At 46.2% G+C, this 121,896-nt stretch overlaps 4 protein-coding genes across 9 annotated transcripts in view; 3 read left to right on the top strand and 1 right to left on the bottom strand.

Moving 5' to 3' along the window:
* Positions 1-218: 218 nt before the first annotated feature.
* RIN3 (Ras and Rab interactor 3) lies at positions 219-45,814 on the top strand. 2 transcript variants are annotated; one of them, XM_040410962.1, is made up of 10 exons: positions 219-383; positions 23,652-23,829; positions 26,233-26,347; positions 27,757-27,829; positions 36,937-37,028; positions 37,810-39,705; positions 40,080-40,388; positions 41,596-41,727; positions 41,981-42,144; positions 44,824-45,123. In XM_040410962.1, exons 1-10 carry the CDS (start codon positions 349-351, stop codon positions 45,121-45,123), a joined length of 3,294 nt encoding a protein of 1,097 aa, XP_040266896.1. In that variant the 5' UTR covers positions 219-348. The 2 variants fall into 2 exon arrangements, with proteins under 2 accessions (XP_040266896.1, XP_040266895.1); XM_040410961.1 differs by lacking the exon at positions 219-383 and adding an exon at positions 13,521-14,067 and having other exon boundaries at positions 44,824-45,814.
* A 2,332-nt stretch (positions 45,815-48,146) lies between these two features.
* Positions 48,147-74,262, bottom strand: LGMN (legumain). 3 transcript variants are annotated; one of them, XM_040410866.1, is made up of 14 exons: positions 74,192-74,262; positions 66,720-66,861; positions 65,778-65,875; positions 64,699-64,780; positions 64,497-64,582; positions 62,908-62,983; positions 61,555-61,617; positions 61,326-61,392; positions 60,121-60,239; positions 58,721-58,810; positions 56,902-57,102; positions 51,827-51,997; positions 51,433-51,500; positions 48,147-49,638 (listed from the first exon to the last, which is right to left on the bottom strand). In XM_040410866.1, exons 2-14 carry the CDS (start codon positions 66,852-66,854, stop codon positions 49,596-49,598), a joined length of 1,299 nt encoding a protein of 432 aa, XP_040266800.1. In that variant the 5' UTR covers positions 66,855-66,861; positions 74,192-74,262; the 3' UTR covers positions 48,147-49,595. The 3 variants fall into 3 exon arrangements, with proteins under 3 accessions (XP_040266800.1, XP_040266799.1, XP_040266801.1); XM_040410865.1 differs by having other exon boundaries at positions 74,115-74,203; XM_040410867.1 differs by lacking the exon at positions 74,192-74,262 and adding an exon at positions 71,604-71,618.
* Positions 74,263-92,157: 17,895 nt separating this feature from the next.
* GOLGA5 (golgin A5) lies at positions 92,158-112,740 on the top strand. 3 transcript variants are annotated; one of them, XR_005774811.1, is made up of 15 exons: positions 92,158-92,325; positions 92,765-92,829; positions 95,079-95,635; positions 96,821-97,054; positions 102,848-103,067; positions 103,711-103,834; positions 103,942-104,145; positions 104,335-104,505; positions 105,283-105,411; positions 105,590-105,688; positions 106,042-106,267; positions 106,353-106,458; positions 109,523-109,586; positions 112,102-112,327; positions 112,413-112,740. XR_005774811.1 is itself a non-coding variant. In XM_040411691.1 (14 exons), exons 3-14 carry the CDS (start codon positions 95,125-95,127, stop codon positions 112,180-112,182), a joined length of 2,169 nt encoding a protein of 722 aa, XP_040267625.1. In that variant the 5' UTR covers positions 92,158-92,323; positions 92,762-92,829; positions 95,079-95,124; the 3' UTR covers positions 112,183-112,740. The 3 variants fall into 3 exon arrangements, 2 of the variants coding, with proteins under 2 accessions (XP_040267625.1, XP_040267624.1); XM_040411691.1 differs by having other exon boundaries at positions 92,158-92,323; positions 92,762-92,829; positions 112,102-112,740; XM_040411690.1 differs by having other exon boundaries at positions 112,102-112,740.
* A 1,060-nt stretch (positions 112,741-113,800) lies between these two features.
* The window catches only part of CHGA (chromogranin A), a 77,937-nt gene continuing 69,841 nt past the window's right edge, over positions 113,801-121,896 (top strand). The window contains exon 1 of the mRNA XM_040412393.1: positions 113,801-113,860. The gene's annotated coding sequence lies outside the window, so the exon portion shown is untranslated. The remainder of the gene's footprint in view (positions 113,861-121,896) is intronic.

Genomic DNA, 121,896 nt, shown 5'->3' with positions numbered 1-121,896 from the left:
CAATTGACTTCTTGGGTTTTACTTTTAATCCATTTCTGCTTTTTTTTTCTTTTCTTTTTTAGCTACAAAATGAACAAGCGGCGCCCCCTGTGATACGCTCTGCAGGACCCGGGCATTGATGTGGCCCCTGCCATCCTCTGAAAGGGTTAAAGGGCTTCCCCTGCCTCCTCCAGCTGCAGCTTCATATAACCTGACCACTAGTCCTGCCCCTTCCTGAATCCCCCCAACACAACACTGCACAGGAAGCCCAGCTCTGCTGAGTGTGCGACTGTGTGCCAGAGCCTCCAGGCACAGCTAGCATGGCCAGGGGCCCCTGTGGGAGGCAGATCAGGAGCCCCTGGTGACAGGATGTCAGAGGCGGAGGGGACGCCCCAGGACCCAGGGTAAGAGCGGTGATACAAACCTATAGATTGTGAGCTTATATGGTCGCCCTGCTCCTGCTGAGATGAGTGAGCGGTGGGGGCCCCCAAAAAGGGCAATAACCAACTTAACTGCCCTCGGTTGGGGTATAGGACCCCAGCTTTAGGATTAAACCTCAATAACCCAACAGCTCGTGGGTGTATCTGGAAGGGGAGGGGAACTTTTTTAGATTGTAAGCTCTTTGTACAAGTTCTATTTGGTTACTTTGACCTTCGGTTTTGTTTAGCGCTGAGCCGTAGGACTACAAGTGCCAGCTCACCCACCACAAAAAGTCTGACCCCCCCCCCCCCCCCCTCAGTGATGGTCCATGATGGATTCATGTAGGTGGTTGTGGTAGGACTACAACTCCCATCTGCTCAGACTGGACAGTTGTATGTATTACCCTGGTAGCGAGCTGTGGATGGTTGTATGCGGACAGTCCAGTAAGGATGGGACTACAAGTCCCAGCTGTCCAATCCCATAGCCTGTTATTGCACCAGGTCCGTATTGCTGGCAGTGCCCCCACAAGTTGTATTCTTCTGCTGGAGAAGCCCCAATCTATAGGGGTGCCCCTGGGCGCAGGGCGTCAGTCCTTCTGCTTTGTATTACGCTCTAGGCTTGTCCCTCTCGCTGTGCAGCTCGTTATTACAGAGCGGCTGGGAAATGGCTCCAAAGCAGCAGCACGGATTTGGGGCCATGTTTACTAAGTGGCGCTAAGGTGTCCTTTTGTACTTTTTGCATTTTATCTTGGTCATAATGTATCACTCACTTTTGCCTGGGTATCATCATCATAATAAGTATTTGACATAAACTGCTGAAATGCTCTGTGCTGCTGGAGGATATGGCTCCTTCCGATAAGGCCTCTTTCACACGGGCGAGTGTGCCCCCGTTGCCGTATTGCGGATCCGCAATACACGGGTGCCGTTCCGTGGTCATTCCGCATCACGGATGCAGACCCATTCACTTCAGTGGGTCAGCAAATCCGGAGATGCGGAACGGAAGCACGGAACGGGGCCCTACGGAAGCACTACGGAGTGCTTCCGTGGGGTTTCGTCCCGTACTTCCGTTCCGCAAAAAGATAGAACATGTCCTTTTGCGGAAAGGCCGGATTGCGGACCCATGGTCCGTGATCTGCTGCGGCTGCCCCACGAACTGTGCTTGTGCATTTTGCGGGCCGCAGCACGACCACGGGGCGCACACGCCCGTGTGAAAGAGGCCTAACTCTTTGGCAGTCTATGGGTGTATTCGCACAACCGATTTTTTTTTTCATTTTTTTTGTTTATTTTATTTTTTTAACTGAATGTAGATACTGGCCGTCAAAAAATAGGACATGTGCTATTTTGTCCGCTTTCACGGCCCGGCAGCCTCCATGCAAATAAAGGGGGGTTTATAACGGTCATGTTTCAGAAAGCACCCGTTAAAAAAAAAAATATATGTAAAAAATTGGCGTTTTTGGTGCCATGCGCATGAATGTATTTTTTTGTCTGTTTCGGACAAAAAAGCGGAAATGACTCTGTGTGCATTCCGTTATCCGCAGGGATGTTCTATTTTTTTTTCAGAACAGCCCTGCTGTTGGATGCAACACGGACGTCACGCGGATGTCATAGTTTTTCTTTTTTGGCGATCCGTGTTTTGCTGTCATGTGCATGAGCCCTAATAGTGTACTTTTCTGGTGCGAGACTTAGGGCTTTGGTCTCGTTCACATTTCCGTGTCCGTTTAACGTCTGTGAAAAAATCAGTACGTGTTTCATCATTTAAGATGGCCGTGTGTCTGTTTTTTGCCCTCCGCGTGTCATCCGCATTCCAAAGACGCTGCTCAGCTGAAGGTTAATTTCCAGAGCATTTCCTATTGGTGGTCAGTGAAAAACGGAACGGACGCAACACGGATGCCATCTGTGTTTTCTCACGTACCCATAGACCTCACCGGGTGTGGTCATGGACCAAAACAGTGCATGACCCACGGTCAGTAAAACAACATGGATGTTTGAATGAACACATTAAAATCAATGGCTGTGTGCGCTGTCCGTGAAAAATGCGGACAGAACACGTGAGTAAAAAACAGATGTGATCGAGACCTTATAAGACGGTCAGTGATTCATCTGTGAAGAATCCATGTTTGGTCCATCTGTCCGTTTTTTTGCGCTAAGTATGTCATCCGTGTTCCACTGACACCGCTAGGCTGAACTGCTAGCTCCTCCTATAAATGGTCCATGAAACACGGATGGCGTCCGTGTTTTTCTTAGATCCATAGACTATGATGGATCTGTTGTCACGTACAAAATAGAGCGTGCTTGCGTGCTAAAACCGCCGACCCAGATTAAAATAAATCGGTATGTGTGCTGTCCACGAAGAACACGGACAGCACACATCTGTAAATCGCTGACATGTGCTATCCATGTTCTAGCACACGGACCCGTATTTTCATGTGTGTTCAGGCATCTTACCGTCTGCTGCGCCACTTTGGCCTGTTTTGCGGATCAGAAGCCCATTCAAGTCAATGGGTTCATGAAGACCGCGCACAGAACATGGGGGCCCATGGCGGCGTAAAAACACGGAAACGCTTCCTGAACTTTGACCTATGCACATGGATGTGTGAATAAAGCCTTACATGGTGGATGTTGCAGGATATTCATTGATGGGAAGGAGCAGGATCCCTCAGCAGTGCAGAGTGTTTCAGCAGCTATTGGGGGCGGATATAGTCAAATAGTGGAAGGAGCAGGGTCCTCCAGGAGCACAGAGTATTTCAGCAGAGAAGTGCACTGGTATAAGGGGAGCACAAAGACTGTGATCTACATAGTGGACGGAGCAGGATCCCCCAGCAGTACAGAGTATTTCAGCAGCTATTAGGGGAGGATACAGTCACCTAGTGGAAGGAGAAGGATCCTCCGTCCGCACAGAGTATTTCAGCAGAGTAGTAGGACAAAGGCTGTAATCTGCATACCGGAAGGAGCAGGATCCCCCAGCAGTGCAGAGTATTTAAGCAGATATTAGGGGAGGATACACCAACCTGGTGGAAGGAGCAAGAGCCTCCAGCAGCACCGAGTATTTCAGCAGAGGAGTGCACTGTCATTAGAGGACGACATATGCTGTGATCTGCAAACCAGAAAGGGCAGGATCGCCCAGCAGTGCAGAGTATTTCAGCAGATATTAGGGGAAGATACAGTCACCTAGGCGGATGGAGCACAGAGTATTCCAGCAAAGTACGCTGATATTGGGGGAAGTCATAGACTGGTAATCTACCTAGTGGAAGACGCCATTTCCCTGTAGCACAGAGTATTTAAGGAGAGGAATATGCTAGGCTTGTCCCCTATGGAGTGGCTGGATGATGCCGGCCTCTGCGCCCACGTTCCTCCGTCATCTCTTCTGCTCCTTTCATCTCTGTGTGACTTGGCTGAAGTTCTTTTATCTTTTCACAGAATGTGTCTATAAAATACCAGGCGGACAAGGGCGCAGTATATGCCGCGGTTAACTCCTTGTGTGCCGGAGCCAACGCACAACGTTCTATACTAGCTGCCAAAGTGACACATGTGTGCAACCTCTGACTACTCCTCCAGGATTTTGGTGGTTTCCTTGTTCTCCCTGCTATGTAGTCTCTAGTTAAATGTCATTATTAAAGGGCCGGTGACCCCGTTATAATAGTACTGGAGCGTTATACGAGGAGCGGCTGATACCAGTCACATTGAATGCAAATGTTGGAGATATGTGACCTATAGTAGTGATCATGGGGGGCCGGGAGGTGTCTGCACTTCCTGTCACTCAATCCCCTTCATGAACACTACCACTTACACACCCCGACGAGAAGCCGAAAGTCTGCTGCTTGCTCAGTGGAGGTGAAGGGCTGTATTTACATGCAGTGATCTCCTCCACAGTATGAGGACGAGGGATCACTATTGTGATTGCGCCTCTTCATATGGCTGCATTGGGCAGCAGATCGCGGTTTAGATGGCACAATCTGCTGCCCAGAAGCCGTAATTGGTGGTGCCTGCGTGAAGGACGGGGTCACCCGATGAACAAGCGTTTCTCTTGTTTATCGGGTGATCTGTGCCACATTTAGGCTACGTTCACACTTCCATTTTGCAAAAACGCTTCTGTTACTGATAATACAGCCGTCTGCATCCGGTATGAACGGATCCGGTTTTATTATCTTTAACATAGCCAAGACGGATCCGTCATGACATTTCTATTGTGGCAGAGAAAACTGATCCATCCCATTGACTTGCATTGTGGGTCATCACGGATCCGTCTTGCTCCGCATCCCAGGACGGAAAGAAAACCGGAACGTTAGTTCCCGATAACCTGCCTGTATAAATCCGCCCGTCCTACAGGCTGCAACAGGCGATAACCAGGAACAATAGATGTTATTCGCCTCTCCGCAAGTGTCTGATAACAGGGAGCAATAACAAAAAACGTTTAGCTCTCAAAGTATAATAAATCTGACTATTTATTATTAAAGGGGTGATCCCATGATTAATGTAAAAAATTAAAATCAGACATCGTATAGTATAGGGTTGTCCCGATACCGATACTAGTATCGGTATCGGGACCGATTCCGAGTTTTCTCGGCGGTACTCAGCCGCCGATACCCCGCCCCGATACATAAATAGAATACTTTTTTGAACTAACGCTGCCCTCTCCCATGTTCCCATGTCCCCCCTGTATCCCCATAGCACTTACTTAAGCTTCCATAGCAGGCAGAGCAGACGGCAGCAGTAACGTCACTCACTGACGTAGAGCGCCTGCTCCGCCCACTTTATGAATGAAGCAGGCGGAGCAGACGCGCGACGTCAGTGAGTGACGTTACTGGTGCCGTCCGCTCTGCCTGCTATGGAAGCTTAAGTAAGTGCTATGGGGATACAGGGGGGACATGGGAACATGGGAGAGGGCAGCGTTAGTTCAACTTAATAACTGGATAAGGATTCACGTTTATAAAAAAATACTTCGGTGAGCGGCGGGGCCCGGTGTATTGGGGGACACTGTTATGAGGGGGATCTGTGGATGACATATAGCAGTGTCATCCACAGATCCTCCCCATAACAGTTCCATCCACAGATCCCCTATAACAGCACCATCCACAGATCCCCCACCAAATAACAATGCCATCCTCAGATCCCCCCACCCCATAACAATGCCATCCACAGATATCCCACCCCATAGCAGTGCCATCCTCAGATCCCCCCACCCCATAACAATGCCATCCACAGATATCCCACCCCATAGCAGTACCATCCACAGATCCCCCATAACAGCGCCATCCACAGATCCCCATAACAGTGCCATCCACAGATCCCCCATAACAGTGCCATTCACAGATCCCCTCCATAACAGTGCCATTCACAGATCCCCTCCATAACAGTGCCATTCACAGATCCCCTCCATAACAGTGCCATTCACAGATCCCCTCCATAACAGTGCCATCCACGGATCCCCCATAACAGTGCCATCCACGGATCCCCCATAACAGTGCCATCCACGGATCCCCCATAACAGTGCCATCCACGGATCCCCCATAACAGTGCCATCCACGGATCCCCCATAACAGTGCCATCCACGGATCCCCCATAACAGTGCCATCCACGGATCCCCCATAACAGTGCCATCCACGGATCCCCCATAACAGTGCCATCCACGGATCCCCCATAACAGTGCCATCCACGGATCCCCCATAACAGTGCCATCCACGGATCCCCCATAACAGTGCCATCCACGGATCCCCCATAACAGTGCCATCCACGGATCCCCCATAACAGTGCCATCCACGGATCCCCCATAACAGTGCCATCCACGGATCCCCCATAACAGTGCCATCCACGGATCCCCCATAACAGTGCCATCCACGGATCCCCCATAACAGTGCCATCCACGGATCCCCCATAACAGTGCCATCCACGGATCCCCCATAACAGTGCCATCCACGGATCCCCCATAACAGTGCCATCCACGGATCCCCCATAACAGTGCCATCCACGGATCCCCCATAACAGTGCCATCCACGGATCCCCCATAACAGTGCCATCCACGGATCCCCCATAACAGTGCCATCCACGGATCCCCCATAACAGTGCCATCCACGGATCCCCCATAACAGTGCCATCCACGGATCCCCCATAACAGTGCCATCCACGGATCCCCCATAACAGTGCCATCCACGGATCCCCCATAACAGTGCCATCCACGGATCCCCCATAACAGTGCCATCCACGGATCCCCCATAACAGTGCCATCCACGGATCCCCCATAACAGTGCCATCCACGGATCCCCCATAACAGTGCCATCCACGGATCCCCCATAACAGTGCCATCCACGGATCCCCCATAACAGTGCCATCCACGGATCCCCCATAACAGTGCCATCCACGGATCCCCCATAACAGTGCCATCCACGGATCCCCCATAACAGTGCCATCCACGGATCCCCCATAACAGTGCCATCCACGGATCCCCCATAACAGTGCCATCCACGGATCCCCCATAACAGTGCCATCCACGGATCCCCCATAACAGTGCCATCCACGGATCCCCCATAACAGTGCCATCCACGGATCCCCCATAACAGTGCCATCCACGGATCCCCCATAACAGTGCCATCCACGGATCCCCCATAACAGTGCCATCCACGGATCCCCCATAACAGTGCCATCCACGGATCCCCCATAACAGTGCCATCCACGGATCCCCCATAACAGTGCCATCCACGGATCCCCCATAACAGTGCCATCCACGGATCCCCCATAACAGTGCCATCCACGGATCCCCCATAACAGTGCCATCCACGGATCCCCCATAACAGTGCCATCCACGGATCCCCCATAACAGTGCCATCCACGGATCCCCCATAACAGTGCCATCCACGGATCCCCCATAACAGTGCCATCCACGGATCCCCCATAACAGTGCCATCCACGGATCCCCCATAACAGTGCCATCCACGGATCCCCCATAACAGTGCCATCCACGGATCCCCCATAACAGTGCCATCCACGGATCCCCCATAACAGTGCCATCCACGGATCCCCCATAACAGTGCCATCCACGGATCCCCCATAACAGTGCCATCCACGGATCCCCCATAACAGTGCCATCCACGGATCCCCCATAACAGTGCCATCCACGGATCCCCCATAACAGTGCCATCCACGGATCCCCCATAACAGTGCCATCCACGGATCCCCCATAACAGTGCCATCCACGGATCCCCCATAACAGTGCCATCCACGGATCCCCCATAACAGTGCCATCCACGGATCCCCCATAACAGTGCCATCCACGGATCCCCCATAACAGTGCCATCCACGGATCCCCCATAACAGTGCCATCCACGGATCCCCCATAACAGTGCCATCCACGGATCCCCCATAACAGTGCCATCCACGGATCCCCCATAACAGTGCCATCCACGGATCCCCCATAACAGTGCCATCCACGGATCCCCCATAACAGTGCCATCCACGGATCCCCCATAACAGTGCCATCCACGGATCCCCCATAACAGTGCCATCCACGGATCCCCCATAACAGTGCCATCCACGGATCCCCCATAACAGTGCCATCCACGGATCCCCCATAACAGTGCCATCCACGGATCCCCCATAACAGTGCCATCCACGGATCCCCCATAACAGTGCCATCCACAGGTCCCCCACATGACAGTGCGTCATCCACAGATCCACAGATCCCCCAAAACGGTCACATGACATTTAAAAAAAAGTATCGGTATTCGGTATCGGTGACTACTTGAAAAAAAGTATCGGTACTTGTACTCGGTCCTAAAAAAGTGGTATCGGGACAACCCTAGTATAGTACATGACAGTCTCATCCATGTATCTCATATGAATCCAGGGATCTCCCCATTCATTGCTCTGCTAGATTTATATCAAGCTGACAGCTCAGGGGGCGTGTCCGTGCTCTCCCTATCGCAGCTCAGGGGGCGTGTCCGTGCTCTCCCTATCGCAGCTCAGGGGGCGTGTCCGTGCTCTCCCTATCGCAGCTCAGGGGGCGTGTCCGTGCTCTCCCTATCGCAGCTCAGGGGGCGTGTCCGTGCTCTCCCTATCGCAGCTCAGGGGGCAGTTGGAAGATGAAACTGAGCATGTGCGGCCATCTCAGTGAGCAGGACAAAAAAATAAGAAAAAAACAAACAGCAGGTGGCGCTATACATATACATTTTATTGAATAACTCAGTGGCTTTGCAAAATTTTTAATTCCATGTAATTACAAAAGTGTTCAGATCCAGGTGCTGTAGAATATTTTTTTTTCGCGGGACAACCCCTTTCAAATTATATAAAAAGGATTTTTTTTTTTTAAAGTTGACCGATCCAAATACCACACATTCTGAGGCCTCTAAGAAATCGGAAAAGGCACGTGGACGTTTGCTCTCTATGAATGCTGTCTCAATACATAATGTCACAACAGACTCCACTGTATACAATGTATTTCTTAGATGTTTCATAATATGTGTTATTTGGGATTGTCCAACATTTATTTTATTTTGCTCCTTTTTTATATGTTTTTAATAATATTATTACACCTTGATTGCTAACTGTTTTTATTGCTCCTTTCGATGGGCTCTGGGGTACAGCGGCCTTCTTGTAGCACCAGGTATACTTAGGAGTCCATATTTGGTGTGAACGAGCTCCTATTTGTATATTTTGGTTGTCTAAGGCTCTAAGCAATAGATTGCAATCATCATTTATACAATTTCTCACCTTGTCACTTCCTGTAGAATATTTTCAGCTCCTGATGAAGTATTTTCAGCTTTTTATGCTCTTGTAGATTTGCAGATGTATGTGGTTGTCTTCCCTTCTCCTGTTTATTTAAAAGGGAACTCTAACCTTAAAGGGGTATTCCAGAAAGGCCTATCCCCCAGTTTCAGATCGGCGAGGGGCCCCCCTTGCTCCACAGTATGTTTGAGAAGTACAGCGCCATCCACTGTGTAGTGGACGGAGCTGGTAACTGCAGCGCTGCTCCCATTCACTTCAGTGGGGGGTAGGTGCAGTAACCCCAGCTCTGTCGACTACACAGTGGATTGTGCTGGAGTTCCAGTAGAACAGCTGGTCGGAGGGGGTTTCGGGCATCGGACCCCCGCTGATCAGATATTGATGACCTTTCCTGAGGATAGGCCATCAATAGTAAAATCCTGGAATACTCCCATAAAGTGTGCCAAGGGCGGATTGGCCAGAGGCCCTACAGGGAAATTTACCAGTGGGCCAATGCCCAGGGGGGCATCCAAGCACTTATTATGGCCAGCAGCCACAGGTCCCTCTTGAATTCAACTGCATCACTGTCCTTAGTATGGGGATAGGGCGGTATTTTGTGATACACTACGGTATTGCTGGTCTACAACATAGGGCCACTTTTTAGATTTTTTTTTCCCCCCCAGGGCCACTTTAAGTAAATGTCACTCCCCAGCCTGAAATGGCTGATAACAGGGAGCGATGGCTGATATTCACCCTTCCCTAGTCTATGACTGATAACAGAGAGCAATAGCTTCCGACTGCATAATAAATGGGGAGAAGATGGGTCCATACATTTATGACCAAGCGAAGATCATAGCTGTGCTGCAACTTTGTATCAATTCCTTTCCATTTCCAAGACCTCTGCATGCTGTTAATGAATGGAAACATTCTTCTTTACATTACATTAAAGGGGGTTTTCCGTGTGTTTGATACTGATGGCCTATCCTCAGGATTAGGTCGTCAATATCTGATAACGGGGGTCCGACTCCCACCCCCTGCCAATTAGCTGTTTGAAGAGGCTGCTGCAGCGCCGTCCGTTGGATAGTGGCCATGCTTGGTATTGCAGCCCTAGGCCACGTAACCGGTGACGTGACAAAGCAAGAGGCCGGATCACCAAAGTCTTCAAACAGCTGATCGGTGGGGGTGCTGGGAGTCGGACCCCCGCCAATCCGATCCTGATGACCTATCTCAAAAACCCCTTTAAGAGGTTGAGATCCTGCCTTGTCCTAGTCCTGCTCACTCATCTGAGCAGTTTGTTACAATGTATCAGTATAGAAAACTTGGGAGCTCAGAGAGAGGAAGTGATGATGCCATATTTCCTCGTGGAGGATTGTCTACAGTGTAACAAACCTTCAGCTGTGTTAGCAGAACTAAGTCAGGACAGGTTTTTAGCCTCTGGATGTAAACAGCAGTGTTTCCATTCACTGATTGCAAGTGGAGATATTGAAAATGGTGAGGAAATGAAACCCAGTCTATTAAAATGTTGCAGAACTTTGCAGTAGGCATGAATTTAGTACTGTTTACATGGGACTGCTGTATGTGGCAGATATAGAGATATTTGAGTCCCTCGACCCCCTGTAGATGATTGAGCAGAAGCCGGGCTTCAGGCAGCTTTTTCCTTCCTGTTCTGGAACACAGAAGCAGGTCTGCAGCTCTCTGTGGCCTGTGGATGATCTCAGTGCAGTCAATGAACGGAAACCCTGGCAGTCGTGGAGTCTTCCAGTCTCGGATAAATCTCCCTGGGGCCGGAGGCCAAAGATTGTTCATTCCAACGCAGCTTGTCCTGGTATGTGCAGACAAGAACATAGGGGGTGCAGAGGTAGCAGACACATCTGGGCCCTAGACAGGCCCGGTGCTATAATAAGGCAGACCAAGCGGCTGCCTTAGGGCGCTGTTGTTGTTTAAGGACCTTTCCCACTCTGCCAGTCAGTGGCCGCAGCTGTGTCACGTGTCAGGGCAGTGATTTCCCACTGAGCCAATCACTGGTCTGACACGTGACACAGCTGCAGCCACTGATTGGCTGAGTGGTAAAGGTCCTCAAAGTCTTGTCGGGAGCACAGAGAGAAGATACCAGGACACAGAGGAGAAGGGGAGCTGCTGCTGCTGCAGACGGGACCAGGGCCAGGTGAGCATAATGTTTATTTTTACACAACATTAACAGAGGGGGGCGGGGGTAGATGTGACATGGGGGGAAAATATGTGCCATGGGGGGAAGAAATGTGACATAAAGGGGTGATTTCAAAAGCAGGGGGTGATGTGACATGGAGGGGGAGAAATGTGACATGGAGGGGGAGAAATATCACATTTCTCCCCCCTCCATGTCACATTTCTCATCCCTCTCCATGTCACATTTCTCATCCCCCCCATGTCAATTTCTCATCCCCCCCCCCCTCCATGTCAATTTCTCATCCCCCCCCCTCCATGTCAATTTCTCATCCCCCCCCTCCATGTCACATTTCTCATCCCCCCTCCATGTCACATTTCTCATCCCCCCTCCATGTCACATTTCTCATCCCCCCTCCATGTCACATTTCTCATCCCCCCTCCATGTCACATTTCTCATCCCCCCTCCATGTCACATTTCTCATCCCCCCTCCATGTCACATTTCTCATCCCCCCTCCATGTCACATTTCTCATCCCCCCTCCATGTCACATTTCTCATCCCCCCTCCATGTCACATTTCTCATCCCCCCTCCATGTCACATTTCTCATCCCCCCTCCATGTCACATTTCTCATCCCCCCTCCATGTCACATTTCTCATCCCCCCTCCATGTCACATTTCTCATCCCCCCTCCATGTCACATTTCTCATCCCCCCTCCATGTCACATTTCTCATCCCCCCTCCATGTCACATTTCTCATCCCCCCTCCATGTCACATTTCTCATCCCCCCTCCATGTCACATTTCTCATCCCCCCCTCCATGTCACATTTCTCATCCCCCCTCCATGTCACATTTCTCATCCCCCCTCCATGTCACATTTCTCATCCCCCCCCTCCATGTCACATTTCTCATCCCCCCCCCTCCATGTCACATTTCTCATCCCCCCCCTCCATGTCACATTTCTCATCCCCCCTCCATGTCACATTTCTCATCCCCCCTCCATGTCACATTTCTCATCCCCCCTCCATGTCACATTTCTCATCCCCCCTCCATGTCACATTTCTCATCCCCCCTCCATGTCACATTTCTCATCCCCCCTCCATGTCACATTTCTCATCCCCCCTCCATGTCACATTTCTCATCCCCCCTCCATGTCACATTTCTCATCCCCCCTCCATGTCACATTTCTCATCCCCCCTCCATGTCACATTTCTCATCCCCCTCCATGTCACATTTCTCATCCCCCCTCCATGTCACATTTCTCATCCCCCTCCATGTCACATCACACCCTCCTTTTTACATCACCCCCACCGAGTTGTGGTGGGGGCGCCAAAATGTAGCTTCGCTTGTGTGTGCAAAAATCCTTGCCCTGACCCTAGAGCCTGGGGGCCCTAAAGACCATATACCAGTATTATAAGTGGTAGGTGGGGGCCCAGGTACAGCTGAAACATTGTATCATAAAATGTTCCGCAACTTTCTAATAGACTTTGCTTTTCAATTCATTGCCGTTTTCAACATGTCTGCTTGCTGTCAGTGAATGGTAACATTCTTGTTTACATCCAAGGACCTACATAAACCTAATATTTCTTACAACTGGGTGTTTGTTACAATTGGATTTAGTCTAGATCAGGGATCAGCATTCCTGCTGAGGGGAAACTACGACTCCCAGCAGTCACACTTGCTTGGCTGGTCTCCTAACTTCCATACTAATGAATGAAGCATGCTGGGAGTTATAGTTTCAGCACAGCTGGAGGTTGATGACCGCTAGTATAGATAATAACCCATTTTGAGCTGAAAAACGGTTGCAGCACAAACTGCTCTCCTGTTCTGATGGTTTGCTGCAATGTGTCAGTACAGGTAAGGGTCTGTTCACATGTAGCAAGCGCCAGCCTGTCATGCTCAGGGAAGGTTACCCAGACTACAGTTCTAGCTGAGGGTTTGCTACAGTTGTATCCGGTCTACACCATCTTCGGTGAGCAGCCTGGACTGATACATTGTAACAGATTCTAAAGATTCTTAAAAAGGTGTGGATTTGAACACAAAGTCCATTAGACCTGCAAAATTGTGGATACAATCGGGAGGTCAGCAAACTCTGGCACTCCAACTGTAGTGAAACTACAACTCCCAGCAGGCTCCATTCACTTCTATGGAAGTTCAGAGAACAGACAAGCAAGTGTGCATGCTGGGAGTCGTAGTTTCCCCACAGCAGGAGTGCCGGAGGTTGCTGATCCCTGATTTAGGGCTTGCACTCAGGTTTCGCTTCTGGATAGAAATAAGAAAAATCCCATTCCTGACAGCTAGCAGAGATCTTGAAACTAGTGAGCAATGGTAAAGCTATCCTATTATTTGGTGGCAGGAACCTTTTACAGCGGTCCCTCATCAGGATCCACGCTGGGTTTGCACACGGATAATGGAACGCAGTCTTTGTCTGTTGGGACATGCTGAGGGTTGTAGTTTTGCAGCAGCTGGAGAGCCACAGGTATATGTGTAGTAATCACAGACTGATCCATGTGCGGTCTTCTGGGGCCACAGGGTACTGGGGGACGCAGAATGTTCCTAGAAATCCCTAGCATTTCTTCTTTTGGAGCGAGCAGTAAGATTCCCCGAGATATATCTGGAATTTGCAGCTCGGCAGTGGAGGAATGTTCCTGCTGCAGGACACACCCGCTCCACCCTGAACACATCTCAGCTTGTCCTGCAGCTCTGCCCATCCAGAGGAACCTGCTGCTGTATGGAGGGCGAGAGGCCGAGATGGGAACAGGGCTCTTCAGGACGGGCCCGGAGGACAGGCACCGGCCGCCGAGGGTCAAGGGCGGCCGCCAGGGGCCTGAAGAGGTAACGTAACTGCAATGCTCCTGCATGGTAGAGCTGCTCCTCCACTAATCCGTCACCTGTCAGCCTCGGCATAAAAGGCCTCATGTACACAAACGTATTTTGTTTCCGTGTCCGTTCAGGGTTTTTTTTGCAGATAGGAGGCGGACCCATTCATTTAAATGGGTCCGCAAAAAATGCAGATAGCACACGGTGTGCCGTCCGCATCCGTATGTCCATTCCGTAGCCCCGCAAAAAAAATAGAACGTGTCCTATTCCTGTCCGTTTTAGGCATTGTTACAATGGATCCGCAAAAAAAAAAAACGGATGGCGGACCGCAAAACGAATACGGCCGTGTGCATGTAGCTTAAGGAGTTGTTTCCATTGTTTATCATTATCAGGATCTCTGCTTGCTGCCAGTAAATACAAACAGTGGTTGACAAACTTGTCCTGACCAAGTGCAGCAAGGATCTGTTGGAGACCAGGCTCTGTGAGCTCAACACAGCTCTTTCCTGATTAGTTTGTTACAATGTATCAGTCTGGAGTCCAGGTTGTTTACAGTATGTCAGGTTTGCTACAAATGTATCCAGTCTAGACAAATTCTTAAAGGGGTTTTCCGGGTTTTTAATATTGATGACTAGTGTTGAGCGAACTTGTGTTTTTTAAGTTCTGCGTCCAAAGTTCGGGTTATCGAAGAATCGCGTTAAGAATTCCGTTATGGTCCGTGGTAGCGGAATCCATAACGGGATTCTTCGATAACCCGAACTTTGGACGCAGAACGTAAAACACAAGTTCGCTCAACACTATTGATGACCTATCATCAGGATAGGTCATCAATATCAGATCGGCGGGGGGTCCGACACCCGGCACCCCCGCCGATCAGTTGTTTGAAGAGGAGGCGCGCGCCGTGCCAGCGCTGCCTCCTCTTCACGGTTTACCTTCTCGCCGTCGCCTCTGCAGCGGTGAGCAGGTGTAATTACACCCAAGCCGTCCCATTCATTTCAATGGGACGGATTATTCCCATACACTTGTGAAATTAATAGGACGGCTTGGGTGTAATTACACCTGCTCACCGCTGCAGAGGCGACGGCGAGAAGGTAAACAGTGAAGAGGAGGCAGCGGTGGCACGGCGCGCGCCTCCTCTTCAAACAGCTGATCGGCTGGGGACCCCCCCGCCGATCTGATATTGAGATCGGCTGGGGACCCCCTCCCCCCCGCCGATCTGATATTGATGACCTATCCTGAGGATAGGTCATCAATATTAAAAGCTCGGAGAGCCCTTTTAAGCTTTGTAATGGCTGGTATAATTAGAGCAGCCTCAGAGTATAAGGCCTCTTGCACACGACCGTACGTAATTTGCTGTATTTTTGCGGAACGGAACAGCTGGCCCCTAATAGAACAGTACTATCCTTGTCCGTTATGCGGACAATTAATAGGACATGTTCTATCTTTGAATGGAAATACGGAAATGGAATGCATGCGGAGTACCTTCTGTTTTTTTTTTTCTGCGGATCCATTGAAATGAATGGTTTCGTATACGGAATGCCAAAAATGGAACGTAAACGGGGAAAAAAAAAACATTTGTGTGAAAAAGGCCTAAGGCCTCGTTCACATTTCCGTTTTTCACTGACAGCATACGTACCCATTGATTTAAATGTGTCTGTTCACATTTCAGTATTTTTTATTTTTTACTGACCGTGGGTCAGTAAAAAAAATCACGGGGATATGCACTACTTTGATCCGTGATGCGGACCAAGGATGCCCATTGAAGTCTATGGATCCGTGAAAATCACTGACACGCATCCGTGTTGCGCCTGTTTTTCACTGAAGACTAATAGGAGATTCTTTGGAAATTAACTTTCAGCTGAGCAACGTCAGTGAATTATGGATGACACACTGATGGTAAAAACGGACCAACCACGGATTCTTCACGGGTGAAACGCATGCGCTTTTTTTCAGACGTGACCCTGACATGGAAATGTGAATGAGGCCTAAAGCCTCATTGATTCAGGTGGTCAGTGATGGATCCATGTTGGGTCCGTGTGTCCTCCGTGTTTCACTGACCCTGCACAGCTGAAAGATAATTTTCAAAGCATCGCTTCCTAATGATCCATGAAACGCGGATGGCATCCGTGATTTTCACAGACCCATAGACTATAAGGCCCCTTTCAGGAGAGCGCGTGTCACGCTGCGGACTCTCAGCGAGGCATCCGGCCTGAACTTCCAGCACTGCCGGGGTTACATAGCATTATATTGATTGATGATGCTTTGTAACCCTTACAGTTCTGGAATGTTTTAGATGACACTGACATAATGCTCTGTGTTATCCAATACATTCCAGAACTGTAAGGGTTCTAAGAGACCAAATGTGTTCTTGGCAGGTATTTCATAGTATGAGCACATGCAGCTCTTGTTTAATTAAAAATCGGAGGAACCCTTTAATATTTTATTATGCTTTGTGTGTTGGACATCTCTTGCTAATTGTCTCACTGCAGCAACGGCATTAATCATGTAGAGAAACATAATACCAGGCACTTACTAATGTATTGTGATTGTCCATATTGCTTCCTTTGCTGGCTGGATTCATTTTTCCATCACATTATACACTGCTTGTATCCAGGGGTTACGATCACCGCTGCGGCGCAGATACGAGGTGGCCGGGATGGGAGCTTCTGCGCATGCGTGCCTGTGTGCACTGCCGCAGTCCTGGCCACAAGAGAGTCTGACGCTTTTTCCTATAGTGTGGAAGCGCGGGATACGCCACCAGTGCGAGACCGGTGCGGGTCCCAGACTCTCCTATTTCCAGAACAGGACTCCTGATGTGAACAGAGAGCAGTCACTGTCTATGGAGCGCTGGATCGGCTATTTCCATCAGTCCGGTAGCAGTGAACGGAAGGGTGGCTGCGCTTGCGCAGTGCACTCTCCATGCACCGCTATGGGACTTCTGATAATGGCTGAGTCTGCTTCCTCGTCAGTGCATGGAGAGCATGCGCGGTATGGTTTTCTTCACTTCGGGGGGCCCTGTTCTCTAAATGGCTGCGCCATCAATGTCCCAGATGAGCCAACCCTTTAAGTGTGTATTCCAGTTTTTGCAAATTAAAGGGGTTGGCCCAGTCACCTCTCTTGCCTATCCCACAGGATAGGTGATAAATGTATGATTGCTGGGGGTCTGACCTCTGTGTGAATGGGGCAGTACCGCGCCTGTGTGACCTCCGCTCTATTCACAGGCTATGAGGCTGCCGAGTCCAGACGTTTGCCGTCTCCGTCACTCCTGTAGAAAGAAAATGAAGTGGTGGTTATGTATGTGTACGACTACTCCATTCAGGAGACCCGGGGACCCCCATGCTCACGATCAGCGGAGGTTCAAGTGGCCGGACCCCCAGCGATCATACATTTATCAGCTATCCTGTAAATGAATGACCCCATTCATCAGAATCCTTTTCGAATTTGATGTTTATTTATTTGCTTTCTGTATCCATTCTTAAAGCTTTTCAAGATCTCTGCTTGCTGTCATTCAGTGCAGAGCTATTCTAAAAGCCTGTTGCGGTCATGTGATGGACACACAGTTGCAGCATTTGCATCGGGCCTGTAACAAACTATCCATACAGGAAAGAGATTTCTACTATGTCTAGTGCAAAGAGGAATCTCTGGACTGGATACAATTGTAACAAACCCTCAGCTGACAACATTCTTGGGTCTATAGGGGTTTTAAGCCTCAGGCGGGGTCCTAGTAGGAAGACCCGCCTATTGACACTGATGGTTCATAGAATAGGAAATTATCTTTCTGTAAGGAGACTGCATTGAGCACAACCTGCTTACCGCAGAAGCTAATAATACCGCCACGTGGCTTCACCTCTACAGTTCCTGGGTCACTCGTTTCCACTGCACAGTATACACAGTGAGCTCTGCATTTCCTGTAACAAGTGAACTGAATTTACCGGTTTTCATTCTTGGTATAAACCTCTCGTACGCAGGAAGCTGCTGGCATCATGGAGGATGAATCCGGGGGCTGCCCTAAAAATAAGGGGGAAGCAAAGCATTGACATCCTGTAACATGTCCCAGCACCAACCCCTGCAGTGCGTTACCTGTAGTCCAGGAATTTCTATAGGGCTGAAAAACCTTACAGAAAATAATAAGGGATATTTCTATATACAGCATCTACCTGCTGAAATCATGATAATTGTCATAATGATTAGTGGCCAGTAGGGGCGCTGCTGCCCTGAGGTCTGCAGAGGATGCCCTATTTGCCCTCAGCCTTTTGTTATGCTTATCATTTATAAAATCCATATACCATAGAGAGGGGTTTTGTAAGGAATGAAGAGTTGCACTTTAAGGGGCCCATGAAAAAGGGCCCAGATCACATTGGTCCCAAGGGCATTGAGAACAGTGATACTGGAAAAAGTAACCCCACATTTATTTTATAGGGGATGAGATGACTGTAAATAAGATTGTCCTGTACTGATCCTGCGTTACATCCTGTATCATACTCCAGAGCTGCACTCACTATTCTGCTGGTGGAGTCACTGTATACATACATTACATTACTTATCCTGTACTGATCCTGAGTTACATCCTGTATTATACTCCAGAGCTGCACTCACTATTCTGCTGGTGCAGTCACTGTGTACATACATTACTTATCCTGTACTGATCCTGAGCTATATCCTGTATTATACTCCAGAGCTGCACTCAATATTCTGCTGGTGCAGTCACTGTGTACATACATTACTTATCCTGTACTGATCCTGAGTTGCATCCTGTATTATACTCCAGAGCTGCACTCTCTATTCTGCTGGTGGATATCATAAAAATTTTAGATGAAAATACGTGATTATTTATTTCATATCATTTCAGCCGGGCACAGTGGTACACAAGTTGCAACGTTTCGGGCTAACATAAGCCCTTCATCAGGCACTAACAGGACCACATATCAAATGTTTCCGGCTGGTGCAGTCACTGTATACATACATTACTTATCCTGTACTGATCCTGAGTTACAGCCTGTATTATACTCCAGAGCTGCACTCACTATTCTGCTGCTGCAGTCACTGTGTACATACATTACTTATCCTGTACTGATCCTGAGTTACATCCTGTATTATACTCCAGAGCTGCACTCACTATTCTGCTGGTGCAGTCACTGTGTACAGACATTACTTATCCTGTACTGATCCTGAGTTACATCCTGTATTATACTCCAGAGCTGCACTCACTATTCTGCTGGTGCAGTCACTGTGTACAGACATTACTGATCCGGAGTTACATCCTGTATTATATTAGTAGTGTAATGTATGTACACAGTGACTGCACCAGCAGAATAGTGAGTGCAGCTCTGGAGTATAATACAGGATGTAACTGAGGATCAGTACAGGATAAGTAATGTATGTACACAGTGACTGCACCAGCAGAATAGTGAGTGCAGCTCTGGGGTATAATATAGGATGTAACTCAGGATCAGTACAGGATAAGTAATGTATGTGCACAGTGACTGCACCAGCAGAATAGTGAGATACAGGTGGGGTCACTGCTGTATTGCAGCACTTTCTGTTTCTCTGTCGCTGGGTGCACTATCACTCTGTGACATCAGTAACCAGATGAGGATGGAACATTAGGCTGGTCAGACCAGTGTGGTTTTAATTTTGGTAATTTCTCAAGTATCTTTCTTCTTGCTGCAGACACCTCTGATATGAGAACACGATCGTCTGATGTTTGTAGTAGAAACCAGAGGAAACAGCAACAAAACCTTGGTCTAACATACAAGTCAGCAGCTGCAGAACGACAGCCCAAGTCCTGCACAAACCTTCCTGATGTAATGATGCTGCATCTGAGGGGCCTGACATCTGTCCAAATTCTGCATTTCTACATTATCTATGGCATGGAGGTGCTGGTGCCTCTGCATGGTCTATGGGATGGAGGCGAAGGGGTGCAAGATATTAGCTTGGGGCTCCCCCTTCCCTCAGTGATTTGTGGCCAGGGGCAGAGAAGCACATAGCCTTCGGCACCGCATCCAACCCCCCCCCCCCATGTCAGATTCTTCTTGACCTAACCCCTTCCCTCCAGTCAGAGGTGTAACTTGACCTGCATGCATTTCTATAATACAGGTGTCTTCTTATGCGGCAAAAGGGTCTTTGGGCCCCCTCAGGCCCTCTGCACCCCCTATAGCTATGCCCCTGGATGGTGGTGTGGGCTCCTCTATATGGTCTACAGGATGAAGGTGCTGGTGCCTCTGTATGGTCTATGGGATGGAGGTCCTGGTGGCCCTGTATGGTCTACGGCAGGCATGCTCAACCTGCGGCCCTCCAGCTGTTGTAAAACTACAACTCCCACAATGCTCTGCTGTAGGCTAATAGCTGTAGGCTGTTCGGGCATGCTGGGAGTTGTAGTTTTGCAACAGCTGGAGGGCCGCAGGTTGAGCATGCCTGGTCTACAGGATGGAGGTGCTGGTGTCTCTGTAAGGTCTACGGGATGGAGATGCTGGTGTATGGTCTACGGGATGATGGTTCTGACTCCTCTGTAGGTCATTGGTATGGAGGTGCCGGTCAATCGGGAGGAGGTGGCTCCTTCATATAGAGCAGGTAGTGGTGATTCTGTAGGATCTGTGGTGGTAGTGGAGGTCTCTTGCACATTCTATGGGGGATGATGGTAGATCCTCTGTACAGTCTGAGATGGTGGGGGCTGATGGGATACTCCTCTGTATGGTCTTTGGGATAGTGCATGCTCTATGTGGTGGCAGGGGCTCCTCTGTATGCGGTACCCGGCAGAAGTTGCTCCTCTGTACTCTTTCCTGTAGAGTCTGTGATACATTATGTTCCCTGCATATTTCTGCTGCCTGCAGTGTAAATGTGGTGGCAGGGCCTGGTACGTCCCTGCAGATGAGGATGGAGAATGTGGTTGGAATAAGAGGAACTTTAAACAAAAAAAAATCCAATCTGCAAAATCCATTACTCGCATTCTGCTGAACCAGCGATGGACTTGGCGAGAGCAGAATAAGAGGAATGCTGTATACCGCCCTGTGGTGTCTGAATAGCTCTGCACTATAGTAGTAGTATAATAGAACAGCAGCCTGATCTCTCCTGCCTTGTACTGACCTACAGTTCTGCTCCTGATATCTGACGGTAGCCGGAAGGAAGCGGCTTCTGATATAATAATTTGCGGGGGGAGAAGATACTTTTGGGGTATGTGACTGCTACAGTTTTGCACACAACCGCCTAGTGCCCATCAGAGCTACTTATTGTGCAGACTGGACACAATTGTAACAAAGTCTCAGTTGTTGGCAGTATTGGGTGTGTACTCAGTCTGGGTACAAACAAGTATTACCATTCAATAACAGCAAGCAGAGATTTAAAAAATAGTGAGGAATTCTACCGCAAAGATGGAGATTTATCAAAACTGATGGAAAGGAAAACTGGTAACCAATCACTTTTCACCTTCCAAAGTTTTTTCCTTTCCACCAGTTTTGATAAATGTCCCCCATAGTGTATTAGAAAGTTGCAGAACTGGAGTCCTGTGATCTCAAAGGTCTGACACATTGTAACGGAAGGGGCTGTGTATTATACAGGAAAGACTCCGACATTCCATTCAGACCTGGGGAGACTCCGGCAGGATGCAGATAAGGAGGAAAAGCTGGAGAGACGCTGATATCCTTGAGGCGGAAATCCTGGCATGTTCCAATATATTGTCTATGACATCAGGGGAAAAATGATTGAGATGTGAAGGGTGAGGCCGGGTGCACCTCGTGCCTCATCTCTGTGCTACATGAATGGATTTAATGCAACGACCTGTTAATTCTCCACCTAAACCTCTCTAGTAACAAAACCAAACCATCCCTTTTAACACTTCTATCCAGCAGTTGGTATTGGCAGCCCCCTTCCACTGAAAATTGTTCTAAAGTACTATGGGGTCTCCTCAATATGTGACGCCAACAGTTCTGCGGTTTAGAGGATAAATACCCAGGTCATTACTTATCCCGAGGGCTTTTTCACACGACTGTATGAATGGGTCCATATCTGTTCCACAAATATTATTTTTCAAGGGTCCTCAAAACATGCCAAGTTACATCCTGTATTATACTCCAGAGCTGCACTCACTATTCTGCTGGTGGAGTCACTGTGTACATATATTACTTATCCTGTACTCATCCTGAGTGACACCCTGTATTATACTCCAGAGCTGCACTCACTATTCTGCTGGTGCAGTCACTGTGTACATATATTACTTATCCTTTACTGATCCTGCGTTACACCCTGTATTATACTCCAGAGCTGCACTCACTATTCTGCTGGTGCAGTCACTGTGTACATACATTTCTTATCCTGTACTGATCCTGCGTTACACCCTGTATTATACTCCAGAGCTGTACTCACTATTCTGCTGGTGCAGTCACTGTGTACATACATTACCTATCCTGTACTGATCCTGCGTTACACCCTGTATTATACTCCAGAGCTGCACTCACTATTCTGCTGGTGCAGTCACTGTGTACATACATTTCTTATCCTGTACTGATCCTGCGTTACACCCTGTATTATACTCCAGAGCTGCACTCACTATTCTGCTGGTGAAGTCACTGTGTACATACATTTCTTATCCTGTACTGATCCTGCGTTACACCCTGTATTATACTCCAGAGCTGCACTCACTATTCTGCTGGTGCAGTCACTGTGTACATACATTTCTTATCCTGTACTGATCCTGCGTTACACCCTGTATTATTCTCCAGAGCTGTCCTGCAGCTTTCAGACATCCGCTCTCCCTCAATTCCTTTCCTGTTCGGTGTCTGCACAGTGCTTGCTCTGGTGATTTACGTTCTGGGAAGTGTCCTCTTTGCATCAGTCGCTGTACCACATATTGGAAGCTCAGCTAATACAGGGTGTCTGTCCATAAGCTTAGTGAATGTTTCCAATTAAGGACAGCAGAGCTATGACTGCAGCTCTGGAGTATAACACAATGTTAAATTCTACAGTATCTCCTTTAAAACAGATGTTCCAGGAGAGAACAGGGCGCCGTTCACTGGATCAGACCTGCTGGAAATTGTGTGAGATCCATCCCGCTTCCTTTTCCTTTCCACGCGGCAGCGGCTGTTATATTTTATCGCTGACACATTTCATGGCGCTGTGTAACTGGGATTATTTTCAGATGACATACTGGTGGGATCCCTGGTGCAATGACGGCATGTAGAAGGCCTGGCAGCGGTTATACAATGTGTCAGGACAAATGACATCAGACAGAATAGTCTAAAATTACTGCAAATTTAAAGAGAAAATCAGAAAAAAAGTGACCTGAGTCGGACAATGATCTGCCATCACCCAGCTTTCCGGTGACCCTGAATGGCACATAAAATGCTTTGCTAGATTTACAGCCCTATAGCTCTCCCTCCATCCCTTTTGCTCTTGTCAGTCTTTACTGTAGTTCTGGCATTCTATTTATGAACCAGGCAGCTCAGGATGAATAGTTAAAGGTTTTGTTGAGTAAAATAGAATAGACCTATACAATGACATATGAGCTCAGCTCTCTTGACATCACTACTGTTTGATATAAAGAATATTCTGTAGAATATTACCGGTCTCATGACCCGAAATAATGATATTTATAGTGCTGTTCCTTTAAGTCCTACAGATGTCAGAGTCATGGAGCCCACGTGTGCCCCGGATCAATTACTGAACGGCCAGCTGTTGTCCTCTGGTATCAGCATCCTGGATCGGCTCATAAAAACCTGCCCGGTATGGCTGCAGCTCTGTATGGGAGCGCAGCAGGCGGTGGAGATACTCCGCAGGGAGGCTTCTGGGGTAAGTGGTGACGGGGTGTCAAGAGTAAAACCGCCCTATATTTTTTGCTACAATTGGATTGCCTTTTCCATAGACAGATGTTTAATTATGTGCAGTTTGTTACAATGTATCACATCGCAGGTCATCGACAGGAGAGATAACGTGTTTCATTCTTGGGGATTTGCACTTATACATTGTAACAAACCCTCAGTTGTGTGTGAACTATTGGCTCTGTCCAGGTTTTTATATAAATGAGGATGTTTTCATTCACTGACGGCAAGCAAAGATTGGCTTCGGCACATGACCACTGCAGCTAATTACTGATCTTGGCGGTATATGGTGCACTGATTGGCTGCAGCAGTATACAAGCATATCAGTGCTGCAGTCAGAGCAACAAAGCCCGGCAGGGAGGACAGAGCGTGCTGGAATAGAGGTATGCGGGGCATAAGTATAATTTTTTATTTTTTTAACCGTGTCCCTAATTATATACATAAAAAATCTTTGGACAACAAATTTTAGGTTTAACAAATTTTTAAGTTTTTTTTTTTTAAAGTGTATAACACTGGGGTTAACGATGAAAGCAACAAGTTAAGGACTGGCCCCACTTATGGATGTGTGATGCACCACAACAGGTGTACTTCCCGTTTATAGAGCCTCTGTCAGCATGAACAACCCTATTAAACCACTGCCTGGTAAGGATCATCATACTGATTAAAACAATACCTTTCTATCATCTCTATGCTAAATAGCTGCAGAGATATCTGCAGTTTTATTCATATGCAAAGTTGGAGCACCAGGGGGCTGGGCTTAATCCTTTGAGCACTGCTTTGTAACACCCCCTGTGCTCTGCACACTCCAAGCTCCTTTTGATTGATTGGGCTAGACATCAGCATGACGAGGGCAGAGCTGTGACTTAGAATCTACATAGCATATACACTATGTACTATAGCTTTACCACACTGAGATCTGCTCAGAAAGCTAATCTACATATTACTGCTTTATTCCCAGGCACAATATATGATTATAATGAAACCAGTAAATATGTGTTAGCTTCTAAACACAGAAAATAAAAGCCTTCTCTGGTAATGCTATAGCTTAGTGATAAGTTTTGAATTTTGTGAGACACTTTACAGATTTTTATTTTTCTTCAGGTTTTTCCTTCCACATTTAATCTATAATAAAAGCCTATATCCTTATCATATTGAGAATGTTTTAGTTTTTTGTGCTTTAAAAAAGAATCATTGCTGATTTCTTTATAATCATATATTGGGCTTGTGAATAAACCAGCAGTAGGTTTTAGGTTTCTAAGAAAGAAAAAAAAATCTAGATATAGTTGTTATTATTATTATTGTTGTTCTTGTTGTTGTATTATTATTATTATAGTATAGCCTTTTTATTACAGGTGAAATAAGGCAGCAAAAAAAAAAAAAAGTGAAAAAATATTTTTAAGTCTCTCCATGGACTTGAACTTATGATCTCTACATACAAGGCTGAGCATTTATTACTAAGCTACAGTATAGCTTTTCCACATGAGACAAATGGTTTTTCTATGCTCAGAAAGCGGACACATATTACTGGTGTCATTATAATCATATATTGTGTCTGTGAATACAGCGGTAATATGTAGATTAGCTTTCTACGTAGATCTCAGTGTGGTAAAGCTATAGTACATAGTGTATATGATATGTACATGCTAGGACACAACTCTGCCCTCTGCATGCTGATGTCTAGCCATGTCAATCAAGGGGAGGTGGGAGTGTGCAGCACAGGGGAGTATTACAAAGCGGTGCTCCAAGGATTCGGGCCCAGCCCCCTGGTGCTCGAAGTTGCTTATTTACATATGAATAAAAAGGCAGCTATCTCTGCAGCTGATTATTGTACAGACAAAAGAAAGGTATCGTTTTATTCAGCATGAGGAGTCCTACCAGGCAGTATGTCTGTCTGGTTTATTAGGGTTGATCATGCCGACAGCCTCTTTAATAGTCTCAGGGTGAGGGTCACTGTTGGGGTCCGCAGGTGTCTCTGCATTGTCTCAGACCTTCTGGAATGATACAGTATTACACCCCCATGTCCAGATGTGCAAGTACTGCAGCAGCGCGGCGTCCCTGGAGATGACTGTGTAATGAAATCCAGTGACATTACATGATGGAGTAGTAGTGCTGTGTGGTTGTAGGACTGAATCGAACATGATGATTTTACATACAACGGCTCAGTAGAGAATATCACACATGATAGGATGAGATACAGAAGCCCAGTAGACAGTATCCCACATTATGGACTTGGATACAGAAGATCAGCAGACAGTATCACACAGGATACAGAATAGCACATAACGGGATTAGATACAGAAGCTCAGCAGACAGTATCGCGCTTGATAAGTTTGGATACACTAAGCTCTGGTAACCTTGTGTCTGGATGTGGCAGGTCTTCTTGGTCACCCGGGATGTGGAGGTGAAGAGTATGGTTCTCTGGGTCCGTCTCTCCGAGTGTAGAGAAGCGGCCGACGTTCTCCGTTACAACATTAGAGAGGAGAAAACAAGTAAGTTTTACTGTGCTAACAAATATAGGTAAATATCTGGCATAAAATACTCTGTGCTGCTGTTCTTATGATGTCGTCATAAGTTGACCATTAGACTGAGCGCTTTACTGATGGATGTAGACAATATGTCTATTAGAATGCTGCAGAACCTGTACCATAAGAGTGCACGAGTCCTTTAAGGGTTTTGTTTAGTCTACAGGACACAGGTCTATGTTGTTGTCCTAGATTTTTGCAGAGGGGGCAGGGCCTGTGATGTGACAGGACTTAGTGTTTATCCCAGGACATGTAGAACATGACAATAATAAAGCCAGAACCAGCCCTGCACCTCACATGGATCCAGAGATCTCCTCATTTATTGCTCCAATTGTTCTGCTAGATACAGTAGATTTCAAGCTGAAAATTCATGGGGATGTGTCCTTTCTGCAGCTCTCCCTACCACAGTTCAGGGGATGTGTCCTTTCTGCTGAATCTTTCTCTTTATCACAGCTCAGAGGGGTGTCGTTTTTGCTGCAGCTCTCTCCCTATCACAGCTCAGGGGATGTGTCCTTTCTGCTGCAGCTCTCTCCTTATCACAGCTCAGGAGGGGGTCCTTTCTGCTGCAGCTCTCTCCCTACCAGAGCTCAGGGGTGTGTCCTTTCTGCTACAGCTTTCCCCCCTATCACAGCTCAGGAGGGGGTCCTTTCTGCTGCAGCGCACTCCCTGTAATGATCATAGCCTCTAACTGTAGATCTGGCGGGTGGCAGTTGAAGGATGGAACGGAGTATGTGCGACCACCTCAGCAAGATGGACAGAGAAAATAACAAACAGCAGGTGGCGCTATACAGAAACATTTTATTAAATAACTCGCTGGCTATACAACATTTTTAATTACATGCAATTACATAATTTTTCAGATCCAGGTGCTGGTTTGAAAAATGTAGAATGTTTTATGGGACAACCCCTTTAAGCCTGTGTAAATTGACATGAGGACAGTGTGACAGAGCGCGGGTGGAGGTGGCGGTGCTACGTGCGTTCTCTCCATCACAAGTGTAATCTGCTTTCTGACAAACATAATAAGGGAAGTGAGTGCGGCGTGTGTCATCAACTGGCTGCCCGCCACCAACCATACCGCCAAGGCCGCCTGTCACCCTGTGTACCAGAGCGGCTGCAGTGTTACAGATGACATATACTATTGCATTTACACAGATTTAGCAGAGCTGAGGGTGTCATTTGGCACCTTTTTTATGTGTGCTGTTACATAGTATCACCTGCATGCTGAGACTTGTAGTACACTGGCACTAGTGATTGCAGCAGATAGGATTGTCCATGTTACAAATGACTGCAGCAATGAAATGATCAGTCAGTCTGCAGAGTATTATACGTCATCCTGTCCGTCACTTCTCACATGTCTGCTTCTCGTCTCCCCCTAGTGGTGAACGTGGAGGGCTCCATGTTGGTGTTTAAAGATATATTTAAGCTGGTGGCGTTCTACTGTGTAAGCAGGTAAGTGAACCAGTGCAAGGTATACACCGGCCGGAGTACTATGTAGCTGTATGAAGCCACAAGTAGGGAACGCAAACATTTTATAATAACAACCAGCAGAATAGTGAGTGCAGCTCTGAAGAATAATTTAGCAGGTACCTTAGCATCAGTACAGGATAAGTAATGTATCTACACAGTGACTGCACCAGCAGAATAGTGAGTGCAGCTCTGAAGTATAGTGCAGGATGTAACTTGGGATCAGTAAAGGATAAGTAATGTATGTACACAGTGACTGCACCAGCAGAATAGGGAGCGCAGCTCTGGAGTATAATACAGGATGTAACTCAGGATCAGTACAGGATATGTAATGTACATACACAGCGACTGCACCAGCAGAATAGGGAGTGCACATTACTTATCCTGTACTCTGGAGTATAGTGCAGGATGTAACTTAGGATCAGTAAAGGATAAGGGTCTATTCACATGTCCGTAACTGTTTTGCGGACTGCACGTGGCCAGCACTATAATAGAAATGCCTTTTCTTGTCCGTGGATGAGGACAAGAATAGGACATGTTCTTTTTTTTGCGGGGCCGCGAAACTGAAGTGCTGTCCGCATCTTTTGTGGACCCATTGAAAATGAATGGATCCGCAAAATTGCGGAACGGATGCGGACCCATTTTGCGGACGTGTGAATGGACCCTAAGTAATGTAATCCTGTATTATACTCCAGAGCTGCACTCACTATTCTGCTAGTGGAGTCATTGTGTACATACATTACATTACTTATCCTGTACTGATCCTGAGTTACATCCTGTACTATACTCCAGAGCTGCACTCACTATTCTGCTGGTGGAGTCACAGTGTCCACTGATCAGATACTGACTACCTATCCTGAGGACAATTCATCCGTTTAAAAGTCTCGGAGAGCTCCTTTTAAGATGAAGTCCTCTATCCAGCCTGTGCCTGACCATCACTTCTGTGGTGTTTGCACTACATTAGGGCAGCACAGGTTTAGTTTCTGTCGGTGCCTCTTGTGATGTGCTTGGCACCAGGCGCTGCAGACTTGGCATGGACTTCACTTAGGACATTTTTGTTTTACTTTTATGGGAAGGAAAACCTTGAGGCTCAGCGGCAGCGCAGCCCGCTCCTTGTCTTATTGTATGCACCCGCTAGCGCTGTCAGTCTGTGGCTTGGGGGTAGCTCGGCCTCTCCTCTGACTGTAGTTGAGAAACTTCCCCCTGTCCACATACATAGATAAACCATGGGGTTGGCTCACCGGTATTGCACAAATCACATGTGGCGTTCATGAGACTACCCCACCCCCACCCCCACCCCCGTCGCTCATAGTTTTTCCTTAGAGTGCAATTCTTCCATTATTCAACATTAAAATCATCCGCTCGATTCCACAGAATAAACTATTGTTTCAATGCACATTTCCTGTTAGACGCTTACGTGTTTCTAATGAAACCGCATCCCTAGTATAACTTTAATGTTCCATTAAGGGTCAATTATTTACAAATAGTCTTTTATGACTAGAAATTGCCTTACTTGTAGTCATAAAACGTAACTGTTACTTGTAATGTAATTAAAATAACTGTTCTAAGTAACCAAAACGTGAATTAAAAGTATCAGTTGTGTTGCTTCATTTTGTTCATCTCCTTGGATACAGCGCTGTTTTTGCCACAATGTTGCAATAGTAGCTCTCTAGACTGGTCGCTGCGGGCTTGCTCCAGCCTCTATCTCTCCCTAATTCTATGGATCTCTACTACTACTTGTTGTTGTATTTATCTGAACCTGAAGCTTCACTCCTGTGCTAAAATTCCATCAAAAACTGCCCCGACATGTTTCGCCAGATACTTTGGCGTCTTCAGGGGAACGGGCAACTCACACATTCGTAGTTCTGCATCTGTTCAGCAATTTTGTGAAACGGGTGCGGGCCCATTCATTTAAATTGGACTGCAAAAGATGCGGACAGCACACTGTGTGAAATGTGGCAGGGGTGTTACAGAGCCCGAAAGGCATGACAAGGTACTCGTAGTGCCCAAACCGTGAGCGGAATGCTGTCTTCCACTCATCCCCTCCTTGACACGAATGAGATTGTAGGCCCCCCGGAGGTCGATCTTGGTGAAGAAACGAGCATCCTTTACTCTGTCCAGCAAGGGGGAGCGGGTACCGATTCTTCTTGGTGATGTCGTTCAGGGCCCGGTAATCGACACAGGGCCGGAGACCCCCATCTTTTTTCCCCACAAAGAAGATGCCGGCCCTGACTGGTGAGGTCGAGGGACGGATGAACCACTTCGCTAGGCTCTCCTCTATGTAGTCCTTCAGTGCCCTGGTCTCGGGTTCGGACAGATTGTACAGGCGCCCGTACGGCAGTGGGGCTCCAGGGAGCAGGTCAATGGGGCAATCATAGGGCCTGTGTGGCGGCAAGGCGGCTGCTCCTTTTTTTTTTTTGAAACGTCTGCACAGTCCCGATATTTGTCGGGTAGTCTGTGTTTAACAGTGCCCAGAACCGTAGGAGGGCTTGGAGCCGGAGACGCTTGAACAGGAGGACCGGAGGGGGGCGTGAAGGTGATGGACCCAGAGGTCCAGTTGATCGTGGGGTTGTGTCTCCTAAGCCAGGGGATGCCTAGAATGACTGGAAACAAGGGGGAAGGCACGATGTCCCACACGATCTTCTCAGAATGGTAAATGCCGATGCGGAGGAACAAGGGATGGGATTCCATGGCGATAGGTCCCGTCTTTAGGGTGCTGCCATCCACTAGATGCAGCTGGGATGGGTTCTACTTAGGGCGCAACGGGATGCCTAGTTGGGAAGCCAGATCCTTGTCCATAAAACAGCTGCTTGCGCCCGAATCAATGATGGCAGAGAAATCAATATTGTTGTTGCCCAGCTGCAGGGAAACAGGGATGGTGAGATGAGACGAGTTGTTATACATAGGTAGGTTAATGCATTCCGTGGGTGTCTCCAGCCTACCTGTAGGAGGTTTGATGGGACAGTCCTTCAGGAAATGGCCCGGTATTGCGCAGTATAAACACAGATGCAGGGTTCGTTTCCTGGTTCTCTCCACCGTGGACAGGGGACCCCGAACAGCCCTGATCTGCATCGGCTCCTCCTGGTTACCGTCTGCCGCCACAGGAACCGGAAGCCGTAAGGACTCCGACCGGCGCTCCGGTAGAGGCGGGGTCTGTTGTCGATCCTGTCGTCTCTCCCGGAAGCGGCGATCCAGGTGGGTTACTGAGCCCATCAGGCCCCCCAAGGAGCCAGACACCCCGATGCGGGCGAGCTCATCCTTGAGCTGCTCGGACAAGCCGATGCGGAACTGGTCAATCAAGGCCACCTCGTTCAAGCCCGTATCCGGGGCTACCTCATGGAACTCCGTGATGTAATCCTCCACTGGACGTCTGCCCTGGCGGAGGGTGCGCAAGGTACCCCTGGCGGTTGAAGAACGCAGGGGGTCATCATAAAGTCTTTGCATAGCTGCGGCAAAGGACTCCCAAGATGCCAGCACTGGGTCATCGGCTTGTAGGAGTTGGTGCGCCCAGGTCTGGGGAGGCCCTGAGAGCAAGGAGATTGCCGTGCGTACCTTGACGAAGTCCGTGGCATATGTACGAGGCTTCAGGGAAAACAGCTCGTAGGAGATGATGAAGGAGCGGTACTTCCTCCGATCACCTGAAAACCGTTCAGGGAGGCTGACTGACGGCTCGCTAGGGACCACTTCCAGGGTGCGTGCCGGCGTAGGGGGAGGTGAGGGTGGTAGCGCGGTGCATTGCTCCTGTGTGGCAACCCTCTGCAGCAGGTGCTCATGACTGGCCTGTATCTCTTGGAAGGCCTGCGTCATGAGGTTAAGTTGCTGGGTCAGGGCCGTCATAGGATCCACTGCTTCTGCGGGTTCCATGGTATAAGGCTGAGTTATTCTGTCAAACGTCCCAGGGAGCCAGTAGTGGGATGAGGAACCCACTGGCAGTAAGCAGCTGACAGCCCAGAAACGCGGTACAAGTTTAGGGATAATCCAAGAGGGGTAGTCAATGTCCAATCCGGGTCGAGGCAGGCAGCGAAGGTTCAAAGGCGGAAGACAGTCCAAGGGTCAGTAACCGGGAAGGATACAAAGGAATAACAGGCAAATAGGAGGATCCGCGGGGAGGCTAGGTGTTCACCATAAGGTGGAATAACTCGGCAATGAACCAGAGCTCAGGCCAGGTCTTTATAGCCAGGGAAGGTAGGACCACCCCCTGGTCCCCAAGGCAACCAGGAGGCCTCCCTCCCCGGGAACCAATGGCAGGCGAGGAAGATGGAAGGTGTGTATTGGGAACCTCCCCCAGCAAGGCTCACACCTGACAGCCGGATAATGCAGGAACGCTATGCTCCCGGGGATGCACGCGCAACTCTGGCACCAGGGGAACCCGTGCCCTGCGCCGTGCCCGCGGTCCCCGAGTAGGGGTAACACCCCCTGCTTCCTGACAAAGGATTACAGAGGCTGATAGGTCAGATATTCTGGAAGCCGTCCCCAAAATGTCTTTGTGCGAAGGAGCCAAGCGGTCACAGTTGTATATCCTACATGGAGTGTACGAGACACCGATACTTTCGCAAAAGATAGGTGTTCGTATGGGGCGGAAGGGGCAGGGATGATACCCATGCTATGGCAGTGTCGAATGCTTATCTCTTACTGTGTTAAAGATGATCTCTGACTGTTATCGAGTGACTCTGCCGAAAGATCCTAAGATATGTACACTAGGTTTGGTGGAATATTTACTTTATAAGGAACGCGAAAAAATGGCTGTGGGAAGACTACTGTGTTCTAGGAAGCTTATTCCTTACCATTGGATACAGGCATCCCCACCGTTAACTGAGCTTATGAGGAAAGTGAACTCCATGCTAATACAAGAAAGGGCGGTATTCCAGAAGAGGGGAGCGGCGTCTAAATTTGGTCATTTATGGTTACCATGGATAACCAATAGCGCTCTGGCCAGGCGTACTCGGAGAGCTACTTGGGTATAGAGCAGAAGAGACGGGGCTGGACGCTTGCACCTGGGACCAGAATAAGAAGGGGTGGGATTGGGAAAGGGTAGGGGGTGTTGGGATGAAGGAGGGGTGGGGTATAAGCTGGAAAATACATCTGTGATTAATGGATATATGTCTGGATACTCTAGACATGTATCATGGTTATACATTGGATACATTCTGTGTGTGGTCAGATGTCACAATAAAAAAAGATCTGTAAAAAAAAAATACTCAAACTGTCGAGTGGGTGGCCTATGACACTGTCTGACCTGTTACATGTGCGCTTGGCAGCTGAAGGCCTCTGTGTTGGTCCCATGTTCATATGTGCCCGCATGGCTGAGAAAAATGATGTTTTAATATATGCAAATGAGTCTCTAGGAGCAACGGGGGCGTTGCCATTACACCTAGAGGCTCTGCTCTCTCTGTAACTGCCAAGCCCTCTGTGCTCTGACCATACTAGGTGTGATCATGTTTTCACTGTCTGGCCCTATACATCAAAGTAGAGACAGTGTAGCATTTGTAGAGAGAGCAGAGCTTCTTTTTATTTTTTTACAACGTTCACCGGAGGGGATCACACATATTATTTGAGTACTGCGGGTTGTTAAGGAAGCAGCGATGCCAAACGTGGGGGAGATTTTATTTTTGCAATAATTTTTTTATTGAAAAGTGTATTTTCAATTGAAAAAAGTATATATTTTTTTTTTATTGAATTTTTTTTTTTTTTTTTTTTTTTTTTTTTTTTTTTCATAAATGTTTTTTTTTTTTAACCATTTAATAGTCCCACAAGGGGACTATAACAGGAAATCTTTAGAATTTCTTCTAAAATACAATGCACTATCCCTATACTATACTGACATTGAACAGCAGGCTGCGCTAGAGAGGAGCAGCCTGCTGGAAAATACTCAAGGCAGGCTTGGAGCCTACACCAGGTCCCAGCCTGCCTTTACACACATCAGCACCCCGCAATCGCATTTGCGGGGTGCTGATGGAAGACGGCTTACATGTGGTGGGCGCCATGTAAGGGGTTAAACAGCCCAGATCGGCATTCCTGCTGGTGCGGGCTGTTACAGCAGGAGCGCGGCTCTCATGTGATAGCCGAGCCCCCACTCTCCACTACACGGGGGACCCATGCAGCCCTTAGACTGGACTGCCATGACAAGGCGGCGGCCCAGCCTGAGGCCCCTTGGTGACCATTGTAAAAAGGTAGTCATTAAGGGGTTAAGGAAAAACCGAACCCAAAAAAACGACATACGCAAAATGCTATCGGTTAATCGGGCTGATGGTCAGTTTCAGTTTTTACTTGATTAATTGTCCAGCCCAACAACACAGGAACCCCCCCCCCCCCCAGCAGGTCCACGCGTTTCAGACTACAGCAGGTCCTTGTTCATGACCTCACATACTGGAACGTCACTTCCCCCTGAAAACGAGCAATTCTGTTGCATGATCATTAAAGTAGGTGAAATAATTAACTTCATCCCCCAATATGTTCCCAACATTTCTAAGCATAAACTGCGTTAGAGAGCCTACATTTATGGTGCACGGGCTGAATATCAAATTGCACTACAATACAAATAAATAGATACATATTGATACATAAACAACAATGAGTGCAGATACAAGGAATTTAATAATATATAACATCTTCCCTATGATTTGGGGCTGATTTACACGGCCATGACCGGCCTGGAAAACACAGGCCGCATTTCGGTTGCCTCCTCCTGGCCGACCACAGATCCTCTGACCCAAACTGACTGCAACATAGTGTTTTATGATAGTCCGTTCGTATGTGATCGCGGATCTATCGTACTGTGCTCACATGATGATAGACCGGAAAAAGATTTAGTAGAACCTGTATTTCTCGGCTCTGAAGTCCGGGAGGCGGTCCTATCAGTGATTGACAGCTCTCTGTATACACAGTCATAGAAACAGGAAAGACTGTCAATCACTGATAGGACCGCCTCCTCATAGAGGGAAGGCTGTCAGTCACTGATAGGACCCCCTCCTCATAGAGGGAAGGCTGTCAGTCACTGATAGGACCCCCTCCTCATAGAGGGAAGGCTGTCAGTCACTGATAGGACCGCCTCCTCATAGAGGGAAGGCTGTCAGTCACTGATAGGACCGCCTCCTCATAGAGGGAAGGCTGTCAGTCACTGATAGGACCGCCTCCTCATAGAGGGAAGGCTGTCAGTCACTGATAGGACCGTCCTCCTCATAGAGGGAAGGCTGTCAGTCACTGATAGGACCGCCTCCTCATAGAGGGAAGGCTGTCAGTCACTGATAGGACCGCCTCCTCATAGAGGGAAGGCTGTCAGTCAGTGATAGGACCGCCTCCTCATAGAGGGAAGGCTGTCAGTCACTGATAGGACCGCCTCCTCATAGAGGGAAGGCTGTCAGTCACTGATAGGACCGCCTCCTCATAGAGGGAAGGCTGTCAGTCACTGATAGGACCGTCTCCTCATAGAGGGAAGGCTGTCAGTCACTGATAGGACCGTCTCCTCATAGAGGGAAGGCTGTCAGTCACTGATAGGACCTCCTCCTCATAGAGGGAAGGCTGTCAGTCACTGATAGGACCTCCTCCTCATAGAGGGAAGGCTGTCAGTCACTGATAGGACCGCCTCCTCATAGAGGGAAGGCTGTCAGTCACTGATAGGACCGCCTCCTCATAGAGGGAAGGCTGTCAGTCAGTGATAGGACCGCCTCCTTATAGAGGGAAGGCTGTCAGTCACTGATAGGACCGTCTCCTCATAGAGGGAAGGCTGTCAGTCACTGATAGGACCTCCTCCTCATAGAGGGAAGGCTGTCAGTCAGTGATAGGACCGCCTCCTTATAGAGGGAAGGCTGTCAGTCACTGATAGGACCGTCTCCTCATAGAGGGAAGGCTGTCAATCACTGATAGGACCGCCTCCTCATAGAGGGAAGGCTGTCAATCACTGATAGGACCGCCTCCTCATAGAGGGAAGGCTGTCAGTCACTGATGGGACCTCCTCCTCATAGAGGGAAGGCTGTCAGTCACTGATAGGACCTCCTCCTCATAGAGGGAAGGCTGTCAGTCACTGATAGGACCGCCTCCTCATAAAGGGAAGGCTGTCAGTCACTGATGGGACCATCTCCTCCTCATAGAGGGAAGGCTGTCAGTCACTGATGGGACCGCCTCCTCATAGAGGGAAGGCTGTCAGTCACTGATGGGACCGCCTCCTCATAGAGGGAAGGCTGTCAGTCACTGATAGGACCTCCTCCTCATAGAGGGAAGGCTGTCAGTCACTGATAGGACCGCCTCCTCATAGAGGGAAGGCTGTCAATCACTGATAGGACCGCCTCCTCATCAGGGAAGGCTGTCAGTCACTGATAGGACCGCCTCCTCATAGAGGGAAGGCTGTCAGTCACTGATAGGACCTCCTCCTCATAGAGGGAAGGCTGTCAGTCACTGATAGGACCGCCTCCTGGACCTCAAAGCCCAGAATGAAGAGGAATTTAAATGAATAAAATACAAGTTTTAAAGAATCTTTTTTTTCCATAAGACTATATATCAGTCTGCTCAGCTCCTCCTGCTACATAACATGCTGCTTGGAGATTACACTGCATTTTCATGGTGACAGGTTCCCTTTAAAAGGACTGTCCCATTAGGGCAACTTATCCCCAGGAAAGGGTTAAATGTCTGATCAGTGCGATCACGCGAGTGGGGGCCTTTGCTCCTTGTTTGAATGGCGGAACAGACATGCATTCCTGTCCGCTGCTCCATCCAGCTCTATGGCACTGCCAGAGATAGAGTACAAGCACTTCGCTATCTCCCCATAGAGTGGCAAGGCGCATGCATGACCATTGCTCCATTCAAACGGGTGAGCGTGCATCCCCGTTCTTGTGATGGGGAAAGCACCAGGGGTCGGACCCCCGCTATTCAGACACTTATCCCCTTTCCTGTGAATAGGGGTTAAGGAGTCTAAGTGAGAGAGGATCCAAGGGACGTACGTTTGTGGTTTATCTTCCCTATCCTCACTTCCTTAAGTCTTCTTGTGTATTTTAATGAAACTTCCAGGTTAGAGTAAGATTGATGTTTTTGTCCGAAACGCGTGTCTTCCTGGAAACGAGCAATATGACCTCAACTACAATCCTCTCTCTTTTTTTTAGAGACATTTTACCATCTGTCCTGAAACTGCCGCCTGCCATATCTGGTGCCCAAAGCCTACTAGATCTGGAAGAGATTTCCAACCTTGGCACAGGTGAGCAAAAGAACCATCCCGCTCTTGTGAAACTGCAACTCCCAGCATGCGGTGAGGCTCTCGAGGCTTGCTGGGTGTTGTAGTTTGATATACTAACACACCTTTCTAGGGTTACTCCTGATGCAACTGGTAGTTGGCCTACACGCAGGAACTTCCAGAGCTTCTCCAGTAAGAGGTTTTAGATGGTCATGTGCACTCTAGGCTAACTGTCCCTGTGACTGACCCTGTTCCTGGACTAACTGCGGCTCATCTAGCTCGAACTCACAGCATCATAAAGATTTACGATGCTGTGAGTTCCTGCCCGACAAAATGTCTACTGTATTGTACTTAAATATGCTGAAACTCACTGCATCATAGATCCCTAAGAGAACCACCAGCTGCAATATCATACCCTCCCCCAAATAATCTTAAAGTGAATCTCCCCCTTATACCAACATGTCATTTTTAGGCCCAACATTCCACACTGATTCATTTCTTAAAATATCTCCATAGGGGTCACGGCTCAATTTTGGTGATACAGAGTAACTGATGTTCTGCTCATGATACAATTCTGGCTACCTGCAACCACCACTAGTGGGAGCACAAGAGCTTCTGTATACAGTTATTCAAGGTATGCAGTGAGCTCCCTCTAGTGGTGGCTGCAGGCAGACAGAACTGTTGCTCTATATCAGAAATTGTAGCTCCCACTGATGTATAAATCTATTATCCTATTACAATTTTGGACCATGTCCCCCCTTGTGTTATAAAACCATAAATTCCTGTATTTTATTTTCTTGCACAGGATTCTGGGATTCTTCCTTAAAAAATAAAAACCCTTCAAGTATCTCTCAGTCTGGGAAATCTACTGCTCCCGGGAATCTCCGGACTAACGACATCGGCCGAACGCAACACAGTTCTAGTGAAGTCGGTGACTGTACGTGCGAAATAGAGATCTCTGCTGGAAACGACCGGATGTGGTTTGTCAGCCCAATATTTATAGAAGAGTGTAGCAATGTGGACACTTCTAAAAAACTTCCTCTTATGAACTGTATTGCGAAGCCTGAAATTCAGAAGCCCAAACCCATGCATCGGAGACCTCCTCCTCCCCCACCCCCTACGTTACATAAGCCTCCTCTGCCCTCTGTTCCTCCATCTGCTCCTCCTCCAAATTATATACGTCCACAATCTGACTCATACCCGTTAAGATCTCCTACACAGTCAGGACCATCCACATCTAAATGTCAGTCTCCTTCAGAGACGCCTTCAACAGAACTTCCTCTAGCTGAGCCTCCTAAATCAGAGACCACTCCTGAACCTCCTACACCTGAAAATCCTACTGAGCTGCCTCCATCTGAAACCTCTACTGAGCTGCCTCCATCTGAAACCCCTACTGAGCTTCCTCCAACTGAGCCTCCCACATCGGAGACCCATACTGAGCTTCCTTCAGCTGAGTCTCTTATTCAATGTTCCTCTTCTGAACCTCCTCAATCTCTAAATTTATGCTCCTTGCCTAATATTTCCATACCCAACCCTGTGGATCTACCTGATTGCTCTTCTCCAGTTGACCATCCTACTTGTAGCACTGCATCTGATCTTATCTTGGTACCCTCACCTGATCTTCTTTCTGCAACTGAATCCAGTCTCGATTCTTCTCCATCTACGTCCATCTCTTTTCCTCTTCCTTCACAAACACACTCCCAACTCCTCCTTTCTTTTACTTCCAACACCAAAGACCAGGAAGACCACCAGGTTGAGGGATCTCCAGTTCCTTCCACTGATGTAGACCTTCTTAAGGAACCCGTGGAAACCATGAAAATCAACGTATTCAGTAATGACTCTCATCAACAAGGACCACAGACTCCAACACCAGTTCGTGCTCCTCCTGCTGTGCCGAGAAGGCGACAATCCGGTAAGGATCCTGAGAATAAAGGAACTATTTTTTCAATGAAGGATAAGGTAGATAGAAGTAGTCCAAACCTGGCTGCTCCAAAACCTGACACCCCTACGAGCAACAAGACCGGGACATCAGCCGAGCAGCACAGTGCAACAGTGGAGAATGGGAAGAAGAGTCGTCCAGTACCACCGCCAAGAACAAGGAGGCTTTCCTCCAGGTTATCATCTGTGACACCTGATAAAGGCAAAGTGGATACTACAAGTGTCTTAGAGACTGAAACACTTTCCAAAATTGCAAAAGGAAAAGCTGCCGACAGAAAGATGTCAAGGCATAAGCAGTTGTCCAACCCATTGCCGAGGACCTCTAATCCACCTCTGCCTTCACATGGTTCAGATCCTACATTGGCGAAGCCAGAGGCAGATTCCTATTCCACCAGCAGCGCGGAAGAAGACTCTGAACCACGTGCAAGTGCCTCAATCAAGAAGTCACAGTCGTTCATGCTGGACCGGGCAAAGAACAGGTTGTCAATGGTAGCCATTACCAACGTCTTTACTGCCTTCATGTCGGCAGACCGGAAGCTCCAGAAGAAGATCACGGAGCTGGCTCATGATAAAGACTCCTACTTTGGAAACTTGGTCCAGGACTATAAAGCGTACAGTCTGGAGATGATGGCCAAACAGAGCTCCAGTACCGAGATGCTCCAGGAGATCCGGCTGATGATGACCCAACTGAAGAGTTACCTGGTGCAAAGCACAGAACTGAAGTCCATGGTGGATCATACCATCTACACGGACGACAGAATAGGTAAGACTGTTTTGATCTTCTTCCCTCTTCTCTTGGCCAAAGATGTGTAGATCAACTTATTTTAGTTACTTGTAGCTTGATCTACTGATGGTCTGCAGATAAAGATCTTGTGTCTATGGCAGCTCATAGCTAGCAGCTACATTTAAGCCTCTACTTGTGGCCTCCTAGACCCCTTAATGCTATATAAGGGGACAGAAGACTGCAGAGAACTAGCTGTATTGTGGCAACAGCTCTGGTTGTGAGTGGAGTGTAAGGAAAGTTACTCTAGATAAGGTCAAGTATCTACATATAATGTTGTGACACTTGTACAAGCTATAAAGAGATGTATATGCTGAGAAATCCCACCTCCTAGTAACCACCCTTATTCTGTGCAGATACCATTGTGGAGGCGGCTCTTTGCAAGTGTGTCCTGAAGCCCCTCAAATCGGCCATTGAATGTTATTTGCGTGAGATCCACAATAAGGACGGCTCATTGAGGCTGCTCACAGAGAACCAGCAGGTCATCCAGGAGACGACCACCACTGACCTAGGGGTCACCACCAGCGTGCCGGACAACAGCGTCATGGAGAAGATTCTGCATAAGTTTAGCACCATGCACAAGACCTACTCCCCAGAGAAGAAAATAACCTACCTCCTGAAGGCTTGTAAACTTATCTATGACTCCATGGCAGCAGGAAACCCAGGTATGTACTATCGTGTGGGTCACCTCATGGGCTGTATGGAGGCTCTGGTATACCAAAACTGTAATCCAGAACTGATCCGCGTGTGGGGGTGGGGAAGTGACCACCTCTCATACCACCTAACAGGGTGATAACAGATAATGTAAATGTTACCTGCAGTCCTATGTAACGCCACAGATAACTGATCTCTCTAAATCCTGTATTACACCAACAGATTATCTGACCAATAGTTGGTGTGTGTGTAAACGGCCATCTGACCACTGATTGGTCAGAAAATCTGTCAGATAGGCCGGTATTACAACAACAGATTATCTGACCAATCATTGGTCAGATGGCCGTTTACACACACACCAACTATTGGTCAGATAATCTGTTGGTGTAATACAGGATTTAGAGAGTCATCTGTGGTGTTACATAGGACTGCATATAATATCTACTGCATTAGCTTTACTCGGTTACCTCTGTGGTGTTGCATAGGACTGCAGGTAACCTCTACTAAATTATCTGTAATCACAGTTATAACTCTTAGTACAGATAATGTAATGGGTCTTACCTGCAGTCCTATGTAACACCACAGTGGCGTTACACAGGACTGCAGACAACATCTAGTACATTATCTGTACCCAGAGAACTATCGCTGTATTATCTGTGGTGTTACATAGGACTGCAGGTGAGATTTACTACATTATCTGTACTAAGAGTTATAACTGTGATTACAGATAATGTAGTAGATGTTACCTGCAGTCCTATGTAACACCACAGATAATACAGCGATAGTTCTCTGGGTACAGATAATGTAGTAGATGTTGTCTGCAGTCCTGTGTAACGCCACTGTGGTGTTACATAGGACTGCAGGTAAGACCCATTACATTATCTGTACTAAGAGTTATAACTGTGATTACAGATAATGCTGTAGATGTTACCTGCAGTCCTAAGTTACCACTGTGTTATCTGTGGTGTTAGAGTAAAGATAATGCAGTAGATATTACATGCAGTCCTATGTAACACCACAGATATCACGGTGATAACGGAGTACAGATAATGTTGTAGATGTCACCTGCAGTCCCACAGATAACGCACAGGGATAGTTTCTGTTTCGCAAACTCCACTCTGCTACACCGGTGACGTCTTTTTTCATGGGTGACACTTCTCCAGGAAGTTTATTAATAACGGATGTGGAGTTTTATTTAACCCTACGTATTCCTTCTAGGGAAGCCCCATGGCGCTGATGACTTCCTGCCGGTTCTCATGTATGTTCTGGCCCAGTGTGACCTTGTAGCTCTTCTCCTAGATGTGGAATACATGATGGAGCTGATGGACCCCGCTCTGCAGCTTGGAGAAGGTAAGACCTGGCAATCGGCGCCCCCAAGACCCAGCTCCATGATTTAGAAAGCCAATCGGCACAGTCAGTTCTGTTCAGTAGCACTGTGGGCAGCCTGTATGATCATCCCTTTATCTGGGCGTAGCAGCAGTGCCATCTTGTGGTGATATTGAAGTACTTCATGCAACTAATTTTTAAAGCAATCTTCCTTGGGCAGGGGTGGTTTTTGGAAGGGTCCATCAGTGATACTAACCACACACCGATTCCTCTACAGGCTCCTATTATCTAACGACAACCTATGGAGCTCTGGAACATATCAAGAATTACGATAAAATCACAGTCACTCGGCAGCTGAGCCTGGAGGTTCAGGACTCCATCCACCGCTGGGAGAGGAGGCGCACGCTCAATAAAGCCAAGGTCTCGCGTTCCTCCATACAGGTAACCTGGGCAGGGAATTTATAATAGATTTCACAGAGGGCGGAGTCAGTGTTGTCACATGGGCAGGATATTGTCACAAAGTCTAGGTGATAAAAAATTCTATATTGCGAGGATCCCAATTTAAGTGCCCTTAATGTTTTAATTTAAGCAGGTCAGAGGCATTCTAAATTTCCAGGCCCCATGTTAAGGACTGTGGACATCTTCGGGGCAATATTTTTTATGATTGTGTTTTTTTTTTTTTTTTTTCAACTGGTCTTTATTGACAATGTTCAGCTGTTTTTGAGATACAGGGGTTAAAAAAAATATATGTTTATTTGCGGACTGTGGCTCCAGGGCACATTATAGCTAAATTCTTATCAAATTGATAACAATAGGCCTTAGGCCCCTTTCACACGGGCGAGAATTCCGCGCGGATGCGATGCGTGATTTGAACGCATTGCACCCGCACTGAATCATGACCCATTCATTTCTATGGGGCTGTGCACACGAGCGGTGATTTTTCACGCATCACTTGTGCGTTGCGTGAAAATCGCAGCAAGCTCTATATTTTGCGTTTTTCACGTACGCAGGCCCCATAGAAATGAATGGGGTTGCGTGAAAATCGCAAGCAAGTGCGGATGCGGTGCGATTTTCACGCACGGTTGCTAGGAGACGATTGGGATGGAGACCCGATCATTATTATTTTCCCTTATAACATGGTATAAGGGAAAATAATAGCATTCTGAATACAGAATGCATAGTAAAATAGCGCTGGAGGGGTTAAATTTTTTTTTAAAATAATTAAACTCACCTTAATCCACTTGATCGCGCAGACGGCTTCTCTTCTGTCTCCTTCTTTGCTGATTGCAGGAAAAGGACCTGTGGTGACGTCACGCCGGTCATCACATGGTCCCATCACATGATCTTTTACCATGGTGATGGACCATGTGATGACCGGAGTGACGTCACCACAGGTCCTTTTCCTGCAATCAGCAAAGAAGAAGACAGAAGAGATGCCGGCTGCGCGATCAAGTGGACTAAGGTGAGTTTTTAATTTTTTTTTTTAACCCCTCCAGCGCTATTGTACTATGCATTCTGTATTCAGAATGCTATTATTTTCCCTTATAACCATGTCATAAGGGAAAATAATACAATCTACAGAAAACCGATCCCAAGCCCGAACTTCTGTGAAAAAGTTCGGGTTTGGGTACCAAACATGCGCGATTTTTCTCACGCGAGTGCAAAACGCATTACAATGTTTTGCACTCACGTGGAAAAATCGCACCTTTTCCCGCAACGCCCGTGTGAAAGAGGCCTTAAAGGTGTGTTAGACGCTCCAATATCGCAGACTATTGTCGGGAGGGAGGCGTTCCCTCCTGGCAATTGTCAAATAGCTAGCGGAGGACACCGCTGCTATTACATGGAGCGATTTCCTCCGTGACATGGGGAGGAGCGATCGCTACGCCATCACTCGTCCCCACGCAGGCAGTGGTGTGGCGGCGGCAGATCGCCATTACACAGCGCAAACTGCCGCTGGCACCATTGTGATTTTTAAGCATGTTTATAAATCACAATTGTCTGAACAAGCTCGTTTAATCGGGCATTTGGAGGCAGCATTAGGGCTCATGCACACGAACGTCGTTTGGTTCCGCATCCTTTGCAGCTTTGATGCGCACCCATTTACTTCAATGGGGCCGCAAAAGATGCAGACAGCACTCCGTGTGCCGTTTGCATCCGTTGCTCTGTTCCGTGGGGCCGCACAAAAAATAGAACTTGTCCTATGTTTCTATTGTGGGCGACCCGTTCCGCAAACTGCGGAATGCACACGGGCCGGCATCCGCGATTTGCGGACTGCAAAACACGGCATGGTTGTGTGCATTAATCCTTAGAATGCCAGATGATCGCTAACGAGCATTCATAGGAACGCTTATTAGCGATCATCTGCCGGAAAATCTGCCAGTCTGATATACCCATCAAATCGGTGTTTATGAGGTCAGGATTAGTGTTGAGCGAACTTCTGTTTTAAATGCGGCTTCCGGTTAGCAGAGAATCCCGATATGGATTTCCGAATTCCGTTGTGGTCCGTGGTAGCGGAATCAATAATGGCCGATTATTGATTCCGCTACCACGGACCACAACGGAATCCATATCATGATTCTCCGCTAACCGGAAGCCGAACTTAAAACAGAAGTTCGCTCAACACTAATCAGGAGATCAGAGATCGGCCTCTTTCACACGAGCGTGGCGGATTGGCTCCGCATGCGTTCATCAAAACTTGCACCATTTTGCAAGCAAGTTCAGTCAGTTTTGTCTGCAATTGCGTTCAGTTTTTTCTGCGCAGGTGCAATGCGTTTTGATCCGTTTTTCACACGCGTGATAATAAACTGAAGGTTTACAAACATCCTCTCTTAGCAACCATCAGTGAAAAACACATCGCATCCACACTTGCTTGCGGATGCAATGCGTTTTTCACTGAAGCCCCATTCGCTTCTATGGGGTCAGGGCTGCGTGAAAAACATAGAAGCTCACAACCTCTTCACTCATATCCTGACATACACGCGGTCTACATATTATAGGATGGCTCCCCAATAAACTTTTTGGGGCGATTTGTTGCTTAAGCGATTTCCTAACACATTCCTAGGCGTTCACTCACGGTCCACGCTGAACCTCCATTTAATTTGCCGTCTCCTCCCGTTGCAGGATTTCATCACCATCTCATTCGAGGAGCTGGACTCCAAAACCAGGACCTTGGCCACGAAACCAGACATGAGCGTAGCGGAGGTGGTCTGCCAGTGTGCCGAAAAATTTGAGGTGTCTGAGCCGGACAAGTATGGACTCTTTGTGCTGGTAAATGACCGCTGCGTGCGCCTTGCGGATGACGCCTTCCCGCAGCAGGTGAAATGCCGGCTGCTGAAGAACGAGCAGAAGCTGGACTTTCACTTCCTGTACAAACGGACCAGCGCGCAGGACGCGGCCATGAACGAGCTGGACTTTCTCTAGACCCACCACTGGATGATCTGGGGCAGACGCCATATTTGTCTCCCTCTGGGTTTGGCTGGACCGACCCAACGACTTCCGATATTGCAGCATAGCACGAACAGACTATCGCCTGTACACAGGGGGGGGGGGGGCTTTGTACCTGGTGCACGTTCAGGAAGGGAGGGGCACAAGCCATATTTCTGGGAGGTCCCTAGAAAAGACGCATGGGGGAGGAGGTTTTTTTTTTTTTTTTTTGTAATTATTTTACAATCAATTTTTGTTCTTTTTAATGCAGCAAAAGCAAATTGTAATAAAGGCAAAGCAGAAAATGAGAATTGCTTGAGTAACAATTACATTCATATGCTAAAACCAGAATTGCTTCTGCTGTCTGTGTGGAAGGATCCAGCCAGGCTGGGGGAGATGCTCCCTGGTATCCATCTGCAGGATAAGAAGCCACTTTCGGCGATCAGTAGCCTGTGTAATGGGTTTACCGTACTTACGGATATTTGGTGAATATGAGCTCCCGGCTGCGGTAACAATCCAAAACTACGGGAATTGGAATGTGAGCAGTTGCTTTTACTGCAAAGTAGTTCTATGGTGCAGCTTTAAAGTATTTGATGGGAATTATCCACATTTGATACTTCCAGGATATCATCTGTATAAATGGTCTGTGACCGTGAAAGCGAATATTATTAAATGACTTAAAATCTGACGTCTCCCGAACCTCTCAGTTTAATATTTTGGCACCAGGGAGATGTTACTTATAGCAACCACATTAGGATGACCTATCCTCTGGATACTGTATTTTTCGTTTTATAAGACGCACTTTGGTTTTAGAGGAGGAAAATAAGAAAGAAAAAACCTCAGAACAGACCCCCCAAACTATACCCTCAATCTTCATCTGATTTCAGATCAGACCCCCATATTAGATATCAGATCAGATGCCCATCAGATATAAAATACTTACCGCTCCAGCTCCGCCGCTACTCTCCAGGTCCAGCGGCCTCTGCGGTTAGGACAGTGTAGCGCAGGCTGGGAGAATAGAGTGCCGACAGCGCTTCACTCCCCACGACCCCTGCATACTCACTTTCATTATAGTATTCGAGGGAAAAAATGCGTCTTATAAAGCGGATCAGACACCTAGGACCCCCTGCGATCAGCTGTTAGAAGAGAATGGCGCTCCAGTCTCTTCCTAGGCCATGTCACATCACCGTACATCGGTCACATGGCCTACTTGCAGCTCAGTTCCTTTGAAGGGAATGTGGCCGAGCTGCAATACCAAGCACAGCCACTATACGCTGTATGGCGCTGTGCTTGGAGAGCTGCCCGGAGGCCACAGCGTTTACCAGAGCTCCGGTGGGTGCACCGACTTCTTGAAACAGCTGATCGGCAGGGGTGATGAGACTCTGACCCTCGCCGATCCGCTGCATAGGTAATCCTTATCATTGCCTGGAGAACCCCTTTAATGCAGATCTCCACATTTAACAACATTGTTTGAATGTAATTGCCGTCATGCCCTAGAAGCCTGTCTCCTCCAAAGCGGCATTCACAATTCTGCTGGTTTCCATTCACAGCAGAGCAGTGAGTGCACTGTGGAAGCTGGAATGGCAGTGGCAGAGCTGGAGCCATACTGTGTTCTGTGTCTGAAGAACTCTGATTGCAGCTCTGGAAGGGACTGGAGAAAATGTGAGTGAATTTCATATTTTGAAATTAGTTTTCACTTAGTTTCTTTGTCATATTTACTGAATTGCGTTATGGATTCCCTTACCACGGACCATACCACACAGAGTCCTCTCCTGCATAACGGAAACGGGCCGGATGCGTTATGCAGCCCATAGACTTCTATTATGATGGAATGAATAACTGAATGCCTCTAACGGCATTGCTTTATGGTCCGTGGTAACGGAATCCATACCGCAATTCAGTAAATGCCACAACACGAAGCGAAAACAATTTCAAAATATGAAATTCGCTCATCCCTAGTTGGTGGCACCAAGAAAATTCATGATGAAAAAACGAATCCAATAAGCTGCATTGGGTTATGCCCATGTCACGTAGAAACAGAGACCCCCCCCCCCGCCCCAGCCCTCAAGGTTATCATCTCTCCGGAGTGTAATGCTGATTACACAGTTCCCTACTATAATCATTAGTTGAGTATAGTGAAGCTCCCATTAATAAGTGAAGAGTCAGACGATATCCTGGAAATCCTGTGCAGTCTGCAAATTATTCACATGATGCCGCAACAGTCACATGAGGTGGAAACGCTGATCACACAGAATCTGCACATCCTGAGCAATCGCCACTCATCAAATATCCATAACCACAAATGTAGCAAAATGCAGCCTATCCATTCACTAGAAAGTAGCGGTGACATCACTGAGAATGCAGCCTATCATTCCCTAGAGATCAGCAGTGACATCACTGAGAATGCAGCCTATCCATTCACTAGAGATCAGCAGTGACATCACTGAGAATGCAGCCTATACATTCACTAGAGATCAGCGGTGACATCACTGAGAATGCAGCCTATACATTCACTAGAGATCAGCGGTGACATCACTGAGAATGCCGCCTATCCATTCACTACTAGAGAGCAGCGGTGACATCACTGAGAATACAGCCTATCCATTCACTACTAGAGAGCAGCGGTGACATCACTGAGAATGCAGCCTATACATTCACTAGAGATCAGCGGTGACATCACTGAGAATGCCGCCTATCCATTCCCTAGAGATCAGCAGTGACATCACTGAGAATGCAGCCTATACATTCACTAGAGATCAGCGGTGACATCACTGAGAATGCCGCCTATCCATTCACTAGAGATCAGCGGTGACATCACTGAGAATACAGCCTATCCATTCACTACTAGAGAGCAGCAGTGACATCACTGAGAATGCAGCCTATCCCTTCACTAGAGATCAGCGGTGACATCACTGAGAATGCAGCCTGTCCATTCACTAGAGATCAGCGGTGACATCACTACTGAATGGATAGGCTGCATTCTCAGAGAGCTGTAATGTCTGAGAATAATGAGATGAGAGTTTTGGGAGTCAAATTTTTAATCAAAAGTGCTAAATATTTGGTTGAGTGCATCAAACACAGAAATTTTGGGTTATATCAATACTTTTTTTACATTCATATTTATTATATTCACATAATCTGTTGCTGCATTATAGTGCGGTATTATTTTTAGTAGATGTCCATCCAGGGTTAGCGTCTCTGGGTTAAGTGTTACCATAAAATCTTAAATCCACTGGAGTTTCAGTCCCCAAAAAGTTATAGGACTTGTACGGCCATAAAATAGAACGGGGGGGGGGGGGGAAGTGGAGTAGCTCCCCGCGTCAACCAGGTTGCGGCTCTCTTTTTCCAAAGGGCCTCTGAAAATTGAGACGTGAAGTCTGATTGGTTGCCATGGGGGACTACTCCACTTTTTCTTTGAACCGATTTTGAAAAAATGTCCCCTAATGTGATTAAAAAGACAGAACACAAAAATCAGCAGTCATCACACACAAATTTACAATGAATATCGAGCAATGTAGCAAATGCTCTGCTTCTCTGATCTGTCATACTCTAGTCACCTCCAGAGCTGCATTCACAAACCTGCTGGTTGCCACAGTTCTGGACTCAGCCGAGTCCAGCTCCTATGATGAAATGAGGTGACTTGCATACAAAATCAGTCTGATGTAAAAACAAACAAAAATAATATAAAAATTCACTCTCTCCCAGGATGCACCACAGCCGAGAAAATATTAATTCACCAAGAAAATGGGATGACCTGCATCAGGAATATGAATGCAGCTCTGGAGTATAATAACCTGGGAGCTATATCAAAAACTATAGTATAACAAAAAAAAATGCAAGCCAACATCAAAATCAACAGAATTATGAATGCAGCTCTGGATGTAACGGGAGCAGAACAGATTTAACGCCAGATCTGAAATCATAAGTGGAGAGAGATGGTAAAGCAATGTTTAAAATTCAAGTTTTTAGTTCACTTTAAGGCGATGATCACGACTGAGCAGCTTTTTTACAACAATCTTCATCTAAAAAATAAAAAGCTAAAATCTTACATGTCAGCGGGTGACCGTTCTGGATGTAAGAACTGGAGGAATCTAAAGAAGCAATCTGATTTTTTTTACAGCATTGATCACAGTGGTCGAGCATCATAGAGCGGTTTCACTGTCACTTCTGAAGGACACCAGGTGGCGTCGTGTCACGATACTGGGGTCACCTCTGCCCCCGGCCACTGAGAGTTCGTCGGCGGTGTTGCAGGAAACTAATTTTGCTGCATGATTTGGATCATCATATACACATATTACTGACTTGATAGTCCAGGGTTATAGGGTGACCGGCCTTGTAGCAGGTTGTAGGTCTGATACAGCAGAGCTGTTTGTGCGGAGTAGCAGCTGCAGGAGGAGGAAACCCAGAGGGTGCTGATTATCGCGGTCTCCCTGGTTTCTCTACAGGTGCTGCCTGCGTTACCTGCTGCATCAGTGTAGATGGTCGCACACGCTATCCATAGCCTGCTGGATTCTGGGGGGGAAAAAAGAAGGAAATAACGGGCTTATCTAGAGAACACACATAACACATATATAATTATAGAACGAACCTCCAACATACACCGATCCTATTGTATACGACAGAGCTGAAATCTCCCAGAATTCCCAGTGTCTGGGGAATTACAAGTGTTTTTTACACCATGCAATGTACAGTGCATAAACTTGCTGACTGTTTCCAAATACAATCAACAAAATAGTGAGTGCAGCTCTGGAGTATAATACTCTGCATCAGTACAGGATAAGTAATGTATGTACAGTGACTGCACCAGCAGAATAGTGAGTGCAGCTCTGGAGTATAATACAGGATGTAACTCAGGATCAGTACAGGATAAGTAATGTATGTACACAGTGACTGCACCAGCAGAATAGTGAGTGCAGCTCTGGAGTATAATACAGGATGTAACTCAGGATCAGTACAGGATAAGTAATGTATGTACACAGTGACTCCACCAGCAGAATAGTGAGTGCAGCTCTGGAGTATAATGCAGGATGTAACTCAGGATCAGTACAGGATAAGTAATGTATGTACACAGTGACTGCACCAGCAGAATAGTGAGTGCAGCTCTGGAGTATAATACAGGATGTAACTCAGGATCAGTACAGGATAAGTAATGTATGTACACAGTGACTCCACCAGCAGAATAGTGAGCTTTTTAGGATGAGGAGGGTTTCACGAGTGCTCTTAAATAAACACCTCCATCTAGTTTTGAACTGACGCAGCTAGCAAGTACCTGGGTATTTTCTCTTAAGCCCCTTTGATTGGCGGTAATTGCCTTTTATTTCAATACCGGTCTTATACCATAATCCTGTGAAATACCGCCCTCCAGGGACAGAATTATACAGGTGTTACCTGCATTACACACATCCTCCAGGTGTAGACTACCCTCAGCTTAAGTGAGCTGTTGGCCTAGCTGATCTCATCAGAGTGTGATGTATGGATGACTGCACTGCTGTTATATTATGTACTGAACGTAGGGCTGGGCGATTTTTCAACCCTATGGACGATTTTCGATTTGAATCTCGATTTTCTTAGTTTTGTTAGGGTGGGTTCACATCACGTTTTAGGTCTCCGTTTCATGTATACATTAGGTTAAAAAAACAAAACAAAACAAAACACAGCATGTTCTTGTATCCTGCATAGTCTGGTTAAAAACAGCGTATCCGTTATTTTTTTTATTTTTTTTTCAGTGGTATTCTATGGTGAATGGATGTCATTGTATGGCTTCAGTCTGAGGCATCCGTTTAACGTATACGTTTTTTTGTATGGGGGAAAAAAGTAATGTGAACCCAGCCTTACTTAAACTGAATATATTATAGTAACCCCTGCACTTCCAGAGATAGATATATATATATTGTAATCCCCGTGCTGCTAGGTGATATATATGTGAGTGAGTAAGTGAGAGAGAGACTGGCAGTGCAGGGGTTACTATATATACATAGATCGGCGGTGCAGGTGGTGGCGGCAGGGAGGCAAAAGACGGTAGGGCGGGCACGTAAGTGATGCGGCAAGCGGGCAAATGATGTGGCAGGTTGGCGGGCTTAGTGACGCGGCAGGCGGACCAAATTGTTTTTCTTTTTACAGAATAGGCAAATCAATCGCCCAGTCCCAACTGAACACTGTGCGCCCATGTGTATAGGGCAGTATTATCTTGTGACCAAGAACAAAGGTTTATGGTTTATGATTAAGCAAACTGTGGGGGAGGGGGAGTCTGTATATTACTCCCGCACTGTGCCATGTAAACAGAGAAGAAAAGTGGTGGACACTTACCTTTCCAGGGGGTAACCGGACTCGCATAGATTCACCAGAGTGTACAGCTGCCTCATGGCGTATTCATACTGCAACGACAAGACAGTCATTACTTCTCTGACACAGACATCCCCTAGGCCAGGGATGGCCAACCTGCGGCATTCCAGCCGTTGCAAAACTACAACTCCCAGCATGCCCGGACAGTCTACAGCTATCAGCCTACAGCAGGGCATGGAGGGAGTTGGAGTTTTGCAACAGCTGGAGGGCCGCAGGTTGGCCATCCCTGACCTAGGCAGAAGTATCGTCTTAAAGGGACCGTCCTGGGATAAATATCAAACGTAATGCGAAGCCACATGGCATCAGCTAAACCGCTCGACATGGCGGTCCGTGCCATAGTGCCCCCTCAATGTCTCACCAGTGGGATGTGCCAGTTGAAGCACCGCGTCTTGAAGTGCTCAGCTGCCGAGCGGTAACAGGACATGTCGTTGATGATGACCTGGTCGCTGAGTATTTCATCCGCCATCTCGTCCGCTCCCGCCACCAGGAAGACTATCTTTTTCACCGATTCTTTTATCAAAGACTTTGCCTGCGAAGAAAAATAAATAAAAAAAAAAAGCTGGAGGGGAGCAACGGGTACAGATTTCTCACAACTTATTGTTATAATTAACCCCTTCCTGTCATGCACTATGATATCACGGTATGCGGCTCGTTCCAACAAACTGAATAGTATATGACAGTATAATGCAACCGGCCCCAGCTCCTGCACCATTGCTTGCATTACACAGCCAACGGCCCAGTATAGCCGTTTAACCCATTAGATGCCACTGTCAATGTGGACCGTGGCAACTGAGCGGTTAGACAGAGGAATGGGCCTTGTGTGTGGCCATCTGGTATCTGCAGTGTATTAAAGGGGTTGTGCCATCAAAAAGATTCAATATTTTTAAAATCAGCACCTGGATCCGAATACATATCAAAATTAGGGTTATTCACTTTAGAAAAAAGACGACTGAGGGGAGATCTAATTAATATGTATAAATATATCAGGGGTCAGTACAGAGATCTATCCCATCAGCTATTTATCCCCAGGACTGTGACTGTGACGAGGGGACATCCTCTGCGTCTGGAGGAAAGAAGGTTTGTACACAAACATAGAAGAGGATTCTTTACGGTAAGAGCAGTGAGACTATGGAACTCTCTGCCTGAGGAGGTGGTGATGGTGAGTACAATAAAGGAATTCAAGAGGGGCCTGGATGTGTTTCTAGAGCGTAATAATATTACAGGCTATAGCTACTAGAGAGGGGTCGTTGATCCAGGGAGTTATTCTGATTGGAGTCGGGAAGAAATTTTTTATTCCCCTAAAGTGGAGAAAATTGGCTTCTACCTCACAGGGTTTTTTGCCTTCCTCTGGATCAACTTGCAGGATAACAGGCCGAACTGGATGGACAAATGTCTTTTTTCGGCCTTATGTACTATGTTACTATGTTACTATGTTACATAGGTATTTGCACGTACCATATTTTTCGAACTATAAGACACTCTTTTTTTTCTCCCAAAAGTGAGGGAAAAATGGCAGTGCGTCTTATAGTGCTCCCGGGTCTTCCTCCAGGGCCCTGCGTACGGACGTCAGGACGTAGTGTATGTAGGCACGCTCCATGACCTGGCGCTGTGGGACGTCAGGCTACATTGCAGCACAAGCCGGAAGAAGACCATGGAGAGCAGCACGAAGCGCACGCCGTCCACAGCAAGAGAAGACATTATTTTTTTTATTTTTTTAATGGTCTGATGGGAGCTTTGGGTTCTGAATTTGGGGTCTGTTCTGAGGTCTGATGAAGAATGTGGGAGATCTGAAATGTTTTCTCATTTTGCTCTTCTAAATCCTAGGTGCGTCTTATGGCAATTAAAAACTTATAAAAAATATAAAAACTTATATTCAATTTGTTTTCTTCCTTATTTCCCGTGCACCTCAGTGAAGTGGTCGCACATACTCAGTTTAAAACTTCAACTGTCACCTGCCATATGATCTGTTAGAAGCTGCGTTAGTTACAGGGAGTGTGCTGCAGCAGAAAGGACACCCCCCGAACTGCCAGCCTAAATCTAGAAGGACAATTGGAGCAAGGGATTGGGAGATCTCTGGATCCATGTGAGGTACAGGGCTGGCTCTAGCTTTATAAGAGATTGTCATGTACTATATGATTTTAATTTTTTACATCAATCATGGCATAAGGCTACTTTCACACTAGCGTTTTAGTTTTCCGGTATTGAGATCCGTCATAGGGGGACAAATGGGGACAAAACTGAACAGAACGGAATGCTCGCTCCAAAATGCATTCTGTTCCGTTTAGTTGCGTTCCCATACCGGAGAGCAAACCGCAGCATGTTGTAGTTTGCTTTCCGTCCTGGGATGCGGAGAAAGACGGATCCGTCACGACCACCAAGGCAAGTCAATGGGGACAGATCTGTTTTCACTGACACAATCTGCACAATAAAAAATGGATCAGTCCTCCATTGACTTTAAATGGAGCTCATGACGGATCAGTCTTGGCAATGTTAAAGATAATAAAATCAGATCCGTTCATAACGGATGCAGACGGTTGTATTATCAGTAACGGAAACGTTTTCTGCTGAACCCTGCCGGATCCAGTAAAACGCTAGTGTGAAAGTAGCCTAACTCCTTTAAATGATTGATCAGAGCCATTGCTGAGAAAAATTATGTTTTAATATATGCAGATGAGCCTCTAGGAGCAACGAGGGTGTTACCATTTCTCCTAGAGGCTCTGCTCTCTCTACAAATGTCACTCTCCATCCACTTTGCTCACAGGACCAGGTGTGATTATGTTTACACTGCCTGATCCTCTGAATTAAAGTGGAGAGAGAGTGACAGTTGCAGAGAGAGCAGAGCCTCTAGGTGTAACGTCAACGCCCCCGTTGCTCCTAGCGGCTCATCTGCATATATCAAAACATCATTTTTCTCAGCATTGCGGACACATATGAACATGGGACCAACACAGATGTCTTCAGCTGCCAAGCGCACATGTAACGGGGCAGCCAGTGTCATAGGTACAAAACTGCTGACAGATGCCCTTTAAAGGGAACCCGTCACGTTGAACAGGGTTTCAGCTTCAGGCAGCATGTTATAGAGCAGAAGGATCTGAGCAGATTGATATATATTTTTACAGCAAAAGATTCAATATAACTTGAAAAGTATTCAAATTCCTGCTGATTTTGGGCTTTGAAGTCCAGGAGGCGGTCCTATCAGTGATTGACAGCCTTCCCTCTATGACTGTGTATACAGAGATAACTGTCAATCACTGATAGGACCGCCTCCTGGACTTCAAAGCCCAGAATGAGCAGAAACTTAAATGACTAATTTACAAGTTATACTGAATCTTTTCCCACAAAGCTATATCCCTATATCCCAATCTGCTCAGCTCCTCCTGCTCTATAACATGCTGCCTGCAGATTACACTGCATTTTCATGGCGACAGGTGCAGAGTCTGCCTATTCTCTGCTCCCAGAACCCAGGATCTTATAAACCTCACTGATCCAAATTAAATATATATAGTGGAGAACTGGGTGACAGCCACTACAGGCTGAGTAACAGCAGTTGTCCCCAAGCATCTATAACCTATCTAAGGGTTCTTTAACACTAGCGGCAGGGGACTCCGGATCTGTCCTCCCGCTAGTTCACGTGTGCCCCCGAACTGCGGCTCTGTCCTCATTGACTATAATGGGGGCGGGGCAGAGTTCCGGCGGCAGCGCACGCCGAGAGGCAGCCGGACTAAAAGTACTGCATGCAGTACGACAGGCTGTTCACCCGCCGGAACAGCCTGACTGAATCCCCTGCCGCTAGTGTGAAACTAGCCTAAGAGACTAAGGCTTATATTCGGCAGGCAGATCTTCAAGGCGACTGTCGGGAAGGAAGTGTTCCCATAGGATAGCGAGGATCTGAACAATTATCTACCAGTGTAACATGAGCTTAAGATAAACCAGCTAAATAGAATATAAAAAAAATAGCTGACTCTATACTCTGACTATATTCTGATTTAAAGAGGTTGTCTCTTTAGGTCCCCACCGCCCATATTTTTATTTTATTTTAAGCACTTGGTTGAATACGAAACTAGGACCCCAGTGCTAACCACTGAGCCACCGTGCTGCCCATACAACGCATCAGGGCACATGGATGTGACAGACACGGTCCTCAGAGACTTCCTCTGTGAACCACAGCAGACCGCTGCTAACAAAAAGCACAAAAGTGCAGCAAAAAAGTGGCGCTCATGCCACTAACCAGGTACATTAGGGGTTTTAGACACATTTTACTTTTCAAAAGTGTATAAAAAGGGGAAGTAGCTTAGATGACTTGTTAAATGTACTCGTTTTCTTAAGAACATGCACCATCATTTTGGTACAAAATATTGGTGTGAAGCAGCGATCTGCAGCTGCTAAAAAACTAAAACTCCCAGCATGCCCCGGATGGTCCAGTTTCATCCTGCCAAACTTCAGGACAGGGATGCCCAACCTGCAGCCCTCCAGCTGTTTCAAAACTACAATTCCCAGCACGTCTGAACAGCCTACAGCTATCAGGGCATGTTGGGAGTTGTAGTTTTGCAACAGCTGGAGGGCCGCAGGTTGGGCATCCCTGCTTTAGGACATTCATAATTTTGTCGCCTTGGATCTGGGTTGTGCCAACCCTGGTGCCCATCACGTCACAGTCAGTACAACTCAGAGAGGCTGGAGGGTTTTGAAAACTTGACTGGCACAGAGGAGGATTATGCCCAGCTCTGCATTTCTTGGCATTCTCCCTTCCTGTCATCCTCATACAGATGTCGGGGAAGTTTCACACTGACGAAACTGTGACTACAGCAGTTTCATCTGGTGTGATGTGCACACGACCATCCAATAATTCAGATATAACCTACCAATTTCTAGAGACTACCCGTTTACAGGGCCTAAAAGGGGCATCCGCGGACACACATGAACATGGGACCAACACAGATGCCTTCAGCAGCCAAGCGCACATGTAACCGGTCAACCAGTGTCATAGGTACAAATCTGTTGACAGATGAAGGGGTATTCCCATCTGGACATTTACAGCATATCCAAAGCATATACCATAAATGTCCGACAGGATCGGGTTCCAGAGGTCAACCCTCATCTTTCTTGAGATGGGGCCCCAACTCACGCCACCAGGAATGGAGAGGTGGCTGCACTCATGCAGCTGTCTCTATTCACTTCAATGGGACTTCCGAAAACAATGAAGCACCTCTCCATTCCCAGACTGGGCCCCAGAGATGGTAGCTGCACCTACTGGACATTTATGGCATATCCTGTGGAAATGCCATAAATGTCCAGATGAAAAAAATCCCTTTTATAACTGTAAAACAAATTCTGTAGCTTTCAAATTCAATTCCACCAATTCCTGCTTGCGGTCAGTGAATAGGAACACATGGCCAGAGGCAATTATGTTCAACGAACATATGTTTCATCTCTTACCTCCTGGAGTGACTTGATTCTCGCCATTATATTACGGGCCTCTGCGAGGTCATTGGTGGCCATAAATTTTCTTTTCAGGATGGCCATAGGAACGTCTGGGCTTGGGGTCAAATCCATCTGCTTCACTGGCGGTAAGCTGAGACGAGGGGCCACCGTCTTACCGTTGCCTTGAAACTGCTTCACTTTCATATGGGAGATGGTCTGTGAAAACCAAGGAGAGAAGAAGATGTAGATCGCAAGCTCCGCTGACAAGTCTTTGACTCCAACTCTTCTATGCAGTTGTTAACAATCCTATCCAGCGGATTCCGTGCTGTTCGGTTTCAGATATTAAAGACCTATCCTCAGGATAGGACATCAATATAGGATCGCCGGGGTCCTACTCCCGACACCCCTTACGATCAGCTGTTTGGAGTGTCCTCGTGAGCACTGTATTCTCTTTACTGTTTACCTGCTCACCATCGACACCGCAGCGGCGAGCAGTGAAATTACATCTCCTTGGTCCCATTCCCTTGCACTTACACTCCGTCACATTCAAGTAAACGGGATGGAGGAGCTGTAGTTACACTGCTGCAATGTCGCCGGCGACCAGGTAAACAGTGAAGAGAACACAATGCTCGTAACAGTACAGCAGACTCCTCATCAGTGATGGCCAGTTCGCATTGTTCGCCCGCGAACATATGCGGGCTGCCATCTTTTTTCACAAGTCCGGCGAGGCACAGGTAAGCCCTTACCTGTGCCTGTGCGCGAGCCGGTCTGAAAACGAATGCGGTCAGCGGGAGCAGGCAGTTCCGAGAACAGCCACCGGGGGCCTTCATCGGGCTGTTCTCAGAACTGCTTGCTCCCGGTGACCGCATTTGTTTTCAGACCGGCTCGCGGCACAGGCACAGGTAAAGGCTTACCTGTGCCTCGCCGGACTTGTGAAAAAAGATGGCAGCCCGCATATGTTCGCGGGCGAACAATGTGAACTGGCCATCACTGCTCCTCATACATTTATCGGCAGGGGTGCCTTAATATTGGAAACCAGACAATACCCTTCAGAGGGGTTGTCCCATGAAAACTCTTTTTAGTCACTTATTTGGAGGCCTAGCTTGACTTCTGTGGGTGGGCAGCAGCTCATTAGGCACCTGCATCCCCCAGAATACACTGCAATAAGCTCTTGTTAACCCCTTTCTCTCCTGCATAGAAAATAGTCCCCCACATATAGCCCCAGAGGAGAATATATAATATATAATATATAATATATATATATATATATATATATATATATATATATATATATATATAGCCCCTCCCCAGTTTCCTTCTGCACTGTCTAGAGGGAGATAGAGCTATACATTTATATTAATTTAGAAGTAGGAATGAATGATTAATACGAGATCACTGCCAGCACTGAAAGCATGGATGCTACTGAGCACGTCAGTCCAGCTCTGAATGCAAGATAAGGTGGACCAGATGGACAAACAGAAGACAGCGCCACCAAAGAGGAAAATCTAGTGTACGTTTTACTGCGTGCAAACTGAAATGCCCTACTCATTGCATAGTAATATCTTCATGGTAAAACCCCTTTAAATTTATTCCAAGGAAAGAAGGGCGACATAGTCACCATTACGGCTTCCAAAGTTGTTGTCACCCACCTTTCCTACAGTGCAAAGCTGTAAATCTACCTCGTCATGAAGGGCACAGACCCCTGTGCGATGACCCCTGTGGTGATGGATTGGAAGCCCTTCTGGCTGCCACCCAGCTGTCTTAGAAACAGATAGAACGGCTGAATAGATTTTCTTTTGGACGCCATTATGAAGATGTTTTTTGGGTAACTCACCCGGTTCCCGTACTGCATCACATGACTGGCGTTTGTGTGCTGCTTCACCAGGACAAACTGCTGGTGTATATTCTCTTTTGACAAATCTTCCTGGAAAATAAAAATAAGAAAATTCGGGTTTAGAGAATGTTCTTGACTAGGGATGAGCGAATTTCATATTTTGAAGTTCGTCTGTGGGTTCGTGTTGTGGTATTTACTGAATTGCGTTATGGATTCCGTTACCACGGACAGTAACGCAATTCCATGACAGAATGCCTTTAGAGGCATTCCGTTATTCATTCCGTCATAATACAAGTCTATGGCCAGCATAACGGATCCGTCCGGTTTACTTTATGCTGGAGTCCTCTCCTGCATAACAGAAACCGGACAGATCCGTTATGCTGGCCATGGACTTCTATTATGAGGGAATGAATAACGAAATGCCCTCTAAAGGCATTCTGTTATGCATTCCGTCATGGAATTGCGTTATGTTCCAGGGTGGCGGAATCCATAACGCAATTCAGTAAATACCGCAACACGAACCCGCAGACGAACTTCAAAATATGAAATTTGCTCATCCCTAGTCTTGACTAAAAAACTCTTACCGTTTTGGGTCTACAGCTCCTATACAGACTGATGTGCGTCCCTGTGTACTTTGCATGTGTGTTTTATTGGATTCCCTCTGCCTTCTCTTCTACAAGACGATAGGAGCAGAGGGAGTAACACAACTGCAGGATCAGACTACATGGGGTTTGTTTGAAGCTGTAGTCTTTTAATGAAAAAAAAAATATCTGTTTGCAAAGTTCTCAACTGGAGCAGTTGAAGGGCATCTGTCAGCAGTTTTGTACCTATGACACTGGCTGACTTGTTACATGTGCACTTGGCAGCTGAAGACATCTGTGTTGGTCCCATGTTCAAAGAGACAGACCAGAAGAGTCTCTTTCCTGTACTGCGCCTGTACTGGATACTGAAGCGCATGGTGCAGCGCGAGACATTAGAAGTCAGGGCCAGGCTTGATGACGTTTATACTGCCTGCCAGAGGGTGCTCCAATTGCAGAGAGTAGAGCCTCTAGGTGTAATGGTAACGCCCCCGTTGCTCCGAGAGGCTCATTCAAATATAATAAAACATCATTTTTCTCAGCAATGCGGGCACATATAAACATGGGACCAACACAGATGTCTTCAGCTGCCAAGTGCACATGTAACAGGTCAGCCAGTGTCATAGGTACAAAACTGCTGACAGATACCCTTTAAGTGAAATGGTTGGAGATGTGGACCTTCGCTTTAAATTTTTTGTTGCTTACACTGATTTCCCTTACAAGAAAATACATCAGCAGCAATGACTACACTTGATTAATTGATCAGAAGGATTTACAGCAGGAATAGCCGCTCTGATGGCCTTAGTATATAGGAAGGCTCACCATATCGGAGTCCTCCATCCAGCTGACGCTGTACAGATCTCCCAGGTAAGTGTCTCTCAATTCGTCATAGTAGCAGGCGTAGGACGACTCGTGAGGATTGGCCGCGGTGGTCGCGTAGACTGTAAAGACATTTGGTCCGTTTACATGTTAATTTCTATAGGCCATCAGTAAATTGTGTGCTAGAAACAAGTGCTGGATTTTCAAACTCTGGATTATGGGATGTCGGCGGAAAGGAATTTCACAATGTGTGCAGTGTGGCTTCTCATGATCCTGTCAAACACATGACCGTAAAACTAAGAATACCACGAGTTATGACAGAGACCGTCCTACAGAATCCTGCGCCGGTTTCAGTTCTTCAATCAGTCATGCATAAGTCATGTCTGCAGACATCTGCGCTGAGTGCCTGGAGTGTGACGGTGGGGGTAGTGAGAGGAGAACATGATGTGCAAAGCACTGCAACACAACCATCCCAAGGCAACTGTATGACTGACCAGTAAAATTCCAATAGTCGGGCCTACCAGGGAATGGGATTATTGGATATTCCAAACAAAAGGATGAATATTTTATGGGCACATACTTGCGCATTTGTAATCTGTACTCACCTGGCTCCAGATAATCCCGCTGTCTGGATCCGGCACTGCTGGACGCTACCTGACATTCGCCGGCACCATTCACTATAATAGGGACCAGCAGAGATCCAGTCGCAACCCTGCAAACGAGCCGAAAAACGGCAGGACGAGAGTCGCTGCTCACAGCAGTTTTCATCTGACCGATTCTCTGCATGTTCGCCAGGTTGCTGCCGGATCTTTGCTGGCCCCCATTATAGTGAATGGGGCCAGACGGTGACTGTTAAAGCTTCTGGCAGTGCCGGAATTCAGAGAGATCTGGCAGGCTGTTTCCGGACACCGAAAATTTGACAATTAGAAAATGTTCCCATTTATAAGAACCAATTTCAAAGCAGATACTAATGTAATTATTTATCAAACTGGTCTAAAGTAGAACTGGCTTAGTTGCCCATAGCAACCAACCAGATTCCAACTTTCATTTTCCAAAGGAGCTGTCAAAAATGAAAGGTGGAATCTGATTGGTTGCTATGGGCACCTAAACCAGTTATACTTTACACCAATTTGATAAATTACCCCATAAGTTTTTAACCAAAGCAGTAGGTGAGGTTCATGGCTGCGATAAATCCCCTCCCTACTTACCATTAATGTTATTGGGGAGATGGTTCATCATGGATCCGGACTCACAGGCCTCAATATACAGAACCATCTGCAAGAGAAACGTCATCAGGGTCGCTTCAGCCATAAAATTTGACTGGCTTTTTGTACAATGATTTGATCAAGATTTCTGCTTGCTGTCTGTGAATGGAACTGTCCATGGATTTAAAAAAATCTGTGTGTATAGGAAATGTCAGTGCAGGGAAGTTCTTACCTTTTTGTACTTCTTGTTTTCATACATGTACTGAATGGTTTCGTTGAGATCCTTGACGTGCAGCTGTGACAGAAGACATAGGTTACACACATATACACACAATCATTACCATATTTTTCAGACTATAAGACCCCCCCCCCCCCAAAAGTGAGGAATGGTGTGAATGCTAATGATCGCTTCCATTATGGAAGCTGTCATTAGCATGCAGGAGGCGCATGTAGCAGTGAGGGAAGAGCTGCGCTAGCTCTACTCACCCGCCCTGCCCTGAACTCTGTCCTGACTGTGTACAGCGTAGGCGCGCACTATGACCTGACGCTGTGCAACGTTACAGGGCAGCGTGAGGCCCGGAAGAAGACCAGGGAGGATGAGTAAGTGGCAGCGCCGTCCAGAGCAAGCGAGGAAAGTTTTTTTTTGTTTTTTTTTTTTATGTCTGAGCCGAGGCCTTATGGGGGTCTGAGCCAAGGTGGGTCAAGCATGGGGGTCTGATCCGAGGTCTGATGAAAAAAAAATATGTTTTTTTTTTTTTCTTTTTTAATTTGAATCCTAGGTGCATCTTAGTCTGTAAAATATGTTACATTCATATACAAGATGATTAAACCAAGTGGTCACAACTAAGGGTACGTTCACACTTGCGGCAGAGTGATCCGGCAGGCAGTTCCGTCGACGGAACTGCCTGCCGGATCACGCAATCTGCATGCAAACGGACAGCATTTGTAGACGGATCCGGATCAGTCTTACAAATGCATTGCAAGAACGGATCCGTCTCTCCGGATGTCATCCGGAGAAACGGATCGGTTATAAAAAATTTTCACATTTTTTCCCGGTTTGCGCAAGGATGGATCCGGCATTGCGGTATTTTTAATGCTGGATCCGGCACTAATACATTTCAATGTAAATTAACTCCGGATCCGGCAACTGACCTGGAATTTTCCTCCGTCCAAAACGCCGTTCAGTGACTGAACTGATGACATCCTGAACGGATTGCTCTCCATTCAGAATGCATGGGGATAAAACCGATCAGTTCTTTTCCGGTATTGAGCCCCTAGGACGGAACTCTATGCCGGAAAAGAATAACGCTAGTGTGAAAGTACCCTAACATTATTCCTTTTAACCTCTCAAGCAGAGAAACATGATTGCGATTTTGTGGATTACCCATCTCTTTGCAGGAGTTTTCTTCTATTTTAAATTTTGTATTTGCTGCTTCCATTGCAAGTCAAAGTTAAGAAGACAAGAAGCACATTGTTACAGCTCATAGTGGTTTCATTCCTGGATTCTCTAGATCTGGACGGCAAAAATAAAGTACAAAGCAAAAAAAAAAAAAACCTTAACTGAGAACCTCAAGGAGGAGCTTACATCGTCATTGGGGAAAGCCAGCAGTCCCGGCGCTCCGTGGTCAGTGAAGTAGACAAACACGTGGTCATTGGGTCCGCTGAAAGAGAGGACAGAATGATGAGACACAATAGCTTATGTCATGATGCAATGTGTTACAATCTGATCCACTGTGATAAGATATCTGATACGATGTGATATATATATCGATATGTAATAGTGTGAAATAACCTGATACAATGCGACACATTTCACACAATTTGATATAAGGTAATACAATCTGATACAATACAGGATACAATGTAAACATCCATCCAATGACAATGCCCACACCTTATACATTTCAGATAATTTACCATTCTGTGGACTCCTAGCTCAGACTCCCCCATTCCACAGCTGTGAGGGGATCAGTAGCTGCCATACACCTTTGCACCACTTATCTCCATGAAAAAAGAAAAAGGTCAAACCCAGGAAAGCCCTTGGATCCTTGTTTCCCAGGTGTTGTGGGATAGCTGCTCAGGCCTTCGTTATGCCTCTTAAAGGCTTCCGTTTTAACTTCCGTCTTATGGATTCCGTTATTTTCTGTAATAACCATGTTATAACGGAAAACAATAATGGAATCCATAACGGTGATGTGAACAAGCCCAAAAGGGTATATTAGACTGCCAGATTTTCTGCCCGATAATGGCTAACAGGCTTTCCTATGAAAGCTTGTTAGCAACCATCTGGCAGTCTGATGCTGCCTCTAAATGCCCGATGAACGAGCAAACACCCGTTCATCGGGCAGTGCAGATCTTTTAGCATGCTGAAAGATCTGGATCTGTCTAATAGCGATATGCCACCGGCACACCGCTATCCTGCTTGGGGATGAGCGATGGCAAAGTGATCGCTTCTCCCCATGTTGCGGAGGACATCACTCCATGTAATAGCAGCGGTGTCATCTGCTAGCTAGCTATCTGCTGATTGCCAGGAGGGAACGCTTATCTCCCGACAATCGCTAGCAGCATCGGGGTGTCTAAGGCTACTTTCACAATAGCGTTTTTGGCGGATCAGTCATGGATCTGCAAAAACGCTTCCGTTACAATAATACAACCGCATGCATCCGTCATGAACAGATCCGGTTTTATTATGTCTTCTATAGCCATGACGGATCCGTCATGAACACCATTGAAAGTCAATGGGGGACGGATCCATTTTCTATTGTGTCAGAGAAAACGGATCCGTCCCTATTGACTTACATTGTATGTCAGGACGGATCTGTCTTGCTCCGCACCACATCGCGGACAGAAAAACGCTGCTTGCAGCATTATTCTGTCCGTGACGGGGACGCAACCAAGCGGAACGGAATGCATTCCGGTGCACTCCGTTTCGTTCAGTTTTGTCCCCATTGAATGGAGACAAAACTGAAGCGTTTTCATCCGCTATTGAAATCCTATGACGGATCTCAATAGCGGAATTGAAAACGCTGGTGTGAAAATAACCTAACACACCCTTAACACCTATGGGTGGCTATACAAATAAGAATTTCCCCTGGGTAGGTGGAGTACTTATCAGTTGTCAGGGTGTCTATGTTTGAACTGAACTTAGAACCAACAATACACTAATCATTAAACCTTTTAATGACTTTCTCAGATCCTTTCCCCTTCACGGCCTTGGAGTCGCCTTTCAAGACAGCCAGAAAGTTTTCAGGTGTAACGTCCTAGAGAGGGCGGAGAAGAAATTAATGACGTGGGGGCGTTGTTACAGCTGAACTTTATCATTTATTTAGTCCATATATCTCCCTTGAAGAAACAGCCCCCATATTATATAACCTACCTCCCCTGTGTAGTCCTTGAGCACCCCAGCATACACATCCGTCCCATTGGGTCTGTTGATAACGATGTCTTTGGTTGGGTTTCTGCAAATGATAAAAAGATAGATTATAGATACCGCATAAGGTGCCTCTGCGAGGTATCCTCATACTAGGGCCATAGAGCGGCAGGCATGTTGGCTGAAGCCTGTGTTGCCAAGCCACAGCCTCACGGATTAGCAAACAACTTTTTTTTAATGGGATTGCCCCATTACAACAACTTATTCCCAGGATAGGGGATACTTGTCTTATTAGCAGGAGTCCGGCGCCTGCTGTTCACAAGAATGAGGACAGTGTTCCCTCACTTGCATGGAGTGGTGGTCATGCATACATGTCCGCGGCTCCATTCAGCTCTATGGGACAGCTGGAGACAGCAGAATACAAGCTCTCGGGTATCTCCGGCAGCCCCAGAGAGTTGAACGGAAAGAGGCAGCACGCTTGTGTGTCCATTGTTCTATTAAAAAAGAGGAACACGGGCCTCCATTCTCGCGATTGACGGAGGCCCCAGCAATTGGACCCCTGCGGATCACCTATCCCTTTAAAGAAATCTTATTATTCTGTCTTCTGATCAGTCCTAGAGACACCCTGCAGGAGGGTGATCTGAATCCCTTTCTGACTACTAGAGCATATGGGCACATGGCAAGATGAGTGTTGTGCCTCCTGCATTAACGGGGTTTTCCAGGCTTTTAATATAGGATAGGTCATCAATATCAGATCAGGGGGGTCCGACATCAGCACCCCCACCGATCAGCTGTATACAGGGAAGGCTTGCTGCTGCTATGTCTATGGCAAGCATGAAGAGAGACGGCGCACGCCTTCCCTTCATACAGCTGATCGGTGGGGGTGCCGATCTGATATTGATGACCTATCCTGAGCATACGTCATCAATATTAAAAGCCCGGAGAACCCCTTCCAGATCTCTGATCCCTACTCTATGGTTGGGCTCTGGGAGGCATGTCATTTGGGCCCCCCATAACCTGGCCCCTAAGCCTGCCGGTCAAGCAGCCACACAACTCCTCCGTACTGGTAAAAAGTTCACACTCACTCCTCGTTGTTGGCAATGTCATCGTACATCATCACCACGATCTGCTCATCGGGGACACCGTTCTTCTTCACTATCTGGTAAGCGTGGCACAAATCAGCCTGAGAAAAGAAGAGAAAATCACATCACTCTGATCTGGTCTCCAGCTAGTGTAGGCAAAAATGGATGCAACTGTTGCAAACTCTCAGCTGTAGAAGCGTTCGGTCGGGACAGATTTTCAGCCTCCAAGAAGGTTCTCAGTAACTTACAGCAAGCAGATGTCCTGAAAATGGAGCGTTAGGACTGCTGATGACTGGTCAGCCTATTTAAAAGGGCTTCCCCGAGACTGTGAACCCCTTTTCATATGGGCAGACTGGGTGCAGGGGTTTAAAAAAAATAAAAAAAAGAAACCTCCCGCAACTGGAACTCAGTTCTCCTGAGGACATTCATTGGCGGAGGAGAAGGGAGTTGGATGCTGAAACCTGAAAAGCCAGAGACAGGTGAGACACCCAGCCGGCAGATAGGTCAAGGGGTTTCCAGTCCAGGAGGAGAACCCTTGGTGCAGGGATGGGCTCATGCATGATCTAGTAATCTGCTGCAGGCTTCTAGGTTTTTAGGATCTTTCCTATTGCCCCTTCTCTTGGACTGGCTCCCTTGCTGCTCCCAGTAATGGCCACTTGAAACTCTACTCTAAGCATCTGTCTGGGCAGAAGTGGGTTAGTCATCTGTACTTTCCGCCTTTTAGATACTTGAGATGGGTGCTAGGCTCCAAATCCTCGCCTTCCGGGTGTAATGTGGCCAAGACGCAGGATTCAAGTGCTAAACAATCATCATCAGCAAATGCACCAACTAAAGAGGAAGAACTTTAGCCGACCCCCACCCCCGCTCTTCTGAGAATTATAACAAGGTCCCCTTCTTCTGGGGCGACAGCCAGGACCCTGATTATCTGCAAAATACGAAAGTCACCTGATGCCTGTAGTTGTACCAGCCATTGGAGCCGGCCACCAGGACCACCCAGTGTTTACCGCCGTCTTCTGGATCCTCGATGGGCATCGCTGCGGACAGAGCCACAAAGCCCAGCAGCAAAGTCACGGAAATCATGGTGAACCTGAGAAGACAGAACACAGGAGGAAAGCTGAAAAATACCGAATAGAAGCCCCTCCTGCACCGTATAGAAAGACGCCACCTAGCTTCTTCCAAACTCTTTTTGGGAAAGCCGGGTGACTACCAACATGGCCGCTTTTATATTTCTCATAACGCTTGTCACCCATCTTTCTCAGAACCCTACATGGCCTATTTGAGCAAACGCACCACTCGGGAGTCTGGGAAAGCCAGGTGACTGCCAATAGGGCAGATATTATAGCGCCCGTAAGGGTTGTCGCTGAGCTTCCCAGTGTAATAGCAATATGGTAGGACCGCAATTAGGGCGCAAGATCACCGGTCAGGACAGATGTGGCTATGATAAAGCTTTCTTCTTTAATGGAAATTGCTCATCAGATAAAACAAATAAAACAATGTGTTTCGGGGGTACTTAGGCCCCCTTCATAAGGTTAAGAAGCAGCATATAAAATTTATTCAATATTGCATATATTTATATATAAAAAAAAAAAAAAAAAAAAAGCCAGAAAAACGCACCTGTGGGTGGTGCTATGGGGGAGGGGACACCCTCAAGGTGTTCCCATGTTTGCATAATTTGTAACAAACTCATATCATAAAATATCATAAATATAGAATCATAGTACATTTTATTGGTAAAACCGCCTAAAATTGGTGTACATAAGGGGGGGGGGAAATATATTTTTATGTTGCAGGTCACGTGATCTCAATCCCGGTGACCACGTGACCTTTCTCGTTGGTGTAGCGCGACTTCCGGCAGGCAGAGGGAGATAGGCACGTGATCAGTTAATCACGTGGTCGCCCCTCCTCAAGTTGTCATGGAGAGGAAGGAAGCTCGGGCCCGGGCGCGCTCCTTCCCGGGCAAGTCATGTGATCGCGATCACCTGACTTGTTGTCATGGTGATCAACGCTGTAGAGTATCGGCTTGGGACACAGCACAGAGTTTTATTAGGAATAAGAGATACCAAGAGGTTACCTATATATAAAGGATACCCTGTGTATTGCTTAGTATATTTGGACATGACATAGACTGCTGGTAATGCAATATTTTGATATAATGTGAATTAAAAATATAGGAAGCAAAAAGATGTGATTATTACAAGGTGATGTCTGTAATAAAGCATTAAACGTAAAATAAAAGGGGCGACGACGACATTCCACATAATAAAAGAAAAACAATATGGGCTTAGTTCATAAAATATAATGCATTTGAAGAGATTCAGAGATTGATCTCGAATGCTTCATTTAGACCGTATGGGTTAAGTATAGATCCAGCACATCTCGCGACGTCTAATACCTTGTAAATTCTTGCTCTGATGTACGGGTATTTGTTCAATTGGGGTCATTTTGACCCCCATTTTGACCCCCATGATAGTGTTTCCAGACACGCTGCAAACTATGTTTTTGAAATTTCTTTTTTATTTTCGACCTGTGTTTATTAAGCCTAATGCGCAATGTTTGGATCGTGCGCCCAACGTATTGTAGGCCACAAGCGCATTCTAAAACGTGGATCACGTATGTGGAATGGCAATCTAGGGAACCGGATATTGGAAACGTTTCTCCATCTCTTTTGTTGTTTGACAGATGGTTTCACATCACAGGCATCTAGACTGCCTTGTTTTGTAGGGAATCCGTATATTTTTTCATTTTGACTGCACTTTTTATTTCACTCGGGGCTACAATATTCTTAAGGGTAAAGGGCCCTTCTATAGGTAAGGTGCGGTGCTCTCGGGAAAATTTGACTTTTAAAATAGGGTCTTTGTTTTAGTAAGTGCCAATGTTTATTTAGGATAGTTTTCACCAAACTGTGGTTCTGATTGTAAGTTGTAATACGATTCAGTGATTGCATAGTCTCTTCAGGAGTGACTCTAGATTTGGGCAGCAGGCACTCGAGTTGTGCGAGTCTCGATGCTCGTTTTTTCGCTTGAGTGATGATCTCATTGCGATACCCCTTTTCTCTGACCCTTGAGTGAAGGACTTCGCTTTGTTTTTCAAAGTTCCTCTCCAGGGCGCAGTTCCGTCTAATTCTCTTGAATTGACTAAATGGAATATTCTGTTTCCATTTTTTATAATGTGTCCTTTTGATGTCGAGATAGCGGTTGCCGTCTACTTTATTTTTTTTTAAGTGCGAGTCAAGATGTCGCCCCCTTGTATGAAGGAGTTCCAAATCAAGATATTCTGTCCTAATATTGCGGTGGGACCCCGTGAATGAAACTCCCCACCCATTGTTATTCCAATGTGACAGAAAGTCATCAATACTTCCATTGTCCCCTCTCCAGATAATGAGAAGATCATCGATGTACCCTTTAAAAAAGATGATATTGTCTGTCCAGTGCTGAGCAGAAAAAAGTTGCGACTTTTTCACTCCATTATGACTGACTTGAGCTAATGATAAGGGTCCATTCACACGTCCGTTGTTTCTTTCCTGATCTGTTCCGTTTTTTGCGGAACAGATCTGGACCAGATCTGTACCCATTCATTTTCAATGGGTCCTGAAAAGAAATCGGACAGCTCAATGTCTGATTTTTTTTCAGGACCCATTGAAAATGAATGGGTACAGATCTGGTCCAGATCTGTTCCGCAAAAAACGGAACAGATCAGGAAAGAAACAACGGACGTGTGAATAGACCCTAAATCTGGCCCATAGTGTTTCCAGACACGCTGCAAACTATCATGGGGGTAGTTTTTTTTAGGCTTCAAAATGACCCCAATTGAACAAATACCTGTACATCAGAGCAAGAATTTACAAGGTATTAGACGTCACGAGATGTGCTGGATCTATAAGTTGAATAGTCTTAACTAGAGATGAGCGAACTTCTGTTTTAAGTTCGGCGTCTAAAGTTCGGCTTCCGGTTAGCGGAGGATCCCGATATGGATTCTGAATTCCGTTGTGGTCCGTGGTAGCGGAATCAATAATGGCCATTATTGATTCCGCTACCACGGACCACAACGGAATTCAGAATCCATATCGGGATCCTCCGCTAACCGGAAGCCGAACTTTAGACGCCGAACTTAAAACAGAAGTTCGCTCATCTCTAGTCTTAACCCATACGGTCTAAATGAAGCATTCGAGATCAATCTCTGAATCTCTTCGAGTGCATTATATTTTATGAACTAAGCCCATATTGTTTTTCTTTTATTATTATGTGGCATGTCCCCCCCCTTTTTTTTTTTTTTTACGTTTAATGCTTTATTACAGACATCACCTTGTAATAATCACATATTTTATTTACCATCTTTTACACATAATTTATCACCTTTTTGCTTCCTATATTTTTAATTCACATTATATCAAAATATTGCATTACCAGCAGTCTATGTCAATGTCCAAATATACTAAGCAATACACAGGGTATCCTTTATATATATATATATATATATAGGTAACCTCTTGGTATCTCTTATTCCTAATAAAACTCTGTGCTGCTTCCCTAACCGGCGCTACAGCGTCGATCACCGTGACAACAAGTCAGGTGATCGCGCTGCAGTGTCAGGTGGTCGCGACCAGGCTCTGCTCTCTCTGCAACGGCTGCTCCCTCTGCGCTTTGACAGAGCAAGACGTGATCATGTTCTCACTGTCTGGCCCTGTCAATCAAAGAGGGAGCGTCAGTTGCAGAGAGAGCAGAGCCTCTAGGTGTAATGGTAACGCCCCTGTTGCTCCTAGAGACTCATTTGCATATAATAAAACATCATATTTCTCAGCAATGCGGGCACATAGAAACATGGGACCAACACAGATGTCTTCAGCTGCCAAGCGCACATGTAACAGGTCAGCCAGTGTCATAGGTACAAAACTGCTGACAGATGCCCTTTAAATGACATAGCTGAGCAAATTCGCCACTTGGGAGTCTGAGAAAGCTGGGTGACAACCCTGTGCCTTTCAAGGGAGACAACCCCTGAGGAAACTGTCGTTGCAGCCTCTTTCACCGGCTTTTCCCAGAGATAACTTCTTCAGCACTTGATTTTGAGGATGTTTTTTTCCCTTAGAGGTAAATGCTGACTAATCACCATCCAGCGATCAGAGTCAGGCGCGGGCAGTCATGTCATCAGTCACAAGGACTAAAGTCAGTCCAGCTGTGACCAAATGATGAACAATTGCACAGCAGCAAATACACAACGTATGCAGAAATCACCGCAGGAAGCGAAAGAAGAGAATTACACAACTTGTGTCCCTGGCAGAGCCACCAGGAAGCTGCCTCTGCCCACTGACGCATTGTGTTTGGCACGGATTTATTAGGCTGAAGTCTATCATCCTGCCTTCCTCCCCACAGGCTCTGCTCTCTCTGCAACCGACGCGGCCTCTGCACTTTAAGTGACAGGGCCAGGCAGTGTAAATGTGATCACACCTGACCCTGTCAATCTAAGTGCAGAGGGGGCAACAGTTGCAGAGAGAGCAGAGCCTCTAGGTGTAATGGTAACGCCCCTGTTGCTCCTAGAGGCTCATTTGCATATATTAAAACATTATTTTTCTCAGCAATGCGGGCACATAGGAACATGGGACCAACACAGATGTCTTCAGTTTCCAAGCGCACATGTAACAGGTCAGCCAGTGTCATAGGGACAAAACTGCTGACAGATGCCCTTTAAGCTGGCCCTACACATTGGATGTCAGCCAAACGCGCCAATATCAGCCTGATGGGACAACGGTCTAATGTGTAGGGCCAGCGACACTCCCCTGATGGCAGATGTCGGGGCGAGAAGGCTAGAGCATATTCAGCGTTAGAACGTCCTCACAGCAGGATTTCAACATGCCTGATCCTTTTCGGAGTGAAAAGAGGTGTCTGGAGGAGACTGGCAATGAGCCAAGCATGCATGTGTATAAGGAGGGGGGGGGGGGGGGGAGCATTGAACTGACAGTTCTCCGGGTATGGCCGGCTTTACTTGCTGCCTGGAATTGTGCTGGCGGCAGATACTCGGCCACCACACCCTGCACTTCTCGGGGGAATTGGCCATTAATCATCTCATTCCATGAATTGTTGTAAACCAGCAGCGGCATCAAGAATTGCATCACAGTTTGGAGATGATCACGTGATGTCACAGAAATGAAGAAGAAAAGAACTAGTGTATACATGGAATCTCCCCATGGAAGCGGCCATCCGCAGCACGAACACGGCTGAAGCTACCGGCGCCAGGACCACCTCACTGCAGGAGCCGCAAGCGTTGGGACCTTCCCCCACTGCAGGAGCCACAAGCGCCGGGACCCCCACCACCACTAGGACCCTCCTCCCAACTGCAGGAGCCACTGCCACCTCTCCGTCGTCATAAGTATGTCAAAAATTTGAAAGGAAGAGACTCATACACTGCTGAGGGTTTGTAACAATTGTTTACACAACCCCACTGACCCTCTAAATAAAAGGGGCTGAAGCGCTGGTTAAAAGGGGCTGAAGCGCTGGTTAAAAGGGGCTGAAGCGCTGGTTAAAAGGGGCTGAAGCGCTGGTTAAAAGGGGCTGAAGCGCTGGTTAAAAGGGGCTGAAGCGCTGGTTAAAAGGGGCTGAAGCGCTGGTTAAAAGGGGCTGAAGCGCTGGTTAAAAGGGGCTGAAGCGCTGGTTAAAAGGGGCTGAAGCGCTGGTTAAAAGGGGCTGAAGCGCTGGTTAAAAGGGGCTGAAGCGCTGGTTAAAAGGGGCTGAAGCGCTGGTTAAAGGGGCTGAAGCGCTGGTTAAAGGGGCTGAAGCGCTGGTTAAAGGGGCTGAAGCGCTGGTTAAAGGGGCTGTCCTCTGGTATTAAATGCTACATATTTTAATTAAAACGCTGCTATACTCGCCCTCTCCAATCCCCTGTCGCTGCTCTGGTCCCTGATCGACATGCAGGAAATGCTCAGCCAACCACTGGTTGAGGTAGGTCACCTGTATGGCCAGCCATTGGTTGAGCAGGTATCTCCAGGCACTTCCTGGGTGTTGATCTGGAAGCAGGAAGTAGGGATCAGCAGTGATAAGGGGTCGGAGAGGCGAGTACGAGTTATTTTTTGGTTGTGACCCAATGTACTTAAAAGTATATTAAAAATGTATCATTGATAGAAAAGCCCTTGGAGAAGGGCGGCTCTCACTGTAGTCAGTGCTTCCATGCACAGCAGGTAACGTCCTCTGTACCGGGGTCTCAGGATGCCACGTCCTGCTGCTGATAACACTGGGGGGGCCGGGGTGCGAGGAGAATAGAGACCATCACTGTGACAGCCTGAGGTCCCTGCAGATCAGGCCACACATCACCCGGAGGCGGCACAATAACTGGTTCTGCAGGAAAATTCCTGTACAAAGAGCAGCAGGAAACCTCAACAGCCAGAGACACCAGCCCCGCCCCCAACAGCCAGAGGGACCGCCCCCAACAGCCAGAGACACCAGCCCCGCCCCCAACAGCCAGAGGGACCGCCCCCCCAACTGGCAGAAGGACGACGCAGGGGCCACCCCCAACAGCCAGAGGGACCAGCCCCACCCCCAACAGCCTGAGGGACCGCCCCCAATAGCCAGAGACACCAGCCCCGCCCCCAACAGCCAGAGACACAGCCCCCAACTGGCAGAAGGATGACGCAGGGACCGCCCCCAACAGCCAGAGACACCAACACCGCCCCCAGAGGAACTGCACAGGGGCCAATGGCAAACACCCAAAGGGGACGACGCAGGGGCCAATGGCAAACACCCAAAGGGGACGACGCAGGGGCCAATGGCAAACACCCAAAGGGGACGACGCAGGGGCCCACACCCAAAGGGGACGACGCAGGGGCTAATGGCAAACACCCAAAGGGGACGACACAGGGGCCAATGGCAAACACCCAAAGGGGACGACACAGGGGCCCACACCCAAAGGGGATGACGCAGGGGCCAACCTCCAAAGGGGACGACGCAGGGGCCCACACCCAAAGGAGACGACGCAGGGGCCAATGGCAAACACCCAAAGGGGACGACGCAGGGGCCAATGGCAAACACCCAAAGGGGACGACGCAGGGGCCCACACCCAAAGGGACGACGCAGGGGCCAATGGCAAACACCCAAAGGGACAACGCAGGGGCCAATGGCAAACACCCAAAGGGACAACGCAGGGGCTAATGGCAAACACCCAAAGGGATGACGCAGGGGCCAATGGCAAACACCCAAAGGGGACGACGCAGGGGCCCACACCCAAAGGGGACGACGCAGGGGCCAACACCCAAAGGGACCATGCAGGGGCCAATCCCCAACACCAAGAGGGACTGCTCCCCTAGGCTGACAAGGACTATACAGGGACTGCTCCTTCAGACTGATATACACAGATTACCATCTGACAACAGCTGCCATACGATTAGATCTGCATCCCCGCCTGCGGTCACTATCTCCTCGGACATCAGCCATTACCTGCGGTCTGCGGTTACTCAGGGTGACGTCCAGCTACACGGCGCGGCAGATACTGCGCTATCAGGACATCAGACCCGAAGTCTATACACACAACAACATAGGGCGGGGCGCACAGTGACTGGCAGCTCGGGGAGCCAATCATCGAGCAGGAATACGGAGCGCAGCCGGTCGTCAGGAAGAGCCAATCACACACCTGTCCGTCCCAAATATTCCCGCCCATGAGTCATGTGCTCTGGATGCCCGTGACCGTGACTCATCGATTTTGTGTTTTCGCAATTGGTTTTTGAGGAAAGTTGGAGCGGGCGGGAGAATATAATAACCTTTGGCTGGTTCCCTGGAAAATGAACGAAATCTTATGTTTATGCTTCTAAATGTCGCACCATGTGTAAGGTCCAAACGTTCTCTGGTGAATTTACCTCAGAATTTTTTATTACAATTGGGTCTTTATTTTATGGCCCGGACAGTTTCACATTTACCAACAAAGGGGCGGTTGAGTCCTGTCTTTCCTGTCACAACTGCCCGGTCTGATGTCCGCCATTGTTGCACATCCCTATTTTACCGAGTCTACAGATACAATTAATTTGGCTTTTTGAGTATTCGTCAGACATTTTGTCCCCTGAGGCTGCTAATGGCGACACGGCTCCTGTATGATCAATTCTCAGTCCGTTTCTATCATTTTAGATCCTCTGTGGGAGTTTTTTGCTAAGGCTACGTTCACACTGGCGTTGTGGCTTTCAGTTTCTGAGATCCGTTCAGGGCTCTCACAAGCGGTCCAAAAAACGGATCAGTTTTGCCCTAATGCATTCTGAATGGAAAAGGATCCGCTCAGAATGCATCAGTTTGCCTCCGATCCGTCTCCATTCCGCTCTGGAGGTCGGACACCAAAACTGTCCGCCATGTGGCGTCCGCCAATAGTTTTCTATTGTGTCAGAGAAAACGTATCCGTCCCCATTGACTTGCATTGTGTGCCAGGACGGATCCGTTTTCTCTGACACAATAGAAAACTGATGCGTCCCCCATTGACTTTCAATAGTGTTCAAGACGGATCCGTCATGGCTATAGAAGACATAATACAACCGGATCCGTTCATGACGGATGCATGCGGTCGTATTGTTGTAACGGTAACATTTTTACAGATCCGCAAAAAACCCTAGTGTGAAAGTAGCCTTAACTACGCCAAAAACACTGCAGCTTCTCCGATATAACGAGTGACACAATGAAGAAATGGAGCGTGAAAAAAATGCAATAAAATAAGACATGTAATAAGCCAATATTGATAAATGTGAAATATAGCGCCAGCATGGGGGTATAGTTTCTGTCGTATTTTTTGCGGATCGGATGTGGACCCATTCATTTTAATGGGGCCGCAAAAGACGCGTAAAGCAGTCCGCATCTATATGTCCGCTCTTGGACCCAGCAAAAAAAGATAGAGCATGTCCTATTCTAAAATATATTACACCAAATAGCCAGCTTCTAAAAGAACATTATTTCATTAAAACAAACCACATAAATGCATAAAATATACTCTAATATCACCTAATAAAGTCCAGTCCTTCTGTTCTTAATAGTGTGGAGCTCACGCACTATTATATATAATATACAGCGTTCCAGAGCGTCCTTTTATCCACATGGACACAGAAGTCTGAACAGGGCTCGGGTGATTGTAAAAAACGCACTACTAGTCCACTTTCATACTGTTCTTTTCACACGATGCTTGGATCCAAATACTGTACAGATATACCCAATTAAAAGGTACGCGTGATTGTTGCTTACCCTCGTATGCCGGAATTGTCAATTGTTAGCCGGGTAGCTTATACATGAGTATTATCATGGCTTCACAGCTGCCGTTCTCTTTGCGCTGGTGCCGGCACATTGGTTTTCAGCGCATGCGCTACGGAGGTCCAAGGACGCCAAATGAGACTCGTGGTTATGTGTGCGTTGATCTTACACTTTAGCCCAGTGTTCAGAGCGGCTTCTACAGAAGTTGCTTATGGAACGAAGTCTAACCAGACGCGTTTCGAGACCTGCCTGGTCTCTTCCTCATGTGATGTAAACGAGGGACATATTCTCTTTTTATACTATAATGTTCATTAAAAAACATGGACCGGATTGTATTGTGCCGGTATCTTCATTCCAAACCGGGACTGGACTTTGTGATGAGTTCATGTTGAAGTTCAGACTCTGCGTTTTTCACATGATCATCGAGTCTGTTATTGCGCTTTTTGATATATCGTGTCTATCTTCTTCCATATAATGATACATGCTACCACTATTTTCAGTAATTAAGTTAAAAAGATAAAAAAAAATAACAATATGCAATTAATAGAAAATATAAAGTAAATAAAAAATATATAAAACCAAACTTTTTTATTTTTTATTTACTTTTTATATATTTAATATTTTTATTTACTTTTAATTTTCTATTAATTGTGTATTGTTATAGAAGTGAATGGGGCTTCAGTGAAAAACGCATTGTATCCATAAGCAAGTGCGCAAGCACGGCCACCTCGATTCCTGAGAAGAGCGGTGGCCGTAACCAGGGGAGACGGAAGACAACAGTCAGGTAAGTATATGTTTATTTTCTTCTAAGAGGTGGGAATTAGTTAATTAAATATATTTAGAAAAATGATCACTGTTAAATCATTAACAGATTTAACAGTGATCATTAAGATGAAAATACCCCTTTAAATGTTGGCGAAAAACTACTCCAGCTAGGGGGGAGGTTTACTTTTTCTGCCAGGCGCACAGACCGCTGAAGGTGCACCTAATTTATGACACCGCGCGCGTCTTGTCATAAATTGGGCACATCTTTCGCCAGCAAAGCTAGCATAAAAGGGGAATAAAAGAGCGGAGTAAAAAGACGGCCTTTGTAAGGCTACTTTCACACTTGCGTTCGGGGTTCCGCTTGTGAGTTCCGTTTGAAGGGTCTCACAAGCGGCCCCGAACGGATCCGTACGGCCCCAATGCATTCTGAGTGGTTGCGGATCCGCTCAGAATGCCTCAGTCTGGCAGCGTTCAGCCTCCGTTCCGCTCAGCAAGCGGACACCTGAACACAGCTTGCAGCTATCGGGTGTCCGCCTGGCCGTGCGGAGCCAAATCGATCCGTCCAGACTTACAATGTAAGTCAATGGGGACGGATCCGTTTGAAGTTGACACAATATGGTGCAATTTCAAACGGATCCGTCCCCCATTGACTTTCAATGTAAAGTCTGGACGGATCCGTCTGACAAACTTTTAGACTTAGATTTTTTTCTCAAATATAATGCAGACGGATCCGTTCTGAACGGATACCATCGTTTGCATTATAGGAGCGGATCCGTCTGTGCAGACACCAGACGGATCCGCTCCGAAAGCAAGTGTGAAAGTAGCCTAAATGACCCCCACTGAGTTTATTATTTGAAGGGGACCCTTACATTTGGTAAAAGCCCGATCGTTGAGCAGGGCTTCTCAGAGCGCTCCGCACCGTCGGGTTTCATCGGCTCTGTGCAGTGTTTCGACCGTGCGGTGTACAAATCCCGTATACTTTCTGGATCCGTACTCCGCGTGCTGATAGTGCCAAACGCTGAAGCTCGACAAAGGTTTAGGTTCTCTTTAATTCAACATATCTTGTATTGGAAAACAGGAAAAATACTCTTTGCGGGGTGAAATAGAGAAAAAAAAACACAATTCTGCCATGTTTTTTTTGGATTTGTATTTACGGTGTTCACTGTGCGCTAAAAATGACACAATGTCCTTATTCTGCGGGTAAGTACATTTACGGCGATACAAAATGTATATATTCGTTCACTGGTAAAAGGTGAATAGCGTTATGGATTCCGTTACCACGGACCATAACGCAATTCTACGACGGAATGCATAACTGAATGCCTTTAGAGGCATTTCGTTATTCATTCCGTCATAATAGAAGTCTATGGGCTGCAAAACGGATCCGTCCTGTTTCCGTTATGCTGGAGAGTCCTCTCCTGCATACCAGAAACTTCTATTATGACGGAATGAATAACGAAATGCCTCTAAAGGCATTCAGTTTTGCATTCCGTCGTAGAATTGCGTTATGGTCCGTGGTAACGGAATACATAACGCTATTCACCTTTTACCAGTAAACGAAGCGTGAACGAATTTCAAAATATGAAATTCGCTCATCTCTAATTGTAAGCCCTTGTGGGCAGGGACCTCTCAGATAAAATATCCTGAGAGGCGGCCAGCCAAATAACGCTGCACAGAAGTCCGTTCTGGAGCAGGGAGACTACATGGCCAGCCTAGACTTCAAGGAGGCTTACCTCCATATTCCAATCAGCAGACTTCACAGGTGTTACCTAAGATTGGCAGCCTTTCTACAGGGCACGATAAGACCTCTACAGTTCACTTCTCTTTCCTTTGGTATATCACCTGCTCCTCACACCTTCACAAAGGTAGTGGCATCTGTGGTGGCAGTGCTAAGAACACAGGGCATAACAGTTAGCAATTACCTAGACGACAACTGGCTTATAAAGGCGGCTTCAGAAGAGCTGCTGTGCAGTCACCTTGAGTTCACAGTCCCTTTCCTCCAGCGACTCGGCTGGATGATAAATTGGGACAAGTCAGACGTCCTACCAGCCAGAAAGAAGATGGTCCCGGGGTTCGTAATAAACTCCAACCACTTGACGCAATCCTTATCCCCTAAAATTCTTTTATTTTTACAAGATGGATTGGACAAAGGCCTTAGGAGCACACTTATTAGGACTGGTGTTTTAGACGGCGGTCTTATTAAACCCCTAAGCTGGCGTTGTTTCCGCCCGAAGTTATGAAGAGGCGCTGGCCTCTCTATAACTTCGGCGGATCCTCCGCCAGTTTTAAATGTAAGACGGCTTCTGAGCTGTCTTACATGTAGACCTTTTTCTACGCCTACTCAGTTCAGTAGACTAAGGCTATCCAATTCGTGTTTCAGGTAATTTTTTTTTCTTTTTAAAACTTAACATTTATTATACACTTTAAAACTCCAAAATTGCCCAATAATGGAAGAAAAATGTAAAAATGAGGATAACCGTGTGAGTCTTTTTCTTTATCACTGTAAATAGTTTGCGTACTATAGGGAATTAGCAGGGAAGTTTACTTTATATCCCTTTAGATAGATGTGCAGAGGCCACAATAGTTGTATCAGTATTTTGCTAATCACTTTGCAATAGTTATATTGTAACTGTTTCTCTGATCCTTATTATATTATTGCCATCTGCACTTTATCAGTTAGTGATAAATATATCATGTATGGTTAGCGATTCTAGTCTATCTCACTGAGTCTGAGCTTATATCCTTATCACTAACTATTCCTCATCGCTATTATTCCCTAACTTTGATTATTTCTCTAAGCTGCCAGGGTGTCTGCAGGACACCCCGACACTATCTAACTAATTCACTCGGTCACTTCTTTAAAAACTATGAATGCAGCTCCCCCAACATCTGTCACCGCTGAGCGCGGCGTCCTCAGGGGAAACGGAGCTACTGCTAACCCGAGCGCTCTCACTAGGTGCTATTTAAACCTAAGGGGCGGGTTTGCCTTTTTGATTATCCAATCCGAAAGCACTATCATTGAAATTACAAGGGAACAAGCCTGTGAAATGCTCCTATCTGACATTGTTACCTCCGATAGGTCCTTCTTTCAAAAATATCCAATGAGCATGAATGCTACTTTATCTAGTAGACCGGGATGTCTGATATCCTATCAAGATTTGCAGAGTAACATAAAATATATGGTTTAATTACCAGCCCAGTCTGGACTATCATGATTTTACTCTTTTTTATATTTTATATAATCACTGATTAAACATAATTTTTAAAAATGAATAATAATGGTTATCGTGAATTGTGTTTTTTACTTTATTTTATATCTTATAATCAGTGGTCAAACTTAATTATTAATATTAACAATCAATTCGGAATTAATTGCACAAGTTATTAATTAAAAATTCCCTCTTTTTATGATTTTTGATAATTATTTATTTGTGGATACTAATTTTAGTTGCCCCTAACTTATTATTTATTACTCTATCAATTTTTATACTATCTTAAGTCCATTATAATGGTTGTTTAACCCTTGATTTTGTGATTTTAATTTACTTCTCAGTTGGATATTGTTTAATCCCTATTCTCTTATAAAATTGGATTGTAAAATTACCTTGAGTTCAGCATTAATCCTGATTGAATACTTCCACCTTTCTATACCATACACTTACTTATTAAGAAATAGTAAATGTACACCAATATATCTGATATTCGGTAATGTACACTGCTCAAAAAAATAAAGGGAACACTTAAACAACACAATGTAACTCCAAGTCAATCACACTTCTGTGAAATCAAACTGTCCACTTAGGAAGCAACACTGAGTGACAATCAATTTCACATGCTGTTGTGCAAATGGGATAGACAACAGGTGATAATTATAGGCAATTAGCAAGACACCCCCAATAAAGGAGTGGTTCTACAGGTGGTGACCACAGACCACTTCTCAGTTCCTATGCTTCCTGGCTGATGTTTTGGTCACTTTTGAATGCTGGCGGTGCTTTCACTCTAGTGGTAGCATGAGACGGAGTGTACAACCCACACAAGTGGCTCAGGTAGTGCAGCTTATCCAGGATGGCACATCAATGCGAGGTGTGGCAAGAAGGTTTGCTGTGTCTGTCAGCGTAGTGTCCAGAGCATGGAGGCGCTACCAGGAGACAGGCCAGTACATCAGGAGACGTGGAGGAGGCCGTAGGAGGGCAACAACCCAGCTGCAGGACCGCTACCTCTGCCTTTCTGCAAGGAGGAACAGGAGGAGCACTGCCAGAGCCCTGCAAAATGACCTCCAGCAGGCCACAAATGTGCATGTGTCTGCTCAAACGGTCAGAAACAGACTCCATGAGGGTATATGAGGGCCCGACGTCCACAGGTGGGGGTTGTGCTTACAGCCCAACACCGTGCAGGACGTTTGGCATTTGCCAGAGAACACCAAGATTGGCAAATTCGCCACAGGCGCCCTGTGCTCTTCACAGATGAAAGCAGGTTCCCGCTGAGCACATGTGACAGATGTGACAGAGTCTGGAGATGCCGTGGAGAATGTTCTGCTGCCTGCAACATCCTCCAGCATGACCGGTTTGGCATTCAGTCAGTAATGGTGTGGGGTGGCATTTCTTTGGAGGGCCGCACAGCCCTCCATGTGCTCGCCAGAAGTAGCCTGACTGCCATTAGGTACAGAGATGAGATCCTCAGACCCCTTGTGAGACTATATGCTGGTGCGGTTGGCCCTGGGTTCCTCCTAATGCAAGACAATGCTAGACCTCATGTGGCTGGAGTGTGTCAGCAGTTCCTGCAAGACGAAGGCATTGATGCTATGGACTGGCCCGCCCGTTCCCCAGACCTGAATCCAATTGAGCACATCTGGGACATCATGTCTCGCTCTATCCACCAACGTCAAGTTGCACCACAGACTGTCCAGGAGTTGGCAGATGCTATAGTCCAGGTCTGGGAGGAGATCCCTCAGGAGACCGTCCGCCACCTCATCAGGAGCATGCACAGGCGTTGTAGGGAGGTCATACGGGCACGTGGAGGCCACACACACTACTGAGCCTAATTTTGACTTGTTTTAAGGACATTACATCAAAGTTGGATCAGCCTGTAGTGTGTTTTTCCACTTTAATTTTGAGTGTGACTCCAAATCCAGACCTCCATGGGTTGAAAAATTTGATTTCCATTTATTTTTTTTTGTGTGATTTTGTTGTCAGCACATTCAACTATGTAAAGAACAAAGTATTTCAGAAGAATATTTAATTAACTCAGATCTAGGATGTTTTATTTTTGTGTTCCCTTTATTTTTTTGAGCAGTGTATAATAATTGGATGCCTATTCAAACATTTCTGGCTTATAATCCCCAATTACTGGGCTTTTTTTTGTTCAATTTCAACATACAGTAGTGAATGAATTACATGGAGAATTATCATAGGGATAACAGATGTATATCCCTGCCCGCTACTTTTAGATAAATACCGAAAATGAAAATCCTTTATTTAGTCCATCCGGACTCATTGTATTAAGTCTATAAATCCAGCGAGCCTCACATTGCAATAGCTTCCTGTCCAAACTACCACCTCTGGGTGCTAATTTCATCTTTTCTATTCCCCAGAAGCGTAATAAGCGTGTATTTTTTTACATGGATGTAACTCACGTGTCTTGAAATAGATGTATCCTTTTCTGTCTCTATTGTGCTTAAATGGCCTGAGATACAACGCCTAATAAGTTCTTGTGTTGTCTTCCTGACATATAACTTAGGGCATGGGCATGACGCTATAAAAATTAACCCTTGGGTCTTACAATTAATGAATTGTCTGATCTCATATTCCTTTTGATTACTTGGATTTGTGAATTTTTTAATATGTGGAATATATCTGTAAAAGGAACAATCTCCACAGGGTGCTGATCCCCGGGATTTTTCTCTACTAGTCTTTCCCATAATTCCTATATCTTGAAGACTATGAACAAGATGATCCTTCAAGTTCAAGCCTCTGCGATAGGTAATACTGGGGTTGCGAGTGATAACTGATCCCAGGTATCTATCTGATTGTATAATATGCCAGTGTTTCTTTAAGATCTGATATATTTCTTTGTTGTATCCATCAAATGTACCAATGCATCTAATAATGTAATTCTTCTCTTTTAGTATTCTTTGCCCTGTTAAAGGCTCTTTTGAGGGAACGAGTTGGATATCCTCTATTTTGAAATCTCTGAAGGAGGTCATTACTTTCTTTAATGAATGACATTTCACTGGTACAATTTCTCCGGGGTCTCAAGTATTGGCCAACCGGGATCCCCCTTTTCAAAGGAGGAGGATGCCAGCTGGTCCAATGCAAATAACTATTTGTAGAGGTCGGTTTTTTCTGCAAATCTCAGTATGAAGATGACCATCTTCTGTTTTTATTATTTTTAGGTCCAAGAAATATATCTCCTTCTCCTGAATTTTGTAAGTATACATCAATGCCTGGGCGAACTCTTGAAATAGTGAGTGTCCCCCATCCCATAAGATGAGAATGTCGTCTATATACCGGCCCCAGAATAAAATCTGGCAGGTATATGATGACATCTCCTCCGTGAAAACCAAGTGATCCTCCCACCACCCCAAAAAAAGACTTGGATAGGATGAGGCACATGACATCCCCATCACAGTCCCTTTAATTTGTTTATACCAGTGCTCCTGAAACTTAAAATAATTGTGCTCCAAAATAAATTCTAACATAGACAATACCAAATCATTGTGATGTTGAAAATTGGTGCTCTTCGTGCTTAAACATGATTTTACTGCCATTAGACCAATATGGTGCTGAATGTTTGTGTATAAGGATTCAACATCCAGGCTTCCCAGTAAGATATCTGATGTCACTGTGATGTCATTTATTTTCAGAAGGAGGTCCTTGGTATCTTTAATGTATGAAGGTAACGATATAACAAAGGGCCTCAAAATTTGGTCTACATATTCGCTAATCCCGTGTCACACTGTCACTGCCAGAAACTTTAGGCCTTCCTGGGATCGGTGTCTTATTCTTATGCACCTTAGGAAGAGCGTAAAAAGTTGGAATGGTCGAGCTCTTATTAAATAGGTACAAAAACTCGTCCTTTGTAATTAGGTTATTCTTTCTTGCCTTCATCAAAAGATGTTTCAATTCTTCCAAATAATAGCTTGTCGGATTTTCCTGTAATACTCTGTATTTTTTTTATTTTTATCTCTGAGTAGCCTTAAGATCATGTCTACATAGTCTTCTCTGTCTTGAATAACAATATTTCCCCCTTTGTCACTGGGTTTTATTATGATGTCTTCATTTGTTTTTAACTGCTCTAGCGCAAGAAGTTCTTCCGGGTTTAAGTTAGATGCTGTGTGGTCTTTTCCATTTTTTATCGCTTTATATCCCGTGTTACCAGCTGTACAAAAGTGTCTATTACCTCAAATTGTGCAAAAGGTGGTGTATTTTTTGATTTGGGTTTCAGGGAGGTGAAGGGCGGGTCTACAATGACCTTGTCTCCTTCATTTTTCCTAATTAAAGGGACAGTGACAGGCCCAATAAGCATAATTATCTATATATATGCATGCACAGGTCTTTTAATGTGTATTAAAAACATATAAGTCTAACCCCTGTCCACCTTATGAATACTGAAAACTGGTGTTTTATAACCTGATGTAATCGCTCTTCTTTCTGCCCAGGGGGCGGCGTTTCAGCTTCACTTCTGCCCAGCCAGCCCCAACCGCCGTTTTGAAGCGCCGCCCAGCTCATCAATATTCACTTCGCTGGGCGGCTTCTGCTGTCCCCGATGTCTTTGAGAGCAGCGCTCGCCCAAAAGAAAGCTATGGCCATCGGACTCACTTTCAGCTTCTGCGCATGCGCCCGGCACCCTCACTCGCCGGGATCACATCGCGCCTGCGTCCCCTCTGCTTCTTTGAGGCCGCTTCAGCCTCTCCGTTCTGCGCCTGCGCCGGGCACTCTTCTGAGCAGCGCTTCAGAGCGCTGCTCTCAAAGATATCGGGGACAGCAGAAGCCGCCCAGCTCATCAATATTCACTTCGCTGGCGCTTCAAAACGGCGGTTGGGGCTGGCTAGGCAGAAGTGAAGCTGAAACGCCGCCCCTTGGGCAGAAAGAAGAGCGATTACATCAGGTTATAAAACATCAGTTTGCAGTATTCATAAGGTGGACAGGGGTTAGACTTATATGTTTTTAATACATATTAGAAGACCTGTGCATGCATATATATAGATAGTTATGCTTATTGGGCCTGTCAGTGTCCCTTTAAGCACTCCAATATTTCCACACTTTTTTATTCTTTCTCAAATGTTCTGCTTACATCTAACTCAGATTGTTTGTGTGTTCTGTGTAAGGCCAGCTTGCGTGCGAAAAGTTTAACGTCCTTGATCCATAAGAATTTGTCGGGGAAAACGTTAAACCCCTGCTCAGAAGTGATGTCTGAGGTGTTGTTATTCGACATTTAGATAAATTGATGATTTCTTGATCATTTATACCCTCTATAAATACAGATTGTTCTATTTGCTGTAGGCCCACTTCTCCCGGTCACTTAATTGCATCCCCGTTTGTCCTAAAAAAAAGTGGCGCTATTGTTGTATTCTTTTCCCCAGGGATACTGTTTGTCTCCAGAATTGGTACTGTCGGGCGAGTAAGATCTTGACTGATGTTTGTCGTGACGATTGGGCAAAGGAAAAGGGCTGCATAGATGTAGAAGAGATACTTGTAGAGGGATTTGCATTTATATTGGTCATCATCATACTCTGATCCGCAGTCAATTGTTTTCCTGAAATTCTAGGCAAATTTGTGATGTTTCTCTGCTATTTTGAGTTGGTCTCTTGGGTATTTGATATCTTCTTTTCTTAGTTTTTCTTTTAACACCCACTCTCTCGTCTGATGGTCTCGGTATACTCTGCACTGAGCTCTCAGTTCCTGAGGTCTCAGTGTCAGAGTTCGCCTTTTGATAAGTACTTCCCATGTTATTCCAATTTTTCCAGATATAGACACGGTTGTTTTCAAAGTCCAGACGATCCCTGATATATTTCCGATGTTTCCGTTCTTTGATTTCGTTCTGTTATTGATCCATGTTTTTCTTAATTTTTTTGTTCCAAATTAATAAACTCTGAATATTGACTAAATTTCTGTATTTCTTTTATTTCCCTTTACAATTGCTGATCCAATTTTGAGAAATGTTTTTTTTTTTCATATTCCGACAGATAGCTCAATAATCTCAAAGAGCACTGTCAGAAGACGTTCCCAACCCTTCACAAGCTCTATATCCTCCAGATGAGAATGAGGTCTCAGAGGTATACGTAAACCCCTGTATACAATTCCTTGTTGTATATATGTATCCAAGCTGGCTATCTCCCACCACGATCGTATGTGTTGGCAGCATGTCTTATTAAGATTTTTAAAGGCAATATTGATATCCTTCTGATTTAAAGGGTTTCTGTCACCAGATTTAACCTTATTAAACTGTCTGACATTAGCGATGTGCTCCTAACTCTCCTAATCTTAAGCTTCTGGATGCCCCCATTACTGCACAATTTTAACTTTTATAATATGCTAATTAGCCTCTAGGAGCGGGGGGGCGTTTCCCCTGCCCCTAGAGGCTCCGTTCGCCCACCTCAAGTCACCCCCTGCCGTCCTCGATTGACAAGGCCAGCGTTCGTCTTCTCCGGCCGGCCCTGTATGCTGGATAAATTTTGCGCATGCGCAGTCCCAGCACACAGGGCCGAGCGCTACCTGTCCCTGTCAATCAAGGACAGCAGGGCGGGACTTGAGGTGGGCGAATGGAGCCTCTAGGAGAAGGGGCAACGCCCCCCCTGCTCCTAGAGGCTAATTAGCATATTATAAAAGTTAAAATTGTGCAGTAATGGGGGCATCCATCGCTAATGTCAGCCAGTTTAATAGGGTTAAATCTGGTGACAGAAACCCTTTAAAGGAATATTACTGTTGGTAAAAACCTGCCATAATACTCGAATGGGGGTTAGTTGATAATTATTTCCTCCTTATGGTTACGACAACCCTGCAATCCATCAGTGGTGGTCGTGCTTGCACATTATAGAAAAAAGAGACGGTCTCTCTGGTGGCCGCACATAGGCTGGTGCTTTTTTTCCCATAGTGTGCAAGTACGACCACCACTGACGGATTGTACGGTGGTCGTAACCATGGAAACAAGCAGCATATAATGTGATGGAAAAATGAATCCAGCCAGAAAAGGAGGCAATATGGAGAATCACAATAAATCAGTAAGTGCCTTGTAGTAACTTCCTCTACATAATAAATGCTATTTGCTGAAGTGAGATGACTCCTTTAAGGAACCTTTTAATAAGAGGGTCCTGGCCAAAGGGTGTCAGAAAGGCGGCTGATAATACAGAAACTTGGAATTTCAGAGTAGCGACACTAAGGAGGTGACACAACCCTTTTAAATGTGCGGCCAGGCTAAGTCCGGTAGTCCTCAAACCTATTCCCCAGTGGGATTTATCTACAGAACCTGTGGAGGGGGCTCAGTTAAAATTCTCTGTGAAGACTACTTTTTTGCTCGCCAATACCTCTGCAAAGAGGGTAGTTGAGCTTCAGACTTTTTCTTCTACCAAACAGTATACAGTTGAAAGAAAAAGTATGTGAACCCTTTGGAATGATATGGATTTCTGCACAAATTGGTCATAAAATGTGATCTGATCTTCATCTAAGTCACAACAATAGACAATCACAGTCTGCTTAAACTAATAACACACAAAGAGTTAAATGTTACCATGTTTTTATTGAACACACCATGTAAACATTCACAGTGCAGGTGGAAAAAGTATGTGAACCCTCGGATTTAATAACTGGTTGAACCTCCTTTGGCAGCAATAACTTCAACCAAACGTTTCCTGTAGTTGCAGATCAGACGTGCACAACGGTCAGGAGTACCGTATTTTTCACTTTATAAGACGCACCTGATTATAAGACGGACCTAGGTTTTTGAGGAGGAAAATAAGAAAAAAAATATTTTGAACCAAAAGGTGTGCTTTTGGTGGATTTTGAACTAATGGTCTGGGGATGACACTGTTATGGGGCTCTGTGGATGACGCACTGTTATGGGGGATCTGTGGAGGACACACTGTTATGGGGGGGATCTATGGATGATGCACTGTTATGGGGGGGGGAGAATCTGTGGATGATGCACTGTTATGGGGGGGATCTATGGATGATGCACTGTTATGGGGGATGTGTGCTGTGAAACATAGGGCCATAAGGGGGCCAGCATAAGATGCTATATGTGTGGTTGACACACATATAGTATCTTATGCTGGTCCCCCTCATGGCCCTATGTTTCACAGCATTACAGTATTTTATTCTTTGTATGTAAAATATTTGGGGGGGGAGGGAGGAGGGGCTGGAGGCAACTCACAGCGGGGCCCGGTGCAGTCACTGTAGTATTTTACATACAAAGAGACTTCTGTGCGCGGGGCCCGGTGTAATACAGTGACTGCACCGGGCCCCGCTGTGAGTTGCCTCCAGCCCCTCCTCCCTCCCCGCACTGTGACTGATGTATCGCCGGCCAGACTGTGCAGCATAGCGGCCGGCGATACATCAGTGTCAGCCCTGTAAAAAAAGTCAACCATCGTTTTATAAGACGCACTGTCATTTTCCCCCCTCTTTTGGGGGAAAAAAAGTGCGTCTTATAAAGCGAAAAATACGGTAATTCTTGACCATTCCTCTTTACAGAACTGTTTCAGTTCAGCAATATTCTTGGGATGTCTGGTGTGAATCGCTTTCTTGAGGTCATGCCTCAGCATCTCAATCGGGTTGAGGTCAGGTCTCTGACTGGGCCACTCCAGAAGGCGTATTTTCTTCTGTTTAAGCCATTCTGTTGTTGATTTACTTCTATGCTTAGGGTCGTTGTCCTGTTGCAACACCCATCTTGTGTTGAGCTTCAGCTGGTGGACAGGTGGCCTTAAGTTCTCCTGCAAAATGTCTTGATAAACTTAATTTTAGAATTCATTTTTCCTTTGATGATAGCAATCCGTCCAGGCCCTGACGCAGCAAAGCAGCCCCAAACCATGATGCCCCCACCACCATACTTCACAGTTGGGATGAGGTTTTGATGTTGGTGTGCTGTGCCTCTTGTTCTCCACACATAGTGTTGTGTGTTTCTTCCAAACAACTCAACTTTGCTTTCATCTGTCCACAGAATATTTTGCCAGTACTGCTGTGGAACATCCAGGTGCTCTTGTGCAAACTATAAACGTGCAGCAATGGTTTTTTTGGACAGCAGTGGCTTCCTCTGTGGTATCCTCCCATGAAATCCATTCTTGTTTAGTGTTTTACATATCGTAGATTCGCTAACAGGGATGTCAGCATATGCCAAACTCCAATTAGCTCTTGGAGATGTCATTAGTCTAGGGGTTCACATACTTTTTCCACCTGCACTGTGAATGTTTACATGGTGTGTTCAATAAAAACATGGTAACATTTAATTCTTTGTGTGTTATTAGTTTAAGCAGACTGTGATTGTCTATTGTTGTGACTTAGATGAAGATCAGATCACATTTTATGACCAATTTGTGCAGAAATCCATATCATTCCAAAGGGTTCACATACTTTTTCTTGCAACTGTATATCCTTCTCACCATATAGAACATTACAGAGATTCTTTCCAGGATTCTCCCCCAAAATGCCTTCCTTTACTAACCTTAATCAGGTTATTTCCCTCCCAGTATGTTTCCAAACTCCATTTTGGAGGAAGAAGAAACACTACATAAAAAAACAAAACAAAACATGCGCAGTCCATGACAGAAACCAGAAACAAAAAAAAAAATTTGGGAGTAAAAAGTTGCATCTTAATAGTTTACTAACCCCCCCCCCCCAAAGGTCTACAACTTTCCATTTCTCAACATTTTAAAGTGTTTGCTGTCATGAATGGAAACTTGTCGTTTACTAATGCTGGGCTAATTAAAGGGATATTCCAAAAAATATGGTCCAAAAGGGTCGATAGAACATAGATTCCATGCCGCCAGTGCTGTGCTCCCCTGCTGCGTCTGAGTGTTGTATACATGTGACTCCTGCATTTGGACCATGTGAAGGATGGGGGGGGGGTTTGGAACCTGTGTTAACCTTGAACAGAACAGATTTTCAGCCTCTGAATGACATTTAAAAAAGTTTCCATTCACTGAATGAAGCCTATCTGTACATACCCAATCCCCTTTGTGCCCTCTCACAGTGTCCCCACACACAGTAGGAAAACCCACTTGTGCCCCAAAAGAATGTCCCCTTACTGCCCCTCAGACAGAAATCATGCACTCCTAGTGCCCCCCACAAAGTACAATGCCCCATAAAGTGCCCCCCATACAGAATGATGTCCTCTTATTATGTCCAAACTGAAAACCCACCTACCCCACAACAAATGGGGCAGAGCAGGTCTGCTCTGGTGTCCGGTCTGTGACTCCGCACAGCAGGCAAGATGATGTCACTGTTTTGCGCCTGCCTGCGCCGAACCACAAGGGAGCGGTAAGGCAGGGAGCTGACAGCTTCACCATTGTATTTAAAAGAATTGTGTCACCAAAAATGTTTTGTCAGTTAAAACCAGATAGTAACACATATCCTTTTTTTTTTTTTTTGTAATCTCTTTAATTAGTATTTGCAGATTTTTTTTTTTCCTGAACATGATTATGGGGGCGGCCATCTTGCCTGAGCTGTTCTTTACAGCATTTATAAAGCATTTGGAAAACCGCTTTATGGCAGCCCCAGGGCCATAGACACAATGGACAGGAGGGGACCTCGTTGACTTCTCTGGGAGAGTCAAATACTGTGGAATGCAAAAGTTTTGGCACCCCTGCTCAAAATTACTGTTACTGTGAACAGTTAAAAGGGTTTTGTAAGATTTTTAAAATGATCAGTGGGGGTCCGACACCCAGGACCCCCACCGATCAGATGTTTGAGAAGGCACCAGCACTCCTGTGAGCGCCACTGCCTTCTCACAGCTCACCAAGCACAGTGCCATACAGTTTATAGCGGCTGTGCTTGGTATTGCACTCAGCCCTATTCACTTGAACGATAAACGTGTTGTCACTGGCCTAGGAAAAGCAGAGAGAAGACCACAGCATTTACAGAAGCGCTGCTGCCTTCTCAAACAGCTGATCGGCAGGGGTCTCGGGTGTCAGACCCCCACAATCAAATACTGGTGTATTATTTTTGTTTTGCAAAGAGTTTCAGGTTGCTATTTCCTCAGTTCGAAAATGTAAGTAAGAAATGGCAGCTGCTTGTAGGATTGCTAGAAAGGCAAATCAGAATCCCCGCTTGACTGCAGAAGACCTTCAGGAAGATTTAGCAGACTCTGAAATTGTGGTACATTGTTCTACTTCCTGCACAAATATGGCCTTCATTGAAGAGTCATCAGAAGAAAACCTCTGCTGCGTCCGCACCACAAAATTCAGCATCAAGAGAGACGCGCTGCTGAGCCACGCCTCCTGGTGACATGACAGGATGCAATGCTCTGTTTCTCCCCGCAGAGAGTGTGGGCTAGTGGAGATTAACAGGTACTTGCTGGGACTCGGTGCTCTATTTAAACCCCTTCCTGGCACATACACCAGTTCCTGTGATAGTCTCTGACTCACTAGCTGTGTTCCTGTGCTCATTGGATTGCTCATTCTTCTGACTCCAGCTTGTCTTCTGACCACTCCCTGTCTCTCGTTTGGTACTGCATAGCCTGTCTGGTTCTGACCCATTTACATACAACTCTGGTATTGTTTTTCTGTTTTTGTTGTTTGTCCGCCTCTGCACCTAAATAGCGTAGGGACCACTGACCAGTTGCAGTCTAGCTATATAGGGCTTGTACTGCAAGTAGGTAGGGAAAGCAGGCTGGGTTCTAGCCTCAGGGTTCACTGTGCTTGTCTATCCCTACCTACAGTTGTAAGAACACCTCACAATCCACAATAGATGACTTTAAAAGGCGCAAGCTGAAGGTTTTACCAGTCCTTTCGTCTGACCATCATTGAAAATCTATGGAAAAACCTTAAATTCACATGTGGAAAATTACCACCATTTGAACTACTGTCCATTTTCCTATAGAAATCAATGGGCTGCTTATGTTTGTTTTTACACCATTTATAGTGTGGAAAAGGCGCCTCACTCCATGCACCATGTGTGCACAATGCCATACCCTTATAGGTTTGTATAAGGGACTATGGAAACTATAGCAGAGGGGCTTGCCCTCCAAACACAGCTGCCCCCCTCTATTCCCGAGCTCCTTGTTTCCATGGTTACAGAAGACATTTACTGATTGACGGATGCTGACGGTACAGACGAGCCTTCCGCTGGACTCTATGGTCTCTGCAGACAGGATAGAGGGGCTTCTCTACGCCCGAGACTCTATGGTCAGAATAGAGAGGCTTCTCTACTCCAGAGACTCTATGGTAGAATAGAGGGGGATTCTTTACCTCCTAGACTCTATGGTTGTTCCGTGTGGACGGGCAAGTACGACCGCTCTAGCCGCAGTCTCTCATGTGAGGCCCAGTCAGGCAGCGCTGAGGGCACCTTGTTTGGGGACTTGACGTGTGTCAGCAGTTCCGGGTCCACGTCTCCGGTCGGTGGGGGATGGAGCTGAAGAAGGGACAGAGGCTGTGAGGAGCCGGTAAGTCTTCCTCCGTTACCCTGGGGAGTGCATTCTCCTGACTACTCCGGGCACTTACCTCAGATATCTGGTCTTTATGTGAGACCCCGGGCACCTATCTCCATATCCCCCAGTCCTTCCCAGCACCCTGCTAATTCACTGTGATAGATAATGAGCATCTATGCTAAAAATCTGCGTATCTATGGCGACAGAGCGACCATTGAAATCCGGAGCTTTGGTCAGACTATCGCGCGCTTGTACGTTTTTCTTTTTTTTTTTTGGCGTCAGTTCTGCGACTGGTAAATTCTCCGCTGGACCATTAGAGGATCATGGACGGGTGTGGAAGATATTGATGACCCTCAAAATGTCTTCTGAAACCTTGGAAAATATGAATAATGGCCATTTTCTATGTATCTGCTTGCTGTCAGTGAACTGAAGCATTTTTGTTTACGTCCATAGGTGGGAAAAAACCCGTCCTGAGCTAATACTTCTCACGGCTGAGGAGCTGTTACAGTTGTATCCATGAGGTAAGTCTCTGTTCACACTGATGTCATACTTGATGCGATGCAGACAATACTCTAAGCTTATGTTATCTTTAGGGGTCTTCTTGCTGAACACACAAAATCCCGTCGCTTTCTAATGCACTTTGTGTGTCCGTTCCTGCATGCAGTACTTCTACTGACCAGAAGAACGGAAAAATAACAGAGAGGTGAACAACCCCTGCCCCCCTAAGACACCTGTCAGGACGTCAAGGCGATCTCTGTTAGACGGGTCCTAACACTAAATACTACCTGTTATGTGCCATAATGGCCGCCATAAAATTCAGGGAGTGTTGGATCCACATGCATGCTGGGTCCACTCTGCCTTTTTCCATTTTTTGTGCCATAATGGCCTCCATTACAAGGGATGCAGGTACCAACATGCATGTCGAGCCCACTCTATAACTTTCCTGGTGCTATAGAGTGCACTATTCTGAGGATAGGTCATCAATATTAAAGAGGACCTGTCACCGCTCCTGACACACCTGTTTTAATAGCTACATCCCCCATGTAATAACAATTCTGGAGCATTTACTCTTATGGCTCTATGAATGAATTCTTGGCAGTCTGCTGTAAGAGTTCAGGGGGGTGGTAACCAGTTGGGGAGTGTACCTGCACAGTCTGAAAATGGCAGCACTGATTGGATAGAGTGAGTCTGTGTAGGTACACCCACCCCCCCCCCCCCAACTGGTTATCACCCCTCTGTACCCTTACTGCAGACTGCTAGCAATTCATTCAGAACTTCTAGTAGTTATAGAAAAGGAATGACAACACAGAGCCATAAGAATAGATGCTCCAGAATTGTTATTACATGTGGAATGCATGGAACTATTGAAACAGACGTGTCAGGAGCGGGGACGGGTTCTCTTTAAACACTGTCAGACCCTTCAAAATATGCTACAGGTATGGTTTAGATTTAGATCTTCCACAGTTGTCTGATAACGGAGCACCTTCCGAGAGCACCAATGTGTTACAGCAAGAGCGCCCAACCTGCGGCCCTCCAGCTGTTGCAAAACGACAACTCCCAGCATTCTTGGACAGCCTACAGCTACCATCCTACAACAGGGCATGGTGGGAGTTGTAGTTTTACAACAGCTGGAGGGCGGCAGGTTGAGCATCACTGTGTTAGAGAAAAGCTGGAGCTGCTGTGGCCTTTTTGTTTCAGACATCAGCAGGATCCCAGAAGTCGGACCCCCAATAAGAACATATCCTAGTGATATTCCAATCTAAAGTGGCTCTGCAGCTGCAGCAAAACAACGACTCTCAACATTCCCTAACCGTCTGTGGGGGAGATTTATTAAGACCGGGCACTTTCTTCACTGGTCTTGATATCCCTTGCTCTGCCGTCGAATGCACCTAATTTATGACGAGGGGCACGCCTCATCATAAATTAGGCGCATCCTCTGGCCATCCATGCACCTAAACAGGAATCTATGGCAGCTCAGAGCCTGTAGATTTCTGGCTTCATTTGTGCCAGAAAACTGGTGTAAATGAAGATAAATTTGTCTCTGATGTTGGCCACGCCCATTTCCCTTCCTTCCCACGCCCCCTTTTGGAAAAATGGCGAGGGCAGTGTAAAAAGAGGCACTTTCGTCTTTTTCCCCCCCCCAAAAAAGTCGCATTTAAAATGTCACAAACATACAGCTTGTGACTTTTTAAATCCACTTTTCTGATGCAAGAGAGAGATGATAAATCTACCTCAGGTCTTTATCTGATAAATTTTATCTGCACCGATACATTGTAGCAAAATATCAGGACAGGAGAGAGATGTGTTTCCCACCACAGACAATAATGGAATATCGCGAGGATATGTCCCTATTGGGGGTCTGCCTCTTGGGACCCCCTCTGATGTCTGAAACAAAGGGGCCACAGTTGCACCAGCTTTTCTTGGACACATTGGTGGTCTCGGACGTTGGACCCCCAGCAATCAGGCAATTATGGAAGATCTAATCCAGATTTGTAAATATCCATATAATTTAAAGTGCAGATTTTAATTATTTCCTCCATGACTGTTCGCAAACGTTATATCAAAGCAGTAAGGATCCTCATGGTGTTATGAATCGACAGAATGTAAACATTCACTGACAGCAAGCAGGAACAGATGCACAAAGTGTATTAGAAAGTTGCTGAAATATGTGTGTTCAGCAAGACGACCCCCCAATGATTAATGTAGCTCCGAACATAAGCTTACAATCCAAAGGGGCTCTTTGACAGTCTCTGTGTTTTTTTTTTCTCAGGTCATGATCGAGCAGCCTTGAAGGCAGACGATTCATCGCTCCTGCCATGTCTTGGTTCTCTGATCTGGCAGGGAGAGCTGAGGATCTCTTAAACTTGGTGGATCAAGGAGCAGCAACTGCATTAACCAAGAGCAAGGATGGCATTTCCACGATGGAGAGCCCCACAGACTATTACCCCGAGAAATCGCAAGAGAAAAGTCAGATATACGGAAAGTCCACCTTCATCTCCTCAGCGGCTGATAACATAAAGCATCAGAAGGCCACGATCTTAGCCGGTACAGCCAATGTCAAAGCCGCCACCAGGACGAGCACAGAATCTCACAGCACTTCTGCCAATGCGTCGTCCCAGCGGTTGGCCAGCCAGTTTGTAAGACGCAGGAAATCGGAGCCGGATGACGAACAGTTGTTTGATTTCCTCAACAGCTCAGACAAGGCGCACAATGGCGTCCTGGAGTCTAAAAGAGAGAGTAACAAGGAGACAGCTCCCATCAGTCAATCTGGAAGAGAAAATCCACAAAGTGTTGAGCCAGCCGAAAACACACACCCTAAGATCCAAGGTAATAAGAAAATGTCAGAGGAGGTTAACAGCAGGGGTGATGGAATTAAAGGGGTTGTCCCATGGCAGCAACTTATCCCCTATCCACAGTGTCTGAATGTTGGAGGTCCGACTGCTGGGGCCCCCACGATCACTAGAATTGAGGCCCGTTCCCCTGCTGCTCTAGTTCCAACTCTTCCCAGGTTGGCCATTGGTCTCTTTTCTCCCTGCTCCAGTGAAGACATGCCCGCAGCAGTGACCCCAGTGTTAACAACTCATCACTGGAGCAGAAAGAAAGGAGGTGGACGAGTACCTGGAAGCCTTGGTACTAGAGTAATGAGGGTGAGAGAACGTATTTATTACCCCTTTTATATTTGTTTACACCATTGTAACCTTTTTCGTTTTTAAAGCATAAGGTTGAACAAACCCAACGCTGGGTCCAACGCTCGCCGTGGCCTTCTCTCAGCTTTTCCTAAGCCATGTGACATCACTTTCATCAGTCAAGGCGCAGCTAAGCCCCATTGAAGTGAATAGCGCTGAGCTGCAATACCAAGCACGGCCAGTGCCTTCTCAAACAGCTGATCAGCAGGGGTCCCAGGTGTTGGGCTTTTACTATTGATGACCTATCCTCAGGATATCAGATTGGCAGGGGTCCAACACCTGAAACCCCTGCTGATCAGCTGTATGAGGATATGTTGCGCGCAGGGCGCACGTGCCGTCTCCCTTCTCTCTTCTTGTCTTTGCCATAGACAGCCGCAATAAGTGAGAAGGGAGATGGCACGTGTGCACTGCGCGCAACATATCCTCATACAGCTGATCAGCAGGGGTTTCAGGTGTTGGACCCCTGCCGATCTGATATTGATGACCTATCCGGAGGATAGGTCATCAATATTAAATACCCGGAGAACCCCTTTAAAAGACAAGGCAATGGCTCCAGTTATAGTTTTACTGGAAATCTACCCGTATCATACACTACATACACAGCCCCCTCATATAGAAAAGGAAAGCCTGAGAACTTCACAGATACTGTTTAACATGTTTGTACCCCCTCCAGACAGCACTGTTTTCCATCATGAGGCGTTGCCCTAATCCGTTAGTTACCTATAAGTTGGCCAACAGGAAGGGGATTGTACCTATTTCACCTCTTTAGTTTTTGGAAGGGCCAGGACGATGTACTAATTCTTATTGCTTCTGTGACATTGCTCAGGTGATCTCAACAAGTCACAGTCTGTGCAAAGTGCTGAAGAAGACACAGAGCGTCAGACACAGCAGACCACAGGAGCGTCAGAACCAACCCCCAGTCCTGGCCAGACTAATGGAGATCAGAAGTCCCAAGAACTGTCCAACCTTCGCTTGGAGAACCAGCTTCTGAGGAGCGAGGTCCAATCTCTGAACCAGGAGATGGCGGGATTGATCCAGCGCTCCAAGGACATGCAAGAAGGTAACAGTGTGCCCCAGATACTACAGCTCTATGTTATTTACCACGATAGAACCACACTGGCGGGTGCCATGCTGCTGTGATAAAACTATGTGACAAGATGCAATGTATGTATAAGCGATATGACCTCCTTTGCTGGCTGGATTCAGTTTCCAGCACATTATACACTGCTCATATCCATGGGTTACGACCACCCTGCAATACAGCAGAGGTGGTCGTGCTTGCACACTATAGGAGAATGCGCTGGCCTCTTTGGTGACCGTGGCCGTCTGAGTGCATGTAGGCACGCATTCGCAGCAGTTCCTATACCGGCCTTCTCATATCTGCACTACAGCGGTGGTCGTATCCCCTGGAAATGAGCATTGTATAATATGATCGAAAAATGAATCAAGCCAGCAAAGGAGGCAATATGGATAATAACAATACATTAGTAAGTGCCTTGTAATAACTTTCTCTACATTATGAATGACATTTGCTGAAGTGACAGAACCCGTTTAAGGTAGATTACAGAGTTCCTTATATTCACCTATACTATTGATTGATGCAAAGTTTGATAATAGTACAGTGAACATTTAAGGTTCTTTTGTACACATTAGAACAAAGTCATCTGAACTTTATGATTTTGACAGGACTGGCCGTCACTCTTAATTTGTATGAGGTTGCCTCAATTCTTCCTGATGACAGATGAAAGAAGGATAGTGCATGCTGGATTTCAGTGAGCCCAAACCATTGTCCCTATCTATAATAATAAAATCCCTGTGTGAGTGTGCTGTGTCCGTGTGTGTGTCACCAGTTTTGCACTGGGCATGCGCTACACACAAGTTTCCCTGCCGCCTGACTGCCCATAGATACCTCCGAGGCCACAGCTCCCCCGCCGCCGTCCGCTCCTGCCACAGTTTCCCGGCCGCTCCTCTCTCGGCTCAGGAGATGCAGAGCGCGCAGCACCTTTCCCCTTTCAGGATGGCAGAGCGGCAGCAGGGTAGAGTGTTAGCTGTAATGTCCAGCTAACACTCTGCTTGAAACGGCCGACATCGGTGCTGGCACCGATGTCGACCGTTTAACCCCTTCCATGCCGTGGTCCTTAGGGACTTCTGTATGGAGGGGCTAACCATCGGGCCGCTGCTCTGCTGTGGCAGCAGCCGATGCTTGAAGGGTAAACTGAGGGAGGGAGCTCCCTCCCCTATCGGGTTGCTGCGCTGTGGCAGCGTCCCGGTGGTTACCATGACAACCGGACGCCTTCACAGGCATCCGGCTTGCTGTGGTATATCTAAGGCTACTTTCACACTCGCGTTTGGTGCGGATCCGTCATGGATCTGCACAGACGGATCCGTTCAGATAATATAACCGTCTGCATCCGTTCAGAACGGATCCATTTGTATTATCTTTAACATAGCCAAGACGGATCCGTCTTGAACACCATTGAAAGTCAATGGGGGGCGGATCCGTTTTGCATTGTGTCTGTGAAAACGGGTCCGTCCCCCATTGACTTACATTTGTGTGTCAGGGCAGATCTGTTTGCCTCCGCATCGTCAGGCGGACACCAAAATGCTGCAAGCAGCGTTTTGGTGTTCGCCTCCAGAGCGGAATGGAGGCGGAACGGAGGCAAACCGATGCATTCTGAGCAGATCCTTATCTATTCAGAATGCATTAGGGCAAAACTGATCAGTTTTGGACCGCTTGTGAGAGCCCTGAAACGGATCTCGGAAACCAAAACGCCAGTGTAAAAGTAGCCTTATCGGTACTGATCCTGGAGAATAATACAGGATGTAACTCAGGATCTGTTTGCCTCCGCATCGTCAGGCGGACACCAAAATGCTGCAAGCAGCGTTTTGGTGTCCGCCTCCAGAGCGGAATAGAGCCTGAACGGAGGCAAACTGATGCATTCTGAGCGGATCCTTTTCCATTCAGAATGTATTAGAGCAAAACTGATCCGTTTTGGACCGCTTGAGAGAACCCTGAACGGATCTCAGAAACGGAAAGCCAAAACGCCAGTGTAAAAGTAGCCTAAGCCTGATCAGGCTTAGGGCTCGTCACACGAACGTTTTTTGCGTTCCGTACACGGGCCATTTTTTTTGTTCCGTTTACGGTCCGTGTACGGAACCATTCATTTCAATGGTTCCGCAAAAAAAACTGAATGTACTTCGTATGCATTCCGTTTCTGCATTTTTTGGCTTTTCCGTTCCGTTCAAAGATAGAACATGTCGTATTATTGCCCGCAAATCACGTTCCGTGGCTCCATTCAAATCAATGGGTTTGCAAAAAAATTGAACACATAAGGAATGTACTCCATATGCCATCCATATCCGTTTTTGTGGAACCATCTATTGAAAATATTATGCCCAGCCCAATTTTTTCTATGTAATTACTGTATATGCCATACGGAAAAACGGAATGGAAACGGAAACAATACTGAAACAAAAAACAGATCTGTTAAAAAACGGACCGCAAAACACTGAAAAAGCCCTATGGTCGTGTGACCAAGCCCTTAGTGTGAGTTTAATACACTGCAGTACACTATATAGTCTTCAAGAACCAAGTGGGTCTGGGTCAAAAAAAAAACCTTCCTATATCCACACATAATTGGTTAAAAATGTAAAACATAAAAAAACACCAAACATGTTTGGTATTGCCGCGTCCGTAAGGACTTGATCTATAAAAGGATCATGTTACTTTTACCGCATGGTGAACACCATTAAAAAAAAAAAGAAGAAAAACTATGATGGAATTGCAATTTTGCCTACTGCACTTCCCAAAAAATGATATAAAAGTGATCAAAAAAGTACCGTATATGCCGGCGTATAAGACGACTGGGCGTATAAGACGACCCCCAACTTTTCCATTTAAAATATAGGGTTTGGGCTATACTCGCCGTATAAGACTACCCCTCAATGCCCAGCCATCCCTGTCTTCAAGACTATATTCTCCAGTCCAGGGAACTGACTGGGATCGGTGGATGGCACTGTTATGAGGAGGGGGATCTGTGGATGGCACTGTTATGAGGAGGGGGATCTGTGGATGACATTGTTATAGGGAGGGGGATCTGTGGATGACACTGCTATGGGGGGATATATGGATGACACTATATAGCATCTTATGCTATATGTGTCATCCACAGATCCACCCCATGACAGTGTCATCCACAGATCCCCTCCCTATAACAGTGCCATCCACAAATCCCCTCCCTATAACAGTGCCATCCACAAATCCCCCCCCCTATAACAGTGCCATCCACAAATCCCCCCCCCCCTATAACAGTGCCATCCACAGATCTCCCCCCCTATAACAGTGCCATCCACAGATCTCCCCCCCCCCTATAACAGTGCCATCCACAGATCCCCCTCCCCATGACAGTGCCATCCACAGATCCCCCTCCCATGACAGTGCCATCCACAGATCCCCCTCCCCATGACAGTGCCATCCACAGATCCCCCTCCCCATGACAGTGCCATCCACAGATCCCCCTCCCCATGACAGTGCCATCCACAGATCCCCCTCCCATGACAGTGCCATCCACAGATCCCCCTCCCATGACAGTGCCATCCACAGATCCCCCTGCCCGACACTCAGAGGAGTATACATTTATTAACTGTAATCTGTAACTTTAACTTTAATCAGCGCTCATCTCTTTACTAGGGTACCTTACTCTCAGCTTCGGTAACGGGCAGTGCGGGCGGCGCTCACTCTCTGACGTCACGTGCCTGCTCATTCCACTAGGCGGCGCACGCGCGTGACGTCAGTGAGTGAGCTCCGCCCGCACTGCCTGTTACCGGAGCTGAGAGTAAGGTACCCTAGTAAAGAGATGAGCGCTGATTTAAAGTTACGGATTACAGTTAATAAATGTATACTCCTCTGAGTGGCGGGGCCCTGTATATTCTAACCCCTAGGGCAAGCGTCCCCGTCACCATGGGAACGCCTGGGGGTTAGAATATACCATCGGATCTGAGTATACCCGGCGTATAAGACTACCTCCGACTTTTAAAAATAATTTCTAGTGTTAGAAAGTAGTCTTATACGCCGGCATATACGGTAATATGTATCCAAAATTAGCACCAATTAAACCGTGACCTCATCCCAAAAAAAATTAGCCCCTACATAAGCCAATCGTCCAAAAAATAAGAAAAATATGGCTTTCAGAAAATGGAGACACAAAAACGATTTTTTCATTTTTTTTTCAGACATGATTTTATTGAATACAATATGCACATATTGGATATTATCATGTCGGTAACGACCTGCTCTATAAAAATAGCATGTGATCCAACCCATCTGGTGAACACCATAATAACCAAATTTAAAAAAAAGTGCCAAAAAATGTATCACCTTACATCACAAAAGTGTAATACCAAGCAATCAAAAAGTCATATGTGCCCCATCATGGTACCAATCAAACCATCATCTCATCCCGCAAAAAATGAGACCCTACCTAAGACAATCGCCCAAAAAAATAAAAAAATATGGCTTTCAGAAAATGGAAACAAAAAAACATGATTTAAAAAAATGCACATATTAGGCATCGCTGTGTCCGTAACAACCTGCTCTATAAAAATAGTATGTGATCCAACCCGTCTGGTAAACGCCAAAAAAAATGTACAAAAAAAGCCATTTTCTTTTAATCACCTTACATCACAAAAAGTGTAATACCAAGCGATCAAGGCCACCAGTCTCGGCGTGGTTAAGTTCCCTTGCTGTTTAACATAGACTGTTCCTACTAATGTTTATGCACTACTGTTCTAGCGCCCGTTAATGTCTAGTGGACATAAATTTCCGCCAGAGGTGTCTAGATGGACAGAGGTGGCTGCCCTTACATTTAGCCAAGTTGTCCGATATCTCTTAGGGCTGTGTTTCCCAACCAGTGTGCCTCCAGCTGTTGCAAAACTACAACTCCCAGCATGCCCGCACAGCCAAAGGCTGTCCAGGCATGCTGGGAGTTGTAGTTTTGCAACAGCTGGAGGCATACTGGTTGGGAAACACTGTCTTAGGCTATCATTTAGTGAAGACACTTGTTTACAGGGATAGGTTGTTTACTTGTTCAGCCGACAGCTGTCTGTCCACCCCCTCCATCCTTGGCGTGGTATCTGTGGGTTCTTAGTGGGGAGAGATGAATAAGCCATTGTCAGACTACCCTGTCCTATCCAGACATTTCTGGAGGTGACTTAGACCCCTTTCACACAAGCGAGTCCCACGCATCAGACTCGCAGCGTGTCTTAGGGAGAGCACCCGTCCTGACATCCCAGCACTGACAGGGTTGCATAGCATTATATTGATTTATGATGCTATGTAACCCTTGGAGGTCTGGAATATATTGGATAACACTGACCGCATTATAGGGAGCTGCGCAAGTCGGATGCGTGGGACTCGCTGGTGTGAAAGGGGCCTCAATCCCCATGAGAACAAAGCAACAGGCATTTTGAAGTCTGTCATGTCCATCCCTTATATCCCCCGACATCTGCGATCAGCGGAGTGTTTGGACACCCCCCCCCCCCCCCCCCCCCATAGATTAGATTGTCGGGCAGTCCCATCAAAGTTCATTTAAAATGTATGGGCACTGAGATGACTACATGATTTGTATCAGCTCTGCAGGAGTATGATACTTTCGGGGGGCAAAATTGCTAATTGGTTACAATGTGTTGTGACTCCTGATTAGGAGAAATGCTTGTTGGGAGCCCCCTACACCTAGCTGTGTAAAACCACTCCGGCCCGTGAGGCGCTCTTTGTATATTGTCACAAACCCTGTTTTATTTTAGGTTGATCTTCGGCGTTGTAGAATCATTAATTTGTAATACTGTCTCTTTGCAGAGCTGAATGAAGCCCGGGCACGGTTAGAGAAGTGGAATGGGGATAATTCCAAAATAGATCGCACCGCCAGAGAGCTCCGCGCCCAGGTAGACGATCTGACAGAGGCTATCGCTGCAAAAGACTCCCAACTTGCAGTGCTTAAGGTCCGATTGCAGGAAGCTGACCAGTTACTGAGCAGTCGCACAGAGACTTTAGAGAAGCTGCAGAATGAGAAATCGAGGTATATATTGGGGTCCAGAACTCAGTGGGTGGTTGCTACATGTCAGTGCAATTACATTTATAAGACTGTGTTCACCTATTACCGTAGATTAATTTGAATGTTCAGACAAGCTGTAATTTATGTTCTATAAGGGTACATTCACACTTGCGTTGTTTGATTCCGGCAGGCAGTTCCGTTCCGGCAAACTGTATGCAAACGCTTGTCATTTTTTTTCTGATTGATCAGTCTGAAAAATGCCTGATCAGTCAGAAAAATGCATTGCAATACCGGGTCCGGTATTTATTTTTTTCACTTTTTTAAAGGTCTGCGCATCCGGATCCGTCAATGCGGCTATTTGACTAATACTAATACATTCCTATGGAAAAAAATGCCGGATCCAGAATTCAGGCACGTCTTCAGTTTTTTGGGCCGGAGATAAAACCGCAGCATTCTGCGGTATTATCTCCGTCCTGAAAAGTCAAAAAGACTGAACTGAAGACATCCTGATGCTTCCTGATCGGATTGCTCTCCATTCAGAATGCATGGGGATAAAACTGATCAGTTCTTTTCCGGTATAGAGCCCCTAGGACGGAACTCAATGCCGGAAAAGAAAAACACTAGTGTGAAAGTACCCTAACCGTGCCTAATGGTTTATAATTGCCAGGATTGTGCAGGACCACAATGAAGGTAGCAGCCTCCACAGCCAGGCCTTGCAGACTGTTCAGGAGAGACTTCGGGAAGCAGAGGCTACTTTGAAAAGGGAACAAGATGGTTTCAAACAGATGCAAGTATGTAATGCAAGTCAATACAATATCTACTTCAGAGGAAGTACTATGCAGTGCTGTATGAACCTTTGATGCCAAATTTTACATGCATTTGTCATTATTATCCTCAGAATGAATTTGGGACTCGCTTGAATAAGATGGAAGCTGAGCGCCAGAACCTGGCTGAATCGGTCATTGCTGCAGAAAAGAAGCACATGGAGGAGAAGAGGAGGGGCGACGATCTGCAGCAGCAGCTGAAGACTGCAAAAGCTGCAGTGGAGACTGTGAAGCAGGAAATGGTGGATTACAAACAAAAGGCGACACGTATCCTACAGGTACAGGCGAGACAGTGGTGAGAGTCACTTTATAGTTGTGACCTACGTTTGTAAATTGATGATACAGTTGGAGTTGTTGGTTCTAAAGTACAGAATTCCATTTAAGTTGTTATGTGGGTTTATATAGGTATGTCAGTGGTTCTAATAGCTAATTTTTGGTGTAATTGTATTTTATTTATTTGCTCACAGTCCAAAGAAAAACTAATTAACAGTCTGAAGGAAGGTTCTGGCATTGAAGGATTAGATAGTCACACAGCCAGTAGCATGGAGCTGGAGGAGTTAAAACATGAGCGAGACCTGCAGAGAGAAGAGATCCAAAAACTCTTGGCACAGATACAGCAACTGAAAACTGAACTACAGGTAAGACTGAATATATTAGAAGGCAGCCTATCCATTCACTAGAGATCAGCGGTGACATCGCTGAGAATGCAGCCTATCCATTCACTAGAGATCAGCGGTGACATCACTGAGAATGCAGTCTATCCATTCACTAGAGATCAGCGGTGACATCACTGAGAATGCAGCCTATCCATTCACTAGAGACCAGCGGTGACATCACTGAGAATGCAGCCTATACATTCATTCACTAGAGATCAGCGGTGACATCACTGAGAATACAGCCTATCCATTACTAGAGATCAGCGGTGACATCACTGAGAATGCAGCCTATCCATTCACTAGAGACCAGCGGTGACATCACTGAGAATGCCGTCTATCCATTCACTAGAGATCAGCGGTGACATCACTGAGAATGCAGCCTATACATTCACTAGAGATCAGCGGTGACATCACTGAGAATGCAGCCTATCCATTCCCTAGAGATCAGCGGTGACATCACTGAGAATGCAGCCTATCCATTCACTAGAGATCAGCGGTGACATCACTGAGAATGCAGCCTATACATTCATTCACTAGAGATCAGCGGTGACATCACTGAGAATGCAGCCTATACATTCATTCACTAGAGATCAGCGGTGACATCACTGAGAATGCAGCCTATCCATTCACTAGAGATCAGCGGTGACATCACTGAGAATGCAGTTTGTTTAGAGCATGTTTTATATTAGGATTTTAACATTGAAATCCCATATTCTAGACTTTGTATTAGATGAACTGCATGTATTTGTCTTCTTGTAGGATCTGGAGACTCAGCAGGTGAGTGAAGCCGAGTCGGCCCGAGAGCAGCTTTTGGACCTTCAGGAGCAGACTGCAGAACAGAGAAGAGCTAAGCAGGAACTAGAGGCAGAACTTGAGCGCCAGAAACAGGTAGACACCCAATTATTACCTTAATATTTCTGAAAAGCAATGGCTGTAGACCAGACAGTACATGTGCAGCAGTGGTATTCCATCTACTGTATAGTAAAGCTTCATATAGCATCAAACTCCTGACTCGTAAACCACTATAGACTACTCAGACTTTTTTTTTCATATCCCTGGATTGCAGGAATTGCAGTATACTCAAGAGGATCTATACAGGACAAAGAATACTTTGCAAGCAAGGATCGGAGACCGGGAAGATGAAATCCAAAAACTCAGGAATCAGGTATTGTGTGTTGCTCCTTATGAAGTGATGCTAAGAAAGGGTGGGCAACTAAGATCGAAAATTATGGCATAAGGCCTATCGCTCGGGTCTCTCCTCTGGGCATGTAATGCTTCATTATAGTAGTCATGAGAACTAGATGTGGTGCTGAACTTGTACAGGACAGAGACTGCAAGAGACCCCTGTACAAGACAGTATATGGGCCCCATATTCTTTAGTAGCTTCTTTTAGTTCACCCCTCCTTATATCTTTCCATCAGTAACAATCTTAGTTACTGAGCCCCTGTGCACAGGTTACACATATGACGTATAGTTTACATGTGATACATTAATGTCATCTATTTACCTTCTATGCAGCTCACCAACAAGGCGTTAAGCAGCAGCAGCCAGAGCGAGCTGGAGAACCGGCTCCACCAGCTGACTGAGACCCTAATCCAAAAACAGACCATGCTAGAGAGTTTGAGCACGGAGAAGAACTCGCTGGTTTATCAGCTGGAGAGGCTGGAGCATCAGCTGAAGAACGTGCAGGGGAGCAGCGGGAGCGTCTCCACCATTAACATGGCTGCTGTAGACAATGGGGACGGTATGTAGACTTGGCCGCTGTGCAGGTTTATAATTTGGATCCTCTGGAGACTCGGACTCACCTGTCTCCGCCTGTCACTTTGTAGGAGCTCGTCTGAGAAATGTCCCAGTTCTGTTCAGTGATGCGGACACAAATGTTGCCGGCATGTACGGAAGGGTCCGAAAGGCTGCGAGCACTATTGACAGATTCAGGTACACAGCACATTTCCAGTCTTCATTTTATCAGTGAAAAACATCCATCTTTCCTGGAGTTGGTGACTTATGTCCACTGCCAGGTATTTCTTAAAGGGGTTGTTTGAGTAAAAAAGAAAAAACACTTCACTGCTTTGGTTATCCCAGTTCCTGTGGCCCGTTTCAGTACCCCCCACTTCCGGTCCCCCACCTAGCTGGAAGTATGACCTACCAAATCTCCACATGTCATTGCTGCAGGCCAATTAGTGGCCTCAGCCGTGGCAACTGCAGACACAGCTGGTGACTGCTAAGACGTTTAATTGGCAGAATCAGTGACATACAGGAAATTTTGGTCAGAGCACTGCAGGAATCGGGACGACCAGAGCTGGTGAGTGTATTATTTTTTTTTTTATTATTTTTATTATTATTATTATTTTTTAACTCTCACACGATGCCTGACCATTCCCAATACTTTTCCTGCCAACCTTTTTAAAGAGGACCTGTCCCCTCTCCTGATGTCTGTTTTAGCAAATACTTGCATCCCCATGTAATAATTCTGGAGCAGCTATTCCTATATTATCCTTGCCAGAAGTTATGAATGAATTACTAGCAGTTTGAGGTGAAGGTCCAGATGCGTGTTACCAGTTGGGAGGGGGGGGGGGGGTGTCCCTGCACAGTCTGACATCATCCAATCAGTGTTGCTAGTTTCAGATTGTGTAGGGAACTCCCCCAGCTGGTAATACTCATCTGGACCTTGTTTTTAAACTGCTAGTAAAGTAATTTTTTACATAATTTCTAGCAGAAATAATAGAGGAATTGCATATCGTAGTCATAGGAATATATGCTCCAGAATTATTACATGAGGAATGCAAGTAGTTGCAATACCTGACATGTCTGGTTTAGTGACAGGTCTTCCTTGAAGTGATTTTTCAATTTTTGGTAAGTTCAGCATTATAATTTGCTCAGTATCACTGCTTGCTGTCAGTGCACGAGCACTATCTTATTTGCCATTTAAGCCTGAAAATTCACCCTGACATGTCCTCACTTGCACAGTTGTGGGGATGGGGTTGCGGTCTATCAGTTGCAAGCAACTCAACTGTTGGGTTTAGCTCAGAGAATCAATTTCAGCTCAGCTTTGTGAGAAGGACTCGCTTTCTGGCTTAATATGTGAACTAATATGCTTTCATTCACTGGCAACAACTAGAAACTTTAAAAGAGTGAAGGACTGAAATCCAAAGTATATTAAAGTGTCATTGAACTTTCCAAAAAACTTTTGATATGTCATATTGGCGCATCGAACCTTTTGATCGGTGGAAGTCTGAGTGCTGAGACCCCCCCACTGATCGCTAGTACAAGGAAAGAGAAGCGCCCACCTAGAAACATAGACTGTGTCTGCAGATAAGAACCATTTGGCCCATCTAGTCGGCCCAATATACTGAATACTATGGATAGCCCCTGGCCCTATCTTATATGAAGGATGGCCTTGTGCCTATCCCATGCATGCTTAAACTCCTCCACTGTATTTGCAGCTACCACTTCTGCAGGAAGGCTATTCCATGCATCCACTACTCTCTCAGTAAAGTAATACTTCCTGATATTACTTTTAAACCTTTGCCCCTCTAATTTAAAACTATGTCCTCTTGTAGCAGTTTTTCTTCTTTTAAATATGCTCTCCTCCTTTACCGAGTTGATTCCCTTTATGTATTTAGCAGTTTCTATCATATCCCCTCTGTCTCTTCTTTCTTCCAATCTATACATGTTAAGGTCCTTTAATCTTTCCTGGTAAGTTTTATCCTGCAATCCATGTACTAGTTTAGTAGCTCTTCTCTGAACTCTCTCCAAAGTATCAATATCCTTCTGGAGATATGGTCTCCATTACTGAGCACAATACTCCAAATGAGGTCTCACTAGTGCTCTGTAGAGCGGCATGAGTGCCTCCCCTCTGTCTACTAGTAATGCCTCTCCCTATACACCCAAGCATTCTGCTAGCATTTCCTGCTGCTCTATGACATGGTCTGCCTACCTTTAAGTCTTCTGAAATAATGGCCCTAAATCCCTTTCCTCAGATACTGAGGTTAGCACTGTATCACTGATTTTATATTCTGCTCTTGGGTTTTTACGCCCCAGGTGCATCATCTTGCACTTATCAATATTAAATTTTAGTTGCCAGATTTTTAACAATCCTCTAGTTTTCCTAAATCCTTTTCCATTTGGTGTATCCCTCCAGGAACATCAACCCTGTTACAAATCTTTGTGTCATCAGCAAAAAGACACACCTTACCATCGAGGCCTTCTGCAATTTCATGGTTTCTCTCCTCACTGCAGGAGACAGAATTGAAAGGGGTCCATACACTTTCCATTTAGTTTGTTTCCTGCAGTGAGGATAGGTCATCAATATATGACATATGATATGATATGTACGCAACACCCATATCTCACACAGTCCTTTAGGACCAGATCTAATGAACCACGAGACATCCGAGTAGTGCATCCATTATACAAGAGCAAAAATAAGCCCTGTATTATGGCTGTATGAAAGTGGTTCTGCTTATCTAAACCCTTAAAGGGAACCTGTCATCTACTTTATGCTACCCTTATTGAGGGCAGCATCACATAGTGACCGATGAGCTGATTTCAGCAGTGTTTGTCATTCACAAGTTAAAAGCAAGGAGTTTGCCAAGAATCGGGATCCTAATCATTGCAGCCCGGGCCTGGAAAAGTCATGGCTGTTCATGATCTCCTTCTTTCCTGCTCACCTACCGATGACTGACCTCTCCTTAGTTTTCTCCCTCAGAGGGAATTGGCAATCATCAGCAAATTGGTAGGGAGAGCAAGAAATCCTGAACAACTGTGACTCTTTTAAGGTAGCCATGACTCTCTTCCAGGATCGAGCTGTGAACATTATTATCCTGGTTCTCGGCATCTGCTTACTTTTAGCCCATGTATGACACAGAGCTGAAATCGGCATATTTTTCACTACGTTATGCTGCCCTCAATGACGTCATCACGAAGTTGCTGACAGCTTCCCCTTAATACCCTTCTTCCCTTTTAAATTAAATTATGTATTTTTTTTTTTTCTTCCTAGCATCCGACTTGGTGTATTCTTGCGGCGATATCCCATTGCCCGGGTATTTATTATTATTTATATGGTAAGTGTGGGATTGCTTCTTTCCTTTACAACCATTAGAATTTTTTAAGATCCATTTAGCTAAAATTATGACAATTGGGGGAGGGTGGGGGGGTCACTTACTTACAGTACTACTGCAGTTTTTGGTGTAAGAAAAAAAAAAAAAAAAAAGTTGCAAGACCCTTTTTCAGCGACCTTTTTGCGTCATGGGCATTTTTTGCAGTCCTCACCGCTGGGGAGTGGCAGGGGCGCCTGATAGGCCCCTGCACGTTCACAAACATGTCCGCCTTTTTGCAGGCGTAAAAATTGAACTGAAGTGGAGTAGAATTTCACTCCAGGTGCGAACCGCTGTAGGATGCATCTAACTTATGACGAGGTGGCGCACGCCTCGCCATTAATTGTGTGCTTCTTCCCGCAGTACAGGGAGCGTAAAAAGCAGATCTTTGATAAATCACCCCCAATATCAGCACTGTTCATTGCAAAGAAACCCAATGAGACACATTGAACTAGGCAAGAAGCCTGTAAATGGTTAAGTTAGTGGGGGCCAGAACTTTTTGTTTAGATTTTGGAGGAGGGGTTGTATACTGCACCTAGTATTACTGCAGCAAAGTAGTTAAAGGGGTATTCCGGTAGGTAAAAGTTATCCCCATGCACAGGATCACAGATTGGTAGGGTTCCTACTGCTGGGACCCCCAACGATCACGATCCCTGTGGATAGGGAATAACTTTTGCCTACTGGAATACCCCTTTAACTCAAGCTTCAATAATAGTATGTTGCAGTGATGTCGCGGGCACAGCAGCTCTGCCCGTGCCATCTCTTACGGTTGCTGGACACATTATACATTCAGCACCCTGCTATAACGGCTAGGATCGCAGAGATGCCTCATCTCAATAGCAAGTGCTGCAGTTAAATGGTGATCCATACTGTAAGCGTTATTACTGCTGCACCTGCAAAAAGCAGGACCTCACACAGCTCCATCCATGGAAAATAAGAAATGAATTTTGGAGTCTGACAAAACCAAAATGTTTTTTTTATTTTTGTATAAAAGTAGTAAAATAAAAACAAAAAAATATTTTACATTTGGTACTTGTACATACCCACGGAATAAAGTTCTTTTATTTATACCTGATGGCGAACACCCTAAAAAAATTAAAAAAATTTAAATGCCATAATGGGTTTGCCCTAACATTTAAAGGGGTTGTGAAAGAATGGTGGTGTTTTTGGCAACCCCACCCTTGGCTTGACCTGTAAAGGAGAGATGACTTGCCTACTTTTCGGCGCTGGCTCCCTGATGCTCTGCTGGACTCCCTCGATGTCGACATTCTTTAGCCATGGTGGAGACCAGATCCCCTTGCGTCATGGTGTAAGGGTAAGCCAGTCACCCTGCAGCTAGAGATTGGCTCTGGCGATGTCTAATGGGATGTTGACATTGAGGGAGCCCAAACGCAGCATCGCAGGCGGGGAGAAGGAGCGGGGAGCCAGCGCCGAAAAGTAGTTAAGTCATCTTTCTTCTATACGTCCAGCCAAGTGGGGAGGTTTGCCAACTTTCCCCTGCCCCCCCATTCTTACACAACCCCTTTAAAGGATATGCCATGAATGTCTGAAGAGTTGCTATTCCCAGCTCTGGGAGCCGCTCCTATGTCAAGAAATGGACAGAGAGTACATTGTAAATGCACAGCTCCTTTCCATTCACTGCCATGGGACTTGTTCCTCATTCACATTGGGGCCCGTTTTTGAGATAGATGCAGGTCCTTCTTCTGGGACCCATATCTTATTAATGTTCCATAAATGTCCCTTTAAGCTTGTCCTTAGCTTGTACTCTGCCACCTCCGTCAGTCAGAGACTCCTAATGGAGAGGCAGTGCGTGTGCTTGATCCAACAAGGGGCACGGGACCTCCATTCTCGTGATGAGTGGCAAACCCAGCCGTCGCAGTTTTTACCTATCTGACGAAAAGTTTTCATTTTGTAACAACCCCTTTTATTACAAGTTCTTCAATACATTATACGAACTCCAAAATGGTGCCATAAAAAAATAGACCTCGTACAGCTGTGGAAAAATAAACGGCTTTTTGAAAGTGGAGATAAAAAAAAACTAGCACGTTAAAGGGGTATTCCCATCTCAGACAATGGGGGGCATATCGCTAGGATATGCCTCCACTGTCTGATAGGTGGGGGCCCACCTCTGGGACCCGTACCTACACCGAGAACAGAAAGGTGGTGGCCAGAGGACCCCGGGGTCTGGCCACCACCAAGCACTCCCCCCATAGAAGTGAATGGGAGCGCACCGCTGGCTCTGCTATTTCTGTTGGCCCCATAGAAATGAATAGAGGGCAGCTGTGCAGGCACCGTGCGCCCTCCACAACCTTTGGGGCTCCGTTCTCGGTGTAGGTGCGAGTCCCAGAGGTGGATATGCTCCCATTGTCTGAGATGGGGAAAACCTCTTTAACTGGTTAAATGCCGATATGTTGGATTTAAGTGTCTTCATATTTATACATGTTAATTTATATATTTTTTTTATCCCCTACTTTTCTTCCAGGCGCTTCTTCATCTTTGGGTAATGATTGTTCTTCTTACTTACACCCCAGAAATGCACCACGACCACCCCCCCGGGAAATAGCATCTACTATAAGTGTGACCTGTATGAAGGGAATCTCTATTTTCTACATAGTCTAGGTAACATTACAGATTCTTCTATGACTGACGAAGACCTGCACTGCTCACGGGGGTCACTGTGCGGGGGTCTTCTGAATTATACATCCTTGGTACGTTCTGGGAACATTCTAGGCTTTTTTCCTTTTCTCCAGCTTCCACAGTCTGCAGTTTTATTACCTTTTTTTTTTTCTTCAGCAAGTAATTGCAGCCAGTAACCTTTAACCTCGCAGACCCCTCTGCTGCTACCAGCCTCCATCAGAACAGCACTAAGGGGAATGACTGACACCCTGGCGGTGGCGGCACATACTGTATTTTATCATAAAGCAGGAACACTAATTGTAAATGGAGTATATTTCTCACGTTCCTGCCCTCCGCTCTGTCCCTTTTGCACATTTTAAGTGTAAATAATATTTTTTTTTCTTTAATCTGTATAGACATAACTGTGGGGCTGTCAATGACTAGTGCAATCTTTTAGTAAATACAATGAGATAATAATAAAATACAAATTTATGTTTTTGTTTTATTTTCTCATTTTCGTTTTTTCTTCTGTATTTCAATGTGTTATATCAGGCATGGCCAACCTGCGGCTCTCCAGCTGTTGTGAAACTACAACTCCCACCATGCCCTGCTGTAGGCTGATAGCTGTAGACTGTCCGGGCATGATGGGAGTTGTAGTTTTGCAACAGCTGGAGAGCCTCAGGTTGGCCACCCCTGTGTTATATGGTCATTCACCACTAGGGGGAGCTAAGTGTTTTAAATTCATGCAGGAAAACTGCGCAGACGGTTACATGCTATGGTTCGTGATGTTGCCACAATGAAGTGTCAGATCGTCCTTGCTTCTGAATGCCCAGATGAGATTGTGCAAACTCGCTCACCTTTTGCATTTATTACCTTCTCGTTTCTTTCGGCTCGCAGACTTTTTTTTTAGTTTTATTCCATTAGAACACAGCTAGGATCAGGGATGCTAGCTTACACTGCATTGTGTATAGCAGTCTCAAAGCCATCTACTATATTATCAGGAGTTCAGGCTACTGTTCTTCCTTATGCTTTACACTGCAGCTCTGCTCCATTATGGCATGTCTCCGATCAGTGACTTTGCATTTTAGCTGCATTTTCTGTGAAAGCCCATCTGTGAGCAGATTTGTACCTAGGACACTGGCTGACCTGTTACACCTGCGCTTGGCAGCTGAAGGCATCTGTGTTGGTCCCATGTTCATATGTGCCCGCAATGCTGAGAAAAATGATCTTTTCGTATATGCAAATGAGCCTCTAGGAGCAACGGGGGCGTTACCATTACACCTGGAGGCTCTGCTCTCTTTAACCTTCAGGCTCCTTGTTCACGTTGGCTTATGTATACAAGCACAAGCTCAGCAGAAACATGGTACATGGGGAGAAGGGTCCTGTCCCTGACTCATCTCGCATACAGGACTCATCTCAGGTTAATTTGCATATTTATCAAATCCGCTTTTTTACACAATAAAAGCACACAGAGCTATGGGGACTGGGTATTGCGGATGTGCTAGCTGCCATCCAGCAACCCATGTCCTCAGCTCTATGCACAAAATCCCGGTGACAGGTTCCCTTTAAATTAAACTAAAAGGAGCAAAACCATCAGTGAGAATAAGAAGATTACAAGGAACCTGGTACACACTGACGAGAGGAGGGTCTTTCTTTATTTCTATAGTCATTGGTAATATAGTGACACAGATGGTGGACAATATTTACATTGTTTGTGTAAAAAAAAAATATATATATATATATATACACATACCAGGGGTCAGCAACCTCTGAAACTACAACTCCTAGAATGCACACTTGCTCAGCTGTTCTTGAAACTGCCACAGAAGGGAATGGAGCATGCTGGGAGTTGTATTCGGTAACTGAACTCATCGTCACATTACAGGAAGCGCAGGAACGAGGCGGTCACCAGGACATACCTTCACTACTGCAGTCTCCTCATTTTCCCTCTCCTCTCCCGGAGGGACCTCACTTTGCTCTTGTGTGAAGACGTTTTTTTTTTTATGTTACCGCCATTGATTTTTCCACTGTGCGATCAAATGCTGAACGATTTCTTTGAGTCATCCTTTATTTGATCTTCTCATCTTTTCTGAGTTACCGTATTTTTCGCCCTATAAGACGCACCTAGGTTTTTGAGGGGGAAAATAAGAAAAAAAATTGGGGGACACAGTAAACCTTGGGTATAGCTCAGCTCCCTAGGAGGCGTGACACTAAGTGAAAACTGTTAAGCCCCTCCTCCACAGCTATACCCTCTGCCAGTTTTTTCTTAGTGTCCAAGGAGGCAAGACACTCCCTGCTCTGCAGGGCTGTTTTCTCCTTGTTTAATTTTTGATTTTTCTTTTTTCTTTTTCTTGTTCCGAGCCTTCTGTCCTTCCCCAGGACAGGGCTGTTCTCCATCCCGTCCTTTCCTTCCTCCTGAAGGTGGTATCTGCCTTTCATCTCAACGAGGCTATCGTCCCCCCCTTCCCACCCCCGGGAACGGACACCTCACCGATTGGACGTTGTTTGGGTCTTGCAGTTTTGCTTGGAGATTTCTGACTCTTGTCGACGCTTGGTCTCTTGTGTTTCCAGGAGGTCCGCGCAAAGGTTTGACGGCCTCCAGGGGGTGCTTTCTTCCGCTTCTTCAGAATGGCTATTACTGAGGTTACCGCACCAAGGGCAGGATTCCGCCTTTGGTGTCACCATTCATTTCACCAGAGCGGTCGGTTCCTCCTGGGCCGGAGGCATTGGGCTTCGGCCGTGCAATTGTGCAAGGCGGCCACCGGTCTTCCTTGCACGCCTTACCAAGTTCTACAGGGTGCGTACTCGGGCTTTGGCGGATGCTGACTTGGCCCGCCTGGGTTTGCAGGCGGCGGTTCCTTGATGCCTTCGGGTGCTTCGCCTTGGAGCTGTGGCCCCCCCCCTTTTTGGACTGCTCTCAAACGTCCCAAGGTTTCCTGTGTCCCCCAAGGAAAATGGGCGAGAAAACGAGATTTTTGTATAACTTACCAGTAAAAATCTCTTTCTCGCTCTTCCTTGGGGGACACAGCACCCACCCATTCATTGTTTTTTCTACACGGTTTTCCGGACTTGGTTTACCCCGTTGGGTAGTTGGCTTGTTGGTTCCACTTGTTGGACTTTGCCTTTTCTCACTACTTGGACACGCAACTGGCAGTCTCTCTCTCTCCAGGCTGAGGGTATAGCTGTGGAGGAGGGGCTTAACAGTCTTCACTTAGTGTCACGCCTCCTAGGGAGATGAGCTATACCCAAGGTCTTCTGTGTCCCCCAAGGAAAGAGCGAGAAAGAGATTTTACTGGTAAGTTATACAAAAATCTCTTTTTTTTTTAACCAAAAGGTATGCTTTTGGTGGGTTTAGAACTAATGGTGGTCTGTGCATGACACTATTATGGGGATCTGTGGATGATGCACTTTTATGGGGTTATCTGTGGATGGCACTGCTATATATGTGTCACCCACAGATCCCCCCACCCCATAACAGTGCCATCCACAGATGCTCTAATATACCATAGCTAAACCTGTGGGAGGGGGGAGGGAGGAGGGTCCGGTGTCATGCAAATGCATTGGGGCCGGTGCTCTCACTGTACTCTGGCCGCCCGCCCGCCCTGCTCTGCCTGCTACAGGACATTTAGTAAGTAGTACAGATGGGGCTGGGGATCAGAACTTCACTTAAAGTTATTATTATAAAAGGTTTAAGCATAAAGCAGTGAGTGAGCGGCGGGGCCGGAGAACAGTGACCGCACCGGCCCCGCCATATTTGCATGACACCGGCCACTCCTCCCTCCCCCCTCCAGCTGATACATCGCAGACTGCGATATAAAATGGCAGCATTCGCCCCATAAGACGCAGGGGCATTTCCCTGCGTCTTATGGGGGGCGAAAAATTCTGTATATCTGATCTTGGGAAAACTGGAAGATAATATGGCCGCCATTACAGCTGTGTCAGGAGATATCACACCACTTTCCCCAGATCCTGGATGGCAAAGGTGCTTAGTTAGAGGAGTTTGTAAACTGTATAACTAGGCGGACTTCCCGTTCAAAATTTTAGGAGAGCTGGGTGACAACTACCCCGGAGATGTAGTGGTGAAAACATCTGAATAAAATTTTTAACCACTTTCAGAAGAAGACAATTCAGGGATCGGGTAGTTCAGTGTTGACATTGCCTCCAAATAACCATCCTCCTTAAAGGGGTTGTCTAAAGAAGACTACTTATGGGTAGGGGATAAGTGACTGATCAGCAGGGGTCTGACTGCTGGAGCTCCCAGCAATAATGGGGACGGAGGCCCGTGCATGAGTGACTTATACTCCTTTCATACATGGAACTCGGTGATCGCACCCCGACTATCAGACAATATCTCCTATCCTGGCAGATAAGTTGTCTTCACTGGACAGTCCCTTTAACCACCTCCGGACCGCCTAACGCAGGATCGCGTTCCGGAGGTGGCAGCCCTGCGCACAGTCACGCATATATGCGTCATCTCGAGAGACGCGAGATTTCCTGTGAACGCGCACAGGAACGGAAGGTAAGAGAGTGGATCTCCAGCCTGCCAGCGGTGATCGTTCGCTGGCAGGCTGGAGATGTGATTTTTTTTAACCCCTAACAGGTATATTAGACGCTGTATTGATAACAGCATCTAATATACCTGCTACCTGGTCCTCTGGTGGTCCCCTTTGTTTGGATCGACCACCAGAGGACACAGGTAGCTCAGTAATAAGTTGCACCAAGCACCACTACACTACACCCCCCCCCCCTGTCACTTATTCACCCCTGATCACCCCATATAGACTCCCTGATCACCCCCCTGTCATTGATTACCCCCCTGTCATTGATCACCCCCCTGTAAAGCTCCATTCAGATGTCCGCATGATTTTTACGGATCCACTGATAGATGGATCGGATCCGCAAAATGCATACGGACGTCTGAATGGAGCCTTACAGGGGCGTGATCAATGACTGTGGTGATCACCCCATATAGACTCCCTGATCACCCCCCTGTCATTGATTACCCCCCTGTCATTGATCACCCCCCTGTAAAGCTCCATTCAGATGTCCGCATGATTTTTACGGATCCACTGATAGATGGATCGGATCCGCAAAACGCATACGGACGTCTGAATGGAGCCTTACAGGGGCGTGATCAATGACTGTGGTGATCACCCCATATAGACTCCCTGATCACCCCCCTGTCATTGATTACCCCCCTGTCATTGATCACCCCCCTGTAAAGCTCCATTCAGATGTCCGCATGATTTTTACGGATCCACTGATAGATGGATCGGATCCGCAAAACACATACAGGCGTCTCCCTGGAGCCTTCCGGGGGGGTGATCACCCCATATAGACTCCCTGATCACCCCCCTGTCATTGATCACCCCCCCTGTCAGGCTGCATTCAGATGTCCGTATGATTTTTACGGATCCACGGATACATGGATCGGATCCGCAAAACACATACGGACATCTAAATGGAGCCTTATAGGGGGGTGATCAATGACAGGGGGGTGATCACCCCATATAGACTCCCTGATCACCCCCCTGTCATTGATCACCCCCCTGTCATTGATCACCCCTCTGTAAGGCTCCATTCAGACATTTTTTTGGCCCAAGTTAGCGGAAATTATTATTTTTTTCTTACAAAGTCTCATATTCCACTAACTTGTGTCAAAAAATTAAATCTCACATGAACTCACCATACCCCTCACGGAATCCAAATGCGTAAAAATTTTTAGATATTTATATTCCAGACTTCTTCTCACGCTTTAGGGCCCCTACAATGCCAGGGCAGTATGAATACCCCACATGTGACCCCATTTCGGAAAGAAGCCACCCCCAGGTATTCCGTGAGGGGCATATTGAGTCCATGAAAGATTGAAATTTTTGTCCCAAGTTAGCGGAAAGGGAGACTTTGTGAGAAAAAAATAAATAAAATCAATTTCCGCTAACTTGTGCCAAAAAAAAAAAAAATTTCTATGAACTCGCCATGCCCCTCATTGAATACCTTGGGGTGTCTTCTTTCCAAAATGGGGTCACATGTGGGGTATTTATACTGCCCTGGCATTTTAGGGGCCCTAAAGCGTGAGAAGAAGTCTGGGATCCAAATGTCTAAAAATGCCCTCATAAAAGGAATGTGGGCCCCTTTGCGCATCTAGGCTGCAAAAAAGTGTCACACATCTGGTATCGCCGTACTCAGGAGAAGTTGGGCAATGTGTTTTGGGGTGTCATTTTACATATTCCCATGCTGGGTGAGATAAATATCTTGGTCAAATGCCAACTTTGTATAAAAAAATGGGAAAAGTTGTCTTTTGCCGAGATATTTCTCTCACCCAGCATGAGTATATGTAAAAAGACACCCCAAAACACATTCCCCAACTTCTCCTGAATACGGCGATACCAGATGTGTGACACTTTTTTGCAGCCTAGGTGGGCAAAGGGGCCCACATTCCAAAGAGCACCTTTCGGATTTCACCGGTCAATTTTCACAGATTTTGATTTCAAACAACTTACCACACATTTGGGCCCCTAGAATGCCAGGGCAGTATAACTACCCCACAAGTGACCCCATTTTGGAAAGAAGACCCCCCAAGGTATTCGCTGATGGGCATAGTGAGTTCATAGAAGTTTTTATTTTTTGTCACAAGTTAGTGGAATATGAGACTTTGTAAGAAAAAAAAATCAAAAAAAAAAAAATCATCATTTTCCACTAACTTGTGACAAAAAATAAAAAGTTCTATGAACTCACTATGCCCATCAGCGAATACCTTAGGGTGTCTACTTTCCGAAATGGGGTCATTTGTGGGGTGTTTGTACTGTCTGGCCATTGTAGAACCTCAGGAAACATGACAGGTGCTCAGAAAGTCAGAGCTGCTTCAAAAAGCGGAAATTCACATTTTTCTACCATAGTTTGTAAACGCTATAACTTTTACCCAAACCATTTTTTTTTTTACCCAAACTTTTTTAATCAAAGACATGTAGAACAATAAATTTAGAGCAAAATTTATATATGGATGTCGTTTTTTTGCAAAATTTTACAACTGAAAGTGAAAAATGTCATTTTTTTGCAAAAAAATCGTTAAATTTCGATTAATAACAAAAAAAGTAAAAATGTCAGCAGCAATGAAATACCACCAAATGAAAGCTCTATTAGTGAGAAGAAAAGGAGGTAAAATTCATTTGGGTGGTAAGTTGCATGACCGAGCAATAAACGGTGAAAGTAGGGTAGGTCAGAAGTGTAAAAAGTGGCCTGGTCTTTCAGGGTGTTTAAGCAATAGGGGCTGAGGTGGTTAAAGGGCATCTGTCAGCAGTTTTGTACCTATGGCACTGGCTGACCTGTTACATGTGCGCTTGGCAACTGAAGGCATCTGTGTTGGTCCCATGTTCATATGTGCCCGCATTGTTAAAATTATTTTTTTAATATATGCAAATGAGCCTCTAGGAGCAACGAGGGTGTTACTGTTACACCTAGAGGCTCTGCTCTCTCTACAACTGTCACTCCCTCTGCACTTTGACAAGTGCAGGCAGTGGAAACATCATAACGTCTGGCCCTGTCAAAGTGCAGAGGGCGTGGCAGTTGTAGAGAGAGCAGAGCCTCTAGGTGTAACGGCAACGCCCCCGTTGCTCCTGGAGGCTCATTTGTAGGGATGAGAAGATGGACTTCCATTTGCAACAGGGTTGTTTTTAAAGGGCATCTGTCAGCAGCTTTGTACATATGACACTGGCTGACCTGTTACATGTGCACTTGGCAGCTGAAGACATCTGTGTTGGTCCCATGTTCATACAGTACAGACCAAAAGTTTGGAGACACCTTCTCATTCAAAGAGTTTTCTTTATTTTCATGACTATGAAGGCATCAAAACTATGAATTAACACATGTGGAATTATATACATAACAAACAAGTGTGAAACAACTGAAAATATGTCATATTCTAGGTTCTTCAAAGTAGCCACTTTTTGCTTTGATTACTGCTTTGCACACTCTTGGCATTCTCTTGATGAGCTTCAAGAGGTAGTCACCTGAAATGGTCTTCCAACAGTCTTGAAGGAGTTCCCAGAGATGCTTAGCACTTGTTGGCCCTTTTGGCGTTGAGGAGAAGTCAGGTGGATACACAGCTGATAGTCCTACTGAATAGACTGTTAGCTGCTTTTTTCTTGCCATAATACAAATTCTAACAGTCTATTCAGTAGGACTATCAGCTGTGTATCCACCTGACTTCTCTTCAACGCCACTGATGGTCCCAACCCCATTTATAAGGCAAGAAATCCCACTTATTAAACCTGACAGGGCACACCTGTGAAGTGAAAACCATTTCAGGGGACTACCTCTTGAAGCTCATCAAGAGAATGCCAAGAGTGTGCAAAGCAGTAATCAAAGCAAAAGGTGGCTACTTTGAAGAACCTAGAATATGACATATTTTCAGTTGTTTCACACTTGTTTGTTATGTATATAATTCCACATGTGGTAATTCATAGTTTTGATGCCTTCATAGTCATGAAAATAAAGAAAACTCTTTGAATGAGAAGGTGTGTCCAAACTTTTGGTCTGTACTGTATGTGCCCGCATTGCTGAAAATAAATGAAGTTTTAATATATGCAAATGAGTAGGGATGAGCGAATTGGAACCGAACCCGAGTTCGGGAAATATTTTTTTACAGTACAGATTAATTTATGAAGTTTACATGAAGTACTTCGTGAAGCAATAACTTTGGCTCATAGGAGCCAATACATTCTAATACTGTACGGAGTGCTCGCTCTATACAGTATTCAAACGGAAGTATTATGCAAAGATTCGCTCATCCCTACTCATTTGCATATATTAAAACGTCATTTTTCTCAGCAATGCGGACACATATGAACATGGGACCAACACAGATGCCTTCAGCTGCCAAGCGCACATGTAACAGGTCAGCCAGTGCCATAGGTACAAAACTGCTGACAGATGCCCTTTAAAAACAACCCTGTTGCAAATGGAAGTCCATCTTCTCAAAACCGTTTTAAACAACTGATTTGCCAGGGAAAGTTGCTGTTGGCTGTACACAACTCTGGCTTTGAGTCTGCAGGATAGCTGAGGGGGGGGGGTCTCTTGTTGGGGGACCCTCACTCTGTTTCATCCATATGCCCTAAGGGTACTTTCACACTAGCGTTTTTGTTTTCCGGTATTGAGTTCCGTCCTCTGGGCTCAATACCGGAAAAAAACTGATCAGTTGTATCCTAATGCATTCTGAATGGAGAGTAATCCGTTCAGGATGCATCAGTTCAGTCCCTCTTACGTTTTTTAGACAGAGAAAATACCGCAGCATGCTGCAGTTTTATCTCCAGCCAAAAATCCTGAACACTTGCCGGAATGCCAGATCCGGCATTAATTTCCATTAAAATGTGTTAATGACGGATCTGGCCCCAAGTGTTCCGGCAAAACAGATCCGGTTTTGTGGTCTGCGCATGCGCAGATCTTTAAAAATGAAAATAAATAAATACCGGATCTGTTTTTCCGGATGACAACCAGAAAGACGGATCCGATATTGCAATGCATTTGTGAGACGGATCCGTCTCGCAAATGCGTCCGACGGAACTGCCTGCTGGAATCCTCTGCTGCAAGTGTGAAAGTACCCGAATAGGACTCATGCACAAGGGAGTTCATTGTAACTACCACTGCTCTATCTACCTACCTGGAA

Source organism: Bufo bufo, chromosome 11 (assembly GCF_905171765.1).
Source record: "Bufo bufo chromosome 11, aBufBuf1.1, whole genome shotgun sequence".
Lineage (NCBI taxonomy): Eukaryota > Metazoa > Chordata > Amphibia > Anura > Bufonidae > Bufo > Bufo bufo.
Note: the sequence above shows the minus strand (reverse complement) of the source record. Positions and strands in the feature narration are given on the sequence as shown.

What these genes read in the sequence shown, in the direction of transcription:
- GOLGA5 (XM_040411691.1), top strand. Translation starts at nt 95,125, where the DNA reads ATGTCTTGGTTCTCTGATCTGGCAGGGAGAGCTGAGGATCTCTTAAAC. An exon ending in CACACACCCTAAGATCCAAG is followed by an intron (nt 95,636 to 96,820) that starts GTAATAAGAAAA and finishes GACATTGCTCAG; the next exon opens with GTGATCTCAACAAGTCACAG. An exon ending in TCCAAAAACTCAGGAATCAG is followed by an intron (nt 105,689 to 106,041) that starts GTATTGTGTGTT and finishes CCTTCTATGCAG; the next exon opens with CTCACCAACAAGGCGTTAAG.
- RIN3 (XM_040410961.1), top strand. Translation starts at nt 13,964, where the DNA reads ATGGAGGGCGAGAGGCCGAGATGGGAACAGGGCTCTTCAGGACGGGCC. An exon ending in CATTAGAGAGGAGAAAACAA is followed by an intron (nt 26,348 to 27,756) that starts GTAAGTTTTACT and finishes GTCTCCCCCTAG; the next exon opens with TGGTGAACGTGGAGGGCTCC. An exon ending in CATGGCAGCAGGAAACCCAG is followed by an intron (nt 40,389 to 41,595) that starts GTATGTACTATC and finishes TATTCCTTCTAG; the next exon opens with GGAAGCCCCATGGCGCTGAT.
- LGMN (XM_040410865.1), bottom strand. Translation starts at nt 74,188, where the DNA reads ATGGCTGATGTCCGAGGAGATAGTGACCGCAGGCGGGGATGCAGATCT. An exon ending in TCAAGGACTACACAGGGGAG is followed by an intron (nt 64,583 to 64,698) that starts GTAGGTTATATA and finishes CGCCCTCTCTAG; the next exon opens with GACGTTACACCTGAAAACTT. An exon ending in TCCGGTTACCCCCTGGAAAG is followed by an intron (nt 49,639 to 51,432) that starts GTAAGTGTCCAC and finishes TTTCCCCCCCAG; the next exon opens with AATCCAGCAGGCTATGGATA.